Here is a 144,179-nt window from a genome sequence, read left to right on the forward strand (position 1 = left end):
CTAGACAGTCACGGTGATGCACAGACGAAACAGAAATGACCTCCTTGTTTTCTTCAACAAAGTTCCAATTATTCCCAGCATCCTCACAATGGGTGAGAATGAACCTCTGTTGAGTGCAACATGCTCCGTGGTTTGTGTTTATTTACTTGATTTTTGCTGCAAGGTTGCAGGCTCCTTTGTAGTCTACAAACACCTTGAGAACAGGGATGGTCTTTACTCATTATTGTTCTTATTCCTCAGCTCAAGGCCTGGACACATAGCAGGCATTTAATAAAGTGAGTTCTGTTAACCTACTCTTTAAATGTTGATGTTGCTTTCTTTTCAGGACATAAACTTATTTAGGTCACACACATACACACATGCCACACACATTCACACTCCAGAAAACTAAATCTGACACATACATACACACAAAGAACAATTGATGTAAAAAATAATAATGGTAAATTGAAGGCAATAAAACATTCATTTTTATACTAAAATAAGATATGAAGAAAGCTGAGCATAAAAGATGGACATGTTCAGAAGCTACAGGAAAACAGACCCACAAAGCATTATTTCATATCTCTATGTATTGATTTTTTTTTCTCTAACTTGGGGAATGAGGTAGGATTTCTATTGCCCCCCCCCACTTTCTGCTGGCTGTTGATGGCTACATTTCCTTTTGAGAATCTCACATATTGACCATAGATGTTGTTGTCACTAAACAAACCATAGGAATCATTAATCAAATAGGAATCAGTAAAAAAGAAAGAGGTACAGTGCGTTGAATAATTTTTCCCTAAATTTCTGCACATCTGTGTCTTAGTTCATTTGAGGGGCTATAACAAAAATACCATAGACTAAGTAATTTATAAACAAAAGAAAATGTGTTGCTCATAGTTTCTGGAGGCTGCAAGATCAAGATGATTTCCTATTCAGTGTTTGGCAAGGGTCTACTCACTGCTCCATAGATGGTGCCTTCTTGCTGTGCCCTCACATGGAAGAAAGGTTGACCAAGGTCCCTGAAGCCTCTTTATAGGGCATTAATCTGATTCATGAGGAATCTGTCTTCATGGCTTAATCACCCCCTCTGCCCAAAAAGCCACATCTCTTAATACGGTCATATTGGGAATCAAGTTTGATTATATGGGCTGGGCGTGGTGGCTTATGCCTGTAATCCCAGCACTCTGGTTGTGCTGAGGTGGGAGGATCACCTGAGGTCAAGATTTTCAGACCAGCCTGGCCAACATGGTGGAACCCCTCTCTACTAAAAACACAAAAATTAACTGGGTGTGGTAGCATGTGCCTGTAATCCCAGCTACCAAGGAGGCTGAGGCAGGAGAACCACTTGAACCTGGGAGGCAGAGGTTGCAGTGAGCTGAAATGGTGCCACTGCACTCCATTCTGGGTAACGGAGCAAGACTCTGCCAAAAAAAAAAAAAAAAAAAAAAAAGTTTGAACATATGAATTTTGGGGGTATACAAACATTCAGACCATTCCAACCTGGAACATCAGAATGTGACCTTATTTGAAAATAGAATCTTTGTAGATATATTTGGGAAACAAAAAAGATTCTGGGATAAAACCACCCTGGATTTATGGTGCATACAAAAATATAATGACTGGTGTCTGTATGAGAGGAGAGGAAAACACAGAGACACTGGGGATAAGACCGTTTGTAAACCCTAGCCGAGATTTAGTCATGCTGCCACAGACCAAGAAATGCAAAGACCCACCAGAAGCTGAAAGAGGCAAGGAAGGATTGCAGCTTTCCAAGGAAGGGTGTCCCTGCTAACACACCTTGATTTTGGACTTCTGACCTTCACAACAGTGAGAGAATACATTCCTGTTGTTTAAGCCACCCAGTTTGTGGTACTTTGTTACAGTGGCCTCAGGAAACTAATATAGGAGGGTTTTTGTGTTACAGGATATTGATTTGAGTAGGATCTCAGATTCCACAGAGAGACAGTTGGATGAGGTCTATGTATTAACACCATATTGAATATAAACTCTGTAAATGGGAAGCATTGTTTCCAGGAAGAGAAAATACCACATTCCAACCATATTTATGGTTGCTGAGTCAGGGAGATTCCTGTCAAAACTACCTTATTAGCAACTGTCTGGCCGAGAGGAAGAATAATCTTTCGCCTCTTTTATATACAGATTTTATGTAGTTAATTAAATAAATGTTAACTTAATAAAAACCATACTAAAGCAATTTCTAAAAATATCTTTATTAGCCATTTTTTTTAAGGTCTTCGATAGAATAATCAAATCCATGAAAAAATACTAGGCCTTCAGGGTTTCACCGTGATATCATTTTGTCAAACTACAGGCTGAGGGAGAAACATTTTCCCTTAGAAGACCTGCTTTCGATCCATCTTTCCACAGAGGCATTTTTCAGGATTCCTGTGTCTAGATTTCACCCTGGGAAACCAGGGATAAAACCATCAGTCACATTAATTGCAGCCCAGGGAATGTTTAGCTGGCACACATGACTAGACCAGTGGTAGAAGCCAAGCAGGACTTAGGATTTTACATTTCTTTACATTTGACCTTTACATTTCTTGTTATAGATATTGTTTATTAATGTCATCATTTTACACTGGAAAAAAATGAAGATCAGGATATTTAAGTGAATTGCTCAAGATTACACAGCTAGTAAATGGCAGACTCAAGTCCTGAGCCCAACATAGTCTTGCCCCAGGGCTGTGCACCATATTGCTTTTCTCAAAATGTGCTTAAGCCTATTTGCTTGATCACTCTCCTTCTTGAGCTCTAGAAGGGCAAATACCATCTGTCTACTGAAAACAAAATGAGAGCGCCTATTTTTTGCCAGACACTGTGAGAGTAAACAGTGGTTTATAATCCAAGCTCAAACAGTGTATTGGCTGAGTAAAATTTAATAATTACTTTACATCATTTAGATAGTCTGCTTGGGTGACTGGCAGTAATTTTCCTACATTTTTCACTCTTTTGAGGAACAGCCTAGCCCTGGGAGATAGGATGGAGTGAGAAGGAAGAAAAGGCCACATAGCTTTTATAAATCTCATCAAAGTCAAAGGTCTTATGGACATACCTTTGCAATACCTCCCCTGGAACTGACTTAAGTGTTATATGTTTTCATGTGCTCTTGTTTTAGTAATTTCTCCTTGGGAAAACAAACTCATGATTCAGTAAAATTTGAGAAAGTAAATCACCTAAAATTTCACAACAGAATTTCCCCCAAAATGGTGGTGGAAAGCCACCATTAGAAATAAATTTTGGAATACTATTTTTCAACTAATTTTTTAAATAGTTGTAAAATACACATAACATAAAATTTACCATCTTAACCATTTTTAAGTGTGCAGTTCAATCGTGTTAAGTGAATTTACATTGTTGTGTAATCAATGTCCAGAACTTTTCCATCTGTCACAACTGAAACTCTATCTCCATTAAACAACTCCTCATTTTCCCCTCTCCTCAGCTCCTGGCAAACATAATTCTACTTTCCATTTCTATGAATTTTATTACTTACAGCATTTGTCTTTTTGTGTCTTGCTTATTTCACTTAGCAGGTCTGCAAGATGTATCCACGTTGTAGCATTGTGTCAGAGTCTCATTCCCATTTAAGGCTAAATAATATTCCACTGTGTGTGTGTGTGTGTATATATATATATATATATAAATTATTTTTCCATTCACCTGTGGATGAACACTTGGGTAGTTTGTAATCTTGACTATTGACTATTGTAAGTAATGCTGCTATGCACTCTACCTACTACTTTTAATCACAATTTAAACCCTTCCATTTTGAGAAAAGTTGTAAATTAACAGAATATGTTTTATTTAGAAATTTATCATTTTTATCCTCAGATATAATGAGAACAACACAAAGAAAGTATTTTTTCTTTGAAGTTCATAAAGTGCCATTGCGTAATTTATTTTTACATAAAAATACTTTCTGGGTTGAGCATGGTGACTCACACCTACAATCCCAACACTTTGGGAGGCTAAGGTGGGAAGATCACTTGAGGCCAAGAGTTCAAGACTAACCTGGGCAAGAGAGGGAGACCCTGTCTCTACAAAACTTTAAAAAATTAACCAGGCATGGTGGTGGATGCCTGTGGACCCAGCTACTCAGGAGGCAGAGGTGGGAGGATAGTTTGAGGCCAAGATTTCAAGGCTGTAGTAAGGTGTAATCATACCATTGCACTCTAGCCTGGGCAACAGAGTAAGACCCTGTCTCAGGAAGAAGAAAAATGAAGGAAGGAAGGAAAGAAGGAAGGAAGGAAGGAAGGAAGGAAGGAAGGAAGGAAGGAAGGAAGGAAGGAAGGAAGGAAGGGAAAAGAAGAAAGAAAGAGAGAGGAAGGAAGGAAGGAAGGAGGGAAGGAAGGAAGGAAAGAAGGGAGGGAGGGAGGGAGGGAAGGAAGGAAGGAAGAAAGAAAGATGAAGTTTCGGAGTACATTGTTGCTTTGAATTGAGTTGTGCATTGGGAAGCATCAGTCTCCCAGGGAGGAACAGCAAGCTGATAAGTAGCATGCATTCTTCAAAATCTGTCCCACCCAGAGAATAATGTTCTAGATTTTTCTGACATGTTTCTGGAGGGTGATAATGCTGAAAGTCCCTCGCAGAATCATTTCCCATTACTAAATTCACCTGCTTTATTACATCTCAGAAATGGAATTTTTCAATTAAGTCTTGCCATTGTTTTTGTTGGGTTGTAACTACTTCAGGATGACTGCCCTACTTAGGGATGGTATCTTAGTCCATTTGCGCTGTTACAAAAATTTTTGTTACAAAAATACCATAAACAGGGTAGTTTATAAAGAACATAAATTTATTTCTTACAGTACTAGAGGCTCAGAAAGTTGAGATTAAGTCACTATCAGCATCGTTATCTGGTTGAGGCTCAGTTTTCTGGTTCACAGACAGTGACTGTCTTCTCACTGTGTCTTCTCTTACAATGGATTTCTCTTGCAATGAATCTCTCTTGCATCTCTTTAATGAGAGCACTAATCTCATTCACCGATTCATGAATCACTAATCACTTATGAAAGACCCCATTTCCTAATACCATCATATTGGGAATTAGAATTTCAATACAGGAATTTTGGGGGAATATTAGTCTATTGTTGATGGTTTAATGACCTAATTCTCATGGTGGTTTTAACCCCTGCTCTCTTTTAATAAAAATAAAATGTTGTAAAATTGTATATTTTTTTCTGATGGACAGTTCCCTCCCTTCCTCATACCTTATCCTCTAAAATCACTGATACATTTAGAAGATGATTTATTTTCTAGGCATTTCTGCAAATTTATTAGGTAGAACTTTTATTTTTCTTTGGCTATATATATATATATATATATATATATATATATTTTTTTTTTTTTTTTTTTTTTTTTTTTTTTCGAGAGGGAGTCTCGTTCTGTTGCCCAGGCTGGAGTGCGGTGGCGCGATCTCGGCTCACTGCGAGCTCCACCTCCCGGGTTCACGCCATTCTCCTGCCTCAGCCTCCAGAGTAGCTGGGGCTGCAGGCGCCTGCCACCGCGCCCGGCTAATTTTTTGTATTTCTTTTAATTAGAGACGGGGTTTCACCGTGTCAGCCAGGATGGTCTCCATCTCCTGACCTCGTGATCCGCCGGCCTCCGCCTCCCAAAGTGCTGGGATTACAGGCGTGAGCCACCAAGCCCGGCCATCTTTGGCCAAATATTATATTTATTTTCAAATATATGCATTCTATTTTGATCTTCCTGATCCTCCTTCCATTACCCCAAAAAAACCTTTTAAGGATCATACCATTTTAATTAGGAATTTCTTTGGCTACATTCAAAACATGATTTTTCTTTGTAAAATTGGACTCCAGTTTGTGCAGACCACGTCTGAAGAATGTTACAAACATGTGTGAACTCTGTGAGGCTCCCAGTCCAACTTTCTGTGTGTGTGTGTGTGTGTGTGTGTGTGTGTGTGTGTGTGTGTTCTGAGTCAGAGTTTCACTCTTGTCACCCAGGCTGGAGTGCAGTGGTGTGATCTTGGCTCACTGCAACCTCTGCCCCCTGGGTTCAAGTGATTCTCCTACCTCTGCCTCCCGAGTAGCTGGGATTACAGGCACGCACCACCACGCCCAGCTCATTTTTGTATTTTTAGTAGAGATGGAGTTTCACCTTGTTGGCCAGGATGGTCTCAATCTCTTGACCTCATAATCTGCCTGCCTTGGCCTCCCAAAGTGCTGGGATTACTGGCGTGAGCCACCGCGCCTGGCCGCAGTCCAACTTTTATTTCTTCATTTTCATCTTTCCTAATCCAGCCTTGTGTCAGAAGCTTCTTCAGATTAAGCCAAGTACACTTTAGGTCTTCATGTTCCTATGGGGACCTTAATATTGATATGGTGCTTGTACACTTTAAAATATTTCCATATATGTTAACCTTGTGGTGATTCTCTGAGGCATGACAGATACTACTTCCCTTGTTTCATAGAAGAGAAAACTTGAATTACAGAGAGGTGAAGTGACTGCCCTGAAGGCTTCCTCAGGTAGCAAGTTCAGGATAGGCTGAACTGGATCCCAGATTCCCTGGCTTCCAGTCTGGTACTCTTCCTGCTATTCCATGCTGTGTTCTCTGATTGGAAAATAATAAGTCTTTGGTATTCCTCAGCTTGGTCATATCTGTTTAAAAATCACTTAGTCCACTTTTGTCTGAGTCCTTTTGAACCAAGTGATCCTTTAATCTGCCTTACTGAGTAAATGCTCCCTTCCTGAAGTAAGTGAGTGCCCTACAGAGTTAGATGCCAAGCTGAGTTGCAGTCATGGGTTATTTATTGCCAACCTGGCATCACCAACACTCCCTTCTAAGGGTTCCTCTGTCTTTCAGAGAAGTTGGGAGCTATATTTGTAGAATTCCCTTCCGCATATGCTTACAGGTTGATTGACCAAGAAGTCCCTTCCCTTGCTGAAGATTTGGAAGGCTGCAATGAACGACAGGCTAGAGGTGGTTATAGGCAGAAATGTGGACAGCCGTGAGATTCTAAGAGGCTCCACCAGAAAACAATGCCCTTCATCACTGCAGACTGTGATGGCTGAAGAGAAATGTCTAGAAGTTCAAGGATAATGGACAATGAACAGGGAACTGTTCAGTTGGGAGCCGAGGCTGAGGTTGTCTACCATGGCTTCGTTGACCTCAGCTTCCTCCAGTTTTCCATTGGTTGTGTAGGCTTCTCGACATCTGCATTAAACCTTTTTAATTTGGACTATCTAGAGCAACCAGTTTTTTTTTGACTAAACCCTGACTGATAGAATTATTCCCATGCTAAGTGCTAACATTTTGATTATGACTTTTATTCTTATTGCTAAAGTATAATTTCAAAAGATATAATTAGGACACCGATGTAAATCTAATATGAATACATGGTAAGGATATTGTTCAACTCATTATTAGGTGGAGAAACAATTAGATATTAAGAATAGTTCACACAATATTTGAGGAGGTGGGTATTTATAGAACATTTAATTTTAAAATGTTAAGATATTTGGGTTATATATAAAACTTCTTAATTTACAGAGAAATACATAATAACCTTTGGGGTTATATTTTCCGCCAAATCATATGCCTTTCATGGGATAAAAATCAACACGTTAAAGTAAAACTTCTGGGACTTTCAATAAATATATGTATTTTTATTATTATACTTTAAGTTCTAGGGTACCTATGCACAACATGCAGGTTTGTTACATATGTATACATATGCCATGTTGGTGTGCTGCACCCATTAACTTGTCATTTACATTAGGTATATCTCCTAATGCTATCCCTCCCCCAACCCCATGACAGGACCTGGTGTGTGATGTTCTGCACCCTGTGTCCAGGTGTTCTCATTGTTCAATTCCCACCTATGAGTGAGAACATGTGGTGTTTGGTTTTCTGTTCTTGTGATAGTTTGCTGAGAGTGATGGTTTCCAGCTGCATCCATGTCCGTACAAAGCACATGAACTCATCCTTTTTTATGGCTGCATAGTATTCCATGGTGTATATGTGCCACATTTTCTTAATCCAGTCTGTCATTGATGGACATTTGGGTTGGTTCCAAGCCTTTGCTATTGTGAATAGTGCCACAATAAACATACGTGTGCATGTGTCTTTATAACAGCATGATTTATAATCCTTTGGGCATATACCCAGTAATGGGATGACTGGGTCAAATGGCATTTCTAGTTCTAGATCCTTGAGGAATCGCCACACTGTTTTCCACAATGGTTGAACTAGTTTACAATCCCACCAAGAGTGTAAAAGTGTTCCTATTTCTCCACATCCTCTCCAGCACCTGATGTTTCCTGACTTTTTAATGATCACCATTCTAACTGATGTGAGATGGTATCTCATTGTGGTTTTGATTTGCATTTCTCGATGGCTAGTGATGATAAGCATTTTTTCATGTGTCTGTTGGCTACATAAATGTCTTCTTTTGAGAAGTGTCTGTTCATATCCTTTGCCCACTTTTTGATGGAGTTGTTTGTTTTTTCTCGTAAATTTGAGTCCTTTGTAAGTTCTGGATATTAGCCTTTTGTCAGATGAGTAGATTGCAAAAATTTTCTCCCATTCTGTAGGTTGCCTGTTCACTCTGATGGTAGTTTCTTTTTCCATGCAGAAGCTCTTTAGTTTAATTAGATCCCATTTGTCAATTTTGGCTTTCGTTGCCATTGCTTTTGGTGTTTTTGACATGAAGTACTCACCCATGCCTATGTCCTGAATGGTATTGCCTAGGTTTTCTTCTAGGGTTTTTATGATTTTAGGTCTAACATTTAAGTCTCTAATCCATCTTGAATTAATTTTTGTATAAGGTGTAAGGAAGGGATCCACTTCCAGCTTTCTACTTATGGCTAGCCAGTTTTCCCAGCACCATTTATCAAATAGAGAATCCTCCTCCCCTTTCTTGTTTTTGTCAGGTTTGTCAAAGATCAGATGGTTGTAGAGGTGTGGTATTATTTCTAAGGGCTCTGTTCTGTTCCATTGGTGGTATATATGCCTGTTTTGGTACCTGTACCATGCTGTTTTGGTTACTGTGCCTTGTAGTATAGTTTGAGGTCAGGTAGCGTGATGCCTCCAGCTTTGTTCTTTTGGCTTAGGACTGTCTTTGCAATGCAGGCTCATTTTTGGTTTCATACAAACTTTAAAGTAGTTTTCTCCAGTTTTGTGAAGAAAGTCATTGGTAGCTTAATGGGGATGGCATTGAATCTGTAAATTACCTTGGGTAGTATGGCCATTTTCACGATATTGATTCTTCTTATCCATGAGCATGGAATGTTCTTCCATTTGTTTGTGTCCTCTTTTATTTCATTGAGCAGTGGTTTGGAGTTCTCCTTGAAGAGGTCCTTCGCATCCCTTGTAAGTTGGATTCCTAGGTATTTTATTCTCTTTGAAGCAATTGTGAATGGGAATTCACTCATGATTTGGCTCTCTGTTTTTTCTGTTATTGGTGTATAAGAATGCTAGTGACTTTTGCACATTGATTTTGTATCCTGAGACTTTGCTGAAGTTGCTTATCAGCTTGAGATTTTGGGCTGAGACAATGGGGTTTTCTAAATATACAATCATGTCATCTACAAACAGGGACAATTTGACTTCCTCTTTTCCTAATTGCATACCCTTTATTTCTTTCTTTTGCCTGATTGTCCTGGCCAGAGCTTCCAACACTATGTTGAATAGGAGTGGTGAGAGAGGGCATCCCTGTCTTGTGCCAGTTTTCAAAGGGAATGCTTCCAGTTTTTGCCCATTTAGTATGATATTGGCTGTGGGTTTGTCATAAATAGCTCTTATTATTTTGAGATACATTCCATCAATACTGAATTTATTGAGCGTTTTTAGCATGAAGGGCTGTTGAATTTTGTCAAAGGCCTTTTCTGCATCTATTGAGATAATCATGTGGTTTTTGTCTTTGATTCTGTTTATATGCTGGATTACGTTTATTGATTTGCATACATTGAACCAGCCTTGCATCCCAGGAATGAAGTCCGCTTGATCTTGGTGGATAAGCTTTTTGATGTGCTGCTGGAATCAGTTTGCCAGTATTTTATTGAGAATTTTTGCACTGATGTTCATCAGGTATGTTGGTCTAAAATTCTCTTTTTTTGTTGTATCTCTGTCAGGCTTTGGTATCAGTATGATGTTGGCCTCATAAAATGAGTTAGGGAGGATTCCCTGTTTTTCTGTTGATTGGAATAATTTCAGAAGGAACGGTACCAGTTCCTCCTTGTTCCTCTGGTAGAATTCGTCTGTGAATCTCTCTGGTCCTGGACTATTTTTTGGTTGGTAGGGTATTAATTATTGCTGCAATTTCAAAGCCTGTTATTGGTCTATTCAGGGATTCAAGTTCTTCCTGGTTTAGTCTTGGGAGAGTGTATGTGTCCAGGAATTTATCCATTTCTTCTAGGTTTTCTAGTTTATTTGTGTAGAGGTGTTTATAGCATTCTCTGGCAGTAGTTTGTATTTCTGTGGGGTCGGTGATGATATCCCCTTTATTGTTTTTTATTGCATCTATTTGATTCTTCTCTTTTCTTTATTAGTCTTGCTAGCAGTCTATCAATTTCACTGATCTTTTCAAAAAACCAACTCCTGGATTCATTGATTTTTTGAAGGGTTTTTTTGTGTCTCTAACTCCTTCTGTTTTGCTCTGATCTTAGTTATTTCTTGCTTTCTGCTAGTTTTTGAATTTGTTTGCTCTTGCTTCTCTAGTTCTTTTAATTGCGATGTTAGGGTGTCAATTTTAGATCTTTCCTCTTTCTCTTGTGGGCATTTAGTGCTATAAATTTCCCTCTATGCACTGCTTTAAATGTGTCCCAGAGATTCTGGCGTGTTTTATCTTTGTTCTCACTGGTTTCAAAGAACATCTTTATTTCTGCCTTCATTTCGTTATGTACCCAGTAGTCATTCAGGAGCAGGTTGTTCAGTTTCCATGTAGTTGAGCGGTTTTGATTGAGTTTCTTAGTCCTGAGTTCTAGTTTGATTGCACTGTGGTCTGAGAGACAGCTTGTTATAATTTCTATTCTTTTACATTTGCTGAGGAGTGCTTTACTTCCAACTATGTGGTCAATTTTGGAATAAGTGTGATGTGGTGCTGAGAAGAATGTATATTCTGTTGATTTGGGGTGGAGAGTTCTATAGATGTCTATTAGGTCCACTTGGTGCAGAGTTGAGTTCAATTCCTGGACATCCTTGTTAACTTTCTGTCTCGTTGATTTGTCTAATGTTGACAGTGGAGTGTTAAAGTCTGATTTTCTTTTAATTAGCACCATCATCGTCATCATCATTTGCTATACACTTGATAGGTTATAAACACTACAGTAGCATGTTCTCAAACAAGTCATTGTCCTTTCAACAATTTTGTGAGGTACATTTGGTCACTTACATTTTAGAGATTTGGAAACTGAGCCCAGTGAACCTGACCTCCTCAAGGTCATGGACTGCATTAGAGCTAGGATTTATTTCCAGATTTGTCTCACACTGAGGCCTGTGATTTCCTCCTGGTTCACTATCACCTAATTAATTCAGATACTCCTGACCCTCTCTGCATTAATTAATAAAATCTGTTTGGAGAATAACAAAGCTGAAAACTAAGCGAAAGGACATAACTGAATACAAAGTGTTATTACAAAAGATTAACTGCCTTGAAAAGTAAAAGCAGTATGAAGTAAGCCAGGTAAACCTTAGGGGGATAAGGGCCTTAGATTATTCAAAAGATAAATATATTTGGAAAAATTTTAACAGCTGAGATTAAAAATCCAAAGTTGCCATTTTCACCAGATAATTTTTTTATGGTCTGTGATGTGCCAAGTATAAAGCATAGGAGTAACATAAATGCAGGCTCACGCCCTTGAGCAGGCCCCAATCAAGCAGAGTCTCTCAAACTTGAATAGAATATGGAACCTTCTTAGCAGAGGGAGTGAGGGAGAGAGATTTCTCAGACTCTGAGCCCATGCCCTCTCATCCCAAGGTCTAGAGAGCACGGTTTGCGAGATTCATGGTGAAAATAGGCCTGATCATTTCTGGTTGTAGAATAAGATAAATTGTGTCTTTCAATTAACATTTTTCTATTTGCAATATTCTTATGTCATCCTCTGCAAGTATAAAAATCAAAGTTTTATTGTAGGTTAAAGAAAATAAATGAAAACATGGACAAAACAAACCATAAATGAATTTGTATGAGTAGTGGTTAAGGGGATAGACTCTAGAGTCAGAATGTCTGTGTTCAAATCCTGACTCTACTGTGTCCTGTGAAACTTTGGGTTGGTCACTCAGCCTCTCTGTGCCTCAGGGTTGTAACCATCCAGTGGGTTTACCTCGCCCACTGCCTAGACAGAGCCAATTAATCAAGACAGGGGAATTGCAATAAAGAAAGAGAAAATTCACACACAGCCGGCTGTGCAGGAGACTGGAGTTTTATTATTTCTCAAATCCATCTCCCAGAGCATTCAGAGTTTTTAAGGATAATTTAGTGGGAGGAGGAAGGCCAGTGAGTCTAGAGTGCTGATTGGTTAGGTTAGAGATAAAATCATAGGGAATTGAAGCTGTCCTTTCTCACTGAGTCCGTTCCTGGGTGGGGGCCACAAGATCTCACTGAGTCCGTTCCTGGGTGGGGGCCACAAGATCTCACTGAGTGTGTTCCTGGGTGGGGGCCACAAGATCAGATGAGCCAGTTTATTGATCTGAGTGTTTCAATGAACTGGGTGCCAGCTGATCCCTCAAGTGCAGGGTCTGCAAAATCTCAAGCACTGATCTTAGAGCAGTTTAGGGAGGATCAGATCTTGTAGCTTCCAGCTGCATGACTCCTAAACCATGACTTCTAATCTTGTGGCTAATTTGTTAGTCTTACAAAAGCAGTCTAGTCCCCAGGCAAGGAGGAGGTTTGTTCTGAGAAAGGGCTGCTAACATCTTTGCTTTATACTATAAAGTAAGTTCCTCCCAAAGTTAGTTCTACACCCTACACCCAGGAATGAACAAGGACAGCTTGGAGGTTAGAAGCAAGATGGGATTGGTTAGGTCAGATCTCTTTCTCAGTTATGATTTTGCAATAGCTATTTCAGTGTCTTCATCTATAAAACAGGGATAATAAGAATTATACCTCACAGATTTCTATGAGAATGAAATGAGCTAAGAGTCATAAAATGTTTGAAAAATTAACTGGCCTAAATAAGTACTCTTATTTTTAAAATATCTGTTAATGAAGTATTAGTTAGCTTTTTTTTTGGGTGTGTGTGTGTGTGTGTGCGTGCGTGTGTGTGTGTGTGTGTGATAATCTTGGGTGCTGACCCTAAGGAATCTTTTGCACTAAGGCAGAGTTTGCATATAAAACTCCAGCTTGGGCCGGGCACAGTGGCTCATGCCTGTAATCCCAGCACTTTGGGAGACCGAGGTGTGTGGATCATGAGGTCAGAAGATTGAGACTGTCCTGGCTAACAAGGTGAAACCCCATCTCTACTAAAAATACAAAAAATTAACCTGGTGTGGTAGCAGGTGCCTGTAGTCCCAGCTACTCAGGAGGCTGAGGCAGGAGAATGACGTGAACCTGGGAGGTGGAGCTTGCAGTGAGCCCAGATAGCACCACTGCACTCCAGCCTGGGCAACAGAGCAAGATTCCATTTCAAAGAAAAAAAAAAATCCAGCCTGTACATTTTGAGAAAAGGGATATCACACACTTGATTAGCTCTGCACGGTCTTTGTATCAGAAATGTAAACACTAACTGTTGTAAGAGATAAAGCCTGACATCTCAATGGCTTAACAAAAAAAAAGACATTTATTTTTCATCATGTAAAATTCAATCTGCAACAAGGATTGGGGCAAGTGTAGGACCTATGGTTGTATTAGTCTGCTCAGGCTGCCATCTCAAAATAACCATAGACTGTTTGGCTTAAACAACACATTTTAAAATCACAGTTCTGGAGGCTAGAAAGCCAAGATTAAGATGCTGTCAGGGTTGTTGTCTAGCAAGGACTGGCCTCCTTCTCACCATGCTCTCACCTCTTCTTTCCTCTGTGCTCTCAATGCTAGGCAGGGGGAGAGACAGCATGCTCTGGTCTTTCTTCTACTTATAAGGAGAAGAGGAGAGAAGGGTTTAGAGAGTCTTTCAGAGATCCAGGCTGAAAGAGGATCCGCCATTTTCAGCATGGAGCTTCTGGGATCTCCCTGAGTGTCAATAATCAGCAGCAAGTGAAGAGAAAGAATTGTACACAGGAGGGTAAGTTGCCAAGGTGAGTAATCACTTCTGCCCACTTCCCACTGGCTGAATGCAGTTGTATGCCACCTAACTGCAAGGGAGATTGGGAAACGCTATCTACAGTGTGGAAGGAAATAAATTTTGTGAATAACTAGCTATTAAATAGTCCTATTGAATCTTCCTCACAGTCCTTGAATCTCCTAGACATAAGGGGGAAAAAAGTGCACCTTTTCTTAACTCTTCCAGAGTGTTCTCTAGTTCATGCTACTTTCAAGTTCTTTCCCCAAGATTTTCTCACCTGTTTGCCTATGGGGCTATGTGACTCGAAAGTTCATGGCAATGTGTTCCTATGAAGGAGTGTAGGGCCACTTTTGGTTTATGTTTTAGCTCTAGAGGATGAGGGAAGAGCCAACATGTGTCAGTTTGAGGATGGGTGTACAGGAGTCATGAGGGGCGTTTTCCACCTTGAACGCATGAGCGCTCTTAAGACCCTCCCGCTGCACATTCAGAGTTACCAGATTTGTGCATGATATCTCTGCACGTACAAGAAAAGAGTTACTTTGATTGCTCCATATTTTCTGTCATGGTAAAAATGAAGAGCAAGAGAGCTAAGGCCCTAGGAAGAGGCAATGGCAAAGCACAGCTACGTGCCTCTCACCCCCGCCACTATCTTTCCAGAAAATCCCATGTAAACCTTGAGCACACTGCAAAGTCATGGTTTGGAAGGTTTCTTTCTCTAGCGAGAAATCTCCATGCCACCCTGCTAGTTCACTGGGGCCTCTCAGGCACCATTCTCAGCATGAGCTATTGGTTGGGTCAGGAATGTAGGGGAGCTGCCAGTGCCACTGACGTCATGGGATAATTGTGGGCTCCTGGCCAGGAAGCAGCTAATCTAGTTTGGGGACAGGGTAGGCAGGATGTGCCATTGATTCCCTTATGAGAAATTCCTAAGAACCTACTCTCCATCTGCAGTTAATTATCCCAGGAGAATTAAGGGATTTTTTTTCTCTCTCTTCTCTAAAGGGAACAAATAAAGGCCCAATTATGTTTCCAGCATTCTGAGTTTAAGAGTCTACAAACTCTAATTTTTTGTTTCCTGGAAACAGTAAAATTCAATTGCCATTTGTTTTCTTCTTTAAAATCCCCTTTACTGCACTTTCAAAGTAAGCTTTTCTCATAGCCCTGAAGAGCCTTTGTCTTTAGGTTGTTAGTAAAAACAAGTTGGCCCCTTTGACTCAGTTGGTTGAGATATGAGTGCACTGAAATGTGTCCAACAGGCCATTGCCAAAGTTGTGGTTTTTCAATTTATGTTCAAGACGAAAGAGTCCAAGGAGAATTCCACTTGTGTAGGTTGCATAAGAGCCGACAAACAAAGCTGAACAGGATAAGAGTAAAAAGAAAATAAGAGAAGCAAAATGTGTGATAGAGGCCACAGATACTGCCGTAGAGAGCGAGATGGTGACAAGGTGAAAAGGGGCTGCAAATTTATTAACTGGCTCAGCCCTTCCTGAGAGCTCTGCACCATATCTCCTCCACACAGGTGCAGATTTTGCTTTTAGTTTGACAAAGATTAGAGCAAGAAAGAAGCTGCTTTTAAAACAAGAAGAAAAAAATCAGTTTCAGTGCACCGTCTTCTGTAATATTACATCCTATTGTACTCTGTTGAGGTTTAGGTATCACTGTATTCTCTCATTGTGTCATGTATATATTAAGAGCTAAATAAATGTCTGTTTCATTGAATAGTTCAGCTCTGCTCTCACCTCTCCTAATTAAACCAACACCACATGCCACTTGCTACCTCCTGAAGAATCATTATTTTTGTTACTTCATTTCTCCAACAAACAGCTCCAAAGATGTAACGTTCAGCTCTAACATTAACCCTGTTGCTTCTAGAGGCTCTGCACCCATCTCTCTGTTATGCCACAGTGACATTTAGACCTACTAGATGACAATCCTTTGTCCTTCCTTTTTGTCTCCTTACAGGTCCCAATAAGAGTCCCTGAAGACAAAAGGCACATTGCATACCCAACATCGATTACATTTATCTTCCTTCATACACAAAGCGTCATATGTTTCCACATTCAAGAAACAAAGAAACTCATGAGTCATCATGGGAAGAACATGATATTTAGATTCAGACTGATCTATATGCAAATGTGAAACTAATTTCACATTACATGTCCAGCTGTAAAACTGGGAGTAAAGTATATGACCTCTTTGGATCTGTTTTTTTCATTGGAGTAATAGGAATACTTACCTTGCAGGTTTGTTCTGGGAATTCAATGAAATGACACACGTGCAGTGGGGCTGCAAATGTACTCATGTTAGAGTCAAATGCGGGAAAAACAGGGGCCTTTTAGAGTTCTATATGTAGACTAGTCTTTGTAAACTTGCACCCCCATCGATAGTGGAGGCAGTCATGTGATCTTGGTTTGATCTAGTAATTGACATGTCATTTAGTTAACAGAATCTGTTTTAGATGCTTTTCAGACTTTCAGATTCTCTCTCCTACCCCTGAACTTCCCTGGAATGACACCAAGGTGTATGAGGGGTTTGCTCTGTCCTTGTGATAGTGGAGAGAAAAAAAATCAGATTAAGCGGAGTTCTCAGATGCCCTCTATGCCCAGCTGTGGACAGACCGGTCGACCTCTCCTTGTCTGAGGACTGCTGAGCTCTGCCTGGCTCTGCCTATCCTTTTGGAGTGAAGCTTTGGCTTCTTGGAATCCAAGGTTTCAGACATTTGTGTGTATTCAAGTCCACCCTCACTTTATCCTATCCACTCTGACTCCAGGCCTCTGACAGATTGCCTACTCCTTTCTCAACATTTCCACATCCCTTCTGGAGCATTTGGGAAATCTTAAATCCCTGTCATAACAACTGCAGACAACGGAGAGCCAGAGCTTCATTGTGGACTCATCACCTGAACCCATTCTGCAGTCTTCCCACAGAATTGCTCTGCAGCCAGAATGGATCTGGCATCTGGCTGAAGGCACAAGTTGTTCTAGGCGCCTGCAGGCTCTGCCTTGGAAAATAATCTACTCCTCTGATATTTGTGTATTGCTCCGTACTTACTTCTATGTGTGTAAAAGACATTTTTGCATTTGATGTATGATTCTTATGTGGGGCAGTGGGAATAAGAACCTTTTTGTTCTTTTTTTTTTTTTTTTTTTTTTTTTTTTCTGCCTCCATTATCTGACAGGATGGGAAGGGGTAAACTTTTCTGTTAGTTTCTCTTCCTGTCTGAATGCAACTGTCCTATATCATTTTCTCCTCATTTCTTTAAGATTTCAGTCTCAAAGTTCAGCCTAAATGATGAAATTGGCTATATCTTAGTTTATTCCAGCTACTAGAACAAAATACCATAGAATGGGTAGCTTATAAAAAACAAAAATTTATTTCTCACTGTTCTGAAGTCTGGGAAGTCCAAGATGAAGGCACCAGCAAATTCCATGTCTGCTGAGGGCCTGTTTTCTGGTTCATAGTTGGTGCCTTCTCACTGTGTCCTCACATGGCAGAAGAGGTGCGGGCTTTCTCTTGAGTGACTTATAAGGGCACTAATCCCATTCATGTGGATCTGCACCCATGACCTAATCAGCTCCCTAAGTCTTCACCTTCCAATACCATCACCTTAGGAGTTAAAATTTCAACATAAAAAATTCTTAGGAGGCAGAAACAGTCAGACCCTAGCAGGGTGCAAGGAAAGAAATCAGTCCAACCATAAGAAAACTTAGTGAGAAAAAACTTCTAAAACTTTATCCCTGTTATAGATGCAAAACACCTGGTGCAGAGCCTGGAATCTTCTACGAACTTGGATGGGTGAATAACACTGTACTACATGGTGATATATGTGAAAGATCGAAGTGTTACACTTAGAACTGACAAATTCAAAACATTTTATAAGACAAACATTGGGCTCATTCTATCCATTCCACAGTCTATAGGCTGAACTCTGCTAAACCTAGCTGATTAAATAAAGATATCCGTAAAAGTCTTAATGATGGTCACACTACAAAGCTCTTTGAGTAACTAATCCCAGTGTTAGCCAGCAATGTGTCTTAGGGAAGTTCTTCATATTGACCTGGAATCCAAATACCTAATGAAAAAGAGCAAATGTCAAACTCGGAGTATGTGTCTCTCTCTTCCTGTTTATTTGCGAATAACTTTTAGTGATTAGGAAAATAACAAAAACTATAAATGCAGCCTGTCAACCACAGCAATGTACCTTTTCAACTTTTGGCTGATCAAGACATGAAAAGGTTATGATTTCACTACTTTTTATATAAACATAACTGCATATTTTCACAGCTTTGCTTTAAGACTTAAGCTCCTCCAGCTGATCATAAATTGCCAGGAAATGTCTGCCCAGTCTATCACAGTGTCTTAATTAAGCAAAGGCATAGAAATTATATGGGGGTCTTGGCCCATGGGACTCACCAGGTGTAATGAATTCTGAAGAAGCAGTAGTTACAGATTTCCCAGGGCATGCTAATAATAAATACCAGTTAAAGGACAACAGAAATGAAGAAGTTTTTTCTCTTTTCTACCAATATCTTCCTTTTTAAAAAGATAGCAACTATTAGATCTTTAAGCCTAAATTTTGATGTCATTTCTTTCCAGAGAATTTCTTGGTTTCTCCTTTCCACACTCCATTATAGGCTGTGCTAAGGCACCCTCCTCTGCACTCCTATTGGTAAACAACATTTTTATGGCAGTATTCACACTTGCTATAATTGTCTTGTTACGTATTTGTCTCCCCCAGTAAGTCTGTGGCCTTGCCTTGCAGTTATTTTATTCATCAAAATATCACTAGAATTATAGAAAATATGTGGTCCCTAGTTATTTCTCAAAAAAAGATCAAATAAAACATACAAAAATTACCTTTTTAAGCTCCCAGAGCACTTTAGTAACCATAGATGCAGGGAAGTTACTTATTTTTTGTTTTTATTTTTGGCTATGAATGAGTCTTCAGTGAGTAAACCTTCAGTTAGTTCATTACCTGTTTCTGCCAAGCTGGGAACTAAAAGACTTGTATTGTATTTTCTGTGGATGCTTGTGTTTCCAATAATTCACTCCTCAGAGGGCTTTCCCAGGGGGCTGGGGACGGAGACGGGCCCACTGATAAACAGCAGATGTCCAGCAGGCCTGAGGCATGTCTGACACATGGATGATGAAGGAGATGGGAAAAAGGAGCAGCAGCTCCTGGGATGACATATTTAAGAGCCCGAGGAGGTGCGTTGCTTTAAAATTACCGGTCATAAGAAATAGCTCCTGCAAATGGTGTGGGGTATGCGCCCTTCTGTCCACGCCAATTCAGTTGGTAAACACACAGAAACAGAATTCTCATGGAGTACTTGAAGCTCATAGAAATGTCAAGAGTAAAAGGAATGGAGCAGTTGGAATTCCTGTGCAATTTGAAGCTCTCACTTGAAAATGAGAGAGGTACAAGGAGCCAGGAGTGAAAAAACTAGGGGATCAAGCAGGAATAATACATGGTTCAATACTTGTTTGAAGTAAGAGAGATGAAATATTCACTACCTTAGAAAAAGTAAAGTGCTCACCTTTCTGAGATCATGGCCTTCCAAGAAGAGATATTTTAGTTTCAATAAATGAGCTCTTTCCACATGAGGCTGAGGGTTTGGCTTTCTTAATCCTGTTTAAAAAATTTAAAAAATAAAAAATAAAAATAAAAAGAGACAGAGAGGGAGAGAAATAAAATGCACCCACTGATGTTCAAAGAGGAAGAGCAAAAGCCTGAACCTGCCATATCAATGACTAACTACAGAGTTATTCAATGGAATAAGATACATAGGATTTGCATCCCAAGAGAGGGCACTGACCCTGTTTGAGAAAGATCATTTGGTTAAGAATTGTTTAATTTCCTTCCTTTTAGAATTTGAAACAACAGAATCTATTAAGCAAAAAGTGGTAAGGGAGCACAATATGCAGGAGACTTTCTTTGTCCGGAAGTACCTTACAGACTTGTCGAGAAGATTATATAAATAGGTGAAAGTCACCAAACAATGGCATATGCACTTGGCATAGAGTGAGCAACTGGTTAATATCTATATAGATTGCTGCTTAGCTAATGAAGTCTATGGTGTATTTACTAGCTTTAAGTACATAATGTTGATTAAACTGTGCTCTGCCCAGAAAGACAATGAGGGCTGGTCTTCCAGCTGACCCAACCTTGGGCCTTTACAATGAGTCCCTGAGCTCCCTGTCCTCAGGAGCCACTGCCCTTTGGTCTTTTGAAAACTTTCAGACCATAACCCTTCTGCCCTAACCTTCTCACTTAATTGCCGCAATTCTAGTTTATTTGCCAAAGGAAACTAATCTGTGTGATTATGAAAGTAAGAAGTAATATGAAGTAATATAAACAAGTGGGATAAGGTGTGATGATTTTGTATTTAGATGAGAAGTTAATCAGTTTGAATTACAGAGGGAAGGTAGTGCCCTTGAAGTCTGAAGTATAAATTGATGATCTAAGTGTGCACCCTTGAGCAACTCACCAATTCACAAAACCCGAGTTTCCTCATGTTAGCAGAGAAGGGATCCTAACTGTAGCACAGGCTTTGTTGGGCCAGTGGGGTGAGCCCAGCTGGAGTGAACAGCCTTAAGTCATTTTGCATGAACAATGGCTTGTTTGAATAGAAATGCTGGTAGGACCTTTACTGGTGGTGAGAGAAGGCAATAACAAGTAGAATGTAAGTGATAGTCAATCAATTATTTCAACTCACTGGTGACGGTCATTTGGGAAATGCAGGTTACATACAACTGGGAGGTAATGTAATTTTCCTCATAAGGTTATTATGAGGATTTACCAGCAACCACAGTATCCAATAGAGGCTAACGATTTTGTTTGTACGTTATTTGAATCTTCCATTTTGCAACTAAAATTATTAAGGAAAAACTTCTGTTGATAGTAAAAATATAAGGCTTAGAGTGAAGCAAAGTAATTTGGAGTTTGTATTCTTAACTCCATGATGGTGACTGCACACACTACATTCCTCTAGAGGTCACCCTAGCTGCCAGTACCTTGAGGCATAGACTCTATCTTATTTATCTATATGTATGCCACAGCATCTAATAATGCAGTTTATTGCACTAGAAGCTCACTATGAATATGCCAAATGAAAAATGAATAAAATTATAATTGGAAGTACATACCAGAAAGGAGCAGCAGTACTGTGTTCACTGAGGTCTTATTTAGTAACCCACAGTTTGGAAATGCTATGCTCATGGGGTGCAACATTAATTAATGAACAGCCATGTGCTGACTTCAGGAACAGCAGAAGACAATTATACCTCTGCTGGTGCAGCAGCTCTTTCATCCACATGTGAGCTCGGCATAAAGCCTTGGAGATTTCCATTATAATAAAAACAACCTTGGAGGATCACTGGAGACAGGAGAATCTGTTCTTTATCCCCGACAGTATGGTTGTCTCCTAAAACGAGGTTTTGCCAGCCTGATGCAAAATCCTTGTTGCAAGTTTTGTTTTACATTTACAGGCCACCTCCCAGTGCTCCGTGAAAGAGATCAGATAGAGGTTATAGACATTAAACTCCCACCAAGCCTCCTTTCATGCTGATCTGAGCATAATTTGATTTTAGTCTTAGGTCAGAGGAAAATGGGTAATTGGGGCAAATTGGTATTGATCCAGGGACTTTGTTATATGACTTAGATTCTGAACTCAGGTGAACTTGACCTTGCCCACAGATTCCCCATCTCTTCCAGATCTCTCCTATCACTCGTGTTGTCTCCCCCATTACTAATGGCTCTGGGCACTCAGGAGCCCAGTCTGGGATCCCTTAGTCATTATGTACTTCTTGATAAACCCACTTACTCTTTCCCCTTAAATATCTCGCTGAAGATCGCAGTTTTCAGCAGTCTTTACAATCCTTTGCAACTCTGAAAGAAAGGATCCTTACTCAATAATTATTTGTGCATTGGTGGGAACTGAATGCCAGTGGTGTAGTCTTTGTGACTGACATCAAGGATTTAGCCAGAGATGAGCTGGCTAACTGACAGCATTTTTGTTGTTTATTGTTATTGTTTAAAAACTGTGCATAAAGAATTGAATCAAGATAATTAAGATTCATGTGTTAAAAAGTCACAGAAGTGCATTGAGCCCCAAGGGGGCAGAGTGGGAAGGAGACATAGTACAGGTCCTCTTTGTCTGTATAATAATGCCAAAGAAGCTCTTGGGAGTCAGCGCGGACTGTTGGTGTTGTTGTCAATGTTGTCTTTATTAGGGGCTAAGGGTGGGACAACTCCCACCTTTAGGACAGCCTGTGTCTGGGATAACTCTATGACACTCTGGCATCCAGAGAATCAGGAGCCAACAAGGAGTTAGGACTGCAGTGAGCAGAGATGGCTGGGTGTGGAACAGAGACTATGGGAAGGATAAACTCCTGGGGATCAAGGATTAAGGATGAAGGGCACAGGACTAGAGTAAATGTGATGAAACCACCACTGAAGATAATGAGTGACAAGTGCAATATGATCCTTTTTAGTTTTCTATGGCTGCTGTAATAAATTACTACAAACTTAGGAGCTTAAAACAACCTAACTTTATAATCTTATAGTGCTAGGATCAGAAGTCTAAAATGCATCTCACTAGGCTCACATCAAGGTGTTGGCAGGGCTGCATTTCTTTCTGGAGGCTCTAGAAGAGAACTGATTTTCTGTTTTTTTTTTTCTGTTTTCTAGAGGCTGCCCACATCTTTCAGCATGGCTCTTTCATCAAGTTTTTCTCATAATGCCATCTTTCTGGTTGTACTCCTTCTGAATCCCTCTTCTACTTTTTTTTTTTCTTTTTTCTTTTTTCTTTTTTTGCTATATTTTTAAGAGATATCCTTAATTTTATCTCCTAACCCTTTTACTGAATCTATCTTGGCTATTGTAATTCAAATTTTAAATTTTCTTTTTCATAGCACTCTTGTCCTCTGGATATAAACCTTTTCTTATCAATTTGAGATTGCTCTTGGTAGTATTTTGCTTTTCAATCTTTATTTCTTGGATTGCCTCTGTTTCCTCCATGTTCTGAGTACTTAACTTCAGGCTTCTCGGACATCCTCTTTTACCTTGTAACCAGAACGTAGATAGGTGGTTGGGAGCTAAACCTCTGGTAAAGATGGAGGCGTTCTCTATAGAGAAATGGAGGAGCCCCAGAAACTATGTCTACATGTTGTTAATGAATGGATCCTCAATAAAAGAGCCAAGCCCTTTGTTATCCTTCATGATGAAACTCACTTGTTAGGTTTCTGAGCTCTAATACCACCTATGTTTTCTGAGCCCTGAGAAACTGATTAAAAGTTCAGGGTTCATGAATGTTACAAGTATGCAAACTCTTACAGAAATGCTGCATTTACCTCCTACCCCTCATAAAATTATATGTTCTCAAGGTCTGTCAAATGCTTATTCAATTTCTCCCAGAATTGTCATCCTGGAGGGTGGGATAGAGACATTGTCTATTCTAGTAGCCATTAACCAAAAGAATATCTGAAATACAGATTTGAAAGACACAGTGTTTGATCCTGAGGAGGCTAAAGTGCAGTGATACTTATACACATTTAAGCAGATGTTGTACACGCTATGATTCAAATGTTTGTGTCACCCCAAAATTCACATGTTGAAACCCTAGCCCCAAGGTGATATTATTAGGAGGTGGTGGCCTTTAAGAGATGATTAGATCACATGGGAGAAACCTCATGAATGAGATTCGTGTTTTTATAAAAGAGACTTCCCTTGCGCCTTCCACAATGAGAATACATATTTAAAAGGCTCTGTCTATGAAAAAGCAAACTGTCACTGGACATGGAACCTGCCAATGTCTTGATCTTGGACTCCCTAACCTTTAGAACTATAAGAAATAAATTTCTATTGTTTATAAGATACCTAGTTTATAGCATTTTATTACAGGGACTCAAACAGACTAAGACAGTACATGTTGTTTAGATAGGAGTATAATGAGGGTTTAGTAAGAATACAGTAAGGTGAAAACAAAATGCAATCAATTGTGGAACACAAGGGAGAAATGTTGCCTCTGCTTGGAGAGAGTGTTGGAAGCCTTTATAGCAGGGGTAACCTTTGAACTAGGGATTTCTGAAATAAATGTGTACAGAGTAGAATTTCCAGGCCGCAGAACACATTAAGAAAAGCATCAAGAAGCTGTAAAATAGCTTGTTCTTGGCAAATGATATAAAGTTATAGGTGAGGGAATGTTGGTTGTGAGAGGGAGTTTCGTTCTCAGAATCAAAATCAGTAGCAGCTATGTGTACTCATCCCACAATGTTGCTTCAGAAAAATACAATTGTAAACTTATTCCTTGAAATATTGCAGGCTGCTCATTTTTCCTGGCTTTCTCACTGTGACTGTCTCTCCACTTATCACTTCCTCTTTCCTTAGCTACTGTGCTTGCCATATCTTCTATTACTCAGTAACTCAGGAGAGAGATATGGGCTTAAACTACTAAGGTCTAACAGGATAGGAGACATGAGGCTTGTTGAATCAAAAAAAAAAAAAAAAAAAAAAAAAAGGAGTAATTCAACATACATGATGGGATTTGAAGATTTTAATTCATGTCAGAATTCTTTCTGGATTCCAGCTTTGACTGCAAATTTCATAACAAATCATTAAAGTACAGGTATTTTTAGTTAATGGATCTCGATGGACAAGACGTATTACGGTCTTTAACCTCTGTGCTCCAGAAACTTAGATCCCTGGTGTTCCAGGCCAGTGTTCTTTTTATCCTGTTTTATCCCTGCTTAGGTCTGCAAAATCAAGAATAAACAGGGTTTCTTCCTTCAGTGGAAACAGGGTCACAAGCCACCAGGTGGCGGTGGTCGTTAAAAGTGGATACAAGTTACTGGACAAGAATATTCTGTACTCCTTCCTCTTTTCATTCTGTCTGTATTGGAAAGGTTTTTCATGTTCTAAAATTTCATTGAGTGTCTCCAGCTGGATCCTACTTTTCTATGGGCAAAGCCATTTTTTCAGTTTCTCAAGTTCATGTATTTTTTACCTTTCTAATTACTTATTTTTTAATCCAATTATTCTGCTTCTTACTAACACATTGTTTTTCATCACATGAATTTTCTCAACTTGCAATGGCTTCTTAGCAACTACTTTGTTCTTGGGAAGCTGCTGTGAAGTTGTTAACAATTGCTTTGTAGTTAAGTAGTTTTCAAGCTCTTCAGGCTAATAACCAAAACTCATACAACCTAGACCAATCCACCTTTACATAAAATAAGCATAGAATCACATAGTGTTGTACATTGAAAGTACTTAATAAAATTCATAGAAATTATAAATGTACAAATTAGTAAAATAATCACTACACATAAAAAATATATAAATGTTATTCAAGTCTATCAAAATATGTATTTAAAATACCAATCATTGAAACGACATATAATTGATATTTGTATATAACTATAAATATACACATGTATACAAATGAAAATATAAGGGTTTTGGCACTTACATCTTTTATCACAAGTAAGTCACTTAAAGCTGTCAACTGAAAAGTGAAATAACAGGCACTAAAACTCAGAAAAACTATGGTTAGGTATATTTTGAGCCACGTTTGAGGTCTTAAGCCTGGAAACACAGACTCAGTGCATATATATATATATGTGAGGTGTACATGCAGTTGAGCAGGTAGGACTAAGGTTAGTCACCTGACAGGGTGACTGATTCCATTTTGTCTTTGTTCTACCTCCGATACACATGTTTATAACCTGTACCTGTCAGTGAAATACTTAACAAACTCCAGTTACACAGGTAAGAGGTCAAATTTACTTTATAGGTCTAGGATTTATTACCCATGTGCCTGACTGCAACCATTGCAGCCACTGTCAAAATTTTCTTTCCTTTTCTTTTCTTTTCTTTTTTCTGACAAAGCCTGTAGGCCCTTGAGGTTTAAAGATTACACATTATAAAATTTCAGCAGGGTACAGTGGCTCACGTCTGTAATCCTATAGCTTTGGGAGGCTGAGGTGGAAGGATGGTGGGAGACAAGGAGTTCAAGACTAGCCTGGGCAACATTGAAAGATCCCGTGTCTAAGGAAAATAAAACAAAACAAAATAAAACGTCAGTGTCATATCAGAATTTAACCACAGAGCTGTGCTATAAGTCAATGCATCCTCCTGTGAAAAGAGCTAGCTGTTTTTACATAGAATAGACTAGCTTAATTCATTCACATCCAGGAAACAAGCTCACCAACTGATTTAAGATTTTATACTGTAATAGTTATAATAGTTTCATCTTGTATGTATAGAATAATTTATAAATGCATAAGGTGATACTTATTACATCATTTGAGCCTCACAGGTGTCATATGAGGTTGACAGAATAGTATTATTCATGTTCTATTTTACAGAGAGAAGAATTTAAGTTCAGCAGAAGTAAGGTATTTGTCCAAAATGAGACGGCTAAGAAGTGGCAGAAATCAGACCCAGTCTCCAAGACCCAGGTAACAAAGAGAAGCAGGACCAGCTCTGGCTGCTGAGGAGATAGCAGGCAGTTGCTTGGACTCTTTACTACTAGATCTTCCATGGGAACCTGGAGGACTTGGGTCTGAAAGGCTCTGTGTTGGTATCCAGAGAAAGTCTAGAAAAAGTCAAGAAAGATAAAATAACTTCTTTCCTGTCATCCACATGTAGTTTCCAGACTTTTTTTTTTTTGGTGTAGCAGAAATTCTTTTTCACAAGAAAACTAAGTTGATCTGCTCTGGTTGAAGGAGAACCCAGGAAGCTGCTGGCTTGGGTTAACTCTACCCTCTCCACATGGCTCCTGAGAGACCTGCAGAATGGAAAGGTCCCAAGAAATACGGTCAGAAAAAAATTGTTTAAAAACACTTGTGGTATTCAGGACCTCCCTTTATAAGCAATAGAAACAGATGTTAGCCCACCTAGGCAGAGAAGGCATTTATCTGAATCCTCTGAATGATTTTGTTTCACTCTCAGCATCAGGGGTCGACCTGGAGAAGTGGACCTGGTAGCTGCTTGCCGAACAGAAGCCTGAAACAGCACCTGGAATAGGTGTGGTGAGGAGACCTCTGCTTCATGTCTTGTTCTCTATTGGGCTTTAGTGCTTTGAGCCCATTCATATCTCTCCCCTGAGTTCCTGAGTAATAGAAGACATGGTAAGCACAGTAGCTAAGAAAAGAGGAAGTAATAGGTAGGCAGAGTCACTATAGGAAAGATAGGAAAAATGAGCAGCCTGAAATATTTCAAGGAATAACTTTAAAAATTGTATTTTTCTGAAGCAACATAGTGACACAGATACCCAGTGGCTATTGACTTTGATTCTGAGAATGAACGTTTCCTCTCACAGTCAACATTCCATCATCTATAACTTTTTATCATTTCCCAAGAGCAATAGGCCATTTATTTATTTATTTATTTATTTATTTTAATTTTATTTATTTATTTTTTTTGACAGAGTCTTGCTCTGTTGCCGGGGCTGGAGTGCAGTGGAACGATCTCGGCTTGCTGCAACCTCCACCTCCTGGGTTCAAACGATTCTCCTGCCTCTGCCTCACAAGTAGCTGGGATTACAGGTGCATGCCACCATACCCGGCTAATTTTTGTATTTTCAGTAGAGATGTGGTTTCACCGTATTGGCCAGGCTGGTCTTCAACTCCTGACCACAAGTGATCCACCTGCCTTGGCCTCCCAAACTGTTGAGATTACAGGCATGAGCCACTGCACCCGGCCTAAAATTTCTTGATGTTTTTATTTTTTAAATGTTTTTAAAATTTCAACAACTTTTGGGATACAAGAGGGCTTTGGTTACATGGATGAATTGTATAGTGGTGAAGTCTGAGATTGTAGTGTGCCTGTCGCCTGAGTAGTGTGCACTGTACGCAGTACGTAGTTTTTAAATCTCTCGTGCCCCCCCGGACCCTCCTACTTCTGAGTCTCCAATGTCCATGATACTACTGCATGCCTTTGTGTACCTATAGCTCAGCTCCCACTTATAAGTGCGAACACGTAGTATTTGGTTTTCCATTCCTGAGTTACTTCACTTAGGATAATGACCTCCAGCTCCATCCAAGTTGCTGCAAGATGTTACTTTGTTCTTTTTTATGGCTGAGTAGTATTCCACAGTGTATATATACCACATTTTCTTTATCCAGTCATTGGGAGATAGGCACCTAGGTTGGTTCCATAACTTTGCAATTGTGAATTGTGCTTAAAAAACGTATGTGTGCAGGTGTCTTTTTGCTATAATGACTTCTTTTCCTTTGAGTAGATGCCCAGTAGTGGGATTGCTGGATCACATGGTATGCCTACTTTTAGTTCTTTAAGAAATCTCCACACTGTTTTCCATAGAGGTTGTAGTAAATTACATTCCCACCAGCAGTGTATTAGCATTCGTTTTTCACCACATCCACACTAACGTCTGTGCAGGAGTAAGATGGTATCTCTTGATGCCTTTCTTAATGCCTCCTGCTGCTTGGAAATTTGACCCTGCCACCTACACATTTCTTTCAGAAACTCTTAGCTCAGAGGTTACCCATGGTGAAAAACATAATTCATACCTCAAGCCAAACTTTCACATCCTAGTCCCGCGACCATTGGCAATTCACTGTTCTGGGCCATGGTCTTTTCATCTGGAAAATGCAGCAATGCAGGTTGATGGAGTATTAAAGAAGTTAATTGAAGATGACTATAAACTATAACACAGTTTACAAATATAAGGTATGATTATTATAATATCCTCCTCTTCTTCCCTCTGTTTAGACTCACAGGGTTCTTGCAGAAAGTAAAAAAATAATAAAAATAAAAGAGTGAAAGTATGCCTCTCTCCCACCCACACCCACTTTCCCTATGATCCTTTTCCATCAGCACATTCTCCTGACTTTTGGAACGTTCTTCTCAGGCGTGAATTCTTTAATCACCATGATTAATCTGAGGCCTTGGCTCTCAAAGTTGGTGTTTTTCTGTTTGTTTTGTTTGTTTGCTTGTTTTTGGTGTGTGTGCAAAGGAAGAGAAGTCAGGAAATCCTAGAAAAATTTAAGGATGTGAGAAACTGAGGAGAGGTGGGAAGAAGGAATTGGGGAGGTGGAGGGGACAGGTTAAATGTCAAGCCTCCTGATGAGCCTGTCTAACCTAAAGCAAAACTGGCACACTTTTTCAAAGTTTCCAAGTTGACAATGTTAATTTGTTTATTTTTTAAAATTTACATACAGTAAAATCCATTATTTTTGGTGTACAGTTCTAGGAGTTTTGACAAATGCCACTGAGACGAGAAGTCTTCTCCCGATTGAAGGTCTTTTCTCGATCCAAGGGTTCGTGGTCTCACCGGCTTCAAGGAATGAAGCCAACTACAGCAGCAGACGTTACAGCTCCATGAGAGAAACGCGCGGATCCAAAGAGTGTGCAGGGTGACAAGATTTATCAAAGTGAAAACGAAGGTAAAACGAAAGCGAAAGCAGTTTCCATGTGTGCCCTGGAAGGCTAGCCCTTTCTGGGTTGGGTGTCTTATACTTATATCCCCTTTGGACCCCTCCTTTTTTCCTTTTTTTGTCCTATAGAATTAGCTTATTTTCTATCCACTTGTGGATTGGCGGGCCTGATTGGTTAAAAACATCAGGCTGCAGCCCAGAGCTTAAACTCCCTATATGATTTGTTGAAGTATCAATCACCTAGCTTGCAGCTGTGACTCATTTTGGCTTAGGGGAAAGTCTTCTTTGATTGGTTGAAGTTTCAATCCCTTAGCTGGCAGCTATGGCTCATTTTGGCTTAGAGGAAAGTCCCCTTAGGGAGGTCCCTATTGACCCAGGAAGTCCAGCCAACTTAGCCAATTAGTCCCTCACCACCATCATGTTCAGAATGCAGAATGGTGCCATCCCTCCATACAGACTCCCTCTTGCTGTTCTTTTGTAGCTCACCCTCCCATAGCCTTTAACCCCGGAAAGTCACTGATCTGCTCTGGTTCTCTCTCGGAATTTAAAAGTTGGAAACGAAAATGTTTTATCTGAGCAGCAGATGTGATTTGCCTCTTACCTCAGTATTGCCTGTGGTCTGGATTTTTGTTGTACTGTACTTATAGTAATAAAATGTAGAGAAGAGCTATTGTCTTCAGAGCATTCCTATCATTATTTTGGCAAATGCTGTCCTGTCTGGTTGCTAAAGGAAGGTCCTGAGGGCAGGGAGGATATATTGTGTTTGCAAAAACGAACAAGATCTCATAGAAAGGTCATTTTCAGCACAGAATTGCAACCCTGGTCAAAAATTAAAATTGCTTCTCCATGAGAAACAACCTTTATTAAAGTAAGAACAAATTCTTTCAGGAGAATATCAGGTTTGATATAATTTTTAATTAAATTTCTCAAAAGCTTCAGCTCATTTATTCTTCCCTCTGTCTGCCACCTAGCAGCAGGTGCAACACCCTGTATTCATGGAGATCTTGCTTTGAATTCTAATTCCAAGTTGAATTTTCATACATGATTTTGGCTCATTTGAAATTTACTGAAATTATTTTCTTGAATATCATCAATATCTACTTTCAGCTCACATTTTCACTATGGAAGTCTCCCTGGATATGGCTACTAAGAAGTTTGAGCTGTATCGCCTTTCAATACCGATTGCAGTTAGTATTTTAAAACAAATTAAACGACATGAATTCCCCAAACAAATTAAATTCCAATATGCATTAATTTCCTATCCTGACTAGAGATAAAATGGTGATAAAAATGAAACTTAGAAAAATGATTCTAGCAGCAATATTATGAAAAACATGACCTTTTCACTGTTTATCTGACTAGTAAAAGACCAAATATGTACTGTGAAAAGTTTTAATCAACTTTGACATTTTGTTCCTGGTCCAAACTTAGGGTAGGGCAGCTATTTCTTGTGGGCCAATAACAAGATGCAGATGAATTGGGGAGAAAATAAAAGGAGTTTTTATTTCCGTAACCAGTTGCAGGGAGAAGGCCTGGATCACCAGACCAACTCAAAATTACAAAGTTTTCCAAAGCTTATATACCTTCTAAGCTGTATGTCTACATGTAAGTGTGCATTCATCTAATGACGTAAGTGATTACCTTCTTTTAATCTGTACCTAAGTCCTGAGTCCTGAAGACCTTTCTCTGGAGCCTTAGTAAATTTACTTTATGTAATGAGTTCAGGTACTGGTGTGATTACCCTTATCTTGTCTCCTGCTAAATCATGTAGGTTCCCGGAGTTCCCACAGACCTCCAATAAACTTGTTTGTGGAGGCCTGGGGAGTTGCTTCAGACCCACAATAAAACTTGTTTAATCCTGAATAGATTCTGTTAAGAGTTCCTTTGTTATTTTGTCATGTTTTAAGGCCCAGGAAAGGCCTAAGCAAAACTCCTGGTGGGTGTTTGTTACATTCCAGCAGTTATGTAAGGGTACCGGCTTTTAATATTTAACTTAACCACTCAGCCAATACTGAAACAGTTGCTATGGAGGCCTGCGTTAGTGAGACCTGGCCAGCCAATATTTCAACTAATTTCATTAGGCACCATAACTAGAAACACAGTATAAAACAGAGCATACATTTGTGAGAGACAAAAATCACTGTACTTTAAGCAATTGTCTTTTCTTCCTTTTATTTATTTATTTATTTATTTTCCTGTTTTAGTAGTATGGAGTTTTGGAGACAAGATAATCCACAAATCAATTCAGAATTATCGAAAAGCAAATTTTCAAAAATTATTGAGTTAATCTCCATAAACTTTCACCATCTCTGACCCAATCTGCGTTTCACTACTGCTAGAACTGCACCAGTGGAAGTATTAATTTGGAGTAGTAGAGCAGAAAGGCTTTAAATACACTTTTGGGAACATTACGCCTCTGTTTTTAACCATAAATTTGTGTTTATTAACTGCACATTTCACTCGATGGCACAAAATGTGTGCCAAATTGATAACTCTGAAGTGTATTTTGCCAGAGATGATCTTTGAGCTACTTGAAGAGACTGACACCCCATGCATCCTGGTAGAAGAGCTACTACTTCTATTGGCATTGACTGCATTTAAAAACAACTGCTTTGGGAGGCCAATGCAGCAGGATTGCTTGAGGCCAGGAGTTCAAGACCAGACTGGGCAATACAGTGAGACTTCCCAACTCTACAAAAAAAAAAAAAAAACATAGCCAGGCATGGTGGCTTGTGCCTGTAGTCCTAGCTACTTAGGAGGCTTAGGCAAGGGGATTGCTTGAGCCCAGGAGTTCAAGGCTGCAGTGTGTGATGACTGTGCCACCGTACTCCAGCCTGAAGACCCTGTCTCTAAAGACAACAACAATAACAACAACAGCTCTTAGAGTCCTATGTAGGAAATAATAAAATAAACATTGAATACATATGCCTTTTGTTTTTAGCCATATTGATAAACAGACTTTAATTATTTTCTACTGCCTGAGAACATATGGGTAATTACTTTGATCCCCTTATGTTTTCCAAATTGTCAGTGCATCACAATCGTATAATCTATGCTTAGAAATGCAAAGTAGCTTTGAATTTGTATTAGGGAACGAGGAGCACCAAAGAGTCAGAGAATGAGACACAGCGAGTGCCAAATGTCTTACAAATGGCATCCATAATTCCAGCCTGAAATATGAGCCATGTCTCTGATTAACAGCTGTAAACTCAAGTAATCTTAGAATTTTAGAACTGGAAGTGAATGATGGCATCTAGTTCTCTACAATTGAAGAAACTCAAGGCAACTGAATTAAGTGCTTGCTCAAAGTTACACAGGAAGTTAGTAAGCAGAGTAACATGGAGAAACAGGAGTGGGAGTCGCCCATTAATCTATCTCCTGATCCCCTGGGAGCACAGGAGGAGAAAGGGACAGACAGCTCTGAAATTCTCAGATCTGAAAAGGAATCCCATCATCATGGGACTCCTAATGACCTCCCATTATCGGGTGCCCACTGATGAGTTTCCCAAAACCCTGATAGATTCCCAAGAAATAGTTTTCAGTCAAATACCCTCATCAAACAAAGGCAGTCTTCTTAAAGAGTTCATGAGTACTAGTCCTCAATGACCTGTAGCTATCATAATAGCCACCTTTTGTTTTCACTATTTTATCTGGCATTCAGTGAGTACTTAATACATTCTTGGTATTTTGCTTTATGCTTTTTTTTTTCTTTTTCTTTTTCCACTCTCACAACAACTTAATTTACTATAGTAGCCACTTGTTCTGGTTATTGCCTGTTTGATGCTAGATACCATTCTGGTCCTTCCCATCCTCTACTAAGTACTTCAAAAAGTTGAATCCTGCAAGTTATATCACCCATGCTTTTTTGCCAATTGGGTTTCAGCTAGTTTTAGGAAAGTGGAAAAATTGGTAGAGATGACGGGTCAGGAAGAGGAGACACTGGGTACTTCTGCCCATGTCCTGGTGTTTCAGGCAGCATCCTCAAGAGTGCTTGTGTCCCCTCCATTGTTCTACCTCCCACTAGGCAGCCTGAGCTCCAGATAACACCTGCTCCTACAGGTGGTACAGGTGGCAAGGGCATGCTGTCCTGAGGACTTGCTCACTTTCCTTGTTTGCTTTTCAGTTCCAACACCTTTATCATGAGCTACCCGTATTAAAAATTATCTCTGGAACCCTGGACAGAGATTTTGCCATTTGTATTGAAACCTGACTAATACAGCATTACTGTGTTCATCCCATAAATGAAGGAACTGAAAGTTAAAGAAGTCAACCTCACACCAGAGAGTTTATTATATGCCAGGCATTAGGCTGAAAACTTGATACGTATTATTTCTTTTAATCTTCGCAAATTTTTATGAGGTAGGAATTATTATCTCTATTTCACAGGTAAGAAAATAAAGCTCAGGGAACATAAATAACCTGCCCAATGCCATACTAGTAACTGGTAGACATAGGAACAATGATATCTCTGTCTCTAGATCATAGCAAGGGTACAACTAATTAATTAAGAGATGCTGGAAGATGGCACCTCCCCTTCCGGTGGTTCCCACATACAGTCATTAGCCACACGCTCCAGGAAGTTCATGCTAGAGACTGGAGAAAGGTAGCCTGTATGGCATTACCACAACTCAGCCAGTTTAAAAGAAGGTTCAGGTTCTCCAAAGCCACTTTGCAAATAACCACAGGGCTAAAAATAATAGTGCACTGCTAATTGTTTAACAATCTGCTCTCCAAAGAGATTTTTTTAAAAAGATCTGATTCATAGAGTTTTCCAGTCTTCATGGTGTAAATGTAACTGGGCAGCTTAACTTCAAAATGCATTTTAAACTTTTTTTTTTTTTCCTTTCTCTTGGGTTTTAAGATATAAGCTTGCAGCAAACTGCAGAAGCCTTTTTCCTTAGTCTTAAAATATACTTCATGTCCCATTTTTTCTCACCATATACTCCCTTCACATTTATCTAAACTAGACACTAGTATCCAAGTATGTGCCTTCTTAGAAGTCCCAGGGGTTAGTCATGAGATAGACAGACCAAGTCTGAAGACCCACTTGCAAAATTCTAGAGATATGTCAAGGCCGCTAGTTAACAACTGGCCATTGTTGAGAACACATCTGCCAGAGATCAAGGTGGACCAGGACTCAAGATAGCCACTAGAACAAGACACACAGACACTGTACTCAGGCCAATTCTTGCCTGCCTTCCTTAGTAAGTTTTCCTTCTTTAAATTCCTGCCTTCCCACAAAAAATCAAAGTGGTTGCTTTATATGGGAATCTGGCCACTTCCACTTTGCTCGTATTGGTTAACAAAGTCTCTATTTCTTTCTACCAGATATTGCTCTTGTTACTTGGACTCTGCAAGCAGTGAGCATCCAGACCTGTGTTCAGTTACATAAATACTCCCACCATGGCTCATTTCAAGCTACTCATGTGATATCAAGCAGCTCACAAAGTTCCTGAAATTCTAACAATCAGCTCCACCATACCATTGGTTAAAGATCTAAAAGGCAGTCTGTATTTGTTGACTAAAATATAGACACTGCTACATACTCCCAGAAGGATAAAACAAATGTGACTGGCAATCCAAAAAATGTCCTATGACACAGCAATTTCACTCATGATAATAGAAATGAGTGCATATATCCACGAAAGACAGGTGCAGAAATGTTTCTGCCAACATTGCTCCTAATAGCCCAAACTGGAAGAAAGAGTGCAAATGACCAATTAAGTAAAAGAAAATGGTTTTAAAAATTATGGAATATTTATATAATGGAATGTGTATTGACATGAATGAACTGCCGATGCACAAAATGTGGGTGTATTTCAAACATATTATGTAGAGTTAAAGAAGGCAGACACAAAAGACTATGGTATGCCTAGTACTCTGTTTGACCTTTTCATATGATGGTCAAGACAAGCAAAACATATCTGGGAAAGTTAAAGTCCAAATGGTGTTTGTCTTGGGGTGGAGAGAGTATTGTTGATTGCAGACATGAGTTAATCATCTAGGAGACTAGAAATGTAAATATTATAGAAAGGAGACTTGATCTGGGCAAAGGTTATATGGATATATACATATATGAAATTTCCCCCATCTGTACCCTTGAGATTTGTATAGTTTATCATATGAAAATTATGCTTAAAAGTTTTAAAAAGTAGTCTTTGGGCCCCGCAGGCATATGTTCTCAGATCATGCCCAAGCAAGGTGTATTAATCTGTTTTCACGCTGCTGATAAAGACATACCCAAGACTGGGAAATTTACAAAAGAAAGAGGTTTAATTTGACTCATGGTTCCACGTGGCTGGGGAGGCCTCACAATCATGGCAGAAGGCAAAGAGGAACAAATCACATCTTATGTGGATGACAGCAGGCAGAGAGAGAACTTGTGTAGGGCAACTCCCATTTTTAAAACCATCAGATCTAGAGAGATCCATTCACTATCATGAGAAGAGCATGGGAAAGACCTACCCCTATAATTCAGTCACCTCCCACTGGGTTCCTCCCATGACATGTGGATAGTAGGAGTTATAATCAAAGATGAGATTTGGGTGGGGACTCAGCCAAATCATATTACAAGGCATCTCAGATAAGAATGTTCTAGCCCAGGAGAATGTTCTAGTCCTGAGGTTTCATAGACTATATTTTTTGGTATATTAAGCACATACTTCTTCACCAGATGCCAGAGAAGTTTGCTTACCACAATCCCTCTATTTATAAAATTCCTTTTACATGAAGCTTTTCCCTTCACCAGATCCCCACCTCCACACTACTGCTACCCCTTACAGTAGTCACCGAAGTTTGCATCATCTGTAACAACGACAGTGAGGCAAAATCTCATTTCATGAATTGTATTATTGTAGTTTTGTTTGTTTTTTTGTTTTGATAGCTGTCCAGTTCTTGCTAATTTTTCAGGTTCTAAATACTTACTGACCTTTACCTTTGAGAGGAGATTTAGTACTTTCAAGGTGACTTAAAAATTTTTTTTATTATTAAATGGAAAGTTAGTTCACAGACTCTTTTTTGTTGTGCCTTATTCTTTGTTCACATCCTAAATATTTCATATAAGCTTTATATCTCTAGAATTTCACTGATTACTCTTTATGTCTTTTAACAGGATTTATCTGTCCATCTTCTCTCTTCCTTCTCAATTAATTATCATCCAAGTATTTCATCTGCATCACAAGATGGTTTGGTTTGTCCCTGATTGGGTATTTTGGGCCTTTCTTGTTTTGAGTTAATTAAAACGAAGCTATCATAAACTCCACATTAATAAAGTGTAATTGAAACAACTAAGTCATTAATAGTAACAAGATATATGGCATTATTACCAGCTGTGTGACCTTAAGCAACTCACATTGGTAAATTTGCCTAATACCATAAAGTCAAGGGGCTTCTTACCCAGAGCCCATCTTTAGGTTATCATTTACGATTTATTGACAATCTTTAGATACAGTGGCTCTACTAGCTATGAATATATATACAACTACTTTTAGTTTCACAAGCTCACAAAAACTTATCTTTTTAAAAGATGGAAGGCATTTAACTAGAACTTCAAGAAAGCTTAAAGATCATCTCACCTCTCATCTTTCCAAATATTTTTTCTATATGGAAAAAAAAAGTTTAGAGCAGATTTACCTAGTAAGAGGCAAGGCTTGTATAGCATTCAATTTTTTTGCTTCTTATTTCCATGTTTATGAGAAACTTACCTAAGTCTCCTGTGGAATGTAAGATTCCTGATGTCTATTATATTTGACTGAAATTACCAGTCTAATCAAGCTCTAAAATTTTATGTGCTATAATTCCAATCCTTCCTTTGAGACCACAGTTGGACCAGTCTTCCTGATAAATGTCAAATAAGCTAGCAGATCAAGTAAATCAATCAATTTGTATAAAATACTGTCTTCCTCCATTCTTGTCAAGTGAAAAGAAAATGGGATTCTTTGACCTATTTGACTAAGATATTTTAGCAATATTGCTGTTAACATATACCTACTATGTATTATGCTATTTAGATGATTGGACATAAGAATAAGAAGCTAGATCAATGAGTATGGTGTTCGGGAGACTAAAGACCAGGATGAACAGAAATATCGGAACAATGTTGTGCAGAAGAAAATGGGTCCTGAAGCCTTTGCTATTGTTTTTTCTTCTCTTTTGTTCATTTGTTTATTTTTTGGTATACCACATACAGAGGAAGAAGAATGAACAAGGGAAAGCCTTTGTTTTTTGACCTAGCAAAGATGGTGTTCCATTAAAAGGTGATAGAAAGAACACAGAATTATTCCACTTTTTCTTTGCTCCTATCTTCTGTAACATGGAAAATAATCTTCATGTTGGAAAGACACAGAAAGGTGAGAGGTAATATGGTATAATTTTTTTAAATGAGCCTTGGAATCAAACATTAATTTGAACCCAGGCTCTTCTCTTAGGACTTATGAGGTCTTATACTATTTATCTGCTCTGAGTCTCACTTGATGGTATCAATAGTTCCATCCCCCAGAGTGTTAGAAGTATATAAAGCACTTTGACACAGTAACAGCTTAATAACTGATATGTAATAGGGGATGGATGCCCAAAATAGGTAAGAAAATAAATAAGAATTTTAAATTAGGTGATAATTTAAAGTCTAAAAAATTACATTTCAGTGTGCTGAAAGAACTCGTAAAAGCAATACTGATGTCATTGCTGGTAACTTTTGAAAAGTCATGGCAAACGATAGATGTGCTAGATTGTTGCTTCAATTTTCCAAAAAAAAAAAAGGGAAAAAAAGATTTTCAAGATTTGGTAATTCCAACCAGCCAGCTAGAAGGAAATTCCAGATGCAGTATGGATTATGAAACAGATATTCTATATGCAATTTTAAAAGGAAGTTGTGATTGCTGAAACCAGCACTTAATCAAACACAAATCATGCTGAAAGCAACAAGATTTCGTCTTTTTTTTTGGTCTTTTGAGGGACTGCAAGACTAATCAGAGAAACGTCGTAGCCATGATATATTTGCATCTGAAGAGGACATGTGACAAAGGTTTTATGAATCTTTAATATACTAATGTGCATTATAAATATCCAGAGGAAGCTACTCAATTCAGCACTTTTTAAATTATTTGACTGTAGAACCCTTTTTTTTGCAGAGCAAAATCTGAAAGAAGTTGGGTTGGGCAGAACTTTGGGAAACACTAGTGTAAGCCTGGAAAATAAATCTCCACTTTTTAGGTAGCTTTGGGGATATTGTGTTTATTTTCAAACATCACCATTTAAAGGAACCCAGACAAACTAGAGTATTTCCAAAGGAGGGGTCAGAGTAATGAATTATATAACGCTATATTGCAGAAGAAATAATTAGGAGCTATGAAAGAGACACTTTGGGGAGTAAGGTTGTCCTGATGGTTGATTTCAAGTTTTTTAATGGTTATTATACGGAGAAAGAACTGAACTACTTCTGTTTAGTTTAAGCAACCAGAAATAGGAGTACTATCTAAGAATTACAGGGCAGCAAGTTTTGGCTGAATATAAAGATTTTTGTGAGAGCGCTAGTCCTGGGATTTGACAGACCTACAATTCAACACCAGTCCTGCAGTTTTTGGCTAGGTAGCTTAATCTCTCAGAAACTTGGTTTTCTCATTTGTAATAGAGGGAAGTTGATGGAGGTACTACAAAGAGTAAATCCTACATTAAATTTTATAAGGTCCATACAATTTCTGGCACATAGTAAGTGCTCAAGAAATGGAAGTCTGGTGTTATTGGTAACATATAGAGCTACTCAATAATGAAAAGGATGGAGGACATCTGATTGCAGACAACATCTCAAGAGTGTAAATGTTCAAGCACATTCTTAATTATTTAAAAAAGAACTGAAAGTCTACTTTGGGCAACACATCAGGGAAGTAGCTGTGACTCAGTTCCTGTCTTTATGAGCTAAGTCACATGGGGACAAGCAGGGGAGTTAAGGTGAATATATTAAACAACAATAACACAAGGATGAATGCTTGCAAGAATATCAGAAATTATGAGCATGAGTGCTGAATTTTTTGAGGGAAATATGGAAGGATATATGAAAGTGGTAGCATATGAAGAATAGAAAATTTTTCAATGGATGTGGTAAGAAAGGAAGCAGCATGTTACAGAAGGAACTATTGTGAGGAGAGGCTGTAGGCAAAAAAGCATAGGAACGTATCCAGAGAAGCAGCACAATTTGAAGGGAATATAAATGCAAAACTAGAGATAAATGAGACACAATTCTGGATAATTATTGGGGGAGCTGCAGAGTGGATCTTGTAATTGACTTGGGGGTCAGTGGGGAGACTAAATATTATAAGAGAAAGAAAAGAGTGTCTTTATCCAAACTTATTAAAAAAAAAAAAAACATGAAGTTGACAGTGGCAATAAAATTGGTTAGGATCTGTGTGATTCCTAAAGCAGGAAACCCAATTAAAAAAACAGCACAGTATAGAATAACTGGCCAGACAAATGCAGAAGGTTGAAACTGCGCCCCTTCTTTACACCATATATAAAAATTAACTCAAGATGGATTAAAGACTTAAATATAAAACACAAAACTATAGAAACCCTGGAAGACAACCTAGGCAATACCATGCAGGACATACATATGGACAAAGATTTCATGACGAAGACATCAAAAGCGAAAGTTCACAAATGAGAACTAATTACACTAAGGATCTTCTCTATAGCAAAAGAAAACTATAAACAGAATAAACAACCTACAGAATGGGAGAAAATTTTTGCAAACTATGCATTCAACAAAGGTCTAGTATCCATCATCTATAAGGAACTTATATAAATTTACAAGAAAAAAATTAAAAAGTGGATAGAGGACATGAATAGATACTTTTCAAAAGAAGACATATATGCAGCCAACAATCATATGAATAAAAAGTTCAACATCACTTATCATTAGAGAAATGCAAATAAAAACTACAATGAGATACCACCTCACACCGGTCACAGTGGCTATTATGAAAAAGTAAAAAAATAACAGGTGCTGGCAAGGTTGTGGAGAAAAGGAAACACTTATACCCCATTGGTAGGAGTGTAAATTAGTTCAACCATTGTGGAAGACAGTGTGGCGATTCCTCAAAGACCTAAAGACAGAAATTCCATTCAACCTAGCAATCCCATTACTGGGTATATACCCAAAGGAATATAAATTGTTCTGTCATAAAGACACAAGTATGTGAAGGTTTATTGCAACACTATATGCAATAACAAATACATGGAAACAACCGAAATGCTCATCAATGACAGACTGGACAAAGAAAATGTGATATATGTATACCATGGAATACTAAGCAGCCATAAAAAAGGATGAGATCATGTCCTTTGTGGGGACATGGATGGAACTGGAGGCCATTATCCTTAGCAAACTAATGCAGGAACAGAAAACCAAGTACTGCATATGCTCACTTATAAGTGGGAGCTAAATAATGAGAAAATATGGAAACATTAGATGGGAAAAACACATACTGGGCCTATTGGAGGTGGAGTGTGGGAAGAGGGAGAGAATCAGGAAAAATAACTAGTGGGTACTAGGCTTAATACCTGAGAGGTGAAATAATCTGTAAAACAAGCCCCCATGAAACATGCTTACCTATGTAACAAATCTGCACATGTACCCTTGAACTTAAAAGTTTTTTTGTGTTTTTTTTTTGTTTTGTTTTTTTAAATAGCACAATAAGTGAAAAATAAAGAGAATCTCAAGTAGGGTGGAAACAGTAGGAATGGAAAGGAAGTCCTCAATGGGATCCACATGAAGAACAGGCTCTGTTGGAGAATATTTGACAGCAGACAAGGGAGGTGATAGTCTCAGAAGACCAAGTTTCAGTTAAGGGAGGTCTTAGCAGCAACTTTCCAAGAGAAAGTCATGTCAGGAGTATTCCTCAGCAGAATAGCCAACAGCAACTCTTACTGAACATTTATTCAATAGATGAATACATTATTGGCCATTTTTGGTTTGGGTTAAAATGAAACAAAAACAGATAGATGTACACATGAATGAATGAATGATTTGGGTTGAGCTCTAAAGAGAAAAATGGAAGATGGTAATACGAGCAAAAGTTTGTCAGAGCCAATCTGAGGAAACGGAAGGCTGGTTGGATAGAGATGTGAGTAGAGAACTAGCAAAGACCTTATCCAAGGATGAGTGAAGGGCAGAGGAGCTAAATCAGGGCCTGACCAAATAGGACCTGTGGCCGAACCCAGCCCTACCCACCTGTTTTGTGCGGTCCATGAGCTACCAATAACTTTTATGTTTTTAAATGGTTAAAGTAAATTCAAAGAAGGATAGTATTTCATGACATGTGAAAATGATATGAAACTCAAATTTCAACGTCCATGAATAAAGTGACGATTGTTTTTGTTATTTTATTATTATTATTATTTTTTTTTTGCAGAAGGGACTGGCTTGCACTTTTTAAACATTAGTTATATTATTCTCACTACAACCCTATGAGATAAAATTCGTTGTTCCCATTTTACTGATGAGCAAACTGCAGCTTATATTTCAGCCAAAGTCACATAGTTCATTAAGGACAGAGTCATCCATGGCAATACGCCTATCCAGATGTTCCATTTTCCCCTAGGGTAAAAGCACTGGCTCTAAGAATAGTGAGAACAAAACATACTTATAAAAGAGAGTTGGGGGAGGCGGTTGGGGGCTGGGCATGGTGGCTCATGTCTGTAATCCCAGCACTTTGGGAGGCCAAGGTGGGTGGATCACTTGAGGTCAAGAGTTCAACCCCAGCCTGACCAACATGGTGAAACCCCATCTCTACTAAAAATATAAAAATTAGCCAGGCGTGGTGGCGGGCGCCTATAATCCCAGTTATTCGGGAGGCTGAGACAGGAGAATCACTTCAGCCCAGGAGGCAGAGGTTGCAGTCAGCAGAGATCGCACCATGGCACTCCAGGTTGGGCGACAGAGCGAGACTGTCTCAAAAAACAAAAACAAACAAACAAACAAAAAACAAAGGGAGTTGGGGAGTGTTTTGAATGCTTAGCGGGCAGTTTGGGAACTCAATTAGAAGGGGACAGTTTAAGCAGACATATTTCTAAGAGACTTATAATGAGTTAACTCATTTGATCCTCACAACTCCTCCATGAGTTGGATGCTATTATTAACAACACAGTCTTAGATAAAGGATTAGATACCTTCTTAAAGACCACTTCCCAGGAGAAAGACTGTGTGTGAGTACTCTGAAGTTTTGGGTCTTCTGGTGGGTGACACCACTGGGTTTCCAAAGGCTCAACCAGTCAAGCGAAGTGTCTCTGACCTCGTCGTGTTCAAAGTGCTTAGGGAAGGATTCTACGGACTGGGCTTTTACCCTGGTGTCCTGCATTCTTGCTCCAAGACTTCTCTCACCACTCTCAATCCCCTAAATGAAGCTTCTGACAGCTTCTAGCTACGAGTTCTTGGGCTCCTCCTTGGTGACTTCTTCTTAAGATAATTTGAGTTACCACAAATCAGCATTTGAAGAAATGCAACAGATAAGTTGAAAATTCAAGTGCTGAGGGATGTAAAGGCCAAAACAATCCTGTAGAAAGCCCAGAGGCAGATGACAGTCTTTCGTCAAAGATTTCACTGCTGTAGATTTCTCAGAGTGCTGTGTAGCTGTCCTTTTCATCCTGCGTTTGCCACTTTGAACAGTCACTTTCCCACTTGGAACTTACTTGTGGCTCTGCTGGCAAAACAGGAAGTGATTTGAATACAGTCTGTTTTTATGACCTTTCAACATCAGGAGTTTGAAAAGTTTTAGCAGTGTATTTACAGCCTTGCCTTAGTACTTCTATTTCTTATAAAACAATCGTGTAGGGGTTAAAGTATCAGTGCAAAGTGCTGTTCAAATATTGAGTCAGTAATGAGCTCTGCACGCCAGCCTTTGGTGCATGTTAAATTCAAAACAAGCTTAGCGGTTTTTTTTTTTTTTTTTTTTTTTTTTGGATAGAAACTGATGGGGGAGGGGAAAGAATGAGGGAACTGGGAAGAGAAGGAGGGGAAGTTAAACCTTGCTTCCCACTCTGTCTTTCTCAGAAAACCAAACATGGCATCTTCCATGAGGAGCTTGTTTTCTGACCACGGGAGGTATGTTGAATCTTTCCGGAGGTTTCTCAGCCATTCCACGGAACACCAGTGCATGCAGGAATTCATGGACAAGAAGCTGCCAGGCATAATAGCAAGGTAATAAAAGGGACGTTGTTGTCAAAGGGACAAGCCTGAGACTCGCTGTGCGTCAGTGATAGATGGGTCTAGCTCAGTCTCGCAGGCTGGGCACGGGGATAAGGGCGAGTTACTGATAGCAACTCCCCCTCGTCCCCCCCTCGTCCCCCTCCTCGCTGCCCTGCCCCGCCTTTCTCCTGCACTGCTTTGGTTCCACGTTTGCTTTAAACACTTAAAGGCTCCCTTTTGTGCTGTATTTCCAGCTGCATACAGATAAGCGTTAACCATTTGAAGGCACAAATCCATGTTCATTTGGAAAAAGATAAGATGCTAATCTTCGAACTCAGACTTTTCAGCCCTCCTCCAAATTTTACATCCCCGAAAAGGCCCAAAGGGAGTCTGGTATACTTTTCATTAGAATCAAATATAAATAATTGCCAAAGTAAGATTTGCCCTGAGGACTGAGTCCCTCAGTTCTCATAATATCCATTTAAATTCATTTTCCTTATCCATTGTTATAGTTATCACTCTCTTCCCCAAAATTGTCTTTTTCTTTCAACTTAATATTAGCAACGTGTTCCTTAAAAAAAGAACCATTTTCCCATTATCGGTGAAACTCACTCGTTCCTATCCTTCTTGCAGAGTTCTTTTTTGGGGTGATTAATATGTTCAATTTGTGTCAGAGCTGATAAGCATTATGAGAGTAACAGATTCTACATGCTAAAGATAATCAAATCACCTATCTGGGGGTGATTTGCTGTAACTCACTCTGCTTCAGGAAATAATAATGGAAAACTGGGAAGAAATGACTGTGGATCCAATTTGCAAACAGCAAAGGAAAGTGGTATTTTATCTTTTGCTAAATTTCTCTATTATAGGCCTGAAATTCTTTCACCAGGGCAGTACCTATGTCTGACCAGAGCAGGCATTATTAGATGTATATGAAATTTTATTTCCCTTTCTATTTAACATGATTCAGATTTTAAATGTTAGCTTTCAAAAAATAGGATATTATATATTAAAAATTAATATATAATAGGATAAGGATGCCAAACATCAAAGCAGATGGCAAATAACTTCTAGATAACTTCTTATCTAGGAACTAATTATAGTTAAGCTCTTTGGGTTTCCTTGCTCACTTCTAAAGTTAAAGGTAATGAGTTAATTTCTCAATTCTTTTCCAGTACCAAAAGTATTGCTCATGTCTGTAGCTTACCAGATCCTTGGTTTTCTTCAGCCATACACAGTTTGGTTTGAAGAGGTGCTGTGGATGGAGATAATGTAATAAATGATGAATGACCCCTTCCTTATCTTCAAAGTTTAAATCTAACTGGAAATATTATAAAATCTGTGAAAGACTGAAGAATTTTTAAGGGCACACTGTTTGTCTTTTAACAATAGTATATAGTTAGGAATGATCAGACTCAGTGTCATTTATTTAAAAAGTAATTTTTTCCTGAAGGTAGTGTTTGAAATAAGATTTAGCTGAAGAACCTTTAAAATTGTTGCTTAAAGTTGTCTATGAGTTATGAAGTACCAAAACGTGATTAGGATATACTTTGCGTATGTTAGGGCAGAGTTTGTTGAGTTGGTGGCTCACTGTGCTAATTGAGTGTGGAGTGAGCCTATTAAATTTTTATTAAAGCAAGACGTGCTTATATTTTAAAACATCAAATGGTTCTAAAAACAATCAAATGGTTCTAGAGTGGGTGGGGCCTATAACAAATCCCACCCACTCCATTCTTGATTCTCACTCTCCGGAAGCAACCACTTTCAGCACTTTGAAATCTTTTAGTTATTTATGGAATTTTCTTTCATAATTCAAAATAACATGTTATTTTTCTATTTCTTCATTTTGCTGTACTAAACTAGCTAATTAGCATGCGTATTTCCCACCCTTTCATGTCACTATATTTAGTCAAAATTTTGGTTAAATAATTTGAGTGTTTATGTTATTTTGCCTATGTACATATTATTAATAATTAAGCAATATATTATACTATGCTTACATTTCCTTTTATGTACAACTTTTTGTTTTCCCTAGAGTTGACTGTTGCCTTAATTTTGGTTTCTTTTCTTAGTTCTCTATGTACCTATTACTACTTTGATTCTGAAGCAGATATACTAATCTCATCTCAATATATGCAAACATATCAAAGAATCTGTTTATTTTACCCCAAGGGAACAACTTTTCTGAAGCCTTCTGTTCTTTTTTTCAGTTTAGGAAGATCTGCTTTGGCCTGCTATACAACTATTAAGGAGGGAGTTTATTTCACTTTCTGAGAATCATTTTCTTTCTGAAGTATTTGATTCCCTGATTCTGTATCTCATGCCTTTCTTTTCTTTGTTTCCTCAGTCCTTTGTTTCCTGAACTAATTCTTTAAAAGCTTTAAGAGTGAATGAGAGGTAAACTTTTTGAGACTTTGTATGTTTTAAAAATCCCTTGGTTCTATGTTCATCGTTAGACAGTTTGACTGGATATAGAACTGTATACTGAAAATGGTTTTGTATCATACATCTAAAGGTACTTTTAACATTGTCTTTTAGATACCAGAATTGCTGTTAACAAATAAAATACTGGCCAGGTGTGTTGGTTCGTGCCTGTAATCTCAGCACTTTGGGAGACTGAGGCAGGAAGATTACTTGAGCCCAGGAGTTTGAGACAAGCCTGGGTAACACAGCAAGATCCCATCTCCACAGAAAAAGTAAAAAAATTAGCTGAACAAGGTGGCGTGCACCTGTAGCACTGGCTACTCCAGAAGCTGAAGTGGGAAGATTGCTTAAGTCCAGGAGATCAAGGCTTCAGTGAGACATGATTGCGACCCTGCACTCAGTCGAGATGACAGAGTGAGACCCTGTCTCACACAAGAGAAAAAAAGAAATCAAATGCTACTCAAAATTCTCATCCTTGGCTTGTGGAATAACTTCACATTATGTGTTTTGTTTTCCCTATTTTGTGTACTCTGAAATTTTAAAATAGTGAGTTGTGAAATGGTTCCTTTTCACCCATTTTGTGGGTACTCCCTGGGCTATTTCAGTTGAGATTCAGACCCTTCAGTTATGAGGAACTTTGGTAATCATTCCTCCCCTCTGTTTTCTTTTTCTGAAACTTTTACTCATCAAATACCTCCTGGATTGATTACCTAATTTTCTTGTATTTCCAGTTTGCTATGACTTTCTCTTTCAGCCCATCTATTAATTTTTTACTATTATATTTTTAATTTCCAAGAATGTTTTCTATAGCATTCTTTTCATCATTCTCAGATATAATACCTTCTTATTCATTACAAAATGTTCCTCTGCTCTCTCTGCCTCTTTCAGTCTCTGTTTCTTATGTTTGACAGCTCCCCAACTGCCTAATGAGCCTTGGTTTTCTGTTCAATCAAATAATGACGCACTAAAAGGTAGTCAGATTCTCTTTGTGTAAGTCAGGGCAGGGTTTGTTGAGTGAGTAGCTCACTGAATAATTGAGTGTGGACTCAGCTCTTTCCTGGGTGATCCTCAGATATAAAATCATGTTAACTTTATTACTGAGATGATTTGTTTCCCTATAGAGGAATTCTTCAATCCCCTATTTGGGGGTAGATGGTGGGGCAGGGCTTGGGGGCAGGAAAAATTATAGTATATAACTATAAATAGTAAACTCGGTTATTGGTGTTGCATATAAAACTTTTAAATCCTTGGCTAGAAATAGTAAGTTTTCAATAATTATTTGATGTCATTATAATATGTGAAATGGGATGAATAATAGTCTCTAACTCATAGAGGAATTTTAAGGATTCAAAGAGGTAATTCACGTAAGTCACTTACATGTGCCTAGAATCATAATAATTGCTAATATATGTGGAGTGCTTGTCATGTGCAGTTACATTTCTAAGAGCTTTACATGAATTAAATAATTGAATCCTCACAATTTGTCCATGAATTAGAAACAGTTACTAATAATCCTACAAGAGAGGTGATATTATTATCTTATTTCACAGAGATGTCAAATAACTTGCTCAAGGTACATATCAGTAACCTGGGATTTCAACTTGGGTCCTCTGCTTCATAGCCTCCCTATGCTGTCATAGATGTAAGCATTTTAACGAATGAACAAAAGGTTAAGATAGAAATGGATGTGTTAGGATGCAGGATTATGAACTGGAGGATAATTAGAACTGAAAAAGGCAACTCATTTATAGGTGTTCTTGATCCTAGACTTTGCAAGATTCCTTTAGAACCTTACTTCAACCTTTGTTCCCATCCTGTGACTGTGCAAGCTTTTGCAATGAAGACAAAACACAGGTTTGTTTACCACCCCACAGTCCAAAGAAACAAACACCATCCTTTTCCCTTCATGGTTCCCCTGTAGCAGTCATCTCTTTTCCTTCTCTCTTTCATCCTTTTTCAACAGACTCCAGATCTGCTTCCTCATTTTTGAGCTCACTTTTAATCCCATTGCCATCTGACTGCAGTCCTCAGTCTTCTTTTAAAACTGCTATTATTAAAGATACTTATATTGCCAAATTTGGTATAGATTTTTCCTTTTTTAAGTAGTACACTCTGCTGCTTTTGCCACGACTAAGGGCTTTCTCTGCCTCCAGTTACTCTAGTACTTCTCTGTGCTTTCTTTTCTTCTCTGTCTTCTTTGTGTATTCTTCACAATCCAGTTATCTTTAGAAGTTGATATTGTATCACCATCCACTACTACTCTAACTCTGCAATATCTTTGGGTGATGGAATCTACTCTTCTAGCATTGACCATTACTTTATGATGAAGATTCTCCAGAATACATCACTGACCCTGATTTCTCTTCTCCCAGCTTAAATTTTGCAAATTCAAATGTTTGCCGAATTCGTATTTATTTTTTTAAAAAGCCCTGACAAAACATAAGTTTGCTGCCAAACTATATTTCTCAGCTTCCTTTTTGGCATCACCCTTTGCCCAGTCATCCAAGTCTGAAACAGGGGAGTCATTGCGCACTCATATTTTTTTTTTCTTATGTCGTCACGTCAATCTAACAGCAAGTCCTACTGGCTTATTTCCCAATCTATCTACTTCATTCTATTTCTAGTACCTGAGTCATAATTCAGGGCTTTATTATTTCACATTTCATTTTGAGAGCAAAGTGATATCTGTTTTTTTAATGCCTAGGATAGAATACACATAATACATGTTTAATAAACATTTGTTCATTAAAAGGAAGGTAAAAAGGGGTGGGGGAGGAAAGAAGGCAGACATTATAGATAGTGGGAACCACCTGAGCCTTTTCCCTATCTACGATGGGTGGCTTATTATATTACCAGACTCAAAACTCCACTTTTTCTATTCTTGTTCTCCAAACAATATTCAAACAAATGGCATTTTCTACCTCTGAGATGTTATTACTGCCATTTCCAAGTCTCCCAGTTCAAGACTGTTAATGAATATAACATGTATTTTGAAATATACTCTAAAGATGGCAATGTAACTGGTATAATTGGGAACTTTCATGTTGGTCTAGTTTTCATTCATTGTATTTTTAGTCTGTTCTCTTCAACTAGACTAGATAATCAGATTTCACAAAGCACCTAACACATTTTTCTAAAACTACATAATTTTTTCTTTCAGGATTGGAGACACAAAATCAGAAATTAAGATTCTCAGCATAGGCGGAGGTGCAGGTATGAATAATATATTTTTAAAGTTTATATTTCACTTCAAACATTATGCTGTGTGATAACAATATTGTTCATTTTTTAAGGAAGATTTCTTTTTCTTTTCTTTTTGTTGATGGAAGAAATCAGCTTATTAAAACTAGCAATATTACTTCAACTAACATTAATGCCCCCAGAGATTTACAGGGGTATAGTATACTAGCCTTCATTACTATCTGTGAAAAAGGGATGTGACTTATTCTTTTGATAAATGAAAAATCAAATAGGATAACTTTAAGGATAACTCTTATCCAAAATGATTAAAATACTCACAGAAAAGGAAAATCTCATAAGAAGTTTCTTAAGCTTGTTCCACTTAAAGCCTTGTTCATGGACTGGTTACTGCTTTTCAAACTGTTATTTGTCCATGTGAAGATTAGAAATATGCACTGGAATATAAACTGATGCATAGCTTTTTTCATTGAGAAAGTCTCACCATGGGGAAAAATTGTGCTCAATGACAGAGTTAATTTACGCTCTTGTGGACACATTCTTTGAGTGGCATGGGCCTAATCTGTTCCCTTCCTCTTAGTTCCAAAACTGAATGCTTAGAATTACCTCTAGCATTCAGAACACTCCTAAGCACCGCTTGTTTTTTTTTTTTTTTTTTAACGGAGTCTCACTCTGTCGCCCAGGCTGGAGTGTGCAGTGGTGCAATCTTGGCTCACTGCAACCTCCACCTCCCGGGTTCAAGCAATTGTCTTGTCTCAGCATCCTGAGTAGCTGGGATTACAGGCGCCAACCACCGCACCTGGCTAAATTTTGTATTTTTAATAGAGACGGGGTTTCACCATCTTGACCAGGCTGGTCTTGAACTCCTGACCTCATAATCCACTCCCCTTGGCCTCCCAAAGTGCTGGGATTATAGGCGTGAGCCACCACACCCAGCCCTAAGCACCCTTTTACAGGCATTTTATAGTCTCATTACTTTTAGATCCAGCGTTTTCATTCTAGGGGAAAATTGAAAGTCTGGAAAGGTAGATGAACACAGGTAACTTGGCCTCCAATGAACTGTATGATCTTGGCTGAAACATCAGTAAAATGAGAACAATGAATTTTATCTTATAAGGTTGTAGTGAGAGTGATATAGGTAGCATTTACAAAGTGCTTAGGACATCTTATTGCTCCTGGAGGGTGAAGGCTATTCTCTTCTGCAAAAGTGAAATAAGTTTCATCTCAAGACTTTTCCTCATATCAACTCCTGAACAGTGTTTGCTTCATTTTTAAGTTGCTACTCATCTGGAAGTTTGGGTTAATGCATTAATGTATAAAATATGTAGAATATATTATTTATATATTTATCTTTATTTATTTTATTTTGCCTGAGTGATAGTTCAGTAATGGTTACAATTTAATATCAAGTGGACCCTATTGTCACTTGTAACTTAATGCCAAGTGGTAATCCCTTGAACCTCTTAAGTATAAGTATTCTAGTGCCCCATGAATGAGTTGAATTGTGGCTCATATTAACACAAAGATAACTAAGAGCTCTCTAATGAAATGAGATCACTGATTTTTTGTTTTTTTTGTTTGTTTTTTGAGATGGAATCTCACTCTGTTGCCCAGGCTAGAGTGCAGTGGCACGATCTTGGCTCACTGCAACCTCTGACTCCCGGGTTCAAGCAATTCTCCCTGCCTCAGCCTCCCAAGTAGCTGTGATTATAGGAACCCGCCACCACACCAGGCTAATTTTTGTATTTTTTAGTAGAGATGGGGTTTCGCCATGTTGGCCAGGCTGGTCTCGAACTCCTGACCTTGAGTGATTTGCCTGCCTTGGCCTCCCAAAGTGCTGAGATTGCAGGCATAAGCCACCATGCCTGACAGAGATCGCTGATTTGTAATGTCATTATTTGTTAATGTTTCTTGAAATACACTGTGATATAGTGTAATAAGAACTAATCCTTCAAATCATTTTACTTTATTATCATCTTTCACCAAGAAAATAGAAACCAACAAAGACAGACAATGAAGGGGATTGTCATGAACAATACCATGGAGGGTATTTAAGCTTAAATACTTTGTTATTGGTTATGGATACTTTAAGTCCCCAAAATTATAATACTTATGAATTGTCTAAAGAATGTCTTATTAATTCATTTAACCAAGACAGTTATTTCCTGTGTGTTTTGGATATGAGTTTCAGGTAATCAACAGGCAATGAGACTATCATTTGATAGTGTAATTTGTGCTTGGACAAGAAGAGAAGCCCTACAAGAAAAAGTAATTAAAAACAATCTCTATCATGGCCAAGTTAATTGACCTTTTAATATACAGTTAATTGAATTTCTAATGCAAATTTATCCAGATGCTTATAAGCTATCTAGAGAAAGGAACATTTGGCCTGCACGGTGAGTCCTTACATAAAGGTGCACATAGAAGCTGATATTGAGAACTTAACAAAATAAAGGGAGCAACCCTTGGAGTTCTTCTGACTGAGCCCTACCAACGTATTAATAACAAGCTCTGCCTTGGGGAGAATGTGAGTGCCCTTTAAGGTCACTTTTCATAAGAAATCAATCAGAAATGTAAGAAAAACTCCAAGAAAAATTCAAGTTATATATACTTAGCTTTCACTACCCAACTAAGTTATATGAAATCAAAAACAATGCATTTAAAATCCCTAGGTCTAGTTGTCTGTTGCTTGAAAAACCAGTGTTTTGAGAGGAGAGGACACTCTACTTCAGTTAGTTTGAGTGTTCATGTAGCAACTGAGAGATGGTTATCTAATCACCTATTATTGGCCTGACTGCAAGCATCAGGCAGAACAATGCGTTACTATACAGCAAGGAACTTTCTATCCTTGCCTTAGAGAAACGGTCTCCCCACATATTTTATGATCTACAGGGTGCCTGAAAGTTTTGTATTGTCCCATGGCTTGAGTATCCTTCCAAATGATTCATTAAACTCCAGTCCCTAGCAAATGAAGCCATTGATCCTGTTCAGTCCTTTGTGCTCAGCTCCTGTAATGCATCTCATAGGGTCCCATTTCTGTCTTAGTTTACAGGTTTTACTACCTCAATTTTCTTTCCTTGTTTGCACAGATAGGTAGGCACATGGCTTTGGTGCAAATATTCTCTAAGCATTCATAATGGTGCTACCACTTCTCCCACCGTGCTTCAAAAACACACAAAAGCAAACCAGCTAAAAGCCTTCTTAGATGAAATTGCTACTTTTATACCACTTAATTATCATGTTTTGAGGTGGGGGGGTCTATTTGATTTTTTTCAGAAACATGAACAGGGAGGGGATGCACATATGCCCTATCGATTAACTTCTCCTCTTGAGTCTGGTGTTTGTGTGGAAAGAGTTTTCATAGTTTAAGAAAGAATGTAAGATTTTTGCAAAAGGTGCTTGGCACTTCAGTTTAGAAGCCAAGCAATTATTAGCGCTCTGAGAAATTCAAAAGAAAGGAAATAGATGGCAAACTCTGAGTCATCTTCCACATCAATAAAGTATAACTGATAAATAACACTGTTATCCATAGATTTTGCATTCTAATGTTAGGAAAATGTATGAAATAAATATTATATGACCCAATAGGAATAAAGAGAGGAAAACAAACCATGAACAGAAAAACAGACTGTGTAACTTTTACAGAGAACAAACTGGGAAGTGTAAAGTTATGCATGTATGTTCATGTATATGAGCTTGTGTGCTTTAATGAAACACAATGAGTGGCCAGAATTGCTTTATTCAGGGTCTTGAAGTATTCATGTTGTTAATTTCTGCAATTGTTTTTAGGTTTTGAGAGTAATGCATATATTCTAAATCTCATAGAACATACTTTTGGGTCCATCAGCCTTGGTGCTTCCATAAATAAAACCACTCAATGGGTGTTCATTATATTCAACTTCTAATGAGTGTTGCCTTCATGCTAGATGGTACATGGGAAAAAAGAAACTCATATTCTTTTTGGTAAGAGAGAATGCTATTAATTTACAGTGCATATATTTATACCTGAAAAAATGTTCCGGAAAGCAGTCATGGCCAATGTGTTCTCCTTGCTCTGGGCTCTGCTGAAAGGATAATCGTTTTATCTTTCCCACTATTTGGTTCTTATGTTCAAATGCCAGAAAGTTTTTTAAGAGTTAGAAAGAACTACAACTCAAATAATCACATTTAATCCAGCTTCCTGCTTCTATTTTCATTAACCTATTGTATACTAACTCAGCCACTATATCATTGCTATACCAATCATTGTATTTACATTTATAATTTTTTAATCCACTCAAGCAACTCACATATGAAATACAGGTGTTATCAACCCTCATAATATTTTTTGTCATAATTTTTCTGACATATGTTGAGAGCAGTTTGATGGTTCTCTTGTTCTGCAGCATGTAGACACCAGCATTTCTACAGACGTTAAAACCTAAAAGAAACTTAAGAGACCATCAACACTCTCACTTCACAAATAAGAAACCTGGGGACCAACAAGGCAGAACAAAACCCAGATCTCTTGACTTCAGTCCAGTCCAACACATTGCACTAAACAGATTTAATAATTAATTCTTAACTTGCTAAGGGAGGAAGTGTCTGAGACAGCTCTCTATCAATGTAGAGGTTTATTTTACCAAGATGAGGATGCAACTGAGAAAAAGAGACACAGGTTGCAGTAGCATCTGTGATCTGTGCTTTTTCCAAAGAGGTGTTTGAGGGCTTCAATATTTAAAGGGGGAAGAGAAGCAGGAGAGAAGGAGGAAAGAAAGTAATAGGGAGGGTAGGTAGTGAGGTAAGTGGTCACTTTCTTGTGAGGGTTTGATTAGTACTCACTGAATCCACATGTTATATGTAAAAGTAGGGTGGCCACCTGGAGAAACACTGGCCTTCTATCATTGCACCTATCTGTTTACATACGAAAGGGAAGGCAGATTTTGCATGACCCAGTTCTCAAGTGTAACTCTTCCTTTTAACATAGTGAGTTTGGAGTCCCAAGCTTTTATTTTCCTTTCACAAGAGAAATTAGGTACTTAGCAATGACTAGCTATTTGACAATCTAACCTTATCAGATTATTAATCTTGTCTCCTTTCATAAATGACATGTTAAGGTAACACAGAAGCTTAATACTTTAAGCTGATTGGACAACAATAGAACGAATGTAATTCAAGTAGGAACTGGAAGATCCAGTGTGTCAGGTTTAGAAACTAGGAGGTGGCAGGAAGCAAAGGTTAATACTTACCAGTGATCCATAGTAAGCCAACAGTACAGATCAACAAATTTAAAATGTGTGAGAAAATGTAGGGAACTGAGGTATTTTTTGCTTGGAAAAAAGAATTTGATTGTGCTTATTGCCATTTTTGTATATTTTCTGATGGGCAAACAATAGAATATTTGCCCTCAAAGGGCCAATGGTTGAAAGCTTCAGAGAGTGATTTCTTGGCTCAGTGTAAGAGCATGTTGGCCGGGCCTGGTGGCTCACGCCTGTAATCCCAGCGCTTTGGGAGGCCGAGGTAGGCGGATCACCTGCTAGGTCAGGAGTTCGAGACTAGCCTGGCCAATGTAGTGAAACCCCGGCTCTTCTATAAATACAAAAATCAGTCGGGCGTGGCGGCACATGCCTGTAATCCCAGCTACTCGGGAGGCTGAGGCAGGAGAATTGCTTGAACCCAGGAGGAGGAGGTTGCAGTGAGCCGAGATCAGGCCATTGCTCTCCAGCATGGGTGACAGAGCAAGACTCCATCTAAAAAAAAAAAAAGAAAAAGAAAAAGAGCATGTTAATGATGAAACCTGTCCATAAATAGAAAATAACTTCCACTCCTTGGGAGATAAAAAGTTATCTGTCATTCTAGTGGTGTCAGCATAGGTTGGAGAAATACTTTACAGATATGTTATGGAAGGGACTCAGGTGCTGATTTCTTGTGTGTTTGGGCCATTAAATGTGCTTTGAGTCTTGAAATCTTCTTTTATGAGTCACCTTCTAGAGAAGAGGTAGGAATTTTTTTCAGAGTAGTGTGGCTATTACCATGTTTGTTGTATTGAGGAAGTGGTATTCTAGTGGGGTTTCTAGACCTGCAGACAACTTTGGGAATGGATTTTAATTGCTTATAATGAAAAATAAGTAAAAACTAATGTACTTATACACAGCATCATAGCAGTTACTCCTTTATCAGAAACTTATAGATTATAATCATAAACTAATCTACAAGATTTAGAACTACTTTAGATAAATGCAGTTATAGTTTGGGGCATCATTTTATTAAAGGCATTTATTAAATATATGATTAAAAATAAAATATTCTTCATAAACAATTTTACCAAAATAGTTAACCCCATTGTATTGTATTTAAAACTTTCAGTGAACATTGAGGTATTGTTAAAGACAGACGAGTTACAGATTTGAGAGAATGGAACATAGTGTTAGAACACCAGAGTGATTGTCATTAGGAGTAAACAAGATTGTTTTGGCTAATTCAATAAGGTTTGAAACAGCATAACAAGGGATAATGAACCAAGTGAGGACAAAACTATCATTGCAGATTAAATGACTGTATACTTACAAAAGCAAATAAACTTAGTTCTAAAGCCTTAGAATTAATAAGAATGCAGCAATGGGCTTATACAGGTGACACAGAAAAAAGGCAATATGGTAGGTTCTCATTTTGTTTTGTTGTTGTTAACGTTAGAGTGTTTTCCATTCCCAATTTTGATTATTTACAATCTACATAAAAGTCCATGGCATGTGTTTATCTATAATTTTGCTAAAGGACAAATTTGTGTCTTGCCAGTTTTTGTGCCGTTTTGGTCTGCGGTGTCTTAATTAGTGAGTAAGTTTCCTCTTGACAGTCACACTGAAAAAAACTTTGCAATTTAATATACACAGTCATGTAACTCTGGTGTAGGCAACCTGTTGTTATCTTCATTTTATAGATGGTGAACCTGATAATATATGCCTGAAGGGAATTGGGGAGGTTACAGGGCTTGAGATCAATTCCCTGGGTCTCCTTCAGCTTGATCTCTATTAACAATAACAATCTAAGAAAAATAATGAAAAAATATTTGGTTAATTAGCTAATAATATATTTATTCAAAATATTAAAAAAGGAAAGTTCAAATGTTTACTAAGAATAATTCAAGAAGACTTAAAAACCAATAACATATAATACTGATGAGGTTACAATGATATGGAAGCTTTCATGTGCAAAAGGTAAGGGTATGAAATTGAAATTTCCCTGAAAGTAATTTGGCATTCTACGGCAAGAACAGTTCTGATTTTCATCTAATATGTCCTGGCCTGGCCCTGCTGGTTGTTAAAAATATTGAAATTCTTGATAAACAGCTACTTTTCTTCCATATTCCCGCAGTCCCAGATATTGCTTCAGTGCTTTCTCCTGCACATCCTGACTTGCCTCCCACCGCCCATCTCCAGGGCTCCAGCAACTGGCCTGACCTTGCCAGTCCAGGAGGGCTGCTAGGACTGTGCTACAGTTCTTCAGCCTGCATCCTTTCTGAGCACCTGCCACCGTTGCACTTGGGCTTTTTGCTGTTGTTGTTGTTGTTTATCACTGTTTTTAAAAATATCATCACAGATCAAGAGTCTTATTCCAATCATTAATTTCCATTATGGGGATTAACTTTAAAAAATTAATATTTTTGCAAAAAAATTTATGGCTCATTTTCAGTCTCCTCACAATAGCAAAACATCTAAAACTATATAGAGACTGACGACAGTCAATTTTAAGTATATTTACATGTGTTTATACTAACTATACCATAGTTAAGTGTGTATATATTACCTATACTATACTATTTATAATTATATAATATAGCATTATATAATTATAATTATATAATGTCATTGTATAATTATATAATATAGCATTATATAATTATTATATAATATATAATATAGTATTTTGTAATTATATTATATAGCATATACAGTATATATTACATATAATACTATATATACTATTTTATATAGTATAACTATTATATATAATATAGTATACATAGTATATAATATATACTATAACTATAGTATATAGTATATATTATACATAATACCATATATAATAAATAGTATATATAATATATACTATATATTGTATATAATATTATATATAATACTATATATACTATATATAATATAGTATTATATACTATACTATATTATATTATATATACTATTATATAATATAGTATATAATATATAATAATGTTATATAATACTTTATGATTATGTAATATAATATAATTATATAATATATAATATAGTCTTATATATAGTATAAAGTATACTCCATATTACATAATAGGTAATATACACAAAATAGGTGATCTATTATATTATATATAATATATTATATAATATATAATTGGTAATACATTATATAATATACTTATATAGTATACTACATAAGCATACTATATTATATAATATAGTATATTGTATAATATATAGTATAGTTTATATATGTTATATAGTATAGTTAGTATATATTATGTGTTATATATAGTATATAATATATAACGTGTAGTTTATGTATATATAAGACAAATTAAATTTAAAATTATATTTTCACATATAAACATATATCCATATATATTTCCATGTATAAAGTATATATAAATACAAATATAAATGTATTTTACATAAATGTATACTTTTATTTATATTATATATGAAAGGTTAATGATTAAATGAATTATTTCACATGTCCATTTAAGAGAATATAGTATAGCCACTACAAATAACACATTAAAATAAATTTTGATATATTCATAGTTTAACACTCAAGAGAAAGGCAAAATAATTTATATACATCATAATAATCTCACCTAGATAGACTAAGAAAAACCTTGATTTGATCAATGGAGAAAAATAAAAGTTTAGGAAGCAGTGAGATGTTTCTTTTCTACTTTTTTACCTTTTTCTATGTCCCGAGTTTTCTGCATTATTAACTTTTAGCCAGAGAGAGAAAAAAACAAAACTATAGTTTTATATACGAGAGATGATGGTAGGGACTAGACTCCCTGGCCTCTCCTTCATCTCCTTCAGCTAATTAGCTGAAACCCAAAGCACTGCTCCAATAAGTGTGTTTTCCTGACAGCTTTTCTTTTTTTTTTTTTTTTTTTTTTTGACGTAGTCTACCTTTGTCACCCAGGCTGGAGTGCGGTGGCGCGATCTTGGCTCACGGCAAGCTCCGCCTCCCAGGTTCACGCCATTCTCCTGCCTCAGCCTCCCCAGTAGCTGGGACTACAGGCGCCCGCCACCAGGCCCGGCTAATTTTAAATATTTTTTGGTAGAGACGGGGTTTCACCGTGTTAGCCAGGATGATCTCGATCTCCTGACCTCATGATCCTCCCGCCTTGGCCTCCCAAAGTGCTGAGTTTACAGGCGTGAGCCACCGCGCCCGGCTCTGTAAAGGTTTTATACCTGTGCGAATACTTAAAGAGCGATCTCAGCTATGTTGTAGTTTAGCAGAGCTTTTCTTCAGAGCCCGTAGATTGTCAGTGCCTAGAACCGAGTATTCTTCAGCTCTGAGGATGGTGAGGATGATGCTGATCAAGAGAATGGTGGTTATCCTCTGTTTCTTGAGGTATTTGATGTATCTTTTCTGAGTTTTCCATCAAATATCTGTACATTTCAATCTTCAGCACCCTTTGAAGCATTTTCTCTAAGTTTGTGTTTTGTAGAACATTTTTTTCCTGCAGTTGCAAAACCCTTAGGCAGTAGATTTCCTGGGCCAAGGGCCAGAAGACACGGGAAAACAAATGGCAACAGCCTTTTGACGCAGAATTTATATTTATAATCTCCTCCTTGAAACTCGATAGTTATTTTAATATTTTATACTCATATTTTCCTACAGACAGACTGCTTCAATACTGAGGTACCAGGGGATTGGAGGGGGAGAGAGAGAGAAAGAGAAAAGTAAAGAAAAGAAAGGATCTTGTCAGGAATCTTCTATCTTTCACATTGCAGTTCACAATCAGATTGTTCTTGCACTGGCTGCAAACCCACAGCTGAAATTATCTTTCATCTCCAAGCACAGAGGTACATGAGCAATCGCTTTTCCTAGAAACCATTTTTTTTACTGCCTGATATTCTAGTAGAGGGAACAAAAATGATAATAATCTTAATGCAACATGTCATAGAATTAAATTTTTCCTGCTGATAATATATATTTTGATATGAGAAATGAAGTAGGGATAGGCTGAAATAGAATGGCAGGAGATATGGCCACAGTCTTTAATCCCCTGTTTTCTTGACCTGCAGATTTTCTGATTTGGGGAAACTCCAGGGTTCTCAAGCAGAATTCGTGTTTCATTTTGTGTAGGATCTGTCAGAAAGAGAAGCCAGGCATGAGGATACATGATGAGCACTCTTCCGAGTTGCCATTTGGAGATGCCCATTTAATAAGGCACATCTTCCTTTCCCTCATTCCTAGTTTCCTTCAGCCTCTTTTAAGTGTCACCTTTTCCTTGAAGCCTACTTGACCACACAGTTTAAAATTGCAAAGCCTTCACACTGCAGTTCTCTTTTCTTTGTTGCTTTGGTTTTCTCCATAGGACTTCTCACCATCCATAAAAAATAGGGTTTTTTTGGCCTGTTTTATTCACTGCTACATCTGCAGTGGTTAGAACCTGACATTTAGTAGGTGCTCAAAAAATTGGTTGAATTAATGTATAATAGCTTCACTTTCTTGAGTAATTACTATATATCATCAACTGTGTGGTAAATTATCTCCATATAATGCCTATAATCTTTACAATGCCTCTAACTCTATAACATAAACCATTTTATATCCATTTTACACATATGCAATTTAAAGGACAGAGAGGCCCACACATTTGCATAGGATAATTATGGTGAATAAGAAATTTGAGTTGTTTTGTCTTTCTATAGGCTTCTTCTTCTTCTTCTTATTATTATTACTATTTTGAAATGGAGTCTTTCTGGGTCACCCAGGTTGGAGTGAAGTGGTGCGATCTAGGCTCACTGCAACCTCTGTCTCGCAGGCTCAAGTGATTCTCGTGCCTCAGTCACCTGAGTAGTTGAGATTACAGGCTCACACCACCACACCCAGATAATTTTTGTATTTTTAGTAGAGATTTCACCATGTTGGCCAGGCTGGTCATGAACTCCTGGCCTCAAGTGATCCACCAGCCTAGGCATCCCTCCCAAAGTGCTGGGATTACAGGCAGGAGCCACTGTACCCAGCCTTAATTTTTTCTTTTCACAATTTTTTTTCCATTTTAAATTAAATGTCTTTGGATTTTAAAAAATGCAGCATTTCTCTTCTATCTTATTAAATGTATCCTTGAACTTCAGGGAGTGGAGAATAGTTGTCTGGAAAATGAGACACTTCCTTTTCTTTGTTTTTGAACTTACAAGTTCCACATTCAGAGATCTCAATTATCCGCCCTTCACTGAATGTAAGTATGATGCATTTAAAATACGGCTTGTGTGAAAGCAGGATATTATAACCACAAAAATATCTGACTTTAAAATTAAGTAAAATACTCAGCATAGCCCAGAATGGAGACACGGGAATTAATTCTACGGCTGTGGCAGATTTGAGGGACAGGGTGGTACCAAAAATTGAGATTTACAGGGAAGGAGATTTTTAATAATTCAGTTTTCATTAACTTCCCAAATCAGAAAGCCAGCGTATTCTGTTTGGTAGGAAATTACACAGGAGTGAAAAAAAAAAATCCACAATTCAGCTGATTAGAAAACAAGTTTTCATTAAACTAAAATTTATTAAATTTTTAAGAAATTTATAACCAGCTAGCTTCCAAAAATTTGCTCCTCAATATTGCTTAGTAAAAAGTTTTCTTTCCCTTTATATGCTATAATAACATAAACTGCCTACGTGCTATCTATTTTGGAAGCGGAATCATAGAGGGGCTAAGTGTTACTGAAGGCTTATTATTTTCCAGACACTTTGCTAGTCACTTGACATATGTAACCGTATTTTATTGTCGTGGAAACTCTGTGGGGACTTCCTTTAAAAATGAAAGGGTTGCAGTTCAGATATTTTGAGGCTCAGATGGTTTGAGATGCATTTCATCATGTAATAGACGGTGGCGCCGATCTCCAAGCCCAGGTCGGATTTTTCCTGAAGCACATGATTTTTTCCTATTATCCCAAACCTCATCCATAAATATCATGCAGAACCTATGTAGTTGCTCATTATTATTATAGAGAAAGTTCTAGAGCCTAAAGTAGTCTAAAGTAAGTAACCCAAAACCAGGAAGAAAGCTAACAGTAGAATACACAGACTTGCCCAAGGGGTATATCCTCCACATCCTCCACAAAGTATTTCCTGCTTTTCTCCTTGGACTCAGCCTCTCTTGTCCTCACTACAGTCACTAACTCTGGCCTTGTATTTTCACTCTTTGCCCTGAAGAATTCCGTTATACCATTGTTATAATTTATTGCACTTAATGTGTTTTATGTTTCCCATTACCAATCTGTACATTTTTCTTCTCCTATTGTATATTTTTATACAATATACATATAGTGTATACAATATACATATACAATATGTATAGTAGGGAACAAAAAAATTTCCCCCTCAACCCTCATGAATTCTTAGTTGGAATGGATCCCTATAACAAAAGATAGATTAATAAGATGGAAACAAACATGTTTATTAACGTTCAGTGCTCATCATATGGGATAAACCCCATGGAAAAGTAACTCAAAGTGGTGGTTTGGAACTCTGGCTTGTAGAGCACCTTCAAGAAAAAATAAATTTGTGGGGAAATGACAGGACAAAGAAAAATTATTTGAGGCTTCCAAGGCTGGGAAACTATGGGAAGGTAAATGTATGAGTGGAAAATATGAGTAAGTTTGTTTGCGGATTCCTCTGGTGCTGTCTCTGAGCTGGTAAGAGTTTACAGTTGTCTCCAATAAAGGAGAATTTATATCCTGCCCTTAGGCAGAAAAGCAGGAGGATAGGGAAAATTTTCCCTCCGTTTGCTGCTTCTTAATTGCCTTTAGCTCAAAAATAATTTTCTTGTCAAAGAGGCAGATGTCGAAGTCACCTATTCTGGTTTCCCTCAATAGATTACTCTTTCTTGCATTGTCACTGAGTACTATACCCTGAAGATTACCTGTATTGCTAAGTATTGATCTGATCTATGCATTCTGACTGTTACAGAATATTGAATGTTGTGCATCCACCACAATTTTTCTGCCTTATAACTTTCCATCTAACCCCCTTCTATCCCAAGCAATGCTGTAGTAAACGTGGTTCGAGATCTCCTTATCCACCTATGTGAGAATTTCTTTGGCTTATGCATTTTTATTACATTCTCAATTCAGAACTCCTGGGTCATAGGTTATGCATATATTTAATTTGAATAAGTATTACCAAATTAGTTCCCATCGTGGCTGCTCCAGTCTATATTCTCAGTGGCCTCGATGAAATTTCTCTATCTGAATATCCCTGTCATTACTTAGCATTCTTTAGCTTTCTGATGTTTCACAAGTCCAATGAGCATCAGATGATATTGTATTGCCATTTTAATTTTCATCTTTGATTATTAGTGAGTTTGAGCAATGTCAATGTGCCTATTAACTTTTAAAGAAATTATCTCTGTAAGCCCAACAGTGGGTATTTCCTGGCATATAATGGATCCTTAGTGTATGATTGAAAGAAAGACAGTATAGCACACAAAATTCCCAAATTAGTCTCAGGCTTTGATTTTTGGTTCTTGTTGGTTATCTCAAAATCTGAACAATAAGTAAATATTGGAATTAAATTTTTGAAGTAATTAACTATATTAATCAGTTGTCCTGATTTTACAATAGAAGACTGTCAATAAGTTTGGCATAGAGAAATTAAACTTAAAAAATTTATAAAAATAGCATTTTTTAAAAGTTACCATATGATGTAAGGAGTGACTGTGAGTTATATTTTCCCATTTTGTAGATAAGCAAATGAGTTCAGGAGAGGTTTAAATACCCTATGAAAAGCATGCAGAATTCTGGTAGCACTATAAGGATAAAGAAAAAAGATTGGGCCATTTAGCTAGGGCTGGCATGAGTTAATTATAATCATTATGTGATTAATAAAATGATATAACACCAGTCATGTCATGAAGTTCTATTCTCTGCCTTTGAATAGTAGTAAACTAGGATTATAATTTTATAATGACAGACCAGTTTAAAACAGAAGAGACGTGACACATAAGACTCTCAACTTCTCACTATTTGCCTAAAATGTGCATGGACAAAATTGGTGTGTGCTAAAGGCAGTGCCACAGGAACCGAAACTAAAAGAATATAAAAGAATTAAGAATGTATAAAACCGCTCTAACTCTATCCCTTGACTGCCTTGGGATCTCAAATAGCAGAAATGCATGTCCATCAAAATGCAAGTGGAAGTGTATGTTCAATTTGAAGCCATGTCCTAAGAGTAGGATTTCACATAATGTGCTAGCTGAAGAGTAGAGGATTGGTAGAGCTTTTGTTAGGGATTTCCTTCCAGCCTATCTTCACATCCTACCCTTTAAACATGCTGTTTTAAATGTCACAGCAGAGCACCTAGAAAACCTATTTTTCCAAGTTATGACTTCTCTCTTTCCTACATACTTTTATTCTTCTAGTCATCCAAATTACTATCTTACTAGTAGCAGTCTGTGAGTCTGTCTGTGCATTCATGCATCCATCTAATCAGCTGTCTACCTACTTATCCATATATTTTAAGCAATAAAAATTTCATTTTGTAGCCTCTTTTACTAGTGCACTTACCCAGAACAGAAAGTCTTCCACTCAGAAGACCAGTTCTTGGAGTCACCAGATAAAGTTCATATATGATATAAGGTATAGTCACATCTTCAGTATACTAACATTTACTATAATACAGCCATGCTTTTTAAAATCAAATACATGTGATTTTATAAAACCAAATGTAAGCCTCCAGGATGTGAGAGAACAACTCTCATTGCAAAGTATCCTTGAACCCAGGAGGTGGAGCTTGCAGTGAGCCAAGATCACGCCACTGTGCCCCAGCCTGGGTGACAGAGCGAGACTCCATCTCAAAAAAAAAAAATTAATTAAAATAAAATAAAGATGTTTAATTAGATACTTAGTGGTAAATGTGGTACTAGTGTTAGTAGTAAATATGGTAATTAGTGTAGAGAGGTTAAATGATTACAGTAAGCTAAAGGCCAAATTGTTGCTAATGTGAGTTGTTTCATATATGTTGATAAATGCTTTGGGATAGTCATTTGCATATAAAATAATAACAGAATAAATTTAGACCTGTAGTAATTAGTCAGGGTTCTCTGGAGAAGCAGAACCAACAAGATTATATATATATATATATATCCTATATATAGTATATATTTATAAAATATACTATATATAATATATATATACATATATATACACACATATATACACACACACATACATACACACACACATACACACACACACACACACACCCCTTAATATGTAAAATAAGGAATTAACTCATGTGATGATGAAGGCTGACAAGTCCCAAGATCTGCAATCAGTAGGCTGGAGACCCAGGAGAGCCCATGGTTTAAGTTCTAGTCTCAAAGCCAGCAGGGGCTTGAGACTCAACAAGGGCTGATATTTCAGTCTGAGTTTGAAGGCCAGAAATGACCAGTTCCAGCTCAAGCTGTTCTCTTCTGCTCTTGGATTGATTGCATGAGGAAAGGCAGTCTGCTTTACTCAGTCTACCAATTCAAACATTAATCTCATCCAAAAACACCCTCACGGACACATCCAGAATCATGTTTAACCAAATATCTGAGCACCCCATGGCCCAGCAGAGATGACACATAAAAGTAAGCATCACAGAAAGGTTTTCTAACTGGGAGATGAACACTTCGAGAATAATTAATTTGAATAAATTTTTATAGAAACATTTCAAATTATAAACAAAAAAGAATTAAAAATAACCTACAATTCTGTCACCATTAGATAACTCTTGATTTTAATTTGGTGCATATCTTTCTAAACATTGCTTATTGAAATTAAGTGCTCTGTATCCCATTGATTTATGCTGATACATATTTGGATTTGCCCAACTTTGCTAAAATTACACACATGGGATCAACTGAGAAAATCAGTTACATCATCATCACAAGCACAGACTGAAAAATCATTAATTTGCCTTGCTATTCACAAAAAGGGAGAAAAGAAAAAAAGAAAGAAAATACTATGCTATGTTTGAATAGAGTTTGTTTAATCATCAAAATTATTTCTCTATTTGTCACAGAAAATGCTGTAGACTTTGTTTCTTTAGGGAGAAACATTTAATGTCACTTCTTAATAGGGCTTTTGTTAACCCGAACAGCTGTTGGTGTGTTTGTATCTAAAGGCCTTAGGAGGTCAAAACTAAGGAGTCCTCAATCATCAGAGTTATGACCAAGCAGTGACCATGAGAGGTCACATGTCGGAAGAGACTGACTATAAACTGAGCATGTATTGCCCTACTCTCCTTAAATGCCATTTTCTGGATCTCAAGTTTAAGATTCCTAGAAAGTTTTGCAATGTACAGTAAAAGTAGATTGTTGCCTTCCACATTTTTTTCACTTACCCCTGAATGTGTTGAGAATTTCTGAATTATTTGACTCAAGTCTAGTTTACTTTCTGCCATTATTTTGAAACATTAGTTTGGCTTGTGTTCTCTCTGAAAGCATTTGTAGAGCACTTCATACCTGATACTGGAACATATTCATAACATTGTGGGTCCTGCTCTGAAGGATTCAATTAGAAAGGACAAATGGCCACTGTTTTTTGTTTTTTGTTTTTACTTTGAATCTCTTATTCTGATGGCTCATGGTTCTATAGGGTATAATAACCTCTCGTATGCTTGCAGTGATTAATGATCAAACCAGCTCAGTTATTCAATCCAGCATTTAAGTATCCTTAGTTATTTTTAACAAACTTATTGAAACCAAGCCTTTGCTAGTATATCATATAAATGAAGAAAAGCAGTAATTTGGATCAGTAAAGACAAGTGTGTTTTATCTGTGTTGCCAGCTCCAGCCAATTGATGGGTAGTGTCGGGAGGATTCTCATGCTGCTTCTGGGCTCTGTGGGAAAGACCACTAAGATTATCAGCTATGAGTGGTAGAGTTTTAGATGTGTAGGAATTAGCCAGTTGAAGTGAATAAGTGAGGGAGAGCTTTTTAGGCAGGGGAGAAAGCATGGGAGAGGATGATACATAAAGGAAAGAGGGTAGAATGCAAGCAATTCAGGGCTTCTGGAGCCACAAATTTCAGAATATAGAACTGTGAAAGATGAGAATAAGGGCCAGGCAGAGAGTCTATGTTTAGTGGAGCAGCTTGACCTTCTTGCATTTTATAGTCACTAGAAGATTTTAAGCAGGCAAGTGATGGGTTTGCTTAGCAGTGCTTAAAATGGTTGTCATGGTAAGGGCTTTGAGGAATACAAGACCAGAGGTAGGCTGACCTTTTAGAATATTATTGCAGTATTCCAAAGATGAATAATCTTGGCCTGCATAAGGGCATTGCCAGTAGGGACAGAAGAGACAAAGTAAACTTCTTGATGACCAGGAAAGGAAGATAAAGGAAGAAGAAACTTTGAGTGATGATGGATAGCAAACAGCATGGGTGAATGTTTCAAGAAAAGATAATACTTAAAACTAAATGAACTAAATTTAAATGGTTAAACAAGACTATAATATGACAGATCTGAACTATTGACCCCCCCTTCCTTTCCTTTTTATAGACAAGAGGATTATATAAATCTTTTGGTTGGCAAGGCATGATTACTCACACCTGTAATCCCAGCACTTTGGGAGGCCAACGTAGGCAGATCACCAGAGGTCAAGAGTTCGAGACCAGCCTGGCCATTATGGTGAAACCCCGTCTCTACTAAAAATATAAAAATTAGCCTGGCATGGTGGTATGTGTCTGTAATCCCAGCTACTTGGGAGGCTGAGGCAGGAGAATCACTTAAACCTGGGAGGCAGAGGTTGTAGTGAGACGAGATCGCACCACTGCACTCCAGTCTGGGCAACAGGGCAAGGCTGTCTCAAAAAAATAAAAATAAATATTTTTGTCCTTGTTGTTTTATTTTAAAGAAAAGTTTTTTAAAGAGAAGTTTAGGGTTTGCAGATAAATTGACAGCAAGGTACAGAGATTTCCCATACAACCCCTGCTCTCAAGCATGGATAGTCTCCCCATTATATATATATTCCCTCCCAGAATTACAGTCTGCTACAATTGATAAACATTCATTGATACATAATTACTAGAAGCTCATAGTTTACTTTAGGGTTTACTTTTGGTGTTGTATTCCATGAGTTTAAACAAATGTATAATGGCATGTATCCACCATTATAGTATTATACAGAGTAGTTTTACTGCCCCCCAAATCATCTATGCTCCATCCCTTCACCTCCACCCCTCACCCCCTGGCAACCACTGATCTTTTCACTGTTTCCATAATGTTGTCTTTTCCACAATGTCATCTAGTTGAAATCATACGGCATGTAAGCTTTTCAGATTGGCTCCCTCCAGTTAATAATATGCATTTAAGTTTCTTCCATGTCTTTTCATGGCTTAGTAACTCATTTCTTTCTTGTGCTGAATGATATTCTATTTTCTGCATGTACCACAGATTTTTTGTTTGTTTGTTCTTTTACTTATCACTTTATATGCTGAATGACACATCTTGGTTACTTCCAAGCTTTGGCAATTATGAATAAAGCTAATAAACATCTATGTGCAGATTTTTGTGTGACTATAAGTTTTCAACTCCTTTGGGTAGAAACCAAAGAGCTTGATTACTGAATCCTATGGTAAGATTATATTTAGTTTTTTAAGAAACTGCCAAATTGTATTCCAAAGTGGCCCCAGATTTACCTTTCCCAAGAGCAGCGAATGAGAGTTCCTGTTGCTCCACATCTTCCCCAGCATTTGTTGTCATTAGTGCTCTGGATTTTGGCCCTTCCAGGTGTGTAATGGTATTTCGTTAATGTTTTAATTTGCATTTCATTGATGGCATATGATACAAAATATCTTTTTATATATTTATTTGTCATCTATATATCTTCTTTGGTGAGGTGTTTAGGTCTTTGACCCAATTGTTAATTGTGCTGGTTGTTTTCTTATTGTTGAGATTTAAGAGTTCTTTGTATACTTTGGGTAATAGTCCTTTTTCAGATGTGCTCTTTTCAATTATTTTCTTTCATGTTTGTCATCTCGTTCTCTTGACATTTTTTTTGTAGAGCAGAAGTTTTTAATTTTAATAAAGTTCAGCTTATTAATTACTTATTTCATAGATGATGCCTTTGGTTTCTATCTAAAAAGTCATCGCCATACCCAAGGTCATCTAGGTTTTCCTATATGTTATATTTTAGGAATTTTACAGTTTTATGTTTTACACATAGTTCTATGATTCATTTTGAGTTAATTTTTGTGAAGGATGTAAGGTCCGTGTCTAGATTCATTTTTTTGCAGGTGGGTATCCAGTTGTTGCAGCACCATTTGTTGAAAAGACTATCTTTGCTCCATTGTATTGCCTTTGCTCCTTTGTCAAAGATTAGTTGACTATATTTACGTGGGTCTATTTTTGGTCCCTCTATTCTGTTCCACTGATCTATTTGTCTATTCTTTTGCCAATACCAGGATGTTTTGATTAATATGGCTTTATGGTAAGTCTTGAAGTCAGGTAGTGTCAGTTCTCCAACTTTGTTCTTCTCTTTTAATATTATGTTGGAGATTATGGGTATAAATTAGTTTTTAAAAATATATATCTCCTATTTCTGAGAGATACTGAAAAGCAAATCATATAGAATACAATGTCAAGGAATATTTTATTTTATGATTTTATATCTTATGGATATTTATATATACACACATATATTTATATGTACATACATATGTATATTATCTGAGGGAAAAACTCAAACTTTTTCCTCTGCTCTCTCACCACAACAATCAACACTGAAGACTTCTGTGACCAAATGCATGAGGTTTTTTTCTCCCAACACCAAGCAGCAGATACCATTAGGTATCTTCCAATTCAATTCAATTCTGATGCTGTCTTCCTGAAAATAATGTCAGATCCCACAGGTTGAGGGCCCAGTTCCACAAAGACTGTCCCCTTTTCAGACACCAGTTGCAAGTTTGGGCCTCCAGAACTTCTGAGCAGCCAGCTTCAAGTTGAGGTTTCCACAACTCCTCTTTGGGTTTGATTAGTTTACTAAAGTGGCTCACAGGACTTAGGGAAACTGGCTTGCATTTGCTGGTTTATTATATAGGATGTTACAAAGGCTACAGATGAAGAGATGCATAGGGTAAGGTATGAGAGAAGGTACACAGAGCTTTCATGCTCTTCCTGAATATGCCACTCTTCAGGAGCCTACACATGTTCATTATCTGGAAGCTCTTCAAATCCTGTTCTCTTGGGCCTTTTATGAAAACTTCATTGGATAGGCATGACTGAAGCATGGACAACTGTGTAGTAATGTGATTGGACAAAAAGGTTGTAATCCAATGCTGATAGACTGAGTGGGGAAACCTAGTGAGGCCTATCTGTTCAGATTCTTCTTGACCTCTCTGTGCAGCATTAATTCTTCTAGAATATGGGACAGGACCTCCTCTGAAATGAGGTTTTATGACCCTCAATCAGAAAGGTGGAAAAATGTTTTAGTCCTGTCTTGTGTAGGTGAAAGGTTTTCTGAGATCTGCTCCTGATGCCAAAAGCACCATAACATTATAATAAAAGACTATTAGTAAGGGCTATGGGAATCATAAGCCAGGAGCCATAGATAAAAACTAATATATATAGATATAAAATAATATCACACATATTGATATATGCATATACATGCATTTCTATAAAGACACATATATGTATGTAAATAGATAGAAGTAGATATTTATATAGCTAGCTATAGGTATAGATGATTGTATTACTTCTTACATATATATCACAGTAAGAAATACTAATACCCATTATAAAAATAACACAGGGCGGGGCCAAGATGGCCAACTAGAAACAGCAGCGTTTGGAGGCTCTCATCGAAAAAAACCATAATAAGCTTGTGAATACTTCACCAGCAACCGAGGCATCCAGATTCTCTCATCAGAACTGACTAGGAGGCTGGCGTGAACCACGAAGAGAAAGAAGAACAGTGTGGTGTGGCGGCCCACACAAGAGCCCCATGGGATGGGGGAGTCCTCTCCCACCAGCCAAGAGAGGCAATGGGTGAGCGTGCTTTTTCCACAGGACTGTGCAACCCACAGATTGGAAGATCCCACTCGTGAACCCACACCACCAGGGACTAGCGTCCCAACCCAAGAATGCACAGACTCTTAGTCTCTCAGTTGGAAGGAATCTGCTTAAGCCTACGGAACTCCTGGGGGGAGGGGTGACCAGCACTGGCTGTGGCTGCCTGCTGTCAAAGCTATTTGAGCTCCCTGGGGGAGGAGCAGCAGACAGCACTGGGATTCGCATTTGCCTAACACAAAGCTCCCTGTGCAGCAGAAGGGTGGCATCCATCTCTATAGCTCCAGGCTGTGCTTTTCCCCTGCTGGAGAAAGGGAGGCTAGACAGCTTGGTCCCAAGACTTGTCCCTCCCAGTCCAACACACTGGCTGTGGCAGTCTGTGGCCAGAGTGCTTCTTCAGGCCTGACCCTGACCCATACTTCCTCACTGGGTGAGTCTTCCCCACCCGAACTCCAGTAACGCCAGCCAGAGGCTCAGGGACAGAACCTGGATCTCCCTGGGCCTGAGTTCACTTTGGGGAGGGATGGCTGCAGTCTCTGTGGACCAGCAGACTTAGCCTTTCCTCTTGGTAATTCTGAGGAATCCAGGCAGCCCAGACAAGTGGGTTCCCCCCAAGTGAGGCACTGTATTCAACAGGTCCTGTGCCCCATGCCACCCAACTGGGTGAGACTCTTCAATAGAGGTTGTCAGACACCTTATACAGGAGTGTTACTACTGGCATCAGGCTGGTGCCCCTCAAGGTCAGAAGTCCCAGAAGAAGAAACAGCCACTCAACTTTGCTGTTCTCTAGCCTCTTTGAGTAACATCTCCAGGCACAAGAGCGAATCAGAAAAATAGGTCCTGAAGTGAACCCCCAGCAAATGGCAGCAGCCCTACAAAAGAGGGACCTAAACATTGAAAGAAAAACAAACAAGTAGAAAGCAACAACAGCAGCATCAACAACAACAACAACAAGTCTCCACAAAAACCCTGTCCAAAGGTTCACAGCCTCAAAGACCAAAACTAGACAAACTCAAGAAGTTGAGAAAATATCAATGAAACAATGCTAAAAACCCAAAAGATCAGACTGTCTTTACTCCTCCAAATGATTTCAATGTTTCTCCATCAAGGTCACAGAACTGGAGGGAGGATCAGATGGACAAATTGACAGAAATAGGTTTCAAAAAATGGGTAATAAAAAACTATACAGATCTAAAGGAGCATGTTCTAACCCAACACAAAGAAGCTAAGAACCTTGATAAAATGTTAGAGGAATTGCTAACTAGAATAACCAGTTTAGAGAGGAGCATAAACAATGTGAGGGAGCTGAAAAACACAGCCCAAGAACTTCCTAAAGCGTACACATATATCAATTGCTGAATCAACCAAGTGGAAGAAAGGATGTCAGAGTCTGAAGACTACTTTCCTGGAATAAGGCATGCAGATAAGATTAGAGAAAAAAGAATGAAGAGGAATGAACAAAGCTTCCAAGAAATATGGGACTTCATAAGAAGGCCAAACCTACAATTGATTGGAGTACAAGGAGGAGATGGAGAGAATGGAAACAAGCTGGAAAACACACTTCAGGATATTATCCAGGAGAATTTCCTCAACCTAGCAAGACTGCCAACATGCAAATTCAGGAAATACAGGCAACATCATTAAGATACTCCACAAGAAAATCATAATAAGATACTCCCCAAGACACATAATCATCAGATTGAAGATTAAAATGAAGGAAAATTGTTAAGGGCAGCCAGAGAGAAAGGCCAGGTCACCTACAAAGGGAAACCCCTCAGACTAACAGCAGACCTCTCAGCAGAAACTCTACATGTCAGAAAAGTTTGGAGGCCAATACTCAACATTCTTAAAGAAAAAGAAAATTCAACCTAGAATTTCATATCCAACCAAACTCGCTTCATAAGTGAAGGAGAAATAAAATCCTTTCCAGACAAGCAAATGCTGAGGAATTTTGTTGTCACCAGGCCTGCCCTGCAAGAGCTCCTGAAGGAAGCACTAAATATGGAAAGAAAAAGCCAGTAGCAGCCACTGCAAAAACACATCAAAATATAAAGACCAATGACACTATGAAGAAACTACAACAACTAGTATACAAAATAACCAAACAGCAGCATGATGATAGGGTCAAATTCACACATTATGATACTAACCTTAAATGTAAATGAGCTAAATGTCCCAATTAAAAGACACAGACTGGCAAATTGGATAAAGAGTCGAGACCCATCAGTGTGCTGTACTCAGGAGACCCATCTCATATGCAAAGACACACATAGGCTCAAAATAAAGGGATGGAGGAAAATTTACCAAGCAAATGGAAAGCAAAAAATAATCAGGGGTTGCAATCCTAGTCTCTGACAAAACAGACTTTAAACCAACAAAGATCAAAAAAGACAGGGGCATTACATAATGGTAAAGGGAACAATTCAACAAGAAGAGCTAACTATTCTAAATATATATGCACCCAATACAAGGGCACCCAGATTCATAAAACAAGTTTTTAGAGACCTACAAAGAGAGGTATACTCCCAGACAATAATAGTGGAAGACTTTAACACCCCGCTGTCAGTGGGTGTTATCAGTAGATCAATGAGACAGAAAATTAATAAGGATATTCAGGACCTAAACTCAGCTCTGGATCAAGTGGACCTAGTAGACATCTGCAAAATCAACAGAATATACATTCTTTGCAGTGCCACTTGGCGCTTATTCTAAAATCGACCACATAATTGGAAATAAAACACTCCTTAGCAAAAGCAAAATAACTGGAATCATAACAGCCTCTCAGACCACAGTGCAATCAAATTAGAACTCAGGATTAAGAAACTCACTCAAAACCACACAATTACATGGAAATTAAACAACCTGCTCCTGAATAACTCCTGAGTAAATAATGAAATTAAAGCAGAAATCAAGAAGTTCTTTGAAACCAACAAGAACAAAGAGACAACATACCAGAATCTCTGGGACACAACTAAAGCAGTGTTAAGAGGGAAATTTATAGCACTAAATGACCCTATGAGAAAGCTTGAAGATCTCCAGTTGACACCCTAACATCACAATTAAAAGAGTTACAGAGGCAAGAACAAACTAATCCAAAAGCTGACAGAAGACTAGAAATAACTAAGATCAGAGAAGAATTAAAGGAGGTAGAGACCCAAAAGAACCTCAAAAAAAAAAAAAAAAAAATCAATGAGTTCAGGAGCTTCTTTTTTTGAAAAAATTAACAAAATAGACTGCTAGCTAGACTAATAAAGAAGAAAAGAGAGAAGAATCAAATAGACACAATAAAAAATGGTAAAGGGGATATCCCTACTGACCCCACAGAAATACAAACTACCATCAGAGAATACTGTAAACACCTCTACATAATAAACTAGACACTCTAGAAGAAATGGTTAAATTCCTGGGCACTTCCTCCCTCCCCCATTAAGACTAGACCAAGAAGAAGTGGAATCCCTGAATAGACCAATAACAAGTTCTGAAATTGAGGCAGTAATTAATAGCCTACCAACCAAAGAAAGTCCAGGACCAGATGGATTCACAGCTGAGTCCCACCAGAAATACAAAGAGGAGCTGGTACCATTTCTTCAGATACTATTACAAGCGATTGAAAAGGAGGGATGCCTCCCTAACTCATTTTATGAAGCCAGCATCATCCTGATAACAAAATCGGGAAGAAACACAACAAAAAAAGGACACTTCAGGCCAGTATCTCTGATCAGTGTCGATGGGAAAATCCTCAATAAAATACTGGCAAATGGAATTCAGCAGCACATCAAAAAACTTATCCACCAGGATCAAGTCGGCTTCATCCCTGGGATGCAAGGCTGGTTCAATATACACAAATAAAAAAACATAATCTATCACATAAGCAGAATGAGAGACAAAAACCACATGATTATCTCAATAGATGCGGAAAAGGCCTTTGATAAAATTAAACATCTTTTCTTGTTAAAAACTCTCAATAAACTAGGTATTAATGGAACATATATCAAAATAATAAAAACTATTTATGACGAATTTACCCAACCAATATCATATTGACTGGGCAAAAGCTGGAAGCATTCCTGTTGAAAACTGGTACAAGACAAGGATGTCATCTCTCACCACTCCTATTCAACATAGTATTGGAAGTTGCCAGGGCAATCAGGCAATAGAAAGAAATAAAAGGTATTCTAATAGGAAGAGAAGAAGTCAAATCATCTCCGTTTGCAGACAACATGATTGTATATTTAGAAAACCCCATCATCTCGGCCTAAAAACTTCTGAAACTGATAAGCAGCTTCAGCAAAGTCTTAGGATACAAAATCAATGTGCAAAAATCACAAGCATTCCTTTACGCCAACAATAGACAAATACAGAGCCAAATCATGAATAAACTCTCAATCACAATTGCTACAAAGAGAATAAAATACCTAGGAATACAGCTAAAAGTGATGTGAAGAACCTCTTCAAGGAGAACTACAAAGCATTGTTCAAGGATGTAAGAGAGGATGCAATCGAATGGAAAAACATTCCATCCTCCTGGATAAGAAAAATCAATTTTATGAAAATGGCCATACTGCCCAAATTGATTTATAGATTCAATGCTATTCCCATCAAAATACCATTGACATTCTTCACAGAATTAGAAAAAGCTATTTTAAGTTTCATATCTAATCAAAGAAGATCACATATAGCCAGGACAATCCTAAGCAAAAGGAACAAAGCTGGAGGCATCATGCTACCTGACTTCAAACTATATTACAAGTCTACAGTAACCAAAACAGCATGGTACTGGTACCAAAACAGACATAGAGACCAATGAAACAGAACAGAGACCTCAGAAATAACACCACACATCTACAACCATCTGATCTTCAACAAACCTGACAAAAACAAGCAACAGGGAAAGGATCTCCTATCCAGTAAATGGTGCTGGGAAAACTGGCTAGCCATATGCAGAAAACTGAAACTGGACCCCTTCCTTACACCTTACACAAAAACTAACTCAAGATGGATTAAAGACTTAAATGTAAAACCCAAAACCATAAAAACCTAGAAGAAAACCTAGGCAATACCATTCAGGACATAGGCATGGACAAAGACTTCATGACAAAAATGCCAAAAGCAATTGCAACAAAAGCCAAAATTTACAAATGGGATATAATTAAACTAAAAAGCTTCTGCACAGCAAAAAAAAACTATCATCAGAGTGAACAGGCAACCTACAGAATGGGATAAAATTTCTGCACTCTACCCGTCTGACGGAGGTCTAATATCCAGAATTAACAAGGAACTTAAATGATTTTATAAGAAAAAAAAAACCACCCCATCAAAAAGGGGGCAAAGGATATTAACAGACGCTTCTCAAAAGAAGACATTTATGCAGCCAACAAACATATGAACAAGTTAGGACCAAAAAACAAAGCAGATGGACACTAAAACAACAGGTATAAAATGGAAATGTCCCTGACAAACAAGTATGGTCACCCTACTTATGAGGTCAGAAATAGATTTTATGTTCTAATTGACTCTTAAGGAAATAGTTGCATTATCGCCTCTTCTTAAACTTAATTTATTTTTGCTAGGAATCCAGCACACATGGGCTTACACTCTAGAGGGTGTTATGCAAACCAATGGTTTCCGTATGTCAGTTGGGATTCTAGCATTGTGTCCTCTATCAGTGCCCCAGGAAGAGGGACTGCCTGGCTGTGAACATGTTCCAGATTGTGCGAGATATATTTTGCCAACCAGGCCAACCTGAAATGTCTAGGTCCATCTTTGGAGGAGAGCGCATCAAGCCCTGAGGGAATATAATTGCATTTCAGTTATCTTTTTCAAAATGTGAAATTTGAGATCCTCAAATTTTTCATTTAAAATGTGTGGCTAAGTTAATATGAGGCAAGAATAGAAAATTTTGGTCTCTAGTCTTTTGGGAGCAAACTAGAATCTATTTCCCATTAGCCCATAGCTATTCTTATCAGGCTTTTGCCTTGGTTATCGTTTTTTCCCTTCAAAATGGTTGCTGAACAGAAGAATAAAAGGCTTTTCATGTCTTTTTAGTATTTGTTATCTTTCTACTTCTTATATGAAGTAGTTAGAAGAACAAACATTGTAGATTTAGACGAATGTGACTTAAACTTCAGGTATATGAATATCCCTTGAATGTCAATATAATCAAATCACCTAATCCAGTTGGGAATATTAATAATATCATGGAACTTGCTGTCAGGATTAATGAGATGTTCCAGGTAAAGAGCCTAGCACAGTGTTTGGCAATTAGTAGGTGCCCAATAATAAATGGCAGCCATAGTTATCAATGAAGAAATACATGATTTTAAGTAGGTAGGGCTGGCTGTGAAGAAAATGGTCACATAAGTGACTTCATACTCTATTTCAGCTTCCTTCCCACTCTCCCTCCTTCCCTCCACACACACCACGTATGCCATCTGCTATTGCCAGTACTTGGGACTCTCATATGCTCCTGGACCACTGTCTTTTCCTAGTCTAGCATCTTCTATTCCTGGTTTATCTTCCTCATCTCTTTCCTTCCAGAGCTCCCAGTCTTATGACCTCTGCTTTTGCTTCCTGCCATGTGCAACCTTGGAAAGGTTCTGTTAATGTCATTTATGCCAAATGTTAAAGACTAACATCATTTTCCTATGCTAATCTTGTCAGGAGGTATTTCCATTTTAATGAAGGTCAACATCATAACCTAATTGAATAAAAGTGCAAAACATAAGTTGGAGGTATCAGCAATAGGGAGAGAAGAGATATTTTCAAGAGATGGACTCAAGATAACAATAAAAATAATGAACAGCTAACATTTATTCAGTGCCAACTTTATTTTGCACTATGCATTACTTCATTTAACCCTCACAACTAATAAATTAGGTACTATTATTATTTTTATTTTTCTAATTAAAAAAAATGAAGCTTGGAGAGGTAAAGCAAATTGCCCAAAGTTGTATATACCGAGTAAGTGAAGAAGACAAGTTTAAAACTCAAATCCATCTGATTATTGTCATCTCTCTTACACTATCCCTTACAGGCTGAATTTTCACCAGGGCAGGTATCTACTGACTGACCCTTCTTATAATCATTCTGTAGAGCCTAGTGCAGTGCCTGAAACATGGTATAATATGAATAATATATGTGAATAATATAATTATTATATTATATTCATATAATAATATGAATAATATAAGTATGAATAAATATCTGCCTTGCTCATAGTCACCTCACCATACCTTTCTGGAATCACCTCTTGCTTGGAGGCCCTGCCTTGCTCCATATTCTAAGAAATCCAGACTGCTGGTAGTTCCAAATACACTCTTCTATTTTCTGTGTGTGTGTCTGTCATCTTGTCCCCTGTATCTGCAATCCCTCACTTCCCCACAGTTTCTGGGCTAACTCCCATTTACCCTGAGAGTGACAGAGTTCATGAGTGATCTTCCCCCATGAAGCACCATCACCCTGGCCTCATCTCTCATCCTCTCCCGACATGTTCTCTTCCCCTTTCCTACCTTGATTCAACTGAGCCAGGGCTATTTCTGTGTCTGCGTCACAGATAATAGTGTTTATGAGGGCAGATATCTGAAATATTTTTCTTCTTTGTTTTACCTGACTTATTTGTACCCTTTTTTAATCTGACTTTTTTTTCTTGTACTCTTCTGGCCTAGCCTACTCTACCAATTCTGAGGTGCATTTTTTTCATATTTTAATACCTCTGATATTGTTATGCTGTCCAGTTGATAAAATCTTAAAATTATAATTGACAGTGGCTTTTTTTCTAACTTGGTGAAACAAAAATAAGGGTTAATTTCCTTCTACAATCAACAGCATCTTTGATTTGATGAAATATAGTGATAGATGTTAAAGATCATATGAACGAATGAATGGCACTCACAGCCCTCCTTGAGTCACATTACTATGCCTACTTAGAACGTAACTGTTCAGCATCACGGGCCTCATGGCAGGGCAGCAGTTGAACATTATTCTTTATTTATGCTAGGCTTTCCTAGTAAAGGTAGGGCAAATAATAAATCAGCTAAAATTGTTTTTAATCATTTCTTGCTGGAATGATGTGACCTGTCCCATATGTTTATCTTCCAGGTGAAATTGATCTTCAAATTGTCTCCAAAGTTCAGGCTCAATACCCAGGAGTTTGTATCAACAATGAAGTTGTTGAGCCAAGTGCTGAACAAATTGCCAAATACAAAGGTACCTGTAACTCCTGGTCCTCTACCCCAGATCCTATCCCAAAAGGCTTAACTCAAATTGTTCCCTTGAATGATTAATAATATAGTTACTGTGGTATGCTTTTCATAAGCTTAGTGGGAGAAGAACTGAATTAGTTCTTGGCAGGCATGACTAAACATCTCAAAATGTGAACAGTGAATAATAAACTCCCTTTTCTATTGATGCTTAATCCATTCCCCAGTTGTCATCAATGATTACCTTTTGATGTTTATGCTTAGATAGAGATTCATTCATTGATCCAGAATTATTTAAACCAATCTTAAAGAGCTTATGTTTAGTGGGTTACAGTAAAAGTTCACAAACTTTTCCTGGCAAAGACCAAATAGTAAATATTTTAGACTCAGAAGGTCAGCCCAGTCTCTGTGACAACTAATCAACCTGCCATGTGCCACAAAGGCAGCCAAAAAAAGGTAAACTAATGAGCATGGCTGTGTTTGAATAAAACTTTATTTGTAAACACTAAAATTTGAATTTCATATCATTTTCACATATGAAATAGCATCCTTCTTTTGTTTTTTTAAATCATTCAAAAATATAATGACGTGAAACATGAATGGCAGTGACACAAAGTCAGGAAGTAGAACAATATAAGTTTTTAGCTTGCAATTCATACAAAAATAAGTAGCAGGCTAGATATAGTCCCTGGACAATGGTTTGCCTACTCCTGAATTATACAAACATATCATCTGTTTCCAATTCACTTTCCATTGATAAAATTCACCGGTTGATTCTTCATTAATACTAAGACAATATAACCTATGTCTGCCCAGGGTTCTTGTAATTATTTCTTACTGACTCTTTCTTTCACCTCTAATTTCGTTAAATACTAGAAAAAAAGCAGTATGAACTCTCTGGTCTCCCAGACATAAGAAAGAAAAATGTTCTTTCTATCTGTTTGTATATAACATTGATTGCATTAAAATTCTAAATGGAAATGGGTTCCACATTTGTAATTAAAATTGATGGTGTGTCACCTCTTCTCTGTATTTTAGAGCTTGTAGCCAAGACATCAAACCTTGAGAATGTAAAGTTTGCTTGGCATAACGAGACATCATCTGAATATCAAAGAAGAATGTTGGAGAAAAAGGAGGTTCAAAAGTGGGACTTTATTCATATGATTCAGGTAAGAATATGTATTATAAAAAGAAGACTTTTCAGATATATATATATATATAATGAATACCTACTATTCTAACTTTTAAAAGGAAAATGAAAATCTTGTGATTTCTAATTTTACAAGTGACCATGATCTGCCGAAATAAAGGATAAAGATGTTTATAATACTAAGATTCTCTTTAACATTCAAAAAACCAGTTTTCTCTAATCAAAATACCTCTACAGTTATCCATTGTTAAAAATGTTGGCTTAATTCTTATTTCTTTTTTTGAGATGGGAGTCTCGCTGTGTCACCCAGGCTGGAGTGTGGTGGGATGATCTATCTTAGCTCACTGTAGCCTTAACCTCCTGAGCTTAAGCAATCCTCTCACTCCAACTTCCTGGTTAATTGTAGACCACAGGTGTGCACCACCACACCCAACTAATTTTTTTATTTTTTGTAGAGCTGCGGCCATACTATGTTGCCCAGACTAGTCTTGAAATCCTAGGCTCAAGTGATCTTCCCACCTCAACCTCCAACAGTGTTGGAATTACAGGTGTGAGCCACTGCACCCAGTCTTTAATTTATTTTTATATCATTGAATATTTATATAGAGATTTGAGAATGATAACATCATAACATATTCTTTAGTGACTCTAAAGGTTTGGGTGGACCAATGTCCCAGAGTGTTTCTATAGTGGACATATCGTCGAAGGGGCAGATTAAATGATGCCTCAGTTCAATAAATTTGTACTTCTATCATCCAGATCCAACAAACTGACTCACACATGTTATAGAAAAGGAGTGACTATTGAGTAGATAACATGGGGCTGGATTTCCAGAGATAACTAATATTTCTGAATAGCATAAGGGATGTATGGGTTTTGGACGCTGATTACCATCGGGAAATGTACATATTTTGGCAATACCACTTGATTAACAACAAAACACTATTTTTCTTCCTGGTCTACAATGATAGTCACCCCAAAAGAATAAACTTACTACAAGTCAAAGGAAGAAATACTCCGATTTTGTCATATACAGGCAATTCTATGTCTCTGCTTCTTTAGCTGATGAAATCTTTTGCCTGTCAGGTAGTACTTATCACTGTCCAGGATGCCAAGATATTTCTCTACCAGATTTGCTTTTGTTCCCACTTCCTCACATAACTGTTTTATAACTCCCCTCTCTCCTTACTACTCCTGCAATCTCTCCCAGATCATTCGTTCTGAACTGATGACCTCACTTCACAATGTATAGAGAAAATAGAAACTACCAGATAGAAACTCATTTTTCACCTGCTAACTTTGCAAACATAACTGCATTTGTGCACCATCTCCTTCTTCCATCTTATTGCAAAAACCTCCTTTTATCAAAAAACACTCCCTCTGCTTAACCCTGGATCCCATTCTTTTCTCTGTTATAAATGTTGTGATTTCGGGAATCAACTTCTCTTTCCTATTTCTCTTAAAACTTCCATGTTTGTTCCTTCTTTCAAAATTACAGCAATTCTGTTTCCCTCTGCATCTCTATCCTGTTCTTCTCTCTCCATCTCTATCTACGCCCCATTTTTCTGTGCAGCATCTCTGCCTCTCTATTACTCACTATAGTCCTCATACTGTCATGATACTTTTACAACCTCACTGTTAATTCAGAAAATTTCACTGTCTTTGAGAAAAATTTAAGGGATCTTCTATGGGCCACCTCTGCATTTCTAGTCAGGTCATATTGCAGATTATTAGTCATCATATTGATTTGCTATATTTGGGTACCTGCCTATGGTCCCTGTGGTGGAAAATGTGGAGTGTGGCCCCTAAGGCACCATGAGCCATGCACAGGTCAGGTCCATTTTATTTCATTCATTCATATGAAAGAGCCATAGCTAAAGTACTTTTCTTTTGTGCAATGAATTCTCTAAGGACAAGCTATATGGAACATTGAATTCTTGTCCAACAAAGATGAAGATGAGATATAAGAAGTGTCCATGGGAGTGGGGTCCAAAGATGCAAGCCATGGGAAACAATTTCCCATTGTCAATACCTAAGTCCAAGCTCTGTGTTGGATGGAAAGGCCTGTATTTCACTAGAGATTGGTCCATAATTATTAAAAATGGGTGGCCTGACCCTTAAACTCCCTGTGGCCAAGCAGATAACCTCATGCTTTATTTAGTCCAACTTCCTACAGAATCTGTCATCATCAGAGCCTGTCACATTTTCTGTGATTTTAAAAAAGCATCTGTGAGCATATGGAGAAGCTAGTGCAAAGGGCTTAATTGTAAAGCAACGTTCCATGAAATGGGGTCTGTTTTTATGGTGCCGAAACCATTTTCTCCCAGAAGAACTGCAATTCACAAATTATAGAACAGGCATAGGATTCATGTCCCTATGTGGAATGGTGACTAAGTGTCTCCAGCTATAAATGTCTGTGCTATGGAAGCCAGAAAGAGTAAATTTAAAACCATTTGACTCTAGTCGAACAAATACCATACTTTTCCATTTCCCCAAATATTTTCTCACATTATTGTTCTATGTCTTCATGCAACGTCTTTTATTTTTAAATTTCTTAAGTGTTTTCTTCGATAAAAATTAACTCAACTAGAAAATCAAACTTTCTAGGAGTATCTAGCCCAAACAATAAAGACTTCAACATAAAGAAGCATCTCATTTCTCTTTTTCCTCATTTCTAGATGCTGTATTATGTAAAAGACATCCCAGCTACCCTGAAATTCTTCCATAGTCTCTTAGGTACCAATGCTAAGATTCTCATTATTGTTGTGTCAGGTAAGTTATTTTCATTCAGCCTAAATTTAAAAATAGCAATAGTACATGTATGCATGGATCCCTGTGTTTGAAAGAAGCTTATATATTTTGTCTTCATTATGAAATTCTTGACTTGGCCTCTAATCATCACCAACTAATTTTCACAGTATTAGGGAAGTCATTCACAACAGTTCTCAATTTAGAAGGTATAGTGAAATTAAACATTTGTTTACTTCTTTCTTTTGGTAAAATATGTCTTTCTCTTCTATATAAGAACCCTTTTCGTAAAGCTTAGAGTAAATTCAACTGACAAAAGATTTTAAATGAGACCAAAAATAGTAAACATTTATTTTACCTACTTTGTGCCATTTGAATGTTTCTTTTCCCTCTGTGATGTTTATTAATAAATAAAGGTTTAAATATTTCTGATATCATCAAATTTAATTAACTTGCATTCTTAGAGCCAGGATCAACACTGCTTGCTCTAGGTTTTTTCAAATCAAAAACATTTCATTTGTTGTGTTTTGTGTTGGTGTTTTATTTTCTAGGGAGGCATGTGAGTATGACCAGTTGCTGCCAGGGATCTAGTGTCACACAGAGAACACAAGTAAACATTTTTAGATAATGAAACATTGATATTGTTGAGGACAATATTTATTACTTCTTTCATTCAGTAATCTTTATGGATTATCCACCAGTACTTATGGGTTGATTTTAGTTACACAGCAGACTCTGTCTCCCTAGGGTTATACCAGACCCCATACTTGGACACTGTATGTCAAAAAATTGATTTGTTCTTAAATATGAAGAATTGCTTTAAAGATGGCAAACACGGTTGTAGCTTGTAATCCTGGGTTTGACCTTATGTGAAAGTTTGGCAATAGAGAGCTCCTGTATACAACCTCTCCCCCAAGGGAACATTTAGATACACTATTTTTATCTCTATTTCATTAAAAATACTCATTCATGTGGGAGAGGTCTTACTTCCCATTTAGAAGGGCTTATGGAAACTGTATTCATCCTACTAACCTCTCTCTGAGCTAATAAAGTGCTATGAACTGCATTTAGAATTGCAAAGTAAACTTAGTTATCAACATTGTAGGCAGCCGATTCTTGATGATATTCATCAATCATACAGAAAAAGTATTGTACACAGAAATAGCAATTCACTGAGAAGTCATATATTTTTTATCTTAGAATATGTTTCATCTCAATGGTAGGTCTAATCTCTTATTTATATTTGGTTTATTTCAACATATTTTCAGAAGATAAGTATCTGAGCACCCAGAAGTTAGCTTTCTATGAGTATATATTACCAATAAGACAAAGCCAGTCTGAAGTTTAGAAGGGAGCATGAATAATCCACATGTAACTGAGAAGTGACTAAGTGCCCTTATGGCTACAGTATTCTGCTGGCTGTATCATGAATGAATTAATTGATGATTATTGGCATCAAGAAGCTTGAAGACCATAATAAACTCAATGAAATGTGTTGTATGTTAATACATGGAGCAAGAATACTGAGGCACTTCTAACTATGTGAATTTGGTCTCTGCATCTCAGTTTATTCAAGGGCTATTTCTGGATAACCATATCTGTATTATATTACATCTTTTCATATATGTGGTTCATGAGTACCATCTGTAAATAAACATTCATCATTTAAAAAATCAAAAGAAAGGGAGTAAAGACTCAAAAATCAGTTAGCTTTTTTTGAAAAGTATTTTGAGTCAAAAATTATTTAATCAATGTATTCGATGATGGAAATGTTTTATTCACTTTCTCAATATGCAGTTAACAATTCTTCATTACTGCTTATAGCACAGGAGACAGCTGTTCCAAAGAGGAAAACATTGGTAATAGACACAAGAATGCAATGAATAACATTTGACAGATTATTAAAGAGATTTTGATGATCTCCTTCCTTACCATACGCACTTCTCAGAAGAGATTTACACAGCTATAGCCATCCATTTTTTCCTAAAAGAAAAACCACTTAGCAAAAGTAGAAGAAAGATTTAGATATTTTATTAGGGGTTTTCTGCTTCCCTTTCTTCTAAGGCTAAGAATGTCTTGGCTTTTTTTGCCTCTATTTGTCAGAATGCTAAGTAAATAAATTAATTAAATATAAGTTAATTTTTAAAAAACCCACTTTTCACATTAATGATTACTTTGCAGTGAAAAATAATTCTACCTGAAAAGAGAAATAGAATTGTGAACTATGTTGATCATTGTCATCAATTTAGTATAACTGGAATGTCCCCAGATTCTCCAGTCCTATGAGCATGTCATACTTAACTCTTAAACATCCAAAGTAAATGACGGAGCTCTCATTTCAAGTAACTTGGGTAATCCATCCCCTCATCACCATTCCTTTACTCCTGAGGATTCCTGGGCTCAGACTTAAATGTTCCTGGTGATTGCCATCCACTGCCTGCTCCAAGTTCAACTTTTGATTTCTTCTCTCCAAATCTTGCATGTGATGCAACTGCCCTTTCTCATCTTGTTTCACATTGCCCTAAACATGAACATAGTCCAACCTCCTTCCTTCTCCAAAACACCATCTTGCTTTTGACAGATGTTGAGACCTGTTGGGAAGAAAGAGGAACAAAGAACAGAATTCAGCATTAAGGCCCCATGGTGACTCTCTTTCTCACCTTTCTCTTGCTCAGTCTGGACTCCCTTCCATTGAACCTGCTCTCATAACTTCTCTCAGTCTTCCCTCATATCCTCTTAGTTCAGTGCTGAGATGCCAGCTCCTCACTTTCTATTGCAACCCTCTTTTTTAACTTTTATTTTAAGTTCGGGAGTACATCTGAAGGTTTGTCACATAGGTAAACGTGTCCAGTAGGGGGGGTTTGTTAAACAGATTATTTCATCACCCAGGTATTAAACCCACTACCCAATAGTAATCTTTTCTGCTCCTCTTCCTCCTCCCACCCTCCTTCCTCAAGTAGACCTCAATGTCTGTTGTTTCCTTCTTTGTGTTCATCAGTTCTCATCATTTAGCTCTCACTTATAATTGAGAACATGCAGTATTTGATTTTCTATTTCTGCATTAGTTTTCTAAGGCCAATAGTTTCTGGCTCCATCCATGTCCCCGGAAAAGATATGATCTCTCTTTTTTTTTTTTTTTTAATTACTGCATGGTGTTCCATAGTGTATATGTATCACATTTTCTTTAACCAGTCTGTCACTGATGGGTATTTAGGTTGATTCCATGTCTTTGCTATTGTGAATAATCTTGCAATGAACATTTATGTGCATGCGTCTTTATGATAGAATGATTAATATTCCTCTGGGTATATACCCAGTAATGGGATACTAAACTATACTATAGGGGGGTACAGTAACCAAACAGCATGGTACTGGTATCAAAACAGGCACATAGACCAATGGAACAGAATAGAGAAACCAGAAATAAGGCCACACACCTACGACCATCTGATCTTTGACAAAGCTGACAAAAACAAGCAATGGGGAAAAGACTTCCTATTCAATAAATGGTGCTGGGATAACTGGCTAGCCATATGCAGAAGATTGAGGCTGGACTCCTTCCTTATACTCTATACAAAAATCAACTCACTATGGCTTAAAGACTACCAAAAACTATAAAAACCCAGAAGACAACCTAGGCAATAGCATCCTGCACATAGGAACAGGCAAAGATTCCATGACAAAGACACCAAAAGCAATAAAAACATGGGCAAATGGCATCTAATTAAACTTAAGAGCTCTGTACAGCAAAAGAAACTATCAACAGAATAAACAGACAACCTACAGAAAGGGAGAAAATATTTGCAAACTATGCATTTGACAAAGGTCTAATATCCATCATCTATAATGAACTTAAATTTACAAGAGAAAAACAACCCCATTAAAACGTGGACAAAGGACATGAATAAACACTTCTCAAAAGAAGACAGAGATGTGGGCAACAAACATTTGAAAAAAAGCTCAGCATCACTGATCATTAGCAAAATGAAAATCAAAACCACAATGCAATACCATCTCATACCAGTCAGAATGACTATGTATTAAAAAGACAAAAAATAACAGATGCTGATGAAGTTGTGGAGTAAAAGGAACACTTATACATTGTTGGTGAGAGTGTAAAGTGGTTCAACCACTGTGGAAAGCAGTATGGCAATTTCTCAGAGAGTTAAAAGAAGAACTACCAGTTGACCCAGCAACCCTCTTATAGGGTAGTTTAATTCCCTTTTATTCTATTTCTGTCACCTAGATAAACCTGTGCATACATGAACTTGTCTTAATAACAACACATTTCCCTGAGATAAAATATTTTGCTCCCCTCCCTGAGATGAGCCTCATCTCATTCATAAAGCATCAGAAGAAGAGTTCAGTTCATGTCTATCTCCCTCAGATAAGGTATATGATGAAGGTGACTGTAGTTTCCTATTTTTTAAAAATAGCAATAGTTGCTTTGTTATATTAACATATCCAATACAAATATATTGGTTAGTTTTTGGAAAAATAGATAAAATCTAGTTTCCAACATTGGGAACAAATTTGATCTCAAGAAATTTCTAATCAGACATTTTCATATCCATGTCAGTGAACAAAATAATTCTTTAAACCCCATTTTTCATTTACTCAACAGATTGAAACATTTCCTAAAGTTGAATATTGACCTAGAACTTGGAATATCTATGCCACATTGGTTTACACTAGGTTCTGTTTTTATCAAGATTCTTTGGGTCACTTTCTCAATGGAATTTGCCTCATAATTACCTAAAAGGGAAGATGCTTCTGTGTATGTTCATTTGTGGCAGGATAATATTGTCATCCATAGCTGCTCTGCAATGCACAAAACTGAGTACTCATGGTATACAGGGAGGCATATAGGGAGATTCATCTCTGTTCCTAGATCTTTGTAAAGACTTTGGCACAGAGACAATACTCAGTAAACATGTTTTAATTGAACTGACTAATTGTTTATTATTTCTGCCCTATGATATCAGAACTACAATAAGCTCTGAACATACATCCAAGGAAAAAGAGTATATTTCAACTAAAACTGACTTGATAAAATCAGAGAACACAGGAATTTCTGGATATTTGCAGATGGAGTTTATTAAATAGGAATAAAAGACTCAATAAAACACACACACACACACACACACACACACACACACACACACACTGCAAATGGAAGCAGCCAGACAAAAGCAATGAAGAACAACTAAAACTAATTAGGGAAAGAAAAATAAATTGAAATCAGAATTAAATGACAACATTTACTGGTCAGTTTATTGAAATTTGTGTTGCTTGATGGAAATCAACCTTTCCTCTGTGTTTCTAAATATCTATTACAGAATTACCCCAACTCAAGAGATAGTCATTTAGTGATAACTAGTAGAAGTTCCTGATAATGGAGATGAAAGAAATTTGATCTGGGGATAAAAAAGAGGAGACATAAGAACAAGGGAGTTGGATTTCTCAAAAAAATGTGGAGTATCCCACACTAAAATTGTATCAAAGAAATGTTTTTTCTGCAAATGTTATAGCCAAACATCAATTGGGAGGGTTGCTATTTAAAAGGCAGCCTGTCTGGTTAAGGGAGATGAGCCAGAAGGAGATCTCCTTCTGAAGAAGAAGATTCAGAGACTGAAGCTTTCTGTCTGTCCTCTCCTTACCTAAGTAAGGAAGGAGGCAAATCATTGTGTGCTATTTTTAATGCAGTGAAAAAAAAAATCTGGTTTACATCATGTTGAAAACAAAAGTAACACCATATGTTGTGCCCACCGAGAGCCATTATGATAATACATCAGTCGGGAAGTGCATAATTGCTCAGCTCAGAAATGGCACCAAGTCACATCACTGACACCAGCACATTTTCTGCAATTAGTGTTTGGTTCTTTTTTCTCTGCCAGGTTAAAAATAATAATAATGATGATAACAGAGCCTCTCTTCAGCCACCGAAATGCTGATTTTCTTGTAATGTCTTGTTTGCTGGCAAACTCTTATTTAGGAAGACAATTCATTGTCTTTGGAATAAAATATTTTGTAATAAATACTCACAACCCTCATTTATTTTCATTGAATGGAAGTTTTATTCTTTCTACTTCATTCCAATTCCACCTTCTCCTAGAGCATATCCTATAGTTACCTCTCCCTCTTCTGAAATATAAGTAGAACATCAATTATCCTAGGCTATTTATTATTTAGCCTATTATTTGTCTTGGTTCATCTCTTGGGTTGAATTAAATCTGGGAATTTTAGCTTAATCCATGCATGAGATTCAAGGGTCTTTGAGCATTCTATAATCATATGCAGAACTGTGTGGGTATGTATTGTTTGTGTATTTTTCTGGAGAGTCAGTTACTCTCACTAAATCATAAAGAGGACTTGGGAACCAAAAGTAGCTCAAGACATTTAATCCTAGAAGCACAAAGAAGGTGTAAGTTGTCTCTTATACTGCTTTTCCCAAATCCAGGTTAACACTTCAGTAATGTTAACTAATGTGTCATGGTTCTAAGGGCCTTTACTTTATTAGCTCAGTGAATCCTTGTAGCAGTCTATGAATGGATTATATTATCACCCCTGTTTTACAGATGATAAAACTGAGACAGGTTCATAAAGTTGGTAAGAGGGAAAGCCAGGCTTCATACTCAGGCAATTGGGTTTTAGAGACCATGCTCTTTATTACTGCCTGTACTGACTGTGTATGTAATATGCATGTATTAGAAGGCTCATAAATAGAAACTCATTATTATTGTAGATTTCTGAATAGCAGGTTTGCTTTTTTAATCTCAAGATTACAATCAGTGGAAATGCACTAGCAGACTACTTCATGTATTTTATAAGCACTTATTACACATCTTTCATCTGCTTACCATTGTGCAATAATTCACTTAAATTATCTCATGTAATGCTTGTAGTTGCATCCAAGGTAAGTAAGATAATCCACATTTTACAGATGAGGAAATTTAAGTTCTGAGAGGCTCATCTCACAAGCCTCATCTCGTTCATAAAGCATCAGAAGAAGAGTTCATTTCATGTCTGTCTCCCTCAGATAAGGTATTCCTTAGCTTCTCTGCAGGGTTAGAATTTCAGTTAAATACTAGAAACATTACTAAAGGGTCTTCTGAACTTGGGGACAAGATTTATAGAAATCCACCTAGTTATTGTCAGTCCAAGGCAGCATCTTTTTTAATATAGAGACGAGAGTAAAAAATCATTTATTTGAGAAAATCATCATTACTGTGCTCTTTTTTTCCATTTTAATTTTTACTGTTAAAGATTCTTGTCTGAATTCCAGACTAATAACTACCTTTCTCATGTCACCACCTGAATGTCCGCTAGGTATCTCAAATCTATATTCCTGAAACCAGAGGCCTGATGATACAAAACTGATCGTCCCTCATTCTTCTCCTCTCCAATAATGGCAATTCTGTCTTCTCAGGCTCCTATGCAAAAATCACTGGGGTCATCACTGATTCTTCCCATTTACCCATATCCTACTTCCAAACTGTTGGCAAGCCTTGTTGGATCTAGGAGTATAATACATAAAAACTCCCACCACTTCTCTTCACCTCCCAGCTCGCTGGTCTATGGGACCTGCCCCCACCTATCCCCAGGTGATTATAGTAGCCTTCTCACTGTTCTCCCCACCTCTGCCCTTATGCTCCAGTACTCTCTTCTCATCTGTGTGGCCAGGGTGACCTTATTAAATGTATATTGAATCATCCTAATGTGCTGTTCCATACAGAAACCATGTTTTGGTAATGAAGTTGAAACTGAAATTAATTTAAATGAATGCAACTTAAAATTCAGGTCTTCAGTCATACTTGAAACTCAAGTCCTAAGCCACCTTTCAAATGCTCCATAGCAACAAGTGGTGAGTGACAATCCTGCTGGACAATGCAGATATAGAATGTGTCCATTGGTTCAGAAGTTCTATCAGACAGCATTATGGTGGTTTCCCATTGGGCCCCAAGTGATCTGGCTCCTTCATCAACTCCCCACCCCTAATCTCTTCAACCTCATCTCCTTCCCCTCTGCCCTCACTCATTCAGCTCCAATTTCACTGGCTTCCCAGCTAGTTCTTTAACGGACCAAGTATCATCCTGCTTCAGGTCCTTTGCAGCTGCTCATCTGTCTCCTGGAGTCATCTTCCCCCTGATATCTTCATGGCTTGCTGTCAGGTCTCTGCTCAAATGTCAGGTTATTAGAGAGACTCTGTGACCACCCTAGTTAAAACAGCAACCCATCAAAGTCTTTAACCCTCTTAGCACTTACTCAGATTACTTTTTCATTTAGCATTTATCACCATATATTTACTTATTTTTCTCTCTCCTCCTGTACTCCTTGAAATATGAGCTGCACAAAGGACAAGATTATTATTTTGTTCTATTCTAAGCATCTAGTGTACTTTCTGGCAGACTGCAAATGAAAGGGAGAATAAATGAAAGCATGAATTGTGTTTTATTGCACAGGAAGCAGTGGCTGGGACAAGCTGTGGAAAAAGTACGGATCACGCTTACCCCAGGATGACCTGTGCCTATATGTCACGTCAGATGACCTCACTCAGATGTTGGACAGCCTAGGGCTTAAGTATGAGTGCTACGACCTTTTGTCCACGTTGGACATATCTGATTGCTTTACTGATGGTAATGAAACTGCAGACCTGCTTTGGGATTTTTTGACTGAAACCTGCAACTTTAATGCCACAGCACCACCTGATCTCAAAGCAGAGCTTGTGAAAGATCTACAAGAGCCTGAATTTAGTACTAAGAAAGAGGGGAAGGTTCTTTTTAATAATAATCTGAGTTTCATAGTGATTGGGGCATAATTATGAATCACAAAAGTATATTCAAAAATTATATTTTGAACAACTCTGATTGCTCATTTATTTCCATATTAAAATTACAAACACATACATTAATGTAGATAAAGCACTGTTTGGATATGAGAAGTAGTGAATTCCAAGACATTTATTGGACTTCCATTTGGAATCATATGGGATACTGCTAGTCTTATCCTGTCCCTCCTCCGGGAAGAGAGACCACATGCAGGCTCAACATAACATAAGCTAGAAAAATTAGATGACTGAATTTCTATGGCATATTGATAATAAAATTCATTCCATTTGCTGATTGTCTGAAATTTTCTAGAATAATAATAAAATATATACTATAGATTCTTTATTAGTGAAGTATGCACTTATCAATACTTTGAACACAAAGCCTGTGTTACTGATTTGGCCATTTTGTGAAGAAATATTTCTCTTTGTACATTCTTCTATTGTACTTTTTATCTCACTTTTATTAATTTTTAAGAGTAAGCACCTTTAGAATATTAAAAATTAATTCTTTATCATGTGTTGTCATTTCTTCCCATTGTGTTTCTCTTGTAATTTTATCTGTGAATTAATAGCTTTTTGTTTGTATTTTTGATATACTGGAGTTTTCCATTATATTCAGCCAAATTTTTTAAAGTCTGGGCTTTGACACATTTTAAAAGAGCTTCTAAAACCAAGGTTTTAGAATACTAACATTTTATCAAAATATTATAGTTTTGTTTTTTTCAAAAAATGAAATCTTTAATATGTTTGAAATTTAGGTAAGTATAACAGTGAGAACAAACTGTTTCCCCTCAAAATAATAGCCAGATGTATAAACAAAATTTATTGAAGAACAAAAAAACACAAAACTAAAACCTGTTCTAGCTTAAAATGCACCTTTTACCAGATTTCTAGGAATTGCATAAATGCAAGATTCTAGAAAACCTTCAATGCATTTTGATACTTTATAGTTTCTTATGTCACTCTTAAGACCTCCTGTAAGACCAAGAGTCATTTGGACTGTAGGATTTCAGGGGGAGTTTGAAAACATATTTGATGTTTCTTATTTTTAATAATAACCCTCTATCATTTTTTACATAAACAGTACATATCTTTAGATAAGTAAATAGCTAATTTAATAATTAATAAATAAATAGTTTAAGTATGCAAATAATTAGTACTCCCTGTCAGAAACAAAACAAAAGTAAGGTTTTACTAAACAGCTCATGAACCCTCATTCTGCCAATGAGGAAGCCTTCAACCCGGTGTGATACTCACTCTTTCATGTAATAGGACTTCCATGTAATGCTGATGTATAATCACTCTAAAAACTTAAACGACCTCTCTCAATCACCTAGTTTATCCCCAGGGAATATACTGGCATAGAGAGCCTATTTACACTAATAAGCTACCAAGCTTTGTTGTTCATAATAATTAAGATGGACTTGCATTGCTCTCTCTTTTTTTTGGACAACTTCATCAATGATTTTTGAATTATACGTTCCAACAAATGAAACAACAGTTCTCCAATCAGATTCCTGAGTATGAACACTGAATCATTAATCGTACTGATATGTGCTACTGACAAAGGAAATCTGTGAGGCACATATGATTGATGGGTATGAGGCCATGAAGACCTGGAAGAGCTTCACCAGAAATATGGAAATCAAGACTTTACAGAGTCTTTTGTATAAAGCACATGTGCAAAAACAAACAAAAATAGAACTAACAATCCTATTGAAAGATGCAAAACAATTGCAGTCCATAGATTGGTGTTTGTAAATATGGCCTTTTTCTCGTCCTTGTTAAACCTTTAATATACAAGGATAAATACATTCTCACCTGCTTAATTTTAATGCAGTTGAAACACACAGCTTTTTTAAAGACAGAAATTCCCGTGAAAACCTACTAGTTAGCAATGGGAAGCTATATAATTTCAAGGGATAAACCTATCCCTGATTTCTTCTTGCATTGTATGATATTACCAAAATTTGGGGCAGTCACATACTGACTTTTCAGGTTTGTTCTTGTGTTTCAGAAAAAAGTGCTCAGGGTGAATTTGGAATGTTGTTTTATGTATCATGGATCTCTCAGTGTTTAACATGGTGCCTTGCGTATGGTAAATGCTAAGAAAGGGGCATCAATGAATTATTTCCTTCTCAAACATTTATTTTGTACCTTGTGTGTTCATATTATTATTATAAACAGAGCTCAAGAAAGCCAACAAAGTTACATGTTGCCATTAGTATGAGTGTAAACCTTAACTTATTTAGGACTCTTTCAGACACTTTTTTTGCACGTATTGTTAGGGCATATTGCCAAAACCCAAAGTGAAAGCATGATATGGAGCACAGCATTTTAGGGCTTGATATTTGCTTATTATAAAAATTGGTGACTTTCTTAATTAAAAACCCTGCCATTCTGGGCCATAAAAATTAAGTAATTTCTAATGCACATCCATAAAAAAAGATGCAACGGCCATAGAGAATACTAGATCTTAAGTCTTTGGAACTGCACAGACCCAAATGTATATTTAATGTATTTTAAATGTTAGTTTAATGAGAATAGCTTGCACATAATACTTTATTATTGAAATCATATTTGTATGTGTCACCTCATCAGAATGTTACTTCTAAGAAAATGTGAACTTCTTGCGAAATCCCACAGTGGAGTGAGTGGATTAAAATAACCTTGTTAAATAAAGCTGAAAAGCCGGACTTAACTGGGTACAAATTCTGGTTGTATTAATTACTCACCAAGTGACATCAGACACTTTATTTTCTCTCTATTCTCATATTTCTTCATCTGCAAAATGAAGTGAATCATAGTATCTACCTCAGAAGATGGTTATGAGAAGCCCAGGAGTTAAGCTTCATAAATATGCACATAAAGTGTTACACTCATCAGGAATACTAAAAAATATTAACCACTGCTGTTATTAGTTACTCATGGAAACTCAATACAAAATGCAGAGTAAATAAAAAGGTTAAGGAAAATTACAACTAAGGCCAGAGAGCTAGTACTTGTAGGATCTGGCCTAGTTTCTGACCTTGAGATTCTTAGCCACAGGAAGATGGCCTCTGTGTCTTTCAGAGCTAAGCTGGTCGTCCGAGAAACTGAACGTGCCTTCAGGATTGCACCATCCAAGCCCCAACTTAAGGGATCTGCCCCCCTTAGCTATCCATGCTCTAAGTGCCTGTGCTCAGTACCATGTGAAATGGCCCCATCTCAACCATGCCTAATGAGACTATCCAGCTGGCACATGGATAGAAACCTATAAGCAGAAAGTGATGAAACTGTCTTTCTGAAAATTATGAAATGCATCCATTAAAAATTCTCTTAAAAATTTGAAACTACAAATCTGGGGCAATGAGATATTCATTCATTCACTTATTCATGATATATACAGTTAATCAGTATCTATTGAGTTCCTCTTAGGTGTGAGGGAGTTTTCGAAGCAAAGGATATATCACAGCAAAACAACAACAACAACAACAATGAAGTTCCAGACCTCACCTGATTTCTAGTGGGTGAAATAGACCAAAAATAAATATATGCCAGAGAATGATAGGTGGTATTAAGAAAATAAAAGTAAATAAGGGGAAAGGAGTACCAGATGGTGTAATATTAAGTGGAGTGATCAGGGAAGCTATCTTTAAACAAATGAGATTTGAACAGAGATTGAAATGCATTGAAGGAGCAAACCATGCATAGAGTTGGGAGAAGAGCATTTGAAGAAGTGTGAATACAAAGGCCCTGATGTGGAAATGAGCTTGACATATCTAAAGGACAATAAGGAGGTGAGTTGGCTTTCTATACTAGCTGAGCTGAAGGGTCCTAAGATAGATTCAAGTCTAGAGTCGCCACTGTGGGCCACATGTGGGAGGACCTCATTGGGTTGCCATGGTTTGAAGGTGAGGCATGGAACCAACTTGCAGAGAGAATGAGAGATGCCAGGAGTGTAAGACCACATGGGCTTGGAATGGGAGATGAGCTTTGGCTGTCTCAGGGAAGGGTCCTTGCAATTTCTATTCCCGTCTGTGTCTAACCTGAAAACAAATACCATTTTACTCCAGGTGTCCTTGTGGATGTCTGCTTCTTGCCTCCCAAATGTCTTAGGTAGAGCAAAATAGAAGATCTTATTTGGTTCTTACCTCATGAATTAGAAAGATTATTTATTATTATCCTATTTCATAGGTGAGGAAACTGAGATACTAATACATTGAACAATTTAACCCAACTCCCAAAGCAAGTTGATAACAGGAAATTAGTCAAACCCTATATCTACCGACTCACACTGTATGTCTACATATTGGACAAGTTAAATATGTGATAATCATTCATCTTAGACGCAGAGTATGACTTCATAGAACTAAATTACCATTGCCCCCAAATATCCACTTGCACATTGAAGGGGATCTGATCATAAAAGGGAAAAAGAAGCAATCAGAGGATCAGAGTACTATGAAAAAAAATCACCTCCTTGAATAACGAGATAGGACTCTTTCTAAATACTACACTTCACTAACAAGTTCATTTTAAGCTTGTCATAAATATCTGATTTTTCCATCCCATTGCCTTGACTTTTGCCTGTATTTCTCTGCCTCACCTCCTACCAGGTTCCAGACATCACCAATTTCATGTTTTAATTATCTGTCATCCATACCCTAGCTCCCCTATGATTCATAAACTGTGCAATATACATCCATAGTACGTGATCAACTAATGCAGGATAGTTAAAGCTAAGGATCCTGTAATCCATTTCTCAATGTGATATACGCCATAAAAAGGCAACTGCAGTAAAAGGGGGGTTGATTTAAGAGGCTCCCTGGGTAATGACAGTCACAATTTCTAAATGTGCCAAAAATTAATTAAGACTCTGAGTCAGACTGTAGTAATCTCTGTGGCAATGGATTAATAAATACAACAAGACACTCTTCTGGAGGCTGCACTGACACACGGGGATACTCTGTATAAGCAGTGTCTTTCCATGATCATATTCTTCTCTTGAAGAATTATCTGTGTTTCCTGATTTGTCTTAACGATACTTGAGGGACTTTGCAAACAACCTGCTTAGGATAGAAAATGTTGAAATAAATCACAGGAGTCATCAGGTATAGTCCAAGTTTGGTGAGTTCTCCAAAGACATTTGCTATAGAAGATGCAGAAAAGTGTCAGTACCTTTATTTATGTTCTACAGCTAATTTCATTTCTATACTGTGATTCCTTTTTCTGCATGTGTTGATATATGAGTTTCATGAGTTAATTCTCTGGTTTTCAATGCAGGCAGACTGGACATAAATCCCAGGGTTTTGTAGAAGAGGCAGTTGTTCCATGCTGCTTGTTATCAGCATGAGCACACTGCAGCCTTAGCTTATTTATCAAGATATTGCTGCCATGCTGCACATTTCCCAACAGACTTCATCTACCCCACAATAGCCTTTAATGGAAGGTGCATTACCCTCCTCGTGGTTTGTTTACAATTATTTTTATTAGGGTTTTTATTTCTCCAGGACTGACTGGGAGAAGAGTTTGGACTTATTCCTCATTGTATAAGTTACTCAGGCAAGGAAATTAGCCAGTGCTTACTAATCCAGGAGAAGCCTCATGGCATGAATTTGTTTGGTCAAGGTTGGCAACTTTTGAGTTTCCCATTTGTGTGTCCTAGGAATGGTGGAGCAAAAACTGGTTCTTCAGGTTGGCTGCTTCCTTCTGTTTTCTTTGGCCAATCTAATTCATAGTTTCCAGCTTGAAAAAGAGTTAATCATGGAGGAAGATTATTTGCTAAATAAAACAGACCATAGGGGATTTAAAAGACCCCATTTTAATAATAGTTAACATTTATTGAGGGCTTATTATGTGTCGTACTCATGTTAAGTGTTTATAGGCATTATACAATCTAATCCTCATAACAAGCTTATGAGTGAGTTAGTTACAATTTCTATTCCAGTTTCACAAAGAAGGAAACTGAGGTTTAAATTGTATATTAAATTATATAATGTGTGCCACATTCTCACATCTGGAGGAGCCAGAATTCTGATACACACGAATTAACCCCAGGGCCATGTTCATAACCACTACATTTTGCTGCCTTTAATGTTGACCTTCATTTACTCTCTGTCCCTTTTCCTCCTCTTTAAGTTTCATATAGAAATTATCTCCTAGCTTCTTAATTTGTATTCTATTTCCCAGGGTGGATCTCACCTGGTCACTCTAGTATAAAGATAGTACCTGTTTGACTTGATCAGCTTTGGCCCAGAATATATTATCTTCAAGAGGCAAAATACATTATCTTCAAGAGGCAACTGCTGTATGACTGTGGCTTGGTCTCTTGGGCAAGAGAGAACAATCTCAGCGAACCGATCCATTATTTTGACCTTGTGTAAACGTATCCTCTGTTACTGAGTATCTGAAAACAAGAGTCTATTTTATTTTATTTTATTTTATTTTTTATTTATTTTTTATTTTATGAGACGGAGCTTGCTGTGTTGGCCAGGCTGGAGTGCAGTGGTGCAATCTCAGTTCACTGCAAGCTCTAACTCCCGGGTTCACATCATTCTCCTGCTTCAGCCTCCCAAGTAGCTGGGACTACAGGCGCCCGCCACCACGCCTAGCTAATTTTTTTTGTATTTTTAGTAGAGACAGAGTTTCAACTTGTTAACCAGGATGGTCTCAATCCCCTGACCTCGTGATCCACCCCCCTCAGCCTCCCAAAGTGCTGGGATTACAGGCTTGAGCCACCGCGCCTGGCTGCAAGAGGCTTTTTAACAGCAAATATTGAGCCCAGTGTAGCTCCAGCTGGACAGAGTCGTGAGGTGAGGTGGCAGAGACTAGCCCCCCCCTTCTTTCTATGGTAGTAGAATGTCTAATTTTTAACTAGCTACAAGCCTGCCCAGGTAAGACTACATTTCTTATATGCCCTTGGAGTTTGATATAGCCATATGACTAAGTTATAGACAATAGAATGTGAGAAGAAATAACACAATTTGTGGAACATGATGACAAAGGAAGAGATAGCTTCTCCTCTTCTACTTTCTTTCCTACTGGATGGCTGGAATGTTACTGTGGTAGTCAGCTATGTCAGACCATGCAGACAAGGACAGCAACACCCTTGGAAATGTGGCGGAACAAGGTACAAGAAGCCACAACCCTGGACCTGACGGAGCAGAGTTGCCATTTTGGGGTAGACTGCCTGCCCTCTGAATGTTACCTGAGAGAGAAAGGTCATTCTACCTTATATGTACGATGTTAACTTTCATATTAACATGAAAGGTAGCTTAATCTGACCCACATATTTCCCATCTGTTTCAGAATCTTTTTTGTAATCTGCAAAGGAAGCCAAAAGAAATATTATGAAAATGGTTAAAAAAAAATTGGAAAATATAACATAAGTTATATTGAGAGTAGCAAAGTGGATGACTGCGCTGGAAGAAAAACCTTTTTTCAAAAGGGGCCAAAATATCAAGATGAGAAGTGCACTCATCTTATCTGTCACCTGAGTCCTAGATATTTAATCTGCATTATGTCAAATACCCAAAAGATGAGCAGATGACTTAGTCATTCATCACGGTATTTAGTTAGATTTTAATAAAACATAAAAATACGAACATTAACAGATTCTATGCATGGTGCCCGTGCACTGCTTTTAAAATTTCTGTGGACTGAAGAAAGACCTGGGAGGCTTTTTAGATACGTAAATTTCTTGGTTCCATCCCAAATCTGAACCATGTGTGCAGTTCAGGAATCTGTCTTTGTGAACTAACCAGGTGATTTTCTGGCTCACCAAAACACCTAAACCTGCAATATATTGAGGTTTGCAAAGAATATTATAACAATTAAAAATAGTAATAATTATAGAAACATTAAAATCATATGCTTACCTATCTCGACAAGTATTTATCGAATTGCTGCAATTAATAATAATATTATCTACAGTGAACGAAGTATTTATATTTTCTGGGGACTATATAAAATCCTTAACATATTATTTCATTTCATTTTCACAATAAAAAGTCACTCTTTAAAATTATCATTTTTCAGATGAAGACTCTGAGGTTTAATAGGTTTAGATAGACTTGCCCACAGGCTAAGCTAAAAAGTGATAGCATGGGGCCATTTCTGGATTTTTCTCCCTTCACAGTCCAGGGTTTTGACTCTTAGACAGGAAGTTCTTTCATGGAATCTTGGAGCCATCATCATTCAGAGAGAAAAATGATGGCTCAAAGGTTATTCAAGTAAGCAGTAGTGAGCACATAGGTGTTCAGCATGTCTGTACCTGCCATTTGCAAGATATCATATAGGATTTGTGAAAAGATGTGAGTTCAGGGATTAGAATAAAAGAGAGAACATAAAAACACATTTTCTGAGTTAAAACGCCAAGCTTTGTATAAATCATTTTAGCGATTTTAAACACACACACACGCGCGTGCACATGCACACACACACACAGACTTTAGAGATGTAAAAATGCTTTCAGTGGGTTCCCAAGATTGTGACAACTCTAGTTTCAGAATTTTAAATTCATAAGGATTCAACAAAATCTTGTGAATTGTTTCAAATTTATAGTTTAATTTTATTGATTTTTTGGTCTGCATTTGGCTAAGTTATGGTCCGCATTTTTCAATTTTTTTTTTTTTTTTTTTTTTTAAGATGAAGTCTTGCTCTGTCTCCCAGGCTGGAATACAGTGGTACTATCTCAGCTCACTGCAGCCTTTGCCTCCTGGGTTCAAGGGATTCTCGTGCTTCAGCCTTCCTAGTATCTGGGACTACAGGTGCACACCACCACTCCCAGTAAATATTTTGTAATTTTTGTGGAGATGAGATTTTACCATGTTGGCCAGGCCAGTCTCAAAATCTTGACCTCCAGTGATCAGCCAGCCTCAGCCTCCAAAGTACTGGGATTACAGATGTGAGCCACCACACCTGGCCTACATGTAATATCTGTGGGTGTGTGTCATACACACCCAGACATAAAGACACACATGAATCATTTATATATGCACTTCCACATTTGTATCCCAGCTGTTGATCTCTATAGTGACAGAAAGCATGACGTGGATTACAAATTCATTTTAATTTAAGATGAATGTTTGTGTATTTTCTTAATTTAAAATAATACTTGCATGAGCAGGACACCAGTATACATCAAATTTTAATGGGATTCTTAATTACAGAAGGAAGTTAAACAAATAAATTATCATACAAGATGTTACATTTAACTCAAAGACCTCAATGTATTTTATGCTTTTGTTTTATAGTAAGAATTTTTAACCAACCGTACTACCAGGTAGAGGAAAAAAGTCTTCACTTTCAATAAAAATAAAAATGCTAGAATTAAATAGATTAATATCTAATATTATACCTTCATTTATTTTATGTGCAAAATTATCTTAAATATTTGTTATGGATGAAGTGGCTTTCTACCAAATTGGGCCTTTTCATAGTAGAAAATATTAACATAAATTGTAGCATAAATCATTGCCTCATAGAATACCAGAAGGCGCATATAAAAACCCATATCTTTACTGCACATATTTTCCATTAACCATAATCTATTAGTAATTGAAGTTCATTACAAATTCTTGTAGACTTTATTGCTATCATGTGGCATGACATACTGGACCTGGCTTGCATTAACAAGAAGTCCTTGCTGAGAAATATCCTATTAACAATGACAGTGCATTTGTCGTTGTGATAATAAACCTGAGAGCTGTCTGTAAACTATAAATTATCAAGGCGCCATTTGTGCTGCCCTGGCTTGAAGGTTTGTCAGTGTTTCCATTTTAAACCCTTGATTTTCAGTGAGTTGTAACTCAACTATCGGAATCTGCAGTGAGCTGCAATTTTACATCCAAGGACCCAGCTCGTGACTTTTTCTGAAACAATTCTTAAATATGACTTACATTTTCCTATCAGGAAGAACAGAGGTCTGCTGGCTTGAGCACAATAGTATCAAAGAGATCTGCAAAACATACTCACTTCCGGCCAAAAAAAATATATATATGTTTAGATCTGGTCCAGAATACCTATGGATATTTAAAATTAGAGTTTGTAATGGTCCCTTTTTAATGCCTTAAAAGGACCTTATTTATTTTTTAGAAGGGTAACAACTAAAACCAAATGTCAGACTTTCAAGGTAACTACATATGTCAGGGGATTTTTCCTTTCATGCAAGAGCCTCCATTTCCATCCCTTTCAGATTAATAATTTGAAAAATAGAAGAATTTACATGGAGCAGTGAGACACATTGCTGTCAAGGGAGGGGAACATTTGAGAAGCAGATGTATATTTGAAACAGAAATAGTAATGATTGTGTAAACAGATGTGCCTTTGGCTTGGAGTTGAGCTTTACCAGTCTTTGACATTTCTCAGCCAAGGAGCTGGAAGCCCGCAGAACCAGAAAATGCTTTCTGCATTACAAGAAGGACTGGTTCCACAACCTGCAATCTTTCTTACCTCAAACTGGGCTGGTAGACAATTACAATTACTTGAAAAATTTTCCCAATTCCCATATTAAGGGCATTCACTTCTATGGATACACTGACAGCAACTGAAACTCTCGAGTCTTAAGGTTCTATAGAGGGTGATTAACTGATCTGAGTATTTGGACACCAGTTGCATACAAGCCTGGATGCTGGGTACCACATGAAAGGGAAAAGTAAAGAAAAAGACTGGCTTCAGCTCTCAGAAAGGTTGCTAATTCCTAAGGAAGACTGACAAGTAAGAACACAAATATTATACAAGACAGAGTGAGATGTAAATGGAAAATTGAGCTGTAAAAATTACTTGAGGAAAGGTAGAGCGATTAATTTTTACTAGAGGCCTAAAGAAACAGACTTCATGGACAGGACACATTTAAGCAGTATCTTCAAGAGTTTCATCATTTTAGAGACCACCATACTCCCCGCTTCCACCCCTCACCCCACCATGTAACACAATGCCCTTTCCTGGGATGCATTACAACGTGAGGAGAATAACACATTCCTACTATAGGAATGACCTAGACTAGCTTGGATGGGGTGGACTAGCAGATATTTGCCCAACTTCTAACAGTTACAAATACAAAATAATTTTCAGAGTATACCAATTGCTTAGAGTGATTGGGAACAACCAAAGTGTAGCCAGCTAGAATAAACCTTCTTTTATTTTAGGGAAATCCTAATGTCTGGGTCCTTCTAGATCCCTTTTAATGAGACACTGGGCCTTCAGTTTTACTCAGTCATTAAGTGAGAGAAAACATAGCACATATTCGTTATATAGAATTTATTCTCAAATGTGTTAAAGAAAAATCAAATAGTTCAGACAATATCAAATCAGTGCTTTGGGTAGATAATTTACTGAGACTACATACAAAATCCCAAATCTGTGTCCCAGACACTATGCTAAATGATTGCAAATCATGAAGTAGGCTTTAATATTTCCATTTTATAGAATAGGAAACTGAAACTTAGGCAAATGATAAGTTCTGAGACAGGTTAAGATTTGCCTAATACTAAAGAGCTATTTGAAGGTACCACAGAAATTCAAGCTTTGGCTTCCTGACTGCATGGGCAGTCAGACCATGACCTCTAGCCTCCATACACTTCCACTGTTGTCTTTTAGTCTCAAATAATAAAAAGGAGAGAGCATTAAGAATGTTAGTTCTCGCCCTCCAAAACTTAGTTCCTATTACCAATTAAATATCTTTCAAGTTTTTTCTTTTCTTTCTGAAATAATTTGATTGATGCTCTTCAGATATGTACCATTCTGCTTCAATTTTGTCCTCAAGAGCTATTTCAAAACAGTGATTTCATGTCAATATAAAAGCAAAATAGGCCAGGTGTGGTGGCTCATGCCTGTAATCCGAGCACTTTGGGAGGCCGAGGTGGGCAGATCACGACGTCAGGAGTTCAAGACCAGCCTGACCAACATGATAAAATGTTGACTCACCTAAAAATACAAAAATCAGCCAGGCATGGTGGCGCATGCCTGTAATCACAGCTACTCAGGTGGCTGAGGCAGGAGAATCACGTGAACTCAGGAGGCGGAGGTTGCAGTGAACTGAGATCGCACCACTGCACTCCAGCCTGGGTGACACAGCAAGACTCCATCTCAAAAAAAAAAAAAAAAAAAAAAAAAAAAAAAAAAAAAAAAAAAAAAAAGCAAAATAAGTAAAATGTTATTTTCTCATAAAGGTTATTGATTATATCAAAATAATGTAATATTCTCTGACTTATTTAGAACAAAATTCATAATTCAGGATCCAATTCTCATTTGAAAATAGCTCTGGTCTTTGGGACAATCATGCATATAAAATTTGCTCACATCTAGATAAAAGTTCCGCCACTTTAAATTCAAACTCCTTCCTAGTGCTCTAATACATTACATATTTTTTTCTATCAAGTTTAGTGTCCTTTCAGAGTGGTGAACATGACTTGCAGAGTATACAATGCACTGAAAGATTCTCAGCAAACAGAGTATGGTCATTTTGATTCCAAATGTTTGCCCAGGCAATAGTTTGCCATTTGGAACCAACCCAAAAGCCAGCAAAAGCATGATGGGCCATCTGCTCATTCTTCCTTTCTCGTTTTCAAGAATTTAAAACAATTATTTCCATTCATAGAGCTTTTTACTTTCAAAGCATTTACCAATTCCTGTGCATATAATTCCATTTATCAACTGAAGCTTTCCACTAAAATAAAAATAGATAATTCAGGGGAAAGTGAAAATCTAACATTTGTCTTATCCAGTGATATCATCAGTTTTTTGTTTTGTTTTTTTTTCTTTCTTTCGTGGAGAACCAAAGAACAGGGGCATCAAATACCCCTCAGTGATAAAGCACGTGACTTCAGTAAGTAATGTTTTGCTCTCCCTGCCTGGCCAAGTTCCTATGCCCTCATGAGCCAAAGATGGTTCAAACTCACAATAGGGAGGAGAGAAATTGGAAAAACTAGAATGTTAGATATAAGAGGGAACTATTGCTTGTTGTTGAGGGTTGGGAGAGAACATATGCTCAACTTTATGCCTTCATTTCTAAAACACCAAAAGCAACGGCAACAAAAGCCAAAACTGATAAATGGGATCTCATTAAACTAAAGAGCTTCTGCACAGCAAAAGAAACTACCATCAGAGTGAACAGGCAACCTACAGAATGGGAGAAAATTTTTGCAATCTACTCATCTGACAAAGGGCTAATATCCAGAACCTACAAAGAACTCAAACAAATTTACAAGAAAAAAACAAACAACCCCATCAAAAAGTGGGCAAAGGATATGAACAGACAGTTCTCAAAAGAAGACATTCATACAGCCAACAGACATGAAAAAATGCTCATCATCACTCGCCATCAGAGAAATGCAAATCAAAACCACAATGAGATACCATCTCACACCAGTTAGAATGGCAATCATTAAAAAATCAGGAATCAACAGGTGCTAGAGAGGATGTGGAGAAATAAGAACACTTTTACACTGTTGGTGGGACTGTAAACTAGTTCAACCATTGTGGAAAACAGTGTGGCGATTCCTCAAGGATATAGAACTAGGAATACCATTTGACCTAGCCATCCCATTACTAGGGATATACCCAAAGGATTATAAGTCATGCTGCTATAAAGACACATGCACACATATGTTCATTGCAGCACTATTCACAATAGCAAAGACTTGGAATCAACCCAAATGTCCATCAGTGACAGACTGGATTAAGAAAATGTGGCACATATACACCATGGAATACCATGCAGCCATAAAAAATGATGAGTTTGTGTCCTTTGTAGGGACATGGATGCAGCTGGAAACCATCATTCTCAGCAAACTATCGCAAGAACAGAAAACCAAATACCGCATATTCTCACTCATAAGTGGCAATTGAACAATGAGATCACTTGGACACAGGAAGGGGAGCATCACACACCAGGTCCTATTGTGGGGAGGGGGTAGGGGGTAGGGATAGCATTAGGAGATATACCTAATGTAAATGACGAGTTAATGGGTGCAGCACACCAACATAGCACATGTATACATATGTAACAAACCTGCACGTTATGCACATGTACCCTAGAACTTAAAGTATAATAATAATAATAATAAAAGTTTAACATAAAAAAAAACTTTATGCCAAATATGTGCAGTAACACAAAAGTCCATCTTAAATTTAGAGATATGATAGTACAGCATATCTGGGTTCCATGCTGGGTGAAGCCCAGTAAGATAGCAAAGTTCACGAAGAAATTTTTCTGTCATCATGGGCAGCTACTGTAGAGCAAAACTGTCACTTCTAATATGGCATAGCCAAGCCTGAAGGGGAAGGGAGGGGCCACAGAGGACACTACACTCTAAGGTGTGTATTTCTACAGGCTCAAATGTGTCTGAGACAGCATTCCAAAGATTCCTCCCACTGTACCTACTGCCACCCAAATGGGTGCTGTGAAAGGTCTGAGAGGCAACTGTTCCTCAATGAATCTTATATTTATGATGAGGAGATGCAGCCCTAGAGGGGAGACCTGCTGGGGTACTCTAAACCCTCTAAAGTCCTTTTCAGATCACATCTTCTAACTATCCTCACTTCCTAAAACTCTTCCACTGTGAATTTTAGAAGTTCTTGTCTCTTATCATTAACAGAATTGGTATTCTCGATCCCCTGTGTTCCAGAACCTGGTCCTGTCTTGAGGATAACATTTTCCCCATAGCCCTTTCAAATGATAGCTCTTATCCCATTGCATTGTTGTAAGCCTCGCTTGAAGGAAGGATGGTGTCCTCTTATCTCCTCATTGTCACTTCCTTCCTATCTTCTCTTCTTTCTCCATGAAAACAATCGACTTTGAATCTCAGGTCATCAGCCTATTCCAAATACCAGTCCTCCTTGTTTCTGTTATTAACTCATACTTGGAGACCATTTTCTCTTAATTTTTGAGGATTTTTGATCCTGGCTCATTGTCCCTCTTTTTCATACCACTCCTGCTTTTTGGTGATTTCAATTTCCCTCCAACCTAATGTTACCCTGCTAATATCCTGGCTTCTAAGTCACTGACCTCCTCTCTTCCTATGTTCCTCTCATCTATATTTCTCAGCCATTCGCTCACATTTGCTCTCTTGTCTTACCCTAACCACGTGCCCTCCATATTTTCCATTTCCAGCATCACATTCTGCTATGTTTCCAGCCCACTCCCTCCAGGAACTCCTCTTCAACCTCCCTTTGACCCCATCAGAATCTATAATTTTTCAGTGATATCAATTTACACTTTTCCTGGCTTGCCTTCAATTCAATCCTTTTGTAATCCAGCTTAAATTCTGGTGACCAATAATTATAATCCCTCCCTTGCATGTATCCACAAATTTTTGGTCACTCTCTCACTTCATCATAGGCAAAAACACAGCCCTACTTAAATCTAACTCTTTGTCTACTCCATGCCTGCAACTGTGCAACTGAACACGACTGAAGAAAAGCGTAAAACCATGGTGAATGGCCTCACTTTAAATTCATGACCACTATCTCAAGTGGGCTCTTAATGTTAACTGGAAAATATATTTCCATATCCATTTCTCTCTCACTCTACCAGTGGAGTATGTCATATTTTTAGTTCTTTCCTTAAACCTTCAATACCCATTCCCCCATCCTTATTAGTTGATGACTTGGTTCCTTCTTCTCAGCAACATATTTTACTGATAAAATAAAAGTAACCAGAGAAGAACTTCTGTAAACTCCAACCACATCTACTCGCTTGCCTGCACCTGTGCCTGTTATACTCTACTTTTCCTTCTGGTGCTGATATGATGCCGATAACTGGAGGAACACCCGGGTTCTTAGTCTGGCACCGATTTTGATAGTGACACAGATCCTGTGGAGTGGTTTTATGGAGCAGAGAGTTTAATAAGAAAGAAAGAAGAAGCTCCCCCATACAGAGACAGAGGGAGGGGAACTCCAAAGCTGCACGAGGAGACCCTGTGTGCTGTGGAAAAGTGACTGCTTATATAAGGAGGCTGGAGGAGGCAGTGTCTGATTTGTGTAGGACTCAGGGTATTGGTTTGACTAGGTATGGCCCTCCCACTCTAGCCTTTTGATATGCAAATGCAGGCCACCATGATGTTCTGTACACCTGGGGATATGTGGGGGAGGCATGTTGTCAGGCACATGTTGGGCCAAGGGCCCAAGAAGACTGCAGAAATCGCCTTGTTTGGGTGGACCCAGTTTCTAATGGCTAGCATGGCCCATCTAAGAGCTGGGATTTTCCTGCTAGTCAAGAAACATTTCTAGAGTTGCTTTAAAAGAAACAAAAGCTTCCCAAGGAACCCTTTTCCTCTCTATCTGCCAAAAATAACTTCTTAATAACTCCTATAACAGTACCATAGATGCACTATCCATGCTTCTAGCTGATATAAGTGTCTCCACTTGTGCACCAAGTCCCAACTCCTCTGCACTGTCTGAAGACATCATGGCAGCAATTATACCCTCTTTTTCCAAACCATGTTTTTCTTTTCTCTGTTAAGTCTTTCTCTCCAACATAATAACTTGCTTTATATTCTTCTACCTTCTTTTTACCTCTACTTCATTCTTGAGCCACTATTTATTTCTGCCTTTCCCTTTACAGAAACTTTCCTGGAAAGTGTTTTCTGTCCTTGATAGGATTCATTTTCTTTCTTAATTCTTCCTTGATTCCACCCCGTGTTTTCTCCATACCACTCCATTAATGTTGCTCTTGGCAGCCCCATCAACGACCTCAGATCCAGTGGTAAGTCCTTGGTGCTCACCTTATTCCATCTACTAGCAGTATGTTACATGGTCTATCTTGAAACACATTCTTCAATTGACTTTCTGGACACCCCCTACCCGATGTTTTGCCTCACACCTCATTTGCCACTACCTCTAAAGCTTCTTTTCGAGTTTCTCCTCATCTCCCTAACCTCTTAATATTGGAGTACCAAGGACTTCATTTTGGAATTTTTATTTTCCTGTTTATGCTCACTTTCATTCTCTTGGGGCTTTACACACTGCTTAAGTACTCGTGATATGCTGACAGCTCTAGGATCTCTCTCTCTCTCTATGAATTCTAGATTCATAGAAGCAGCTACCTATGTCACACCCCCTGTTAAATGTCTAATAGGCTTACCACGTTTAATGTGTCTAAATATTAAACTTCTAATCTTCCTGACCCCAACCCCAAGCAAATGTCCTCTATCTCATCTTTGCCCCATTTCAACTAATGCCATTCTTCCAGAAGCTCTGGCCTGAAACCTTGAATTCTTCTTGGAGTCCTTTCTATTTGTCACATCCTATCCCAAAATGATGCTAAATCTTTTCCACCTCTTTTCCTGAATGTCCTTTACCCAGAAAACTCATGACTCTCTTCTTTACTTCCACTGGCTCTTTACTTAAATGCCACTCTGAGGCCCTCCCTGACCTTGTATTTAAAACATCAACACCCTATTCTCAACACTTACTATCCACTTCCCTGCATTACTTTTCTCTGTAGCATATATCACCATTTTAAAAAATGTTATTTATTTATTTTGTTTATTGTCTGTTTGTCTCTCCCATCCTTCCACTGTCATATTATACGCTCTTTGAAGATAGGGCTGTTTTATTTGCTCACTGCTCTATCCCCAGTACCTAAAACAACACAACACATGGTAGGAACTCACTAATAGTTATAGAATATGTTAGGAATACCACTTTCAAGTTACCATTTTGAAGTTTGCATCCCCATCACCCATCCTGAATATCACAAGGTCTCTTGTCTACTCCCTAAGCGACAGGATCCCTTTGCTTTCCTGCTGAGAGTGAAGCAGTTCTGGAAGGGGAAGCCCAGTAATGTACTCTTGCATGAAAGAAAGCCTGTGGTTTTGATGTGTTAAGGGCTTGGGTATGATGATTCGCTAGCATTAAAGTGGTGGTGAATAATTCTCTTCCTCCCTGCAATGCAGCATTTTGGTAGATAACGACATCTTATTTTCAGTCTGAATCATTTCTGATGACCTGTTCATTTCTAACAGCATGCTCATTCTTCTGCATACCACAGTCAAAGGTTTTTGTTCATCTCTGCACTGCCCTGCCCCATCCCACTCACCTTTTCTAAAGTCAGCCTTGATCAGCCAGGGTCCCACTAGAAGTACAGAACCCACTCTGAGGAGTTAACACAAACACAGAGAATTGTTTCCACAGCTATATAGAATGCAGGGAGGATGCTGAGAAAGCATCCAGTACAGAGGGAGGCAAATCAGAAATGAATGATGGTAGGAAGCTCCTACCCTAAGTCTGAAGGGACCAGAGGGGAGTGTTGTTACTGGAGCACTATGGTGACAGTCACCTGGTGAAAAAATGGAATCAGGGCTGCTCATCACAGGGTTTTCTGGAGACCAAGAAGAGAAACAGTGGCTTCTGGGAATCACACCATAAACGTAGAAGTGGGAATTTCTCCCTCCTTCCCACTAATGGAACATCCAATCTTCCATTAGTACCTTTCTTGGCATAGGATCCTGGAAAACACAGTCTGCAGGGTCAGCTAGTCTTCTCCCTTCACTGCTTCCCCACCCTTTGTGAAACAGCAGAACAGGGAGAAATTCGAGAAACAGATCTTAAGGTAAACAGCTCCATGAACAGGCACGCAAGTTGGGATTTTGGTCATTTCTAGCAGTCAGAAGTTAATTGCCCTAGACGATCTGAAGATGCCTATAAGAATCTTCAAGATATGAAGTACAACCAAGCTTACTCTTAACAGCTTGGGGTAAGGTGGTGAGGTTTTGTTGTGGGGTGCTGACAGAAACTTAGGATAGTGCAGAAGGGGAGGAGAGGAGGGCCTCCAGCTTTGAGGCTGTTTCAGTTCCCACTAGGGTCATCCCTCTCTCACTAAGGAGCCCATTCTGTGGGAGGTCATGTCTGGGACTTGGGCACCAACACTCAGTTTCCCACTCACTTCCCATGTTCACAGTTGTTGGCAAACTTCCTTTGCATTAGTGGGGCTCTGATTTTCAAGAATCCAGAAATTCTCAAAAGGACTATTAAGCTATTAACCATAGTTCTAAAGGATCATATTGTGAAAGCTATAATTGCCTATAGTAGGTCCCAAATAGAAAAGTAAATATGAAACTTTCTTTTACAAAAAGTTAAATGATGGGAAAGAACTAATTTTGATTAGTTCTCTGATTAACCTTTATCTCTTGACTTATTATCTGAGAAGAATGACAAACTGAATCGCAAACTGAGGAGAATCACATGACTTTCTGGATGGAACTGTACATATATTTTCATCTACCTGCAAAAATAGCATGTATGCTTATTATATCTCCCACCTAATAACAACAGATTATTTTATAGCTACTTTTTATTTAGTTAAATCTCAGCATTGACAGCTGGGTGCGGCCAGGAGAGGAACACAAGCTTAGGGGAATCCTAAAGAAGTTGATCATTCCCTACCTGTTCAATGCTGTGTTCCCAGCCCAAGGCAGATCCAAGCTGGCGGAGATAAAAAGCTTTAAACAGTATAAGTCAAAGATATTAAAAGTGTGGATGTTTCACTGGATTGGAATTATTAATATCTGAGAGAAGCTGAAGAAGCAATGGGATTATCCAGTGGGGAGGATAATGAGTCAAAAGATCAAGGTTAATAGAAAACTGTCTTCTGCTTTCATACACCAAATCTAGCTCATTCAATAGTTAGGTTTTTCAGAGAACAAATAACCTTGTAGATTGTAATTACTGCTGTGAACAAGGTGAGATCAGAAGAGGTCTCTTTCAGGCAATTGTCTTTGAACCTGAGAACTGAGTAATGAGAACAAACAAAATAAACAGAGACTTAGAAAAAAACGTTCTTAGCGGAACACAGTGGCTCATGCCTGTAATCTCAGTGCTTTGGGAGGCCAAGGTGGGTGGATCACTTGAGGTCAGCAGTTTGAGACCAGCCTGGGCAACATATGAAACCTTATCTCCACTAAAAATACCAAAATCAGCTGGGTGTGGTGGCATGCACTTGTGATTCCAGCTACTTGAGAGGCTGAGGCAGGAAAATCACTTAAACCCAGGAGGCAAAGGTTGCAATGAGCTGAGGTCACACCACTGCACTTCAGTCTGGGTTACAGAGTAAGATTCTGTCTCAAAAAATATATATATATAGTATTCTCATTTCATTAGTGGAAATAACATGAGTGAAAGTCACAAGGCAGAATCTTCTAGTGATATAGGTATGGACCAAAGTACTAAAAGCATCAGATGCATAGTATATCAGAGGGAGAGGTCATTGGAGAGTGCATTGGAGTCAGGGACCTAATGCCACAGTGGCGCTGAGAACTGGGCCTTGATTTTGAAATTAGTTATAAAGGAAATAAGAAGACATTAAAGCATTTGGAGCCACCAGATTTGTGTTTAAAAAAATAATAATCCTGGCTTTTCTGAGGTCAGTGTATTGCTGATGAGTAAGGTGGACATAGAGGCATGTGTTGGAAGCATTTTACTAGTTGAAATAAGACGTGGTAGTAGCTTGGCCTAGTGATAGTGGCAGAAGGCAGACAGGAGAGGGTCCCCTGTGAGACCTTCCCTTCAAGCTGAGACAGTTTAAAGCCTGGAAGCCAAGCTACAAGTCAAATCCATGGACTGGATTGAGAGTCTCCTTTCCCATTTGGTGGCTTTCTTCTGATTGATCCTCACCCTTCACCTATTTTACATATACCTACCCTTCCCTAACTGGTTTTCTACACTGTCATGCCCACCTTTGAGTGGTGCCTTTGTTTTAACCTTTTTTGCATACACATATGCACAAACCAGTTAGCATGTACTACCCATTCTGAGCTCATAAAAGCCCTGGACCCAGCTACACTGGGAGGGAGACCACCCAACTTAGGGTGGGGTTTCAGGGATGGTGGATATCAGGGAGAATTGGTAGGTAGAACTTTGACCACGTAGTATGGGATTAATTAAGAAGCTATACCCTTGCAGACATTGGCAGGTCTGTGCTCCCTCTGAAGGCTCCAATGGAGAGTCTTTTCTTGCTCTTCCAGCTTCTGGTCACTCCATACATTCCTCAGCTTGTGAGGAACTGAGAGCTGTTCTGTCACTCAGTAGAATTCTTCTCTGCCCTCCTCACCCTTTGATTGTCAACATAACCTTATTCTTCTTGGATGCAGGACAAGGACATGAGAACCACCAAACACAGGTACGAGCCGTAACACAGGTGGGCTGGGGCATGCCCAGCCCAGCTGCAGGCTGAGCATGGAACCTGCAGTGAGTACAGGATCCAGGCTGGTGTGTAAGCCAGGTGTGGCCCAGTAGTGAATGGGGTACCTCCTGTGTCAGGCCCAGGACTGAGCAAGACCCAGGTGGGGACATTGCTGACTGTGGAGGTCCCTGGCTGGTAAAGTGACTGAGAAAAATCCTGCACACTAGGTTATTGGGAGAAGGAATAGAGAGATGGTGGATATCAGGGAGAATTGGTAGGTAGAACTTTGACCACGTAGTGTGGGATTAATTAAGAAGCTATAGTGGATGTTATTGATGCCCTGTTCTTGCCTTCTCTCTTGGTAGATTTCCCCTTTTTCCAGCTGCTGTGAGTGCTGGATGCTAGTTGCTCATAGCTGCCACCTTCTCTGGAGCTTTTCCCCAGCAAGACACTAGCTGCAGTGTTGGGGAGGTTAGGTCCTACAACCTCTCACTCCTGAGGAAGCTGCAAACCTGACATGTGGTAACAAAAGGTCAGTCTCCTTGCCTCAAGGTGGGATCAGCTGAGTGCACAATTTGCATTCCAGAGCTTCCTTATGGGATCATGTTGAAGCTAGACTCACTCACATTTTTTGCCCAGCCCTCTCCTGTTTTTCTCGCTTCCCTTCTGAGAGCACTAATTAAATAAATCACTTGACTATCACTAAATCAATTTCAATATTATAAGTTACTTGAGAATTCTTGTCTGAACTTCTGCTTTTAGGGAACCCAACCTAAAAGAGAATTAATTTTCAGCAGATTACTTTTGACATGACTATGAGGTATCCAAGTAATGACATTAAATAGGTAGATTGATATAGGACTCAACCTTAGAGAGATAGAGTATTTTGGCATTAGTAGCATGTGAATAATATTAGCAGCCAGAGGAATGGATGGAATTTCCAAGGAGGTATGTAACTAGATAGGAGGGTTTAGGGCTGAGCCATGAGATCTCTGATATTTAGAGGTAGAAGTTAAGGATTCAGCAAAAGAGAGAGTGTCGTGTCTTGGAAACTGAAGAAACTCTATGTCTAGATTTTGAGGTTGTAATAGGGTTCTATCAAATGAAATTATATAAAGTATTAGACTAACTAGTGGTCACTGACTGTCTTCTTTAATATACAATATGTAGAAAATTCAAGAAATGTGATGTTCTGTTGAAGAATCTTTTAATCATTGATACCTGCAAACTGATACTTTCAGAGTCTTTATAATTCTAGGTAGGGTTATTTTATGTTAACTGCACAATTAACTTATGTCATCAATGAAGGTTTTTTCATTAGAATTAAGTCCCCAGTCCCTATAAAATGAAAATTTTCATCATTTGCTGAAGTCTTCCAATTACTTTCTAAGTTGAATTAGTAGTACACTAAACTTTTATTTCCAGAGAAATGAGTTCAAGTAGAGGTCATCCATGCAAATGAGTTGAGTGATCTCAAACTAGCTTTTAAGGGTGTCAGAAAGTTCTATCTATATTGGTTTATTTTTAAAGGCAAAAGAAAGGTTAAAATATGGATTTGATGTATTTATTTAAAGTGAGGTTTGAAAATGACGGTACTTTTGTCTAAATCCCAGCACCCAACCAGCTACTTATCAGGGAGCAAAGTTCATGACAGGCCTGAGAATCCCAAGATGAAGAGGCAACAAACCAAAGGTGTGAGGCGAGTATCAAAGATCCCGTGAGTTCAAGACACTATGGACAGTGAGGCTATAAATTATGTAAGTTGATATAATACCAAGATATAAGGCTTTTATTACTACAAAACCCAAAGCTCTCAATTCTTGTTTAGTCTCTGCAATATTTTGAGTTAGATGGTTTTTTTTTTTCAGCTTAATAATGGTGCAAATGGTTTTTTTTTAAAAATAATCATCTTGCGAATAAATCATCTTGCGAAAGTTGGCTCATGGTAGTTTCCAATATACTAGTGTGGTGCACTAAATGGTGTTTCTCAAAAAAATATGTCCATGTCTTAATCTCCAGAACTTGTGAATGTGCCCTTATTTGGAAAAAGAATCTTTGAGGATGTCATTAAGTAAAGAATTTCAAGATGATATCAGCCTGGGTTATCTGGGTGTGCCTTAAATTCAGTGACCAGTGTCCCTGTAACAGGCAAAACAGGAGAAGACAAACAGAAGAAAGTCACATGAAGACAAAGACAGAGATTAGAGTTTTGCAGCCACAAGCTGAGGAACATATGGAGTGACCAGAAGCTGGAAGAGCCAGAAAAGGCTCTCCACTAGAGCCTTCAGAGGGAGCAGAGACCTGCCAACATCTTAATCTCAGATATCTGGCCTCCAGAGCTCTAAGAGAAAAAACTTTTGTTACTGTAAGCCACCAAGTGTGTGGTGATTTGTCACAGCAGCCACAGAAAACAAATATAAGTAACAGCATTTAAACTGTATGATAACTATAACACAAATAATAGTAAAACATGGAACATGTACTCTGTGAGAGAGGTTACTGAGCACCTACGCACGTTCTACCGGCACTATGTACTCAGAACTACAGGTTCTTTTTGTCAGCTCAAGCTTATGAAACCCTAGGCAAGATTATCCCCATTTTACAGCTCATGAAATGGGGGCTCGAAAAGGTTAAAATATTTTCCAGAAGGCCACGACAAGTAAGTGAGACAGTGGGGATTTGTGTCCAAGTCTGTCTAACCTCAAAACCTTTGCTCTTTCTAATATACCATTTAGCTTCTTCCACCTGGGGCTCATTTATTTTAGACCATTTTAAAATTACAGTAAACTGTTCTCATAGTTAGATTAGTCTTATGCAAATATTGGCTGCCAGACAGAGATTTAGTGTCATTAAAGGCACTGTAGTCATCTTTCTGCCTGAAAACATTTTTTTTTTCTGACATCCTCATTCTCTTTCTAGAGAAAGGTTACACGTCAACTATTGCCGAGTCAGACTTGCAACCTTCCTTGCTTAACATTGTCAGAAAGATTTTTAGAAAGCTGAAAACAAGTCCTGAGACTGACAAGTCAATCATAAGTAGTTATCAAAAAAAAATAGGCAAAAGTTATATTTGTTGGGTATGAATTCCTCGTATAACCTGTTAGACTAAGTTTGTCAAAGTCTGACCTAAACGCTCGGCGCGTTTTGGGGAGGATTGAAAAAGTTTCCCTGTTTATCATTGTCAGAAGATGGACATTCCTTGCACTAGAAATTGCACCAAAAAATACCCTCTTGAAATGATAACTTTAAGGAAAATAAGATAATGGTGTAACCACCCCTCAAAAGCCCTTCCTAAATTGTTAATGCACTCCTGGTTTTCCTCAAACAAAGTGGGCAAATTGCTGAGACTGTGAACATTTGTTATTGTCAGAGCAGAAGGTAAACTATTTTCATAAATACGCAAATATCCCCTACTGGGCTTCTATAATACTTCCAGCAACTCTGCTGCTGCGTATGTCTATTTCAAATTTGATGATATTAAAAAGGAGGAGGAAGTGCAGAGCATGCAGCTTGGAATTATTTCTGCCCAGGAAAGCTGGCAATTAGAGCCGGGATAGGCAAGCAGGCCTGGCGTAATGGACAGTACCAAGATAACCTGCTTAATTTGATCTTCCTCAGAGCCTGAAGATGTTGCAAAGTAATTAGTGTTATTTCTGCATGAAAAAACAAAACAAAACAATAGCAATCTTTTTATGATTTCACTGCTGATACACTGAGAGCTTTGCAGTCTCTAAAAGAACAGTGCTATTAATTCAGATCGAAGACAAGAGTCCCTTATCATTACTGGATTGTATTTTCCTGTTCATTTTTTGCAGTATTGGGGCCTTTCTCTTTACCTTTCTGTGAGCTTGTGGAAGTCAGAAATCCCTGAAGGGTATTCCCTCAGGATGTCCACATGCTTAGCCACACTGTGGAAGCAGTAAGGACAAGGCTCTCCTTAAGTGACTTATGTGTAGGTTAAATGAATGAATGAATGAATAAGAGAGGGAGACAGATACAATGGTAAGAATAATTTTCTCATTATATGACAAACTACTGGGGTTAAGACTGGGGTTCAGTCCTGGGGTTTGGTCTCGGCTCCACCACTTGGACAAGAGAAAATTCTGTGCCTCAATTTCCTCACCTAGGATAATGTCTGTAACTCACCAGGCACTGTGCCTGGTTTATGTCAGGTATTGGATTCATGGCAGCTGTTATTAACTTCTCAAAATGGTGAGCTCTCTGACGGACCTTGGAAGAGTACGCTTAGAAAGAATTTTTTTTGTTGTTGAAAAGATATTTTTGAGAACCTCTGATGTGACAGCTGCTGCATCTGTCTCTTGAAATACACAGAAGGTCCCTACTCTACCTAGTGGAGAGATGTGCCCCAAAATAGATAATAATAAGCATAAAATGTATTATCTATTATTATACAAATTATTCTTAGTGTTAAATTATTCTTAATATTAATGTGATAAATTTTACATTTATCACACGTGAAAAAATCCTGAGTTAAGATTGCAGAGCATTCAGGAATTATAACTATGACTAAGCATTGCAAAGATGCAGAAGCAGTTCCTAGTGTTCCTAGAATGGCTGTAAAATCAGCTTGCCCCCAAGATGCAGGATCATCTTTCTCCTGCAGATAATCCCTTTTCTGTTGAACACAGTTTTGTCCCCTGAAAACCATCCTAGGAAGTTAGAACGCCAAAGCTCTGAGGCCTCAGAGGACACAGGTATAATAGACACAATTCTCTTTGGAAAAGACCGAGTTTCCCCAGGTAAGGGTAGCTGAGCATGCAGCAAAGAGAGTGCCAGGTTACGTAACACGTGCAGTTTTTCATACATTTGCCAGGAAGTAGCCCTGTGGAATTCCCTGTGTTTGAGGGGAATATATTAATAACTAGCTTCCTACACCATTCCTAGACATCTAAGCTTCAGATCTTGAGCTCCCTTAAAAAGTTGCTGCCTCTTCCCTGTCTACATCCACATTTGGATTTGGAGGAGGGCTGGGACAGGCCCTGAGATTTCCCAAGGCAGATATCCATTCATGTGCATTCCCCAACCCTACTACCCACTTCTGATTCTGCAAATATTCAAAAGTCCCCTTTTTATGTGGAGATCAGTGAACATCTCACCCTAAAATCGAACTTCAGGAATTATAGAAAATTTGCGCAGAAATGGTGGAGGGAAAATGTCTTCCTGTGATGAGGATTCAAATCTTGGAAAAACATTGATCTAGAACAGAGGTTCTCAAACTTCAGCAGGCATTAGAGTCAACTGAAGAACTTATTAGAACACAGATTGCTAGTCCTACTCCCAGAGATTCTGATTCAGTAGGTTTTGGATGGGGCTGTGAGAGTTTGCATTTCTAGCAGGTTGCAAATGACGCTGCTGCTGCTGGTCTGGTGATTGGACTTAATCAATGGCCTAGTAGGTTATAGTAAAGGAAACAAAACTGGATGGAGAGAAGGTGGTTCTAGATTCTTAGCTTAAATATGTCACGAATTCGTAGTAAAAATTTTAAGAAATTCTGCTCTTCCTCTCTGGGTTTCAGACTCTACAACTGTAAAATTGGTGAGATTGGGAGCCATACTTCTCCAGATGCTTGTGACAGAAAACTGATTCCTATTAGCTTAAAAACAAAATGGAGCTGATTGGGTCATGAACTAGAAAAGGCCATGTGCAGATATTTGACTTCACGTGTGCCTGGGTTCAGCTCTCAAACAATGTCACTGGGCTTCTGTACCTTTCCTTCTCTCAGCTGGGCTTCATTCTCAGACAAGTTCTCACCTTGCCTGAGAGTGGTGCCAAGAGGACCACTAAGAGAGTGTAGCCTATCTGCTTAGTAGCTATAGGGAGGATCTCTCTCTCTCAGTAGCTCCAGACAAAAGTACTGGGGCTGGCATTCATTTCTTGGAGTGGGACTTGTGAACCAATTTGGAACATGTTGTCCAGGCCAGGGGCATGTGCGAACTCATGAAACTAAAGGGTAAGGTAAATACAGCTTAGGCCACATGGACCAAAAGTAGGGGAGAGCTGACTCCACAGTAACACCAAGATGTTGTTCTCAGAAGAAAGAGGAATGGAGGGGCCACAGCAGAAGATTGTAACTTGGGGATGGATAAATCAGATCAACTATGTTTCAACTTGTTTTTTTTACCCTGTGGACCAGCAGCCAACAAGATTACTTTAAAAGAGTTCCTGCTTTGAAAGTCAGTGTACGTTTTTTTCTCCTCTTTTGTGATACAAAATTATGTTGACTATTTTATATGTTTTTAAAATACCACCCCCTCCTGGGGGATGTGACTCCCTGGATGGGATCAGGGCAGATATCGTTGCCAGTGAGGGAGCAGGGAGCTTGTCAGACCTGAGTTTAAGTCCCAGCAACACCACTGGCTGTCTGGGTAACCCTGAGCAAATGGAATGGGATATCAATACCTATCTTCCCGGGTGATGGTGGGAATCAAATTAGGTGATGTCTATAAAGCACCTGTCCCATACAAATACTTAACAGATGGAAACTACTTTTATTATTATTGCTAAACTCAGTGAGGTCCATTTGTCAAAATAGTCTTGATTCCAGCTAGAAGCTAAGGATTATTTCAGTCTGTGGACACCGAGACCCAGAGAGCCAATTTGAATAAAATCACCAATTTGGCAGACTTCGGTTATTTTCTTCTCTTCCCAACTCACAGTGAGCACTGATATCTTTTTAATAAGGAATCTGGAGCATTTCTGGGAGTTTACAAAATAAGGTAGAAAGTAGCCAGGGTGCGATGAACATAAAAAATAGATGGAACACAAAGGGAACCTGGAATCAATGGGAAACTTCATTTTCTTTAATTAGCATATTTAAGTGAAGCTTAGAAGCTGCTCCTTCCCTGAAACATTGCATTTTATTAAAAGCTGTTTAGAACTCATAACCATTCTGCTGATTTTCTCAAAACATGTTCTCCTTATAGGCCGGTGCTAAACTGTGCATATGAAATGAGCTCAGTTTAATGTTGTGTTAAAAGAATTTGGTCTCCAGAGCTGTCTCTCTTCTTAATAATATGTAATCATACTCCATCTAATTAGTTTTCATTTAACTTGCCCCATGCAGGCAATGAATCCAGTTTAATTAAATGTGCCTTTAAATAGTCGAACGGCACTCATTTGCACCTAGCAAGCCTCCCTTTCATCCTATTAAGACCCCCTCAAGATATAAAAACCCAATAAAGAGGCCATGTAAGATGTGTGTCTGATAATGCGAGGGAAGTCTGACATTTGCTCCATAGTTTAGTGAAACCTGCAGTAGCTTTTGGGCACATTGTCACAGCTGAATGGAGCTGGTGTGGGGCCTCGGGTTCTGGAGGGCTGTATCTGGATGAATCGTCATAAATAGCACATTTGAAGATGAGTCGGTGATCTTCTGGGTTGGAGCCAGCAGCAAAGTAAGTGAGGCAACTGAGACACCAGACAGTTACCCAGGGGAGCTCTCAGAGTGTCTTTAAAGAGGGCCTGGCCTGTGCCTCTGGTCATACTCTCTGGGGACAATGGGTGGATGAGGCCACAGCTTTCCCTATTATAAGATGTGCTAAGAGGGAAGGGAAACCCATCCTGAAAACTGAGAGCAGAAAATTAGGCAGTATTTTGCAGTCAAGAAGAGGTAACAGTAGAATACATAATTGTTACAGTGACCATCCTAATCTGAGTCCCTCAGTTAAGGACTGGATTCAGTTCAATCTAGCACTTCATGATTCATGCAAGTAACACATTATTTCTGCAGCAACTGCCAAGTGCTAGCCCCTGTTACAGACCAGAGAAACAACAAGCAGATGACAAGCAGAAAATTAGATGGTGTCAGGTGGTGAGAAGAAAGAGAAGAAAAAGAATACATCTCAGGTGGTGAGAAGAAAGAGAATATATTAACCATGGAGGTTAATGGAGTGGGCAATTGTAGGAGTGGGGTGGACATATTGTCAGCGGAGACCTCATTTGTTAGGTACAATTTGGTAAGCTCAGATTTGACACACTCCTGTTGGTTATGTGCTCAGGGCTAAGTTCTAGGGGCTTTTACATTGTATGTCAGAGACTGTCTACAGTGTGTTACTCCATTGGTTGACTTAGTTGATCGTGTGATTGGTTGGGGCCCCCTTTCTTCATTTCTTTATATTGTGTCCTTCTTCAACAGCATGCAAAACAAGACTTTTTCAGCAATATTCTATCTTCTGCAGCCTCTGCTGCTGATACCCAGGCAAACAGGGTCTGGAGTGGACCTCAAGCAATCTCCAACAGACCTACAGCTGAGGATCCTGACTGTTAGAGGGAAAACTAACAAACAGGAAGGACACCCACACCAAAACCCCATCAGTACGTCACCATCTTCAAAGACCAGAGGCAGATAAAACCACAAAGATGGGGAAAAAGCAGGCAGAAAAGCTGGAAATTCAAAAAATAAGAGTGCATCTCCCCCTGCAAAGGAATGCAGCTCATCACCAGCAATGGATCAAAGCTGGACGGAGAATGACTTTGATGAGATGAGAGAAGGCTTCAGTCCATCAAACTTCTCAGAGCTAAAGAAGGAATTACGTATCCAGCACAAAGAAACTAGAAACCTTGAAAAAAGAGTGGAAAAATTGATAAATAGAATAATTAATGCAGAGAAGGCCATAAATGAACTGACAGAGATGAAAACCATGACATGAGAAATACGTGACAAATGCACAAGCTTCAGTAACCAACTCCATCAACTGGAAGAAAGAGTATCAGCGATTGAGGATCAAATGAATGAAATGAAGCGAGAAGAGAAATCTAAAAAAAAGAAGAAAAAGAAATGAACAAAGCCTGCAAGAAGTATGGGATTATGTAAAAAGACCAAATCTACGTCTGATTGGGGTGCCTGAAAGTGAGAGGGAAAATGGAACCAAGTTGGAAAACACTCTTCAGGATAGCATCCAGGAGAACTTCCCCAATCTAGTAGGGCAGGCCAACATTCAAATTCAGGAAATACAGAGAACGCCACAAAGATACTCCTCGAGAAGAGCAACTCCAAGACACATAATTGCCAGATTCACCAAAGTTGAAATAAAGGAAAAAATCTTAAGGGTAGCCAAAGAAAAAGGTCGGGTTACCCAAAAAGGGAAGCCCATCAGACTAACAGCAGATCTCTCAGCAGAAACTCTCCAAGCCAGAAGAGAGTGGGGGCCAATGTTCAACATTCTTAAAGAAAAGAATTTTCAACCCAGAATTTCATATCCAGCCAAACGAAGTTTCATAAGTGAAGGAGAAATAAAATCCTTTACAGATAAGCAAATACTTAGAGATATTGTCACCACCAGGCCTGCCTTAAAAGAGACCCTGAAGGAAGCACTAAACATGGAAAGGAACAACAGGTACCAGCCATTGCAAAAACAAGCCAAAATGTAAAGACCATCGATGCTAGGAAGAAACTGCATCAACTAACGAGCAAAATAACCAGTTAATATCATAATGGCAAGATCAAGTTCACACATAACAATATTAACCTTAAATGTAAATGGACTAAATGGTCCAATTAAAAGACAGATGGCAAACTGGATAAAGAGTCAAGACCCATCAGTTTGCTGTATTCAGGAGACCCATCTCACATGCAGAGACATACATAGGCTCAAAATAAAGGGATGGAGGAAGATCTACCAAGCAAATGGAGAACAAAAAAAAGCAGTGCTTGCAATCCTAGTCTCTGATAAAACAGACTTTAAACCATCAAAGATCAAAAGAGAAAAAGAAGGCCATTACATAATGGTAAAGGGATCAATTCAACAGGAAGAGTTAACTATCCTAAATATATATGCACCCAATAACAGGAGCACCCAGATTCGTAAAGCAAGTCCTTAGAGACTTACAAAGAGATTTAGACTCCCATACAATAATAATGGGAGACTTCAACACCCCACTGTCAACATTAGACAGATCAAGACAGAAAGTTAACAAGGATATCCAGGAATTGAACTCATCTCTGCAGCAAGCAGACCTAATAGACATCTACAGAACTCTCCACCCCAAATCAAGAGAATATACATTCTTCTCAGCACCACATTGCACTTATTCCAAAATTGACCACATAGTTGGAAGTAAAGCACTCCTCAGCAAATATAAAATAACAGAAATTATAACAAACTGTCTCTCAGACCACAGTGCAATCAAACTAGAACTCAGGACTAAGAAACTCAATGAAAACTGCTCAACTACATGGAAACTGAACAACCTGCTCCTGAATGACTACTGGGTATATAATGGAATGAAGGCAGAAATAAAGATGTTCTTTGAAACCAATGAGAACAAAGATACAACATACCAGAATCTCTGGGACACATTTAAAGCAGTGTGTAGAGGGAAATTTATAGTACTAAATGCCCACAAGAGAAAGCTGGAAAGATCTAAAATTGACACCCTAACATCACAATTAAAAGAACTAGAGAAGCAAGAGCAAACACATTTAAAAGCTAGCAGAAGGCAATAAATAACTAAGATCAGAGCAGAACTGAAGGAGATACAGACACAAAAAACCCTCCAAAAAATCAATGAATCCAGGAGTTGGTTTTTGAAAAGATCAACAAAATTGATAGACCGCTAGCAAGACTAATAAAGAAGAAAAGAGAGAAGAATCCAATAGATGCAATAAAAAATGATAAAGGGGATATCTCCACCAACTGCACAGAAATACAAACTACCATCAGAGAATACTATAAACACCTCTATGCAAATAAACTAGAAAATCTAGAAGAAATGGATAATTTCCTGGACACTTACACTCTCCCAAGACTAAACCAGGAAGAAGCTGAATCCCTGAATAGATCAATAGCAGGCTCTGAAATTGAGGCAATAATTAATAGCCTACCAACCAAAAACAGTCCAGGACCAGATGGATTCACAGCTGAATTCTACCAGAGGTACAAGGAGGAGCTGGTACCATTCCTTCTGAAACTATTCCAATCAATAGAAAAAGAGGGAATCCTCCCTAACTCATTTTATGAGGCCAACATCATCCTGATACCAAAGCCTAGTAGAACAACAAAAAAAAGAGAATTTTAGACCAATATCCCTGATGAACATCGATGCAAAAATCCTCAATAAAATACTGGCAAACCGGATCCAGCAGCACATCAAAAAGCTTATCCACTATGATCCAGTGGGCTTCATCCCTGGGATGCAAGGCCGGTTCAACATATGCAAATCAATAAACATAATCCAGCATATAAACAGAACCAAAGATGAAAACCACATGATTATCTCAATAGATGCAGAAAAGGCCTTTGACAAAATTCAACAGCCCTTCATGCTAAAAACCCTCAATAAATTCGGTATTGATGGAATGTATCTCAAAATCATAAGAGCTATTTATGACAAACCCACAGCCAATATCATACTGAATGGGCAAAAACTGGAAAAATTCCCTTTGAAAACTGGCACAAGACAAGGATGCCCTCTCTCACCACTCCTATTCAACATAGTGTTGGAAGTTCTGGCTAGGGCAATCAGACAAGAGAAAGAAATCAAGGGTATTCAGTTAGGAAAAGAAGAAATCAAATTGTCCCTGTTTGCAGATGACATGATTGTATATTTAGAAAATCCCATTGTCTCAGCCCAAAATCTCCTTAAGCTGATAAGCAACTTCAGCAAAGTCTCAGGATACAAAATTAATGTGCAAAAATCACAAGCATTCATATACACCAGTAACAGACAAACAGAGAGACAAATCATGAATGAACTTCCATTCACAATTGCCTCAAAGAGAATAAAATACCTAGGAATCCAACTTACAAGGGATGTAAAGGACCTCTTTGAGGAGAACTACAAACCACTGCTCAGTGAAATAAAAGAGGACACAAACAAATGGAAGAACATACCATGCTCACAGATAGGAAGAATCAATATTGTGAAAATGGCCATACTGCCCAAGGTAATTTACAGATTCAATGCCATCCCCATTAAGCTACCAATGAGTTTCTTCACAGAATTGGAAAAAACTGCTTTAAAGTTCATATGGAACCAAAAAACAGCCCGCATTGCCAAGACAGTCCTAAGCCAAAAGAACAAAGCTGGAGGCATCACGCTACCTGCCTTAAAGCTATACTACAAGGCTACAGTAACCAAAACAGCATGGTACTGGTACCAAAACAGAGATATAGACCAATGGAACAGAACAGAGTCCTCAGAAATAATACCACGCATCTACAGCCATCTGATCTTTGACAAACCTGAGAAAAACAAAATTGGGGAAAGGATTCCCTATTTAATAAATGGTGCTGGGAAAATTGGCTAGCCATAAGTAGAAAGCTGAAACTGGATCCTTTCCTTACTCCTTATATGAAAATTAATTCAAGATGGATTAGAGACTTAAATGTTACACCTAATACCATAAAAACCCTAGAGGAAAACCTAGGTAATACCATTCAGGACATAGGCATGGGCAAGGACTTCATGTCTAAAACACCAAAAGCAATGGCAACAAAAGCCAAAATTGACAAGTGGGGTCTAATTAAACTAAAGAGCTTTTGCACAGCAAAAGAAACTACCATCAGAGTGAACAGGCAACCTACAGAATGGGAGAAAATTTTTGCAATCTACTCATCTGACAAAGGGCTAATATCCAGAACCTACAAAGAACTCAAACAAATTTACAAGAAAAAAACAACCCCATCAAAAAGTGGGCAAAGTATATGAACAGACATTTCTCAAAAGAAGACATTCATACAGCCAACAGACACATGAAAAAATGCTCATCATCACTGGCCATCAGAGAAATGCAAATCAAAATCACAATGAGATACCATCTCACACCAGCTAGAATGGCAATCATTAAAAAATCAGGAAACAACAGGTGCTGGAGAGGCTGTGGAGAAATAGGAACACTTTTACACTGTTGGTGGGATTGTAAACTAGTTCAACCATTATGGAAAACAGTATGGCGATTCCTCAAGGATCTAGAACTAGAACTACCTTATGACCCAGCCATCCCATTACTGGGTATATACCCAAAGGATTATAAGTCATGCTGCTATAAAGACACATGCACACATATGTTCATTGCGGCACTACTCACAATAGCAAAGACTTGGAATCAACCCAAATGTCCATCAGTGACAGACTGGATTAAGAAAATGTGGCACATATACACCATGGAATACTATGCAGCCATAAAAAAGGATGAGTTTGTGTCCTTTGTAGGGACATGGATGCAGCTGGAAACCATCACTCTCAGCAAACTATCACAAGAACAGAAAATCAAACACCGCATGTTCTCACTCATAGGTGGGAACTGAACAATGAGATCACTTGGACTCGGGAAGGGGAACATCACACACTGGGGCCTATCATGGGGAGGGGGTGTGGGGAAGGATTGCATTGGGAGTTATACCTGATGTAAATGACGAGTTGATGGGTGCTGACGAGTTGATGGGTGCAGCACACCAACATGGCACAAGTATACATATGTAACAAACTTGCACGTTATGCACATGTACCCTAGAACTTAAAGTATAATAATAATAATAATAATAATAATAATAATAATAAGAAGAAGAAGAAGAAGAAGAAGAAGAAGAAGAAGAGGAGGAGGAGAAAATGTGGCACATGTACACCATGGAATACTATGCAGCCATAAAAAAGGATGAGTTCATGTCCTTTGTAGGGACATGGATGAAGCTGGAAACAATCATTCTGAGCAAACTATTGCAAAGACTGAAAACCAAACACTGCATGTTCTCACTCTTAGGTGGGAATTGAACAATGAGAACATTTCACACAGGGCAGGGAACATCACACACTGGGGCCTGTTAGGGGGTGGGAACATGGGGGAGGGATTGCATTGGCAGAAATACCTAATGTAAACCTGTTGGTTACCCATGCAGCAAACCAACATGGCACATGTATATGTCTGTAACAAACCTGCATGTTGTGCACATTTACCCTTGAACTTAAAGTGTGTATATATATATATCTGTGAAGAGCACATTCCAGGCAGAAGAAGCAGTACATACAAGGGACCTGAAGCAGCTACATGAATAGCATTGATAAGAAACATCAATGAACACTCAGCATGGCTTGAGTGGAATGCATGAAGTAAAACAGGGTAGTAGGTGAGCTCAGAGTGGTGAAGAGGGGTGGTAGGGTAGATCATGTCAGGCTTTGGAAATCATTTTTCAAAGACAGTCTTTTCCTCTAAGTTGCAAGGTATTTGGGAGGTTTCTATCAGAAGCTGCTGCAAGGTGGACCAGGTAGAAGCAGAGAAATCCGTTGGGGGCTATCGTTGTCATTCAGGTAAGAGATAATAGCAGCTTGCACCAGATGGTAGTAGTCAAATGGTGAGAAAAAATCAAATTCTGAAAATATTTTAAAGCTAAAGGTAATGTAATTTACTAATAAACTGAATGTTAAGCATGAGTGACGGAAAAAAGTCAAGGATGACTACATAAATGATTTGGGAAGTTGACTGTGAAGAAGGGTTCAAAATATTAGACAATGGCTGGAAGGGACAGGGAAAAAGGTGAGCAGTTTAAGAATATGATTGCCTGAAAATGAGAAGAAACCTGTATTACCTCAGCTAAGACTGCTGTAACATAATACCACAGACAGGGTGGTTTAAGAACAGAAATTTGGCCTGGTGTCAGGGCTCACACCTGTAGTCCCAGCACTTTGGGAGGCCGAGGCAAGTGGATCACAGGGTCAGGAGTTCAAGACCAGCCTGGCCAAGGTGATGAAACCCCATCTCTACTATAAACACAAAAATTAGCCAGGTGCGGTGGCAGGTGCCTGTAATCCCAGTTACTCGGGAGGCTGGGGCAGGAGAATTACTTGAACACAGGGGGCAGAGGTTGCAGTGAGCTGACAGTACCACCGTACTCCAGCCTGGGTGACAGAGTGAGACTCCGTCTCAAAAAAAAAAAAAGAAAGAAATTTATTTTCTAACAGTTCTGGAGGCTGCACGTTCAAGACCAAGATGGCAGCAGGGTAGGTCTCCTCTGAGGCCTCTCTCCTTGGCATCCAGATGGCTATCCCTTTGCTGTCTTTTCACACGGTCGCCCTCTGTGCACGCACATCCCTGGTGTGTCTGTGTGCTGAATCTCCTCTTCTAAAAACACCAGTCCTATTAGAATAAGGCACAACCTAATGCTGTCATTTTAACATAATTACCTTAAAGGCCCTATATCCAAATGTGGTCACATTCTGACTTACTGTGGGTTAGAGCTTTAATACATGGATTTTGGGGAAAACACTATAAAATGTGTATCATTGTGATTTTGACTTAGTAGCCATAGAAGAAGAGGAATCACATGAAAGTGTACTGCTCTCCTTCTTTTCAGACTGAAATATCATCTAAGATCAGTATTTGCAATGACCCACGTGGTAGTCGAGGGGGAGAGTGTCTTGCAGCAAGGCTTTTGGATTGTTCTTGGACATAAAGGGTGAATTATATAAAGAAGAGTTTTTGGAAATATTTGCAGGATTGTTATGGAAGCCACATGTCCTTTTATGGAATCAGGTTCTAGAAATTGAAACCTACAGATTTTGAACTTGCCACCTGTACTACACACATTTTTCTAAACCTAGTCTCAGATTGAGAAAGAGAGACAGAAAATGAGATCAGGAAATTAAAATAATAAAAAATGAATGAAAGTGCAGTTTTGACCTAAGGACCTAAACAGAACAACGGGTTACTCAGATATTCCTTTTTTAAATAATGAAAATGAAATGAGAGAAAGTAGGTGGTCACTGTTATCACTATTATCACAGCTGTCATCCCCTCATTGATGCCTTATTAAGATGGATTTTAGTTAGATCGCAATCTAATATGGTGTTTGGCATAGAGGAAGTGCTAAATAAATATTTTTAAATAACTGCCAGTGAAGGAGAGAAAAAGAGAACCTGAGTCATTGAGGTGATGTGTGAGTAGGATGCAAGCCAGGACAGAAGGTTACAGGGCCATATGTGGGTAAAAATGGCCATACTGAAGTAGGGACTCTGTGATATATATCTCATTCTTACTCGGGGCAGTGATAAAAAAGGGAGAGCATTGTTCAAAAAAACTGGACAACAGTGTCATTATAGGGGAAAGCATTTACCTTTTTTTCCATAGACATCCTTTGTTCAACCCCATGCTTCAAGGTTGCACATTCAAAACATACCTTCAAAGATTACAGCTTTTAGAGTTTCAAGACAGCAACAGAAGAGTGTTCAACCATGTGGGGGCTCTTCATAGGCCCTGTTCTCCCTGTTCCACTGTAATCCATAAATGGTTGGAAATGCAGACCACTGAAGAGAATCAATTAGGACTTTTCAGATTAAATGGGAACAATTCAAAGAGTCTAAGTTTCTTTTCCATCCAGTGTGAGTTTCCTATTTAGTTCAGTAAAGCTCAACTTTTATCAATAGTTTCATTCTCTTGTGGTATGTAAAACCTACACACAGGCAGAGGCACCCAGAGGGAACTACATTCTGAGTTATTAGTAAATTCTCTCCAAGTGAAGCTGCCAAACACAGCAGCTTAAAACTAGATATAGCTTCTCAGGAAGCAGCCCCAGCTCAGGCCCTGCCACTGAGATTGGATTAACAGGAGCTCACAGGGCTCTCTTGGATAAGCTCCATGGACCCAGGGTTGTTAATTTGGGAACTTTATTAAATAGTGGATTAGGATTGAAGGGAAGGCATCCAAATGTAAGAAGCCCTAGTTTGTTGAAATGAGAAAATTGATACTGAATGAGGTTATCTCTTGAATCTGGGCAGACTTGTTTTGGCTACCCCACTGCTCAACTCCTAATTAGCAGGGCAGAGAAACAAGTCCACGTAGTCTAAATGGCTAAGAACAGATGAAAATCAGCTAATGATATAGTAGTTAGGAATAAAGCCAAAGCAGGACTTGCAGATGCCCAAAGTTAAAGAGATGCAAAGAAAAGTGTTGCTATCTTAAAAAAACAAAAACAAAAATGAAAACAAAAACAAAACAAAACAAAACAACAAAACAGGACTGGTCAGAACAAGTTTTTCAACAGCATATACTTTTAGACTAAGATTGAGGATGAAGGTAACAGGAAAATGATTAGCCCCATAGTTAGGATTACTTATATTTAGAAAAATATTTCAAAGCTTTCCTTCTTTCATATCATAATGAACACTGAAATTGTGTTGTTTTCCAACATAGCTGTTAATATTTGCAAAGTAATAATTTTGCAAAGGAAACGGCTTGAAATAAAGCATGCCTGATGCTTAGGAGAAAGCAAAGAATGCTATCTTTGAGTAGTTGCTTGGGTAGCTTTTGATCAGAAGGAAGTGGCATAGAAACATCCGATTCCAGTCTCACTGGTGCTATTTACTCCATGTGACCATTATCATGTCTCACTTCTGCACTGGTTTTAGGGTACTTCTACATCATATGAAAGTACTGTACAATTTCCAAGTTCCTTCTAAGTCAAACATTCTGTTACTCTTCCCTCCAAAAGATCCTTCAAGACAATGGAAGACTAAATAGCAACTAGAACTTGCTTTGAAGTAAGGCTGACATTGTCTGCAAACAGGTTAAATCACTATGCTTATATTTTATACTGTTATATATTTTCCCATTGCATCTTCACAGTTTTCCCCAGACCTTATCTGTGTATATAGGTACACACGCGTAACTGCCTTAACAGTAAAAACATGGTCAGAAATGTAAAAGTTCAAGTTGCAAGTTTGATGACATACTCTATTTCTCCAAATTAAATTAAAACTAGATCAATCCCTTACAGGAAGTTTAGAAAAGTGTTAGCCATCTCTTCCTCTTTGATTTCCATGTAAAAAGATGGAGAAGCTGCCTTTCTAATCCTTCTGTTTCAGTTTCTTTAGCCAATGGGTCTTTATTAGCAAAAAGTGTCACTGAAGAATCTGGCTGATAATGTCCAGCACTGCAGTTTTTTACTAGACCAATAATATGGTTTGGCTTTGTCCTCACCCAAATTTCACCTTGAATTGTAACTCCCATAATCCCTACATGTCCTGGGAAGGACTTGGTGGGAGGTAATTGAATCATGGGGGCAGGTTTTTCTCATGCTGTTCTTGTGATAGTAAGTCTCATGAGATCTGATGGTTTTATAAAGGGGAGTTCCCCTACACAAGCCTTCTTGCCTGCCACCAAGTAACAAGTGACTTTGCTCCTCATTTGTCTTCAGCTATGATTGTGAGGCCATGCCAGCCATGAGGAACTGTGAGTCAATTAAACCTCTTTCCTTTTTAAATTACCCAGTCTCAGGTATGTCTTTATTAGCAGTGTGAGAACAGACTAATACCACCAGCATCCATCAGTGATCTTTCAAGAGAAGAAGAAATTGAAAGTGCCTTTTGGTGCTGCATTCAACTCAAGTGTAGCCTACACCTAAGAAGTTTCCAGTGTGGTTCCAGAAACCCTTTGTAAAATTAAATAAGTTATATGATGAAATAACTCCATATTCCATTAAAATCCTTTAACTCTCTATGCTTAATTAACAAAGGGTAGGAATATGAGACAAAATAATAATGACTGTTTAGCTCAAGCCAACAAATATTTGCTGAAATTCTTCTCCATATAAGCAACTTATTTTTATGTGGGTAACACAAAGATGAAACCAACTCTGACTTCTATAGAGAAAGAAGGCCACAATGGAGATGACAACAGTGTATAACTGTTATTGGTGCAATAAGTGGAAAACAAAGCATCATGGTGTTCAGGGTGGAAGGTGGTAGTGGGGAATTCATTTGTTGGGAGCATTCGTATTTCATTTTGACTTGGAGGTTAAGTAGAACTTCAACAGTGAGAGAAGTAAAGGAAAAAACAAAGATAATAATAATGGTGAATATTTTCTGCATAATTACTTGATAATATTACTGATTTTTATTTTAGGGAGGAAATCTTGACCAATATATCTTATCTGTGACATTGCGCAGCCAGAACTTGAAAGCATATTTGGCGTCAGGGCCTGAATTTATAAAACTGAGAGGGACAAATAGAATAATATATTTGGGCAAAGCCTGTAGTGTCCAGTGTGGTTGTGGCATCTGGTGAGGGAGAAAATGTAGCAGAAGATGAAATGGTAATTTAGTACAGATTTTAGAAGGCTTTGACTATCAGACAATATCTGACACCATTTATTGAACAAGAGTCCCTGATACTGTCCATTCCAGGAAAGGAGGGAACATTTACTATGACACGTAGTTAAATGTTAATACCACAGGTGCCCCCCAGGTAGGCTAATAACTAGACGCATCTTCAAAATAATTTACTTTTTGGGCTGGGCATGGAGACTCACACCTGTAATCCCAGCACTTTGAGAGGCCAAGGCAGGCAGATCACTTGGGGTCAGGAGTTGGAGACCAGCTCGGCCAACATGGTGAAACTCCACCTCTACTAAAATACAAAAATTAGCCAAGCATGTTGGCATGTGCCTATAGTCCCAGCTACTAGGGAGCTGAGGAAGGGAAATTGCTTGAACCCAGGAGGCAGAGGTTGCGTTGAGCCGAGATGGTGCCACTGCACTCCATCCTGGGTGACAAAGCAAGACTCCATCTCAAGAAAACAAACAAACAAAAAAACAAATTGCTTTTCATGTATACTCAGCACTGAAAAGAGAAGCAGAGCACTGTTTGGGGAATGTTGAATAAAAGAAGCTTATAGTGGAAATACTTGGACTTGCATATATTTTTTCTGAGTTCTGGCTCCAAACTTTCATGTAAAATAAAAACGAAAAACTGTTTTATGTCTTAGTTCATTTGAAATGCTATTTAAAAAAAGCTATAAACTGGGTGTCTTATGAAAAACAAAAATATTATTTTTCACAGTTCTGGAGACTGGGAAGTCCAAGATCAAGGAGACAGCAGATGCAGTGTCTGGTGAGGGTTTGCTTTCTGGTTCATAGATGGCACCTTCTTGCTGTGTTCTCACGTTGTGAAAGGGGCAAGGATGCTCTCTGGAACCTCTTTTATAAAAGCATTAAGCCCATCACCTAATCTAATCATCTCCCAAGGGCTTTACCTCCTAATATACCATATCGGTGATCAGGTTTCAGTGTATGAATTTAGGGGGAACACTAGCATTCAGACTATAGCAAAACCTCTCCATTAATTTGAAACAGAAACACCTTATAAGATATTTTGTGATATCAATCGTTATTTAATCAAGTTTTTTAAAGAGTTTCACTCCTCCTCCAAAGTTATCATTAGTATATAGACATTTGCCATGTTTTCTGATTGACTAAGACTTTCCCAACACCACTCCAACAAAGAAGCCATAGAAATGGCTTTGCCAGCTTCATTGCAGCTTGAATTCAGGCATGTTACCTAGACAACATCAAGTGAATGTACTTTGCAAAATATGATAGAAAGCAAGCAGTGTGAGGAAGAAAGAATTGCACATAATCAATTTTGTTTTTGTTGCCAAGATTAGTGAAGTATCCAGCATCTGAAGTTTGCAGTGGCTGCAGAAGTTGCACAGGTGCTTTTCTCACGTCAAAGGGGCATTGTGAAGGAATCAATAGTGCTTTTAGAAGCAGTGAGTTCTTGATGAACAAGCGGTGTTGGTACAAATTGTATTATCTAGTGAGTGTGCAGTTTTCTTACCAGACCCGTTTCACAGTGTGGTTTAAAGGCATTTCCCTGAACACTTAACCTCCAATTTTCTTTTAATAATTCTGTGACTTGTTAAATAAATGTAATACATTCCTTTTCTGTTTAGTTGTCCTAAGCTAGCTACTGTTGCCTGGATCTGCAAATCTCATCTAGTATACAATGTCCTTTCTTTTCTGAGAATCTTAATTTTCTCTACCTTATTCCATATCCAGTGATGTTTTCAATCCTCAACTGATGGTTTGGCAGCTCATATGGATGGGTGTTTCAGGCAGCTGTTGTACCAACCTGTTATTGAATCTGGAACTAAATATTGGATGGAGCAACTCTAGGAAGGCAGCCAGTGAAAGGACATGGGTCGCTATGTGGGAGAAAAATGGTGGGGAACAGTAACAGGAAGGCTTAGCTGTAGGGCTGAAAAATATTAGGCTCAGATTCACAATTTATCTTGGACTAGCCTTGTGTACAACTGTAGTAACATTTTAATTGTCAGTTGCTCCCATCTCTAAGTTTCCACAGCATATCACAGCTTGGTTATATCACATAATGTGCTACAATTATCAGTTTATTCATCTGCCTCTACCATTAGACTGAAGCCAGAACCATAATACTCTTGTGTGTCTGTAACTAGTACTGATTATTGGACTTCATGGAAGACCCAACAGCTTCTCTCATCACCACCCCACAAATTTTGAACAAATTGATAGATAAGATAAAATATTAATAGAAAACACTGATACAGTATTTTTCTAAGCACTTTCCATTAACTCATTTAGTCTATAACAATCTTGTAAAAGTAGGTACCTGTAATACCTACCTATTTTCTCAGCACATTGCCAAATATAAATCAACAGGAAATGTAAAATCAACACAATAATAAAATTCCAAATAGCTGAATATAAACGTCTTTCCAGGATCAAATTCCTTGAGAGAAAATAAGGTCCATAGATTAGATCCCCCTGAAAATTCAAATTTAGATACAACAAAATTCAAAGTAATTGAAGTCCAAAATCGAGTATTATTATCCTCGGCCATGTAAAGCCAAAGAAAGTGAAGCCCTTTTTGTATTCTACTCGGTTTTAGCTCAAGAGATTTTCAATGCCTGGTTTCCTTTAGAAGCCACAGCCAGTGTTATCCATCGCTAGCATACAGGCCATTTCTCTGAACCTGAGGAACTGAATTAGTTCAACATCAAGTCTGTCATGTACCTCACTTTTTAATGAGTCCAAAGATAATTTAAAACACAAGAGTTTATCCCAGTACTGCTGCAAACCTTAAACATGTAGAAACAAAGTGAATTCCTACTTCTCAAGACCTCATTTTAGATAAAGAAACCAGAATTTAGGGCTTCCAAAGACTATAGCAAGGATTTGATGGTATCTGAAAAAAAGTGAGTAGATAAAGAAAATTCTAATTTCAGCTCCAAATGTACCAATCAGGCCTTTCCTGTTTAAGAAGATGATCAACTGTAAATTTAAACTCAATTAGGAGATCTTTTTGAACAATAGTTAACTTGGGCATTGTACATTTATCTTATCTGAGATGGAATTTCACTCAGGGATTCTGTCTCCCATTGCAGAAAGGGCTATTTGACATCACATTGTGTCTTCTAGAGTTTACAAATATGCAGTGGTGGTGGTCCAATCGTCAAGCCTTTCTTAAAGTAACATTATTTCCCATAAAGTGCATTTAAACCTCCCTAATTTCCATGTTTCCTTTGATCCCTGTGTCCCTGGCACCCTTGTCCCCTACGGAGCATGGGTTTTTCTAGAAGCATATTTGCTCTCTCCCATGCCAGCAGGCATTCTTATTCTCCGATGTCTATTAACAAAGCTCCTTGACAGGGAATTGATGAGGCCTAAAACACCTGCCTCCTAGAGGAAGTTTCTCCCTTGTCGTATCTGACTTTCAGTTGAACCAATATCTGGAAACTGAAATGGTTTTTGCTGCTCCTGAAACTTGTAATGAGGGGCCCTGATGACCAAAATTTCTAACATGTGCTCTTCAAATACAATAAAATACAAAAAAAGTTTAGTAATTAATCCAGGACAAATGTGAGGTCAATTTGTGTGTGTGTGTGTGTGTGTGTGTGTGTGTGTGTGTGTGTGTGTAAGAGAAGGGTGATTCTTGAGGCACCTAATAAGTCCCAGGGCTATGGAGTTTTCTCCACACTCCCAATATTGAATTGAATTTGGAGTAACAGATCCAATACAATCCAGCATATTTTAATACTAGAACCTTAACAGAGCTTTGTGTATAGATCTCAGCCACCTTAGGGCTTAAAAGTGGCAAATATTCCACATATTATATCTAAAGTGATCTTCCAATACCTGTTCTAGTTGAACTTGAGTAGTTTAAGATTTAGCCATGCAGCTGGTACCATAAGTAAGTACCCTCCATTGGGCTAAATCTTTGGCAAGATCCATGACATAATTTGTGGGGATTAGTGCAAAATGGAAATGTGGGCTCCTTCAAGTCAGAGGCCCTGTGTGACTGCACTGCTCCTACACCCATGACAAGGGCCTGCACTGTGATGACCTATAGGTTGTTTGTAGACTTAGCATCCCTTTGTCTAACTTCAGACCACTTCATTACCAATATAACTGATAGGAAACTTCACATAGATGTGAGACAAATTTGGTTTCACGATGTGGAGCCTTCATATTAGACAGATTGACAGTTCTGGTCACAAACAGTGAGGGGAAACCACACACTAACCCCCATTAGAATGGAAACTTTACTGCTCAGCTTAACACATGACCAAGAGCTGTGCAGGCAGGTTTCAAAAACAAGGAAAAGAATAAGGGGAAGAGTTATGCCAAATTTCTATTTGAAACTTCCTCGTGGTAAGTCACTCTCACCTCAACTCCCAGCCTGGGAAACTGTGAGTGTGGAGGTTTAGAGATGCCAAGTGTGATATATTTGCTGATGTTCTCCTTCTTGTAGGAACAGTGAGCCAGGGAAGGGAGGTCCACACCCCAGTTTCCTATATCCCTAGACAACATTGATGATAATGTCTAGCATGCGATAAGTGTTTAATAAATATTTTCCTAAAGAATAAATGTCCCAAAGCTAGTACACATGTAACTTGGTCTATGTTAGGATTTCAGGTAGAACTCCTTATTCTCCACAGAATCAAATAATTAATTTCCTGGCAGCACAGTATTAGACAACATCATTCACTATATATGTCATGAATTTCTTCCTCAATTCCTTTTCCTATCTTGGTTTGCTGAACAACAGCTGCTTCTAAACCCTGCTCTTAGTCAATGTGCAGCATAGAGTACTGGACAGAGGATCAAGAAAATTCAGTTTGAGTCTAAGTTTTACCTCTGATTTGCCCAAGAATTTAAGACAATCAACTCATCTCTTAGCCTTAGCTTTCTACTTCAACATGAAGAGGTCAAATTATAAACAAAGCTTTCAACATTTCACATTGCCCAGCCATCTCTCAATCTAAATCCCAGAATATTCAAGGCAAAAGAAAGGCAGCTCACTTCATCTGCAAAGATATGTGTATACAGACATTCTATATTAGGTTGAATATTTAAAATAGATCCTCACAGACATATTAAAAATGTCTGCCATTAAACAAAAGAGAGAGATGATTTAGTATGATAATATATGACAAGATAATTCTCCATATTTCAAAAGGTCATGGATAAATTATTCAGTGGTAAGTAATATATTTAATATATAGCACATCATACTTCATGGAAGTTGACTGAAAACTAATTTTTTTGTCATTGTTATGAAATCCTGCTTATGCCTATAGAGAACCTCTGCGTCCTGCCAGTAGCCATTCACTCCGCTGGTGGGGAGTCCATGAATCGGGTGATGATGGTGCTATGCTTCTATAGTCCTGACTAGTGGAGCTGTGATGGCAACAGAGCCACCACCACACTGTCGTTAGGACTTTTCCTTAGACTCAGGGCCGACTCAGGGCAAAACTGTGAAATAGATGAGGTTTTATCTTGGGAACCATGTCACATGTCCCATGAACAATTCTACTTGACCACTGCCTGTGTGTCAGTATAAGAGACCGAGAGTACTGTCCCTACAACAGCATGGCACATGCCAGTGCACGATTTATAGCAAGGAACAGGAACACAAATGTAGCATGTTCTTTGGGTTTTATATCTTATAGTGTGTCCTGTAAACTTCGCCTGCTTTTTACTTTGTAAAACCTGTGTAACGGAAAGGAGAGAGCCTACCTGTTACTCTCAAATGAGAAATGAAATTATGTATAGTTATTATTCCTGCTAATAGTCTTGAGTATAATAGAGAATGAGTCCCCTCAAGAAGGAAGAAGCATAAGCAACAGTTTAACAACAGAAATTTTCTTTTGTTTCCTTCTTCTAAAAAAGAACAGATCTTGAATCTATACTCCAATAAAAATAAATAAATAAATAAGGCCTAAAAGACTCATTCAGAGCAAACTGAGAAATCAATGTGGGTAATGTCTGATTATTAATGTCATTTTGAGTAGAAAATAAAAGGACTTTGATGAAAACCTGTCTAAAATGTCTCTTAAATTTTCTGAATCATCCCCACTGTTTTATAAAATGAATGAATAAATTTAAACTCTGACAGAGTGTGAATCTTCCAAAATATTTTGATAACTCCCCTAAAATAAATACATATGCCCTAGTTCTCTCGGCGGGGGGGGGGGGGGGGGGGTGGTGTTGTTGGAGTTATCTCCCATCATCCCGCCACTCCCATGTCAGGGCCACACAATAGGCCAAGAGTTTCAACATCCTGAACACCAAACTTGCTAGAATTTGCCACATTGATCATATTCTTTTACACCAGTTGATGGGAGCAAAGCTACATTCCAGGTAGCTAGATTCAAGCACTATACGTCCCTCTCCTCAATGCATCCTTTCCTATCACCAGGCTATGCCCAGTACTCTGGTTACAAATTCCACTCCCTCACTTTTTCCGTTCCCCATCTCAACTTAGGCATTAGACTTATTTATTTATTTATTTTGGCATATCTTCATTTAAAAAAAAATAAATTTCATTTTTTTTTGGTTGAAAAATCTCTTTTTTACTCCCTTCAAGATCTTTTTCAAGGATCCTTTCCTACTCTTTGTCACCCAAGACCAAGATTACTCCTTACCTACTCTAATGTTTAAGGCAATGGATAGCACTGTACCTGATGGGTCTGTCAATCTTACGCATGATATGATGAAGTAGGGCAGGAGACATTGGAATGAATCAAGTACTCTGCTAATACCTGGAGGCCTGGAATCTTGGAAGGCAAGGATCTCCACTACGTATATTTTTTGCACTGGATCCTATGCCACAATTCCACCAAAGGTGTCCAGCATATTCAGACTTTTTACTGTTTACTCAAGGAAAATGGATCTAATAACATTGAACACACAGACATGGTGGTGGCCTAATGTAGCCTTCCTATCAGGAGTCTTTGCTTTATTAGAAAAGATGTTGTGGGGCCAGGCACAGTGGCTGACGCCTGTAATTCCAGCACTTTGGGAGGCTGAGGCAGGAGGATCACTTGAGGTCAGGAGTTTGAGACCAGCCCGGCCAACATGGTAAAACCCTGTCTCTACCAAAAATACAAAAATTAGTCGGGCATGGTGGTGCACACCTAATCCCAGCTACTCGGGAGGCTGAGCAGGGCAATTACTTGAATCCAGGAGGTGGAGATTTCTGTGAGCCAAGATTGCACCACTGCACTCCAGCCTGGGCAACAGAGGGAGACTCTGTCCCCCTCCCACCACCCAAAAAAAAGGAAGAACAATGTTTAGAAAGAACAGGGAGATATGCTTAATTAAAAGGCATGGCATAAATCCCTAGCATAAAAATCCAGATGGAAAATCACTGGGGAAGGCAACTTCTTATTTCCTCTGCTTATAAAACCAAAACAATTTACTATGAAGCCACCTGATGGTCACCTGGGCTCCGTTTTTAGGGAAGCATTTGAGAAAGTAGTAGAGAGTGCAGGATGGAGAAAGATACATTTGCCAGCCTTCTTATTGTAACTGAAGGCGTTTCCACTTCTGTGTCTTTTAAAATAGAAGCTCCAGAGTAAATCACAACACAAGAAAATTAAGCAACCTCAAGTGGAAGCACAAGTTGTTGAATTTTGCAGTGAGTAATAAAACATAAAAGTAGTGGCAAATCCAAAGAAGTGAACTGATTGAGGATGTGAGATATTTTTCTTTTTTGAGGTTCAAGAAATTTTTTTTGACGATCTTTTTCTTCCCTTTCTTTCTTTCTCTATCTTTCCTTCCTTCCTTCTCTTTCTCCTTCCTTCCCTCCTTCCTTTTCTTTCTTTTCCTTCCTTCCTTCCTTCCTTCCTTCCTTCCTTCCTTCCTTCCTTCCTTCCTTCCTTCCTTCCTTCCTTCCTTTCTTCCTTTCATCTTTCTTTCTTTCCTTTCTTTCTTTCTTTCTTTCTTTCTTTCTTTCTTTCTTTCTTTCTTTCTTTCTTTCTTTCTTTCTCTTTCTTTCTCCTTTCCTTTCCTTCCCTTCTCTTCCCTTCCCTTTTTCCTTCCTTCCTTCCTTCCTTCCTTCCTTCCTTCCTTCCTTCCTTCCTTCCTTCCTTCCTTCCTTCCTTCCTTCCTTCCTTTCTTCTCTACCTTTGCTTTCTTCCTTTCTTCTCTACCTCTCTTTTCTTTCTCTTTCTTCTTCTTTCCTTTTTTCCTTTGTTTCTTTCCTTCCTTCCTTCTCTCTTCCTTTCTTCCTTCTCTTCTCTCCTTCCTTTCTTTTCTTTCTCTCTTTATTTTATTTTGAGAAAATGTCATCCTCTATGGCCCCTGCTGGAGTGCAGTGGTGTGATGGTGTGATCACAGCTCGCTGCAGCCTCTGCCTCCCAGGTTCCAGTGATTCTCCGGCTTTAGCCTCCCAGATAGCTGGGATTACAGGCACGTGCCACCATGCCTGGCTAATTTTTTTTTTTTTTGTATTTTTTAATAGAGACAGGGCTTTACCATGTTGGCCAGGCTGGTCTTGAACTCCTGACCTCAGGTGATCCACCTGCCTCGGCCTCCCAAAGTGACAGGATTACAGGAGTGAGCCACTATGTCCGGCCTCTTCTCTCTCTTTCTTTCTCTTGCTCTCCTTTTCTGTCTCTCTCTTTCTTTATCTCTTTCAATTTTACCCTTGACTAAAAACTTACTTGATTCTCAGCCCTAACTGTCTTGATAAGCTAGATGGATTGACAACTTTGGCACAGAAAAAGAGTAAAAATTCTTTGTCTCTGTTTCTTGATGCCTACATGGAGCATGTTTTGGGGAAGGAAAAAAATGCGTTGTCTAGTCGTATGATCCACTGAAAGAAATTTGACTTGTTCTTGTGAGGCATAGTTGCTCTCCAGGTAATAACACCAAATTTCAAGCTAAAAGTCAGGAAGGAGTGCATAAAAGACAGAGAATGAGTAAATTCATAATCAGGGTAAAATGGACAACAATGTAGACCACATACATGGGTGTATGGGTTGTGGATATGAAAAATAGCCTTGGAAACATTCACATATAATATAGGCCTAGGAAACACTCATATTTAATTTTAATTATATTGCATGGGAATGATGATTAATCTTTCAAAAGACTGTTGTGAAACTCTGTCATTCTATGTCACCCACTTTGTGACTATCCTGGTACAAACATTTAACATCTCTCCCTGAGCCTATAGCTACTTGAGTGTTCACAACTCCACTGTTTCTATCTTCTTGTCCACCCTGTCAACAAAGGGTGTTCATAAACCACAAATGTCATTATGGTGCTCTGCTGCTGAACTGCCTCAATAGCCTGTTATTATCTAGAAGATTAAGCCCAAAGACCTTAGGAAGGGCTTGGCTTACCTCATTTCCTAGAAATATCCAACACTTAGACTCTATCAATGTACTTATCTGCCAAATGACACTTCATTATCTTAAATTTGCGTTTCCTTTTTTTTTCAACTCTTAAATTTTGAGCCAATTTTAAGCTTACAGAAAAGTTGAAAAAATATTACAGAGACTTTTTGTATATTCCTCACTCCTCTTCCCCTTCCATCTTGCATAACAATACTTCATTTATCAAGTAAAAGGGATTGACATGAGGAAATACTATTAACTAAAGACCTTATTCAAATTCTACCCTTTTTTCCACTAACATTTTTCTGAGTCCATACCATATTCAGAATCCCACCTTACATTTTAGTTGTTATTTCCTCCTAGTCTCCGACAGTCTGTAATAGTTCCTTAGTCTTTCCTTCTCTTCCCTGACATTGACACTCTTGAAGAGCAATGATCAGTTGTTTTGCTGAATGTACCTCAGGTGTGGTGTGTCTCATGTGTTTTCTTGGGATCAGAGTAAAGTTACGTTATTTTATTTATTTTATATATATATATATATATATATTTTTTTTTTTTTTGGCAAGAACACCACAAAATGATATTGTATTTTTCTCAGTGCATCATATCATGGAGCTCATAATGTTGATATGTCTTCTTATTGGCAAAGCTATTTTCTATCCATTAGAAGGTTGTTTCTGCCAGATTTTACTTCCGTAAAATTATCTTTGCTTTTGTAGTCAATCATGCCTTGGAGGAGATGCTTTGAGGATATGTAAATTTTGTTTTTTCTTAAGCTTTTACCCAATAAATTTAAGACTCGTCAGTGAATTTTACTTGCAATAATTATTACTGATGCATGATCAGTTTCTCATTTTTTTCCTCTTTGCCTTAAATGCCTAGTTCCTTTTTTTTTCTTCTATCCAATTACTCCTTATATGGCTTATCCCAGCTGAAGATTGTTTCTTCTCTGAGAAACCTTTTCACACAGTCCCAGTCAGACCAAGATTTCATCTCTCCATACTTTCTTAGCATCCTCGCACATAGCTCCACAATACTCGCCACCGTGGTTACTGGTTGTTTTTATTACCCTGAGAGTCACTCTGTGTGACTGTAAACTCCTTGAGGGAGACAACATTGTCTTAGCATTTTTTCTACCAATACCTAGCATGGGATCTGGTCTATAAGAGACTATCAGTATGTGCTTAGAGAATAAATTAATGCATCTATTATATTATTTCCAAAATTCATTTTCCAGCTGAAAAATTTAGAGTTTTTTAGTTACAGTTAGAAGAATAATGTTCAGTTCTAAAACCGTGATTCTGATTTTCTGCCAAAATTTTCCCCCTTTGGGAAATTTACGATGTGTCTGGAATCAGCCCTATTTAATCTAAAAACAAGTCAAAATCTTGTTTCCTACTTTTTTTCCCTACCTTCCCTCCTTATACAATGGTCTACTCTTTTATCCTCCACTTGTGATTCTGTTTGTACATATATTTTCAGGAACAAAACTAAATAAACTACTCATTCATTCATTTTGCTAAGCTTCTGGGTATCTCCTGCCCTGGTCCTGACATGAGCTTCTTTAATCCTTGGTGGTATATTTCCTCCTGTGTATTTGCTTTATTCTGTAAATTTAAGGGAGGTTTTGTAAAACTGCCTTTAATCCCCTGAAGATACAAAACAAACAGTGGAAACTGACTATTTGCCTAACAGTTATTATCATTATTATTACATAATCAGTGGTTTGAGTCATTAATACAGGAAACTAGGCATGAATGTGGATGAATGGCCTGCCTGGCCATGTGCCCACAGACATCAGCAGTAGCTGATAAAACTGTAAATGCTAAAAGGAACTTGTCCTCCTTTTCCATCACCATCGTCATCATCAACATCATTATCACAGTCATCTCATCATCACTGTCTTCATCACGAAAACCTGTACCACGTTGTCTGTGGTCTGCACAGAACCATGACTAATACCAACCATGCCTAATCCTTTAACATCACTCTTTTGAACCCTCTTAGCACTTTGAACCCTCATACCACCTGATTTTGACAGGTCCTTTAGACTGCATTTGGTGCTGCGATCTTGTCCTTCTTGACCTACTTTTCTCTTACTAGGCCAGGAATTTCATAAAGACTGAGATAAAAGGTTATACTCCTCCTTATCGTTAGCATTTATTGTTGTATGAAAACATAATAGTGGCTCAATAACTGTTTGTGGAATTAAACTATTTGTCTTCCGTGTAGATAAAGAAATGATAAATTGGGGAAAGGCATGTAAAAAATTAATAATTCCAGAATCAAAGCTCAGCTTTTTCATTGATAAAATGTTATTGATAAGCACAATTTGTGTACAGACAAGGCTTCTAGATGTTCTGAGAAGTTGGAAACATGGATTCTAGAATGAGACATGTAAATACCAAAGATTCATTCAAGCGTGATTTATGTCATACTTTTTTAATAGTGGGAGACATTCAACAAAAGGAATAGTCTAAATGTTATTCTTTTTGCATCCACAACAGTACTAATTTTAAGATTCTACCACCTCTTAATTCCTATTTACGGTGTCTTAGTTCTGATCTTCATTATTTTTCACCTGGATAATTGTAATACCTTCAAATGATTTTCCAGCTTCTAATTTCTTCTCCCTACAGTTCATAAGAGATGACTCCCCACTGATCGTAAGACCAAGTTCTAATTTCTTTTAATAGCATATTCAATTTCAACTACCAGTCTATTTTACTGGGCTTCTCTGTTACCATGCTCTAAGAGCTGCACTGCAGCTACCTAGAACTTCACAAATCTCCAGAGAAAGTGCACCATGCTCTTTATTATTCCATGCATTTCTTCATAGTGTTTCTATAACTTGAAAGGCCCATCCATTTGATTTGATCTTTCAGGATCCACATAAAAATATTATCCTCTCAATGAGGTATTCTGTAAGTTTATAAGACAGAATTATTCTGCCTCCATCATTTGCCATAGAACTCCATTTGTCATATTGTGTTAGAGTTACAGTTTATCCTTGAACAGCACAGATTTGGGCAGCACAGGTCACTTATATGTGGATTTTTTTTCAATAGAATGTACACTCAGTGTTCCTGCCTTTTCTGTCTCACCTTCTACCTCCTCGATCACTTCTGCCT

The 144,179-nt window shown here is 38.1% G+C and overlaps 1 protein-coding gene across 3 annotated transcripts; it reads left to right on the forward strand.

Moving 5' to 3' along the window:
- The first annotated feature begins 43,552 nt into the window (after window positions 1-43,552).
- Window positions 43,553-93,904, forward strand: HNMT (histamine N-methyltransferase). 3 transcript variants are annotated; one of them, XM_073019647.1, is made up of 7 exons: window positions 46,343-46,732; window positions 47,954-48,040; window positions 49,347-49,399; window positions 78,724-78,831; window positions 79,863-79,993; window positions 82,653-82,746; window positions 91,185-93,904. In XM_073019647.1, exons 2-7 carry the CDS (start codon window positions 48,024-48,026, stop codon window positions 91,538-91,540), a joined length of 759 nt encoding a protein of 252 aa, XP_072875748.1. In that variant the 5' UTR covers window positions 46,343-46,732; window positions 47,954-48,023; the 3' UTR covers window positions 91,541-93,904. The 3 variants fall into 3 exon arrangements, with proteins under 3 accessions (XP_007963055.2, XP_072875748.1, XP_037858084.1); XM_007964864.3 differs by lacking the exons at window positions 46,343-46,732; window positions 47,954-48,040 and adding an exon at window positions 43,553-43,774; XM_038002156.2 differs by lacking the exon at window positions 46,343-46,732 and having other exon boundaries at window positions 47,563-48,040.
- Window positions 93,905-144,179: the final 50,275 nt, after the last annotated feature.

This window comes from Chlorocebus sabaeus, chromosome 10, assembly GCF_047675955.1.
Source record: "Chlorocebus sabaeus isolate Y175 chromosome 10, mChlSab1.0.hap1, whole genome shotgun sequence".
In the NCBI taxonomy this organism is placed as follows: Eukaryota; Metazoa; Chordata; class Mammalia; order Primates; family Cercopithecidae; genus Chlorocebus; species Chlorocebus sabaeus.

Coding starts and splice junctions, on each gene's coding strand:
- HNMT (XM_038002156.2), top strand. CDS start 47,868: ATGGATGTGTTAGGATGCAGGATTATGAACTGGAGGATAATTAGAACT. Junction 49,400..78,723: donor CAGCATAGGCGGAGGTGCAG/GTATGAATAATA, acceptor TTTATCTTCCAG/GTGAAATTGATCTTCAAATT. Junction 82,747..91,184: donor TCTCATTATTGTTGTGTCAG/GTAAGTTATTTT, acceptor TTTATTGCACAG/GAAGCAGTGGCTGGGACAAG.